This window comes from Schistocerca gregaria, chromosome 7, assembly GCF_023897955.1.
Source record: "Schistocerca gregaria isolate iqSchGreg1 chromosome 7, iqSchGreg1.2, whole genome shotgun sequence".
Classification (NCBI taxonomy): domain Eukaryota; kingdom Metazoa; phylum Arthropoda; class Insecta; order Orthoptera; family Acrididae; genus Schistocerca; species Schistocerca gregaria.
Genome location: NC_064926.1, coordinates 306358163 through 306502341, shown reverse-complemented (window position 1 = coordinate 306502341; position 144179 = coordinate 306358163). Strand labels below are relative to the sequence as shown.

Here is a 144179-nt window from a genome sequence, read left to right as displayed (position 1 = left end):
AACACAGATTACCACAACACAGTATAAAAATTCTTAAACATGGCTGTAATTTGGAGAGGCTGAAGAATCAGCTAACTAATTCGAAATACCTTTTTACTTTTATTTTTTATCTAGGTTTAAACAATCTTAAAATTTTCTTCTTCAGGAGATGTAATGAGCATTAACATATTTTAAACGGAACAAAGTAACAACGGTAGCCAAAAGATTGTATTATACGGGCATTCATTTGTTGCATCACATGTACAATGAATAAAGACAAACGGCTCTTGTTATATGACACATACATTTAACGAACACAAATAAGCGCAAGCTACACCTTAGGACTGAAGCACTAAAGTGTTACAGGTGAGCAGATCAAAGGCTAAGTTACATTCCCGCTAACATAAGGCTCTTCTCGACGTCAAAGTCGAATTGGATGCAACAGAACACAATGATGATATCTGGATTACAACAGTATGAATGAAAGGCGTTCAATAAGTGAAACAAAGTGTTTTTTCTGAAAGCAGCTTCGTTTTATTCAGGGGTCCAATACACCATGTTATTCGCCACTCTTTCGGCTACAAAACGCTATTTTTCAACATAATCTCCGTTCAGTGCGACAGCCTTACGCCATCGTACTGGGAGGGTCCATAAGCCCGCATGGCATTATCCTCCTGGTCGACGTCGGGGCGAACGTCTTGCTGCATCTCTAACATCTCCATCATCCATGCACTGCTCCCCGCGGAGTGCATCCTTCGCTGGGCCAAACAGATGCAAGGTTCGCAGGAGAGCTTCTGTAAAGTTTGGAAGGTAGGAGACGGATACTGGCAGAAGTAAAGCTGTGACTACCGGGCGTGACTCGTGCTTCGGTAGCTCAGATGGTAGACCACTTGCCCACGAAAGGCAAAGGTCCCGAGTTCGAGTCTCGGTCGGGTACACAGTTTTAATCTGCCAGGAAGTTTCATCACTTGTGTTGCTTGCTGTTTTGTTTTGGTCGCGCCGAGAAGAGTGGTTCAAAATCTGTGGCTTCTTACACCAGTCAACGTGTAGAGTTGCTTCTAAATGTTCTTGATGGCATACAATCACAATTTTAGCTTTATTTTAGGAGGCAGAGCTGATAATTTAAGGTCTTTGTCATGGCGGTGGGATATCAATGAAGCGTGATTGTATTTAGTGTAAGCAGTGCTCAACAAATTCCATAAGGCGTAGGAACTGAATCGCGCAAATACAGCTGTATTTATTTTTAGGAGAAGTATTTCTTTTTCGAGGTCCGATCGAGAGTGAAACTGAAATCACTTTGAAAATGTTTTACTTTCAACGTTCAGCTACTCCTTCCAGCTACTGCTCGACATAGGCGCCATTCCGACTTAGACATTTGCCATTGCGTGGTGCTGGCTCTGTAACAACCTTGTCACAGAAGGCTGCCACCTGTGCTTTCTACTAATTCTCTGAGCTGGTCAGTGTCAAAATACTGTCCTCATAGCTATCCGTTCATGAGAGCAAAGTGATGAAAATCATAGGAGTCCAAGTTGGGGCCGTACAGTGGATGACCAAACACTTCCATCGAAAATGCTGGAGGAAATCTTTGTTGCAGCTGCAGTTTTCAGCCAAGCATTATCTTGCAGAAGTATAATACCTGATGAAAATATTCCTTTTCTCTAGCTCTGAATTGCCCTTCGTGGACGATTTTCTCCTAATCTCCTGATCCACTCGCTGAACAAGATCGTCGGTTGGTACTCGCTTTCTTCCCTGAGCTCGTACATCCGTACGTGCTGCATCAAAGTAGCCGCACTTCGCTGTCACGCATGACATATCGGTTGTGGGGGCTGCATTAAATCAGGCAAACAACCGAAGACGGCTGCTCAGATTGTCTCCCAAATCGTTTATATAGATAAGGAACAGCAAAGGGCGTATAATACTACCTTGGGGAAAGCCTGAAATCACTTCTGTTTACTCGATGACTTTCGGCCAATTACTACGAACTCTCCTACAGGAACTCGCAAATCCTGTCACGTAACTGAGATTATATTCCATAAGCACACAATTTTACTATTAGCCGCTTGTGTGGTAGAGAGTCAAAAGCCTTCCGGAAATTCAGGAATACGGAATCGATCTGAAATTCCCTGTCAATAGCATTCAGCACTTCATGTGAATACAGAGCTAGTTGTGTTTCTCAGGAACGATATTTTCTAAACTCATGTTGACTGTGTGTCAATAAACCGTTTCCTTCGAGGTAATTCATAATGTTCGAACACAATTTATGTTCTAAAATCCTGCTGCATATCGACGTTAAGGATGTGGGCCTGTAATTTAGTGGGTTACTCCTACTACCTTTCTCGAATATTAGTGTGACCTGTGCAACTTTCCAGTCTTTGGGTACGGATCTTTCGTCGACCGAACTGTTGTATATGATTGAAGAAATCGAATGCCAGCACACATTTCACACTTCGCGAGAGACGCTAGTTCCTAGGCATCCTCACGTGTTCACCTGCTCCCAGAACTGAAAAGCGCTACGTGACGCGATCGACGGGCGTACTAGAGACAATGCCCAACACATCTGTGCAAAACTTTATCCGATTTTCACTGTGGTTTTAATTTCGTTACTGATCGTACTTTGAGAAAAATAAAATAATCTTCGTATTTTGACTAACAGTTTCTGCCACTTTCTGAACATCCTCGGCCTTAAAATAAAGCCAGACAACATTACAGGCAGGACAACCACAGCTATGAGTAGTCAACTTGAGTATTAATAAACATCTTCAGGTGTATTCAGACCTGTATTCTTAGATCACTACCGGTTTCATGTCACAGAGATACACATCTTCAGGTGAACATATGATAAATCAAGAAGGAAGGGCCACACTGTCATTCACTGATATGATAATTTTCTAAAATTTTTAAAAGAACTAAAAGACTTTAACTTAAGAATATTAAAATATTTGTACTCAAATAACTAAAAAATTACAGCTAAAGAGCTTGGAACTTTGTACCAGTCATTCGTTGTCTGTCAGAATAAAACACCGTTGAAAGGCGTTTTGTCATTGAATAAAACAGCCAGGTGCATGGATTCCAATCCAGTGGATAGTACCTAAACGAATTATACCATAGTGATCCATTACTAAGGTGAAAATACACCGAAGCGCCAAAGAAACTGGTATTGGCATGTTTATTCAAATCCAGAGAAATTTAAACAGGCAAAAGACGGCGCTGCGGTCGGCAACGCATCCATAAGACAAGTGTCTGGCGCAGTTGTTAGATCGGATACTGTTGCTACAATGGTGGTCTTTTCTTAGGCGGCGAGTAACCCAGCGGGCACACATCTTTGAGTGACTGGAGGGCGAGTGTGTCAGCACTACCAACAGAGATGTCCAGTTGTGCAGCGAGGTGTTTGACTGTGATCTGTCGATCACTTCGAATGAGAGTGTTCATACGTTCCAACATAGCAAGAGTCACAGCTGTACGGGGGCGATCGGCATGTGGGAGGTCGGACACGTTTGCGTGATCTTGTTGTCATGATGATAGACGCCTCGCCCAGCGACTCACCGTGCTTTCGTTCACTACCAAGTATCCGTAGACATTGTGTAAGCGCCTATGAATATCTGTGATGCTCTGTATTCCCGCTAAAGGTACTCTGTGACAGCTCACTGTTTGAAATCACCTCCGTTAAGGACGCCTTTTGAAGGCTACGTTAATACAGCTCCTCCACCTATCTGAATTTCATGGAACTATAGGAGTTGAATAGAGAATATTTCACTATGCCCCACAGCAAATTCCGCATTTTTTTCAGCCGAAATAGTCTGAGAACGTCCCTCACAATATGGCATCACATGGAACGTATTAGACTATGGGTACTCATTTTATTGGGGATAAGAACAGCACGTCATCAAAGGTTAGAAATTGAACTGTCGCATTTCAAATTAAGAAATGTTCAAATGTGTTTGAATTTCGAAGGGAGCAAAGTGCTTAGGTCATCGATCCCTAGACTTAAAAACTATTTAAACTAACTTAAAGTAACTCATGCTAAGAACAACACACACACATCCATGCCCGAGGGAGGACTCGAACCTCCAGCGGGAGGGGCCGCGCAGTTCGTGACATGACGCCTCAAACCGTGCGGCCATTCGGGGCGGCGTTACAATTAAGATTGTTACCTTTTATGTTAGAGTCGAACCGCTTCGTCCTCGTTGGGCCACTGAACGGCAGGGCAAAGGATACTTATGTCTTCTAAAATAATTGTATGCTCAGGAATCAACTGTTCTTAACGGATCCATCTAATCACATTAGTAGACCAACGGATTTGAAGGAATATTTCTTTCCAGTCAGTTATGCGTCAAACCAGGCGCGAACGAAAGAGACGAAAAACTGACAATACCGGGAACGAGTCGAGAGACTGTACAAGAGGCCTACCAGCCTAGGGAGTCACGGCGAGTAGCCAGAGAGTAAAGAGGTGGACAACAACAAGCGGAGAACAACAAACAACGGAGACGGCACGAAAGAATAACAATTCTAGCAAGTAAAATGATATCGAAACCTAAGACTTACAGAATTCGGGACCAAGACAACGATGTGAGACGATATCTTCACTACAGCACAGAGGCGGCTGACTGCAGAACCGTTTTCGTTTATTGTTATTTCAGTTCCCGACAAAGTGGGCGAGCTGCCAGGGGATAAAAACAGCTCTTCATCTAAATGTATTGAAAGATGGGAAATATAGAAGAAAAAAATGGCTCAAATAGCGCTGAGCACTATGGGACTCAACTTCTGAGGTCATCAGTCCCCTAGAACTTAGAACTTGTTAAACCTAACCAACCTAAGGACATCACACACATCCATGCCCGAGGCAGGATTCGAGCCTGCGACCTAGTGGTCCCGCGGTTCGAGACTGTAGTGCCTAGAACCGCACGGCCACTCCGGCCGGCAAATATAGAAGAAGACGACAATAACAGATGATTTTGTAAAAACATAGTGGTGGACGATAATTACGATTTTTACATGAAAATAAACAGAGTTAACGAGATTTCTGTAATATATATAATTAGAAAGTTGGATAAAGGGGAAAGGAGAAAATAGAAGGACCCTGTGAGGTGCAGCGTTGTGATTAGGATTGGAAAGAGAAGTATATCTCGGGACGAATTTCATTCTTGGGCAGTGGGAGTTGGTTAAAATTACATTGGGAGAGGATGGATAAAGCATGAAGATGCGTGGCAGGTGCAGTATGGATGTCGTGACTCACAAAATAGCCACGCGGAGTGACCGCCTGGTCTGATGGGGCTATGTCGCCCTTGCGCAGCACCTCCCGCCAGAGGTTCGTGTCATGTCTCTGGCATGAGTGTGTGTGCTGTTCTTAGCATAAGTTAGTTTAAGTAGTGTGTAAGTCTAGGACCGATGACCTCAGCATTTTGGTCCCTTAGGAGATCACAGACATTTGAACATTTTTGAACACAAGATAACTAGATTGGTTATTAACTGGTGGGCAACTGGGTGCTGTGACTAGGTTTTTCGACTAATGTATCGGATCAAAAGGTGCTGTGGAAGAGGTGTGGGGAGTGAATGAGTTGGTACAAGATGCGAGTTGTGCAGGGTAGGCGGATGTGAAAGGCGAGGCAGATTGCAGGTCCCTCCAGGATCTCAAAGGCATTATAGAAATTAGGGGAGGCGGAGATCCAGGCAACATTGGCGTATGTGGCGAGGGGACGGATGAGGGATTTATAGGTGAGGATAATGGTAGAAGGTCGTAGACCCGAGATGCGGCCCGCTAGTAGTTCATGTTGGTTTTGGGCTTTATGTTGGATGGTAAGGAGATGTGCATTCCGTGTTAGTTTTCTGTTGAGAGTTAGTCCTAAATACTTTGCTGTGCTAGAGAAATGGGTTGGTTGTGTGTGATGGAGAGTTGGAAACCTGAACGTCGGAAACGCCAAGAAGTAAAACCAACTAGGTTTACATGACTTTTATCCGTATTACACCATTCGACCAGGAGATTCATGCAGAACCGATTCACCGCTGGTCTTACAGGGATACCACGAGCGCTGATAGGCCGGTTGGGGTTGTTCTCGTGCAGCGCTGCCAGCCTGCAGCCGTGCCGTCTTGCGGCCGTCGTGGAGGTCCATGTCTATTGGCGGACTTTGAAATTCGCCGTCCCGGGGTACCAGATTAATTTCATGGGTAATAATTCCACATTCCAAGCGAAGATAATGATGTTCTAAATATTGATTTCAAGAGCTCATCATGTGTGACGGAAGATGCGGCACATTGTACCTGGCCCTGGCTTCGCAGACGGTTCAGTAAAAGCCCGAGCAGTAAATTATCAACCTACTGAAAGAGAAATATCTTTTAATGACGTTGTAGAATTACGATTTGAAAAATGCTGCTAAGACAGATCGTTTTATTCGTTACAATAGGCCTATTTCGGCAAACAGCCAACGTCAGGTTATCTGGCACATGATTTTGGTACAGCATTACAAGTAAACAATTAGAAAACATTATTACAAAATTTGTTACATACGTCAGATGTGTTTGACGTCCATAAGTTATCGTGGTTCTGTCGCGGTCCCTTTGTTTAAATTACACTCCATTGGCGTCCTTGGAGTAATAACGTTTGCGTGTACAAGATATGTCTTGTTATCTGGCATAATTTTCAGACTGTCTTCAATTTTCTTTAGTACAATAATTATGTGACAACTTAGATGTATGAGCCATATTGTATGGTGTAAGTAGGCTGTTTAGGTTTTTTTTATTGGTAACGCCACGTAGCGCTCTGTATGAAAATCACTGGCTGTGCTGTGTGCAGTCTGTGGCTGGTTTGCATTGTTATCTGCCATTGTAGTGTTGGGCAGCGGCAGTTGGATGTGAACAGCGCTTAGCGTTTCGCAGTTGGAGGTGAGTCGCCAGCAGTGGTGGACGTGGGGTGAGAGATGGCGGAGTTTTGAAATTTGTAAGAATTGGTGTCATGCACTGATATATATATTATGACTATTAAGGTAAATACATTGTTTGTTCACTATTAAAATCTTTCATTTGCTAACTGTGCCTATCAGTAGTTAGTGACTTCCGTAGTTTGAATCTTTTAGTTAGCTGGCAGTAGTGGCGCTTGCTGTATTGCAGTAGTTCGAGTAATGAAGATTTTTGTGAGGTAAGTGATTTGTGAAACATATAGGTTAATGTTAGTCAGGGCCATTCTCTTGTAGGGGTTACTGAAAGTCAGATTGCGTTGCGCTAAAAATATTGTGTGTCAGTTTAAGCACAGTCTTATATAAATTTTTCTAAGGGGACGTTTCATAATGGTTTCAATTAGTTTTGTTTATCGTGCTGTAGTTTCGATAATCTTTGATAGCGTGGTGGTCTTTTGTAATCACTTGTTTCGTAATCTCTATCCATTTTCTTGACTGATAATTTCAATAAAGTTTTCGATATATTCTTTGTATTTTAGGTCGATTTTCTCGTTAAGTATTTTATTGAGTAGTTGGGTGTATGTAAACTTATTTCCATCTCTTCTTCCAGAACATTTATTACTGGTCCTTTGGACGTTACGTGCAGAATTTGGATGGCCTGTTCTAAATTATCTTATGTTCGTTGTTCCGTTTTTAAGTGGTGGAAGAATGAAGATGGCTTTTTGTCACTGTATCTAATGTGTTCTCTGTAACATCAGACGGGTACAAACTTCAGTATTAGATCTTGTGCACATGAGTAGAGTTCGTTCCCAGGCGGAGAACTCGTGGGCATTTGGCGGACATCTTAGGTGACGAGGGAGGTCGACAGAAGCTCGACCCTCGTCCTGTACCAAAGAGCCACACACAGGACGGCGGCGTTCTGCACGTCCCTCGTTCTTTGATTACAGTGAGCATAATTAGCAGCAACAGCATCATAGGACAATTCTTGGTGCGCATTTTCTCAAGTCACTACGACCATCAGTCTCCGGTGCAGTATTGGTTTAAGAAATGCATGAGTTTCTCAATAACTATCAGGCCAGCAAAAAATGGTTCAAATGGCTCTGAGCACTATGGGACTTAACTGCTGAAGTCATCAGTCCCCTAGACCTTAGAACTACTTAAACCTAACCAACCAAAGGACATCACACACATCCATGCGCGAGGCAGGATTCGAACCTGTGACCGTAGCGGTCGCGCGGTTCCAGGCTGTAGCGCCGAGAACCTCTCGGCCACTCCGGTCGACAGACCTCTTGTCATATCCAATAACGTCCCATAGCGTGACTCCAGAGTCTGCCGTGCACACAAGTTTTCTGGCGAGGGGACGGCTATCGGCGATCTTGCCCTGAGGATCTGCCGATGCGGCTTGTCCCGGCCGAGGTTCGAATCTTCCCTCGGGCATGAGTGTGTGTGTCTGTCCTTAGGATAATTAAGGTTAAGTAGTGTGTAAGCTTAGGGACTGATGACCTTAGCAGTTAAGTTCCATAAGATTTCACACGCATTTGAACACTTTTTGTACTGCCTAGTTAAGAAGGGCGTGAGCTGCAGAAAATGCGGGTACAGGGGCCCGCGCAGCGTGAACAGAGTTATGTTTACACGTCTGGAGACATTGTGGAGGTCCATCGTTAAGTGCTGGGCAGTACGCTGCCGACATCGGCCGAGCAAAGTGGTAAGGAGGCGGCAGGTGGTGGAATAAACAGTTGTCGTGCCGTGTCAGTTACGTTGGACAGCCACTTGAAATTGCACAGGCGGCGGGCGAGCGTTGCCGATCATGTCACAGACTGGACCTTATGGTGAGCACCCCAGTGTCCGGTCATTAAGAGATTTTGATATTTCTGTCACTGAGGCACTTGTCTTGAGTTGCTTTCCTTTGTCTGTGAGTTAGGCTGAGTGCATTAACGCCGTTGGCCGTACCTGTTAAATTACCTCAAGATTACTGAACTTTTGTACAGCGTGATCCGCAATCATGCGTCTACACGTCGTGCGTGTAGTAATCCTAGCCGATGGGCGTTCGAATTTGTTTCTGATAATTATTCTGATGTATAAATTCTCTATTAACTGGATCATTAGTTTCACGCTGAAAATTGTCTTTACTGTGTGGGCTAATTTATATCAGTGGCACTTCACATGTAATTCTTTTTACCGTGTACATTCGGATTTGTATTTTGTCATTATTGTCATAAATAAATTTTCTTTTAAAATTATCTTGTCAGGTGGCGATGTTTCTTCGAAACCGTGTGGGCTGACGTACGTCAGTGGCGGTTCACACGTAATTGTTTTCACCGTGTGCATTCAGATTTATATACTGTAGTGCTGAAATTTAATTTTCTGTCTATTTCTGTTGCAGGCAGACTGTGAGCCGGTTATGGTTTCTATATTATACTGCATAAAGCCGCGTGGGTCGTGCCACAGAATGTGACTACCGATATTACGTCTATTAGTCAAAGGTTTTTGAACGGATCATGATCAAACAAAGTAACAAGTTAAAGAGTTGTTAAGTTCCTGTACTTGAAATAAAGCCTTAGGTGCTAGATAATTTGATGTTAAACTGTTGATTTAAAAAAAGTGGACGTTTGTATTTTGGATATTTTGGTAATTGCTGTGTTGTATATTATAGTTATTATCAAGTTGTTTTAAATGTGCTAAAGTAGACTACTGCCCTGGTGTTGACTTTTGATTTCCTACGTGGAGTAGATCTGAGAGGACATAAAAATTAGTGCTACAGCGTGCTAGCCTGTGTGACAAAAGTTATTAGTTGTTCAGTCATCTTAATCTTCGTGTCAGCAAGCTGCTTCGTTGTGTTCTGGCTGCAAGATACACTCCTGGAAATGGAAAAAAGAACACATTGACACCGGTGTGTCAGACCCACCATACTTGCTCCGGACACTGCGAGAGGGCTGTACAAGCAATGATCACACGCACGGCACAGCGGACACACCAGGAACCGCGGTGTTGGCCGTCGAATGGCGCTAGCTGCGCAGCATTTGTGCACCGCCGCCGTCAATGTCAGCCAGTTTGCCGTGGCATACGGAGCTCCATCGCAGTCTTTTACACTGGTAGCATGCCGCGACAGCGTGGACGTGAACCGTATGTGCAGTTGACGGACTTTGAGCGAGGGCGTATAGTGGGCATGCGCTAGGCCGGGTGGACGTACCGCCGAATTGCTCAACACGTGGGGCGTGAGGTCTCCACAGTACATCGATGTTGTCGCCAGTGGTCGGCGGAAGGTGCACGTGCCCGCCGACCTGGGACCGGACCGCAGCGACACACGGATGCACGCCAAGACCGTAGGATCCTACGCAGTGCCCTAGGGGACCGCACCGCCACTTCCCAGTAAATTAGGGACACAGTTGCTCCTGGGGTATCGGCGAGGACCATTCGCAACCGTCTCCATGAAGCTGGGCTACGGTTCCGCACACCGTTAGGCCGTCTTCCGCTCACGCCCCAACATCGTGCAGCCCGCCTCCAGTGGTGTCGCGACAGGCGTGAATGGAGGGACGAATGGAGACGTGTCGTCTTCAACGATGAGAGTCGCTTCTGCCTTGGTGCCAATGATGGTCGTATGCGTGTTTGGCGCCGTGCAGGTGAGCGCCACAATCAGGACTGCATACGACCGAGGCACACAGGGAAAAATCACCCGGCATCATGGTGTGGGGAGCTATCTCCTACACTGGCCGTACACCTCTGGTGATCGTCGAGGGGACACTGAATAGTGCACGGTACATCCAAACCGTCATCGAACCCATCGTTCTACCATTCCTAGACCGGCAAGGGAATTTGCTGTTCCAACAGGACAATACACGTCCGCATGTATCCCGTGCCACCCAACGTGCTCTAGAAGGTGTAAGTCAACTACTCTGGCCAGCAAGATCTCCGGATCTGTCCCCCATTGAGCATGTTTGGGACTGGATGAAGCGTCGTCTCACGCGGTCTGCACGCCCAGCACGAACGCTGGTCCAACTGAGGCGCCAGGTGGAAATGGCATGGCAAGCCGTTCCACAGGACTACATCGAGCATCTCTACGATCGTCTCCATGGGAGAATAGCAGCCTGCATTGCTGCGAAAGGTGGATATACACTGTACTAGTGCCGACATTGTGCATGCTCTGTTTCCTGTGTCTATGTGCCTGTGGTTCTCTCAGTGTGATCATGTGATGTATCTGACCCCAGGAGTGTGTCAATAAAGTTTCCCCTTCCTGGGACAATGAATTCATGGTGTTCTTATTTTAATTTCCAGGAGTGTATAATGATAAGACTTGAGGTCTTTCGACGTGCCGTTTTGACGTGCACTTTTGATACGTTTTGGTGGAACCTTCCACCGATGTAGAACTTGGTCTGCGTTAAGTAACAATTTGACCCGATAACTCGCCAGTTAGAATTAAGTACATTCTCATGATTTTGAGGACTGAATTGTAACTCAAAATTGCCTCATGGACGGAAGAATATAAGGATTGAGTGATTTCAGGTTCTTTAAATAAATTTCTTGGCTAAGTTACCTGAAAAATCCAACAAGCTCTTGTTTTGAGCTTTTAGGCCAGAAGCAGCTGTTTCCTTTGAAAACGTACTTGTATAGAGCGTCTCCACGTTGTTCATTAAGTTATTATGATTTTGTTGTTCATTCAACTAGTAAATCTTTTGGTTTGGGTTATTGTGTTATTAATTCTTTAACTGTAGGCCTGACGCAAGTTTCGGAGCAGCCGTCAAATGTGTACTTCTGAAACCTTTTAAATTTTCTAAGATTTGATTTAATGTCACTTCCTTCATTTATTTGACAATTTACACTATGTGATCAAAAGTATCCGGACTCCTAGCTGAAAAAACTTACAAGTTCACGGCGCCCTCCATCGGTAATGCTGGAATTCAATATGGTTTTGGCCCTCCCCTAGCCTTGATGACAGCTTCCAATCTCGCACGTATACGTTCAGCCACGTGCTGGAAGGTTTCTTGGCGAATGGCAGCCCATTCTTCACGGAGTGCTGCGCTGAGGAGAGGTATCGATGTCGGTCGGTGAGGCCTGGCTCGAAGTTGGCGTTACAAAACGTCCCAAAAGCGTTCTATAGGATTCAGGTCATACAGGGATGTTATTGTCGTGTAACCACTCCGCCACAGGGTCGGCCTGTACGCTTTTCTACTGTATGTGTCCCTTCACGTCTCCACTTCACTATCACATCAGAAACAGTGGATCTAGGGATGTTTAGGATTGTGAAAATCTCGTGTACAGACGAGTGACACATGTGATAGCCAATCACCTGACCACGTTCGAAATAGTGAGTTCTGCTCTCTCTCGATGTCTAATGACTACTGATGTCGCTGATATGGAGTACCTGGCAGTAGGTGGCAGCACAATGCACCTAAAACGTAAAACGTATGTTTTTTTGGGGGTGTCTGGATCTTTGTGATCACATAGTGTATTTCATCCGATTTGAATTTATCTGAATGCCGGTCTTGGTGTAAAGTTCCAAGCAGCCTTTACTGTTCATCTGCGAAGTTTGAATAATCTTTTCTTGACGATCTTAGTGTAATAAGAACAGTTCAATTTTGTTAGGCTATGATTGGCTGTGAGTCGTGTGACATGTAAAACTGTTTAATGATGGGCCTCTGTAAATCTATAAAAAATAGAGTTTTTTTAATAACTTCGTACTGTGTACTACATTCTTTTCTTTGGGCGCCAGCACCTTACCGCTCCAACCTACCTCCCTACAACCTGACAGGAGTTGGAGAAGTATGGGCCTCGAGAATCTCTGCTCCCTGTCTCTTTTCACAAGATCCTCTACGGACACTGCGTAAATCTGAAGACCACGGATAGCAGCGAAACTCATCGCTGAGCATCACGGTATCTAGTTCATCTGGCCCTACACCACGCAAATCACTGTTGTCTATGGTATGGTGTCAACAGTAAACGACCAATGGCAACTCGAAATCTGAAGCCAGCTTCCAGTAATCTGTCCCTTACTGTTTGTGATGACACTCTTCATGAAACCTCTGCCAGGATACCAGTTATTGTCATCTGTTTGTCAGACCCAATTGAACAATCCTACGACATTCTCATCGTATGGTACTTCTGGAAGGCCCTCATCAGTTGTATTCTTGCCACACTGTCACTCTGAATTTCGTTACCACTCTCTCTGCAGTTATTGCATTATGCTTGTAGTGTATCGACCATATTCGGCCAAAGAGTACGCCAGATCGGAAGCGAGTTGCAACAGAGCCAGCTGCAGGCGCGCGAGAATGTTATGTGCTACAAAGCAAAAGACGGTCGCCTGGCGTTGCGAAAGACAGCCAGCTGTTTGCGGTATTGCAACATCCGACACTGCATGTACGCTGGTGGAAGGACGGAATCTTTCCTCATTTGCCACGTGGAAGTGTTCACAGCACATGCCTTAAGCCCCAAACAAAACACTCGGAGCGTATAAGTGCCTTGTCATTCATGTACTATAAAATTTATGATGTTTGTTTGGCACCAAAAACGAAACTGATGACTCAGTGGGTCGAAAATAGTTATGTAACCTTTTAAAAATTTCATTTTTTTAGTGACTGTGGCTTGACGACCGTTTGTGGTGTCAAATAAACATTTAAAATTTCATTCAGTTACATTCCTTGATGACACTTATGCCAAAATACGAAAGTCGTGTACTAAATGATCCTTGTCTCAGTATCACAGCCTACACCACGAGGCCGCAACACCCATAGTAACATCCCAGAATGAAATAGAATGTCCATAGTTTGAACGCGAGACAGGACAACCTTCCCTTAGTCATGAAGGAGCCGTCTGCTTGCTATGCCACCATGCTGTCATCATGGTCACAGCCGGTGACATTGCTGACGGTGACATTGAAGTGACGGCATGCTCGGCCCCGCTCTTTGAGCTGTCAGCAATGCTGGACGTCTATTGTTTCGCACGAGAGGCAACTGGACACTTTCACCAATCTCTTCCTGATTTACTATGTATGAGGGCTGAAATAAAGAAATTAACCAAACGAATCTACAAATCTCCATGGGTGACAATCCATGGATCATTTAACATAGCCAACAGTCTGTTGGATAGGTCGGTATCATGTTCCCATGCCCATCATGCCAACGATTTGACCTTTCTCAAGGTCTGAAACATGGCTATAAATAGCACATGCACATCCTCTGGGCATACTTCACTGCGATCTTCACCAGTAACGTTATACGCACACGGCTGCCATCATTTAAAAATGGTTCTGAGCACTATGAGACTACTTAAACCTATCTACCCTAAGGACATCGCACACATCCATGCCCGAGGCAGGACTCGAATCTGTGATCGTAGCGGTCTCACGGTTCCAGACTGTAGCGCCTAGAACCGCTCGGCCACTCCGGCCGACGCCATAATGTATGCCCATCATTCTTTATCTGCAGGAATGGCTTTTTTCTATACTGAAATTAACCCGCAAACTACAGATATTTTTTCCAAAGTCTTTAGACTTATTTGATGTGGCCCACCACGATTTCGTCACCTGTGCCAACCTTTTCTCCTCGAAATAGCACTTGCAACGTGTGCCCTCAGTTATTTACTGCGTGAATTCCTGTCTGTGTCATCTCCTGCAGTTTTTACCCTCTTAAAGCTCTCTCTAGTATCATGGAAGTTATTCTCTGATGTCTTAACAAATCTGCTGTCATCTTGTCTCTTCTTCTGGTCAGTAGTTTCCATATATCCCTCATTTTTTACCTTATCAGTCTACCTAATTTTCAACATGCTCCTGTAACACTACATATCAAAAGCCTCGATTCTCTCTATTCTGGTTTCCCACAGTCCATGTTTCGCTGCCATACATTACTGTGCTCCAGATGCACATTCTCAGAAATTTGTTCCTCAAATTAAGGCCTATATTTGATACTAGTAGGGTTCTCTCGGCCAATAATGCCCTTTAATGACGGTACTAGTCTGCTTTTTACGTTTTCCTTCCTTCGTCCGTCATGGATTCTTCTGATACCTACGTAGTAGAATACTATCACTAATTTTGATGTTAAGTTTCTCGCTGTTCTCATTTCTGCTACTTCTCATTACTTTCGTCTTTCTTCGATTTACTCTTACAAGGGGACGCCGCCAATTGTGAAATTCAGATTCGATTCATACTGCTCATAATAAAAACTCATGGCCAGAGGTGTAAATGTGGCAAAGCACCAAGATGCACTTCTCAGCCGTTGTCGAGAAAATCGGCAGTTAAAAGAAACCGTTGCGGTGAAATGCTCTCTACGATTCAAAATGTTTTACAGCGTCGTGGTGCAGCGGTAAGCGCTCGGGTTCGTAATCCGAAGGTCGCCGGATCGAACCTCGCGCCATGCAAATTTTTTATTATTAGTTTTTTGTAATTCAAATATTACTGAATTGCTTATGCATGTTGGTGGAGGCGGATCGCTCTCCAATTGTACCGCCTCCATTTTTCCGTTTGTTTAACAGGGTGTACCAAAGCTCTCCCGTATGCACTTATTTACGACGATGTTATATGTTGCGCTAGGGACGGCATCTACCTTCTTTCGAAGTTAGCAAGCAACTACGCTGTTGTGCGGCGTGTCGTTTCGGCCCATACAACATCGGTCCTTCAAGTGTAACGAGCGAGTAACGGAGTTTACATTTCATACCTGCCACAGCAAATTTATGTTCATGGGGTCTCTATTCTAATTCGAACGTTTGACTTACGCCATACGTATTCGTTTCGGAATATCGTTTCCACGTCTTCCGTTAACTATACGTGGTTAACATTATGAAGACAATTAATAACGTTTGTAAAATACAACTTTGTTTGCGGAAAACATAATGATGTTCGAAGTCGCCAGTTTTTCCACGACAAACGACTTTCAACAACTTATTATATGCATAACTGTTGCAACTGATTGCCGGGATTATATATATATATATATATATATATATATATATATATATATATATATATATATATATATATTTGAATTACAAATACTAAAAAAAGGGTTGCACGGCGTGAGATTTGATCCGGCGACCTTCGGATTACGAACCCGAGCGCTTACCGCTGCACCACGACGCTGTAGAAAATTATTAATCGTAGAGAGCATTTCACCGCAACGGTTTCTTTTAACTGTCGATTTTCCCGACAACGGCTGAGAAGTGCATTTTGGTGCTTTGCCACATTACACCTCTGGCCATGAGTTTTTATTATGAGCAGTATGAATCGATTCTGAATATCACAATTGGCGGCCTCCCCTTGTTAGTCCATATTCTGTACTCATCAGACAGTTGACTACATTTAGCATATCCTCAATTGTCCTTCACTGAACACAGCTATGTCATCAGCGAATCTTATCACTAATGTCCTTTCATCTTGAATTTTAATCTCACTCCCAATGCTTTCTTTTATTTTCTCCTTTGTTTCTTCGATGTATAGACTGAGTGGTAAGGGCGAAGACTACATTCCTGTCTTACACCCTCTTTAATCCGAGCACTTCTTTCTTCATCTTTCACTCTTATTGTTCCCTCTCAGTTAGTACATACTGTATGTCACCCGTCTTTCCCTATAGCTTCCCGTATTTTTTGAGAATTTGGAACATCTTGCACCATTTGACACTGTCGAACGCTTTTTCCAACTCGACAAAGCCTGAGAACGTTTCTTTCATTTTCTTCAGTCTTGCTTCTACTATCAGGAAGTCTCATGGAATAACGCCAGACTCATAAATTTTCCCCACCAACGTTAATAATCGTTTTGTTGTCACTTCGCTCAATGATTTTTAGAAATCCCGATAGTATGTAATCTATCCTTTCCGTCTTATTTGATCCTAAGTCTTCCAAATGTCCTTTAAATGTTGATTCTAATACTGTATCCCTTATTAACTCCATATGCATTCCAGTTTCTTCTTCTCCTATCACGTCATCAGACAAGTCTTCCTCTTCATAGATGCCTTCAGTGTTCTCTTTCCATCTATCCGCTCTCTCCTCTACACTTAACAGCGGAAATACCATTGCACTCTTAACCTTACCGCCATTACTTTTAATTTCACGGCAATTTGTTCCGTGTTTTTTCTGTGTGCTGAGTCAGTTCTTCCGATAATCATTTTTTTTCGATTTCTTCACATTTTTCATGCAACCAATTTCGCCTTAGTCCCCTTGCATTCACTATTTATTTTATTTCTAAGTGACATGTATTTCTGTCTTCCTGAACTATTGTACTTCCTTCTTTCGCCGATCAAATGAATTGTTTCTTCTGTTACCCATGGTTTTCCCCCAATTATCTTCTTTGTAAATATTTTCCTTTATAACTCCTGTGATTGCCCTTTTTAGAGGTGTCCATTCCTATCGACTGAACTGCCTACTGAGCTGTCCAACATCACAGCAGCTGTAAACCTAGAGAACTTCATGGGTATCTGTTCTATCCGTGCCGGCCGTGGTGTTCTCGCGGTTCTAGGGACGCAGTCCTGAACCGTGCGACTGCTACGGTCGTAGGTTCGAATCCTGTCTCGGGCATGGATGTGTGTGATGTCCTTAGGTTAGGTAGGTTTAAGTAGTTCTAAGTTCTAGGGGAATGATGACCACAGCAGTTGAGTCCCATCGTGCTCACAGCCATTTATGTCAAAAACTCGGGATTTTCCCGCCAGGTGCTGTCCCCACAGTTACATGTGAACTTCTCATAGCGAAAAAATCCTAGTTATGCACCCCTCTGGCGGCCTGTCAACTCCGGTTCGCCAACGCGAGTGGGCACTTACGCCAAAGCACACCCGCTATCTGTCACCTTACTGCAAGAAACATGCCCAGCTGAGACGGGTAGCTTTTTCGGGATGGACTGGATTCTGTGTGATGAAATTAGCTACCCATTGACATACTGGAAGATAGGTGATACCAAGAGGCGGTAGCATATTCCTCTACGCTGAGATGACAAAACTTATAGGATAGCGGTAGGCACCTATACGCACGGTATAAAAGGGTTGTGCACTGCCGGAGCTGTCAACTTCGTCGCCAAATACCGTGGCGTTCACGGGGGAGGGGGTTGCTCCTACCAGTACAAGTTCCAACCAGAGAACTTCGGTAAATGCCGCAACCTCGTGAAGCTTGTGGAAGAAGGAAATGGTATTGTTTTATCCACAATGCCGAGCCGCTGAAGTTGTTGAAGATGGTCTTCCACTATCTTATGACCAAGAGGGAGCCAGAGCTGCTGAAGCAGCACCTCGCAGCTCAGGGTTTCCCCATCCGCTCCACTGGCCTGATAAGGTAGCCTAGGACACACAGGAACAAGCCACTGTTCCTGGTTGTCTTGGTCGACAACATCGAAACTCGCAGACTTGTAGGGGAAGGTTGAGGCCCTTCGTGCAGGAGACAGGAGAGCCCAGTGTTACGTCTGCATGTGGTGCGCTCCTGTCACATGCCAGCTCGCTGCGCCAGGTGCGCAGGACCGCACCACAGTAGGGAGTGCAGCAAGAAGAAAGAAGACCCGCCGACTTGCTGCAGCTGATGTGAACCACATGTGGAAAGCTACAGGGGCCCCAATGCCTTCCGCCGCAAAGCAGCCACCAGACGGATCCAGCCAGGACTCAGGTCCGCCGACGTCGCCAGGGTAAAGCGCCACCAGCTAGCAACACGCCTGCGCCGTCAAATGCGCCAGAGGCCTCGCGAGTAGGGTGCGGATGTCAGACGGAGCGACGCGTCATCTTGCAGCGTGCCAGTGGACAGCGCGCAGCGACAAAGAGCAACGTCGCATCCGCCGGAACGAACTCAGTACGTTCCTGCGGGCACTGACCCAGCTTTTGATACAAATTCCAGCACTCGTTGAAGCAGTAACGCCGGCCGCTGATGGCCGACCGGTTCTAGGCGCTTCAGTCTGGAACCGCGCGACCGCTACGGTCGCAGGTTCGCATCCTTCCTCGGGTATGGATGTGTGTGATGTCCTTAGTTGGTTAGGTTTAAGTAGTTCTAAGTTATAGGGGACTGATGACCTCAGATGTTAAGTCCCATAGTACTCAGAGCCATTTTTTGATGCAGTAACGGCGGCCTTCCCAGCCAATGCAGTCAAAAACCAGCCACATCATGGATAACGCTCGTATACATGGCTTGACGACAAGCCCGTTCAATGCGAACGGACTGTTTCCCTAACAGGACGAACTTCGCCCAGTCCTACGGGACGAGGAGGTTGCAGGAAACATTCCTCAAACCCGGGGTAGACTTCTGGGCAGCAAACTACTGTAGCTACCGGGACGACAGAGCCACCCACATCGGTGACACCGCCATTTATATCAGGAGGTCGCTGCAGCGTCATTGAGTCGACCCGCTGGAGCTCGCCTTGTTGGAGGCCACGGGTATAGCCGTCAATACCACCGCCGGCGGCCCGATAGACCAATACGCGAAGCAGATTTCAACTCTCTTCCGTCAGTTGAGGGCGACTTTTACATGCAGGGGATGAGAAAAACCCGGAATGGAAGTCTCACCTCACAAACACCAACGGGGTGCCAACTCTCCCACATCGTCCATCGAAACGGCGCAGTCTGCCAGGGACCTTTTGATCCCACACACTTCCCTGCCCAAAGTGTTAGGACGTGATCGACTTCGCACTCCTGAAAGGCATCGGCCAATTCACATACGGTGAAACACGGAACATCCTATCATCCGACCATGTCCCTGTCATCTACAAGATGGAAGCGATCGTCTCCTCCCTTCTAGACGAGAGTCCGAGTTAAGGTTCATTGGTTCAAATGGCTCTGAGCACTATGGGACTTAACTTCTGAGGTCATCAGTCGCCTAGAACTTAGAACTACTTAAACCTAACTAACCTAAGGACATCACACGCATCCATGCCCGAGGCAGCATTCGAACCTGCGACCGTAGCGTTCGCGAGGTTCCTGACTGTAGCGCCTAGAACCGCTCGGCCTCCCCCGCCGTCCCGAGTTAAGGAACTTGGGGAGAGTTTCTACACAGAAGTACTTGAGCCACCTGAAGATCCGGCAAAAAACTAAATTTTCGGGACCGACGCAGACGCCTTCTTCAACCGAAGATTACTCAGTGCAGCAAATGCTGCTATTCCGAGACGACCGCAATGGCCACTAGACGTCTCGCGTGAATTACCGCTGCACAGCCTGACAGCTGTCACCGAGAAGAAACGACTGTTTCGTGAATGGCAGTCCACTCGCCAGCGAGACACTAAAAGCCACGTCAACCGCATCCGACAGGAGATAAAGAAAGCAGTCGAAGAACATAACGACAGAGGACGGACAGACGTAGTCCACGCTCAATCCAGACGACAGCAGCACCTGCTAAATCGTAAAAATCTTTTGCGCCGCCGACAGAGCGTAGTGTTGCTGCAAACCGCCAACGAATAACTTAGGGAGCCTGATGCAAAAGCCGGCGTGCTGGCCGACGCATTCACAGCAAACTTTGCGCCAGTGACCGACGGAAGGAACTTGCCCCACTTCTTGCAGCGGTGTACCGTAGTACTCTAGAAGAGCTTAGCGTTCCAAAGGATTGGAAAAGGGCAAGGTCATCCCCGTTTTCAAGAAGGGATGTCGAACAGGTGTGCTGAACTATAGACCTACATCTCTAACGTCGATCAGTTGTAGAATTTTGGGTCAAGCATTATCTTCGAGTATATTGACTTTTCTGGAGACTAGAAATCTACTCTGTAGGAATCAGCATGGGTTTCGAAAAAGACGATCGTGTGAAACCCAGCTTGCGCTATTCGTGCACGAGACTCAGAGGGCCATAGACACGGGTTCCCAGGTAAATGTCGTGTTTCTTGACTTCCGCAAGGCGTTTGATGCAGTTCCCCACAGTCACCTAGTAAAAAAAAAGTAAGAGCATATGGACTATAAGACCAGTTGTCTGATTGGATTAAAGAGTTCCTAGATAACAGAACGCAGTCATTCTCAATGCAGAGAAGTCTTTCGAGGTAAGAGTGATTTCAGGTGTGCCGCAGGGCATTGTCGTAGGACCGTTGCTATTCGCGATATACATAAATGACCTCGTGGATAACATCGGAAGTCCACTGAGGCTTTTTGCGGATGATGCTGTAGTATATCGAGAGGTTGTAACAATGCAAAATTGTACGGAAATGCAGGAGGATTTGCAGCGAATTGACGCATGGTGCACGGAATGGCAATTGAATCTCAATGTAGACAAGCGTAATGTGCTGAGAATACATAGAAAGGAAGATCATTTACCATTTAGCTACAATATATCAGGTCAGCAACTGGAAGCAGTTAATTCCATAAATTATCTGGGATTAGGCATTAGGAGTGATTTAAAATGGAATGATCATATAAAGTTGATCGTCCGTAATGCAGATGCCAGACTGAGACTCATTGGAAGAATCCTTAGGAGATACGATCCGAAAACAAAGGAAGTAGGTTACAGTACACTTGTTTGCCCACTGCTTGAATACTGCTCAGCAGTGTGGGATCCGTACCAGATAGGGTTGATAGAAGAGATAGAGAAGATCCAACGGAGAGCAGCGCGCTTCGTTACAGGATCATTTAGCAATCGCGAAAGCGTTACGGACATGATCGATAAACTCCAGTGGAAGACTCTGCAGGAGAGACGCTCAGTAGCTCGGTACGGGCTTTTGTGGAAATTTCGAGAACATACCTTCACCGAGGAGTCAAGCAGTATATTTCTCCCTTCTGCGTATATATCGCGAAGAGACCATGAGGATAAAATCAGAGAGATTAGAGCCCACACAGAGGCATACCGACAATCTTTTTTTCCACGAACAATACGAGACTGGAATAGAAGAAAGAACCGATAGAGGTACTCAAAGTACCCTCCGCCACACACCGTAAGGTGGCTTGCTGAGTATGGATGAAGATGTAGATGTACATGTAGACATCGTGGACGAGGCCCACGGCCACCGAGTCGATAAGCAGCTCCCCGTCTCCCTAGCAACAAGGATTGAAGAAGACGTAATCGAGACGAAGAAGTAGCGGTGGAACTTCGTTGTCTGAGCACGTGGAAAGCAGGCGGCAGTGACGGAATCAACATACACCTGATAAAGAACCTGGCACCAGGAGCAACCCGTCACTTAGCCGTCAACGAGATACTTCACTCAGGCTGCTATCTTACAACGTGGAAACACGCCGAAGTTGTGGCCATCCCGAAGGCTGGGAAAGATCTTCGCCAGCCACTGGCCCATCTGTCTGCACCTGTCGCTCTCGAAAGTTTTCGAGAGGCTATTCGCGAAAAGACTCATGGAACACCCAGGAGGGTGTCATCCCAGACGCGCAGTTCGGGTTTCGAAGCGACCGTTCAGACTTCCACCAGCAACTGCGACTCTTAGTGCGAGCGATGAAAGCAGTGGAAACAAGAGAATATCTTGGAGCAGTGTTTCTCAACGTGTCCAGAGCCTTCCATGCCGCCTAGCATAACGGCCTCGTGTACAGACTCCTCCCACTCTGGCTGCTGCCTATAGGAGCGAACCCACCAAGTCAAAGCAGACGACAGAGCTCCTGACCCATGGAGCAAGACGGCGAATTAACTAGGGATAACCCTAGACCAGACTCTCCTGGGCGCCTTATACCCAAAACATCAGAAATGAGCCACAGGGCTTCTTCGCGCTCTCTACCCGCTGCTGACCCCACAAATGACTACTCACGCTGTAACTAACACTGACTCGACCAGCATTAGAGTACGGAGCTGTGGTGTTTGGAAAGGCCGCAGATTTACTCATCGCAACGTCAAAGGTTCCAGAATCGAGTTCTGAAGACCACCCTACGCCTTCCGAGGGAATACTCCACTCGTCTACAGCACGGAGATACAGGCATCCTACTCCTGCAGTACACGTGACGTCGTTCTACTAGAAGGCAGGGCAGTCCCACAACCGGCTCGTCCGTGAATTGGACCATCAACCAAATCACACGCCAAGAACACGTCTGTCTGACCTGTTGAGAGAATAATTTTCTCTCGGATGACACAGGAAGGCCAATTCGTATATGTAAGGTTTTCCTTTTCTTCCTTACAAGAACAGCAGGAAGAGGATTTTCAAACTTACATTGCTCAACATGTCGAGCAAGGAAAGCTCGCCAAAAAAGCTACAGAAGAACTGTTATTTACACTCAGGTGATTCGTGTGAAGAGGTTTACGTTGTGGTTATGACCGCACAAAGGGGATTATCAGACTTTGAACGCGGAGTGGTAGTTGGAGCTAAAAGCATGGGGCATTCCGTTTCGGAAATCATTGGGAAATTCGATATTCCGAGATCCACCATTGTCAACAGTGTGTCTATTATACTAAATTGCAGGGATTACTTCTCATCACGCAAAGCGCATTGGCCGACAGCCTTCACTTAACAACCGACGACCTCTGCATTTGCATAGAGATGCAGTGTTAATAAACAAGCAAACCTGGGTGAAATAACCGCAAAGTGGTACGTATTACGAATGTACGAGTTAGGACAATGCGGCCAAATTTAGTGTTAATGGGCTATGGCAGCAGAACACCGAGGCGATTGCCTTTGCTACCGGCTTGGAGATTGTTCTTCTCTGATATTCCCATTGTCCAAGTTTCCTTCCTTTCAACTAAATTACAGTGAACGAAGTCTAGTTTTTATATTGTGTATTGTGATTTAAACTGGGGACCTAGAAACGACGGGGAGGATTCGTCTCGCCGTAGTCCTCAGTGATTCACAACAGGCCCTAGCAGTCCACCAACACCACCGCCGCCCCACACCAAACCCAGGGTTATTGAGCTTTTCGGATCCTAGTGGACCCCGCCAACGGGAACGTCTCATTCCAGACGAGTGTAACTCCAAATGTTTGCGTGGTAGAGTAACTATGGTGCACGCGTACGTAGAGACAGTGTTTGCGCGCAATTGCCGACACAGTGTAACTGAGGCGGAGTAAGAGCAACCAGCTGAGGCAGATGGAAAACCGCCTTAAAAACCATCCGCAGGCTGGCTGGTCATACCCCGAAGTGATTTAAACCCGCAAGCCGCCCATCAGAGCGTTGTTTCACCATGTATCAAGCATTATCCTTCATTATCCAGCATGAGTGTATTATATAGGCTACACAAACCTTCCTCAAGAATCAGTCTATGTAATACCGGAAACCGTATCGAAATCCATGCAGTAGGTTCTGAGATTAGCCTTCAGCTACACAGAAGGGCGGGGACGGACTCTAATCTCTATGTATAAAAGGAAATGTCTTGACTGACTGACTCACACACTGACTTATCATCGCCCAGCCCAAACGGCTAAGGACAGACACCTGCAACGTGCAGAGAGTATTGATCTTATACTGTAGGCGTCGTTTAAGAAAGGATTTTTCGAGATTCCATCCCTAAGGGCTAAAATAGGGGATGGGAGTCTTTTTGAAAATATGTCGCTATTAAGGCAACTTTGAATCCAAAACTCCGAAAATTGGAAATTTTTTCTCGATCATAAATAAAGCAGTACGTGTTTCAGCATTTTAGTAAATGTAACCCCTACAAGAGTGTAACATAGGGTGGAACTGTTCTGAAAATAAATTATTAGTAAAGAACTATTAAAGCATTTTTAAAGCTAAACCTATGAAAACTGGTGTTTGACTTGTGATTTAGATATAAAGATATATGTTTTGGGGAATGAAAGTTTCTATGAAAACATAACGACAAGAAGGCAAAGGCATCGTTAAAAAAACCGTGAACTCCAGAGACCAGAATCGTTTTCTGGTCAGAAGTACATTAGGATAAGACCATGCTTGTATGGTCTTCGTGATCTTCAAACGCTTACAAGGTGTTGCAATTTGTGAACATCATAAAAATTCGATTGAATAAAAAACCAAGAAGTCTGTTCAGACGGTACAGTCTACACGAGCGAAATGGTTCAAATGGCTCTGAGCACTACGGGACTAAACTTCTGAGGTCATCAGTCCCCTAGAACTTAGAACTACTTAAACCTAACTAACCTAAGGACATCACACACATCCAAGCCCGACGCAGGATTCGAACCTACGACCGTAGCGGTCGCGCGGTTACAGGCTGTAGCGCCTAGAACTGCTCGGCCACACCGGCCAGCAAACAATGTGAACATATTGGTGAAAACGTTGTCACTTGAAAATTTCAACGAGACTGTAGTTCCAAGACAAATGTTTTCACTCAGTGATCTTTGTTTTCATCCTAATGATGATGAAATTTTGTGAGTTTAGTTAACAATTAATGTACAAAGTGTTTTACATATGACAAAATTATTACTATAAAAAATTTTTGTACGAGCACTAATGTTCAAATGTTCAAATGTGTGTGAAATCTCATGGGACTGAATTACTAAGGCCATCTGTCCCTAAGCTTACACACAACTTAACCTAAATTATCCTAAGGACAAACACACACACCCATGCCCGAGGGAGAACTGGAACCTCCGCCGGGACCAGCCGCACAGTCCATGATAGCAGCGCCTTAGACCGCACGGCTAATCCTCCCTTCGAGAAGCAGTAATATGAAATGATTTGTTGATGCGCATTTCCATCTTTTTAAGTTTGACACACTCGGGTCCAATGTGATGTACAGACCCTGCAACGAACTTGTGACGTCACATAAACGGCTTATTCGCCACACTTCGTGAACGGTTGGCTCCATTCAGGGTCCACGTGCAATCAATACGTAGTTGGAAAGGTGTCAATTACACGTGCTAACGAGGGTTTACATGCATTTAGATAAGCGATCAAAAATTGTTAAACTCGTCTGAAATAGTTATTCGCTCCCCGCCGAAAACAGCTGCTACCACTGTAAAATCTGCAGGCCACATGCTGTGACGTACGCGCCACGGCTATCTTCCTCGGTGGCCTCGCACACACTGTATTGTACACTACTGGCCATTAAAATTGCTACACCAAGAAGAAATGTAGATCATAAACGGGTATTCGTTGGACAAATATATTATACTAGAACTGACATGTGATTACATTTTCACGCAATTTCGGTGCACATATCCTGAGAAATCAGTACCCACAACAACCACCTGTGGCCCTAATAACGGCCTTGATACGCCTACACATTGAGTCAAACAGAGTTTGGATGGTGTATAAGGGTACAGCTGCCCATGCAGCTTCAACACGATACCACAGTTCATTAACAGTAGTGACTGACGTATTGTGACGAGCCAGTTGCTCGGCCAGCATTGAACGGACGTTTGCAATTGGTGAGAGATCTGGAGAATGTGCTCGCCAGGGCATCAGTCGAACCTTTTCTGTATCCAGAAAGGCCCGCACAGGACCTGCAACATGCGGTCGTGCATTATCCTGCTGAAATGTAGGGTTTCGCAGGGATCGAATGAATGGTAGAGCCACGGATCGTAACACATCTGAAATGTAACGTCCGTTGTTCAAAATGCCGTAAATGCGAACAAGAGGTGACCGAGACGTGTAACCATTGGCACCCCATACCATCACGCCGAGTGATACGCCAGTATGGCGATGACGAATACACGCTTCCACAGTGTGTTCACCGCGATGTCGCCTAACACGGATGCGACCATCATGATGCTGTAAACAGAACCTGGATTCATCCGAAAAAATGACGTTTTGCCATTCGTGCACCCAGGTTAGTCGTTGAGTACACCATCGCAGGCGCTCCTGTCTGTGATGCAGCGTCAAGGGTAACTGCAGCTGTGGTCTCCGAGCTGATAGTCCATGCTGCTGCAAACGTCGTCTAACTGTTCGTGCAGATGATTGTTGTCTTGCAAACGTCCCCATCGAGACGTGGCAGCACGATCCGTTACAGCCATGCGGATAAGACTCCTGTCATCTCGACTGATAGTGATACGAGGTCTTCGCGAGGCAGCACGGCGTTCCGTATTACCCTCCTGAACCCACCGATTCCATATTCTGCTAATAGTCATTGGATCTCGACCAACGCGAGCAGCAATGTCGCGATAAGATAAACCGCAATCGCGATAGGCTACAATCCGACCTTTATCAAAGTCGAAAACGTGATGGTACGCGTTTCTCCTCCTTACACGAGGCATCACAACAACGTTTCACCAGGCAACGCCGGTCAACCGCTGTTTGTGTATGAGAAATCTGTTGGAAACTTTCCTCATGTCAGCACGTTGTAGGTGTCGCCACCGGCGCCAACCAAATGTGAATGCCCTGAAAGGCTAATCATTTGCATATCACAGCATCTTCTTCCTGTCGGTTGAATTACGCGTTTGTACGATGTAATCTTTTTGGTGTAGCAATTGTAATGGCCAGTAGTGTATTTAAGACTGGCGCCCTCCTCTAAGGTGGTAACCAAACTTTCAAAGTATCTGTACGATATCGTGACACTCGGTGAAAGCCACGGAGGTCGCCATATCTCTGTCTCCGCTTCTATGGTCTAAACTGCAGTATCGGGTAGCGTCCTGAGGCGCCGCCCCGGAGCTGATAGGAGGTATTTAAATGACAAGTGGCGGCGTCTGCTGCGTGCGCTCACTGTCCTAGTAGATGACGTTCACTTCAGCGGACGGCGGTTTACCTTGTCGAGCAATGCTTAACCGAGACTTTGCTCGCTTCCCGGTAGAAAACGGAAATCTCGTTACCGGGAAAAAGCAGGAAATTACGAAGTGGAAAAAGCGTAACGCAAGAGAGGCGCAACACTCGGCAGCAGCGGTGTGTCCTGGGACGCGGCACGTGGCCAGCCTGCCGGCTGCCGATTGGCTACACGCGGGAGTGGTGGGGGAAGGGAGCTAGGGTGGGGTGGACCGGGCCGCCGCAGGCCCGCTCGCGCAGAGAGCTGTGCCGGCAGAGTATCGCGTACTCTGGCGCGATGCTGACGGCCTCAGCTGCGATGGTGGAGACGTGCCTATTGCTGCCGGGCGCCGTGCCGGCCGAGAAGGAAGTCGCGCGAGCCCGAGGGGCCGCCCGCTGCCTGTTCGGCCCGGCAGACCCTGGCGCCGCAGAACTGCTGTTGCGGGAGCAGCTGGCAGCCGAGAGGGAGCGCTTGCTGTGGCGGTTCGGCTTCCGAGTCGTAGCGGCGCTGGCAGCCGAGGGCGTGGAGGCAGGCCTGGGGGCGGGAGAAGAGCTGGCCCCAAAGGAGGCGGCGCAACCCCTCTGTCCGGCGCCGAGCCTGCGGAGACCCAGGGCCAAGCCTTACCACCGCCAGACTACTGTCAAAGGTACGTCCCACTGTGTGGCTGATAATACGTCTCTGTGTGATGCTGTCATCGAGTTCATCTTCCTTCCTCAACTGCCGTGTCTGAAGATGTACTTCCAGGTGGCGGAATGCTTTACTTTTCTTCTTCTTTGTCTTTACAAATGTGTCAGGAAGTTACCTGCAACGTCCTCTCGTAGATTCCTTCCATTGTTGATGATTAGTTACTGCTTGATCTCTCTAGTTCACTTCCTCTAGCTGTTATATTTTTCCCTGTTGGTCGACAATTGATTACTGTTGCTGGCATCCTGTTCCCCTGTTTCAGCATTTTGTTGATAGACAACTAGCAGCCCCTTTTTATATTTCTTGAAGCATTTATTAACAAATTGTCACAGTTGCAGTCCATATTCGGTAACTAGTTTCGAACCAGTTGGTTCGTGCTCAAGCCTGACCTACTGAGATTGCACGTAAAGTGCCTGATCCTACTAACAAACATCAAAATGGCAATAAATGCTTTACAAAGTATGTTTGAGTCTGAATTGCTAAGTGGGGACATTTGATTGCTACAGTCATCTGCCATTACTCTGTAAAGCATGCATTGCCGTTTCGATGTTTGTTATTAAGATAGGCACTTCCAGTGCAACCACGAGAATGGACCAGGTGGTTCGAAACAAGACGCCAAATATGTCCTGCTAATGTGACAGATTCGTTAATAAACAATTCATGAAACATTGTATTTTGGCTCATTCTTATGACGTTATCTATCCGATTATCTCTATACTTCTAAACCTCTTCGTACATGCTTGTAAGTCCTAGTTTTCAAGTCCCAGATTTTTTACACGCAGTGCCTCCATGTACTACGATCCTCACTCGCTTTCTCCCATGCAATCGTTTCTTAGACTAGTTGGAATCCAAAAGTTCATCACACGATAGATCTGGCTGAAAAACGCAATGGCCGTCGTCGAAATACAGTGCAGAAAAATGTAATAGTCATCCCGGCCAGAAACCCGGAAATGTAAAACCAACCAAGACAGGAAAACCTGCTATAACCATATCAGTGGGAAAATAAGGTACTCTGACCGACTATCGTATTACCTACGTTTGTATTTGCACAATCTGTGAAACTGTTCTCTCAGGTAGGACAGGGAACGTCACACTAACTTCGAGGAGGCATATGAATGATGCTTGGACATTAAAGTTTTTATGGGGAATGGCCAATTTGTATTTTATGGACTGACTTATACTCGAAGCTGTCGGAGACCAGAGAACATAATGGCAAACGCTGTCTTCCAACCATTAGGTACCTGATGTGTTAATGTCTGCATTGTATGTTATACTTTTTGCAGTATAAGTAAGGGTGCTCTACAGCCGAAGGGCACTTTAAACATCATATAAATGTGTAATAAACTGCTGTTTTTAAGGTGCAATACCCATACAGCAATTTTTCCCCCCAGCAGGTTTTCAACTGTACAGTAGAATCCGACCTACTGTGTAATCTGTCACTGAGGTTACACAAAATCCAGTCACGAGTCTTTGCCTCCCTATACAAGTTTTTGTTCTGCACAGTCAAACTCTTGTGAAGTATTCGTACGTTTGTTGCATTCTGGCACACATGGTACACTTCTTGCGATGTGCGGCATGGCCGTAGGAAAGGTGAACTAAGAGCTACTTTGTGGTTTCTCATTCCACTATGTATGTGTGAGTGAAGCGAAGTGTCGATACATTGCCCACCATTCTTCTCCTGAAGTTCAACAACTAACAATACGACACACGGATGTACATTGACGACTAGTCGCTCGATAGCGGCATCGCATAACTCGCCTCCTCCACTCCCTGCATATACTGAATACTGGTTACAAAAATATTTGTACCACCACTTGTACTCGAGGTGTCTAAACCCAGGTTAGTTGACACGGCACTCTCTCCACTACGAAGTTTTTGTATGTCCCTCATTGTGAACCATTGTCCATGGGACATCGGCTACTCACTTACGTAATAAAATGAAACATCTGCAGCCGTGGTTTTGATGTTATTTTATTATATTGCAGCCAGTACAGTTGAGCCAGTACACCATTTTCAGTCCTTCACTGACGCTGAGATGGTATACACGATCCCATCAGTGGTCAACATGTACGACCTGTCTTCTGTATCAGCTATCAACTCGCTACGAAGGCAAGACACTGCTTATGTACTCGCCTTTATGTGTCTGCTTACCAACTGTCTTCTGACTCGTACATCACGAAAAAGGTCGAAGAATTTTCCTCTTTGTTACCAACCAAGTTGGTGTGGTAGTAACGAGGCTGGACTCGTGCCTGGCGGAATGTAGTTCAAACCCTGTCTGGCCGCCTTTGTTCTAGGATACCGTTTGTTTCCCTGAATCACTTGCGATTGGTGTAATGGTTCCTGCATCAGTTTCGGATTTCATCTCTAACCGCATCGTTAATCGACGGGACGTTGATCTTCCTCGTTTTTTTCTGAAAGCCGTCGTTGAACAAGGCTTTGGCAGACAGTTGCGAAACCTTGTGCGAGTTCTGTGCACTCAAATTTCCCTGCCGCCTATAAGTAGCAACGTCCCTGTTGTAGTGAGTGTTTCGTCGACGCCGTGTGCGTTAATGTGGACCCTTGTCACAGCATTAAGCGCCCCTGGGCATGAAATAAAGAAATCCGTCTTATTAGTAATGCTGAAGTGATGGCGCAGTTAGTATGGAAAGGCCGTTCTCCGACGTGTGATGGTGGCGGAAAATGCGGAAGTAGTACCTAGAGTCCAAGCGAGCAGAGTCGCTGACGGATTGATTCATTTCTGTCTAGAATTACGAAGTCGCATGTCATAAAGTAGTGAAGTATTTCTCATTAAGTTGTTGCTAATCGTTTTCACTAGCAGTGGAGCGTGAGAAAATTGAAGATCGCTGGTAGGCTGCCACCTCTGTATGTTTCTGTGTTGAGGTAATCTGCCTCCCGCTCACAGTGTTAGTGTTGCTGAGGCGGAATAAGGGGAACCAGCCTGCATTCGCCGAGGTAGATGTGAAAATCGCCTTAAACACCATCCACAGGCTGGCCAGCACTCCGGACTTGTACACTAATCCGCCGGGCGGATTTGTGTCGGGGGCAACACGCCTTCCCGCTCGGGAAGCAGCGCGTTAGACCGCTCGGGAAGCAGCGCGTTAGACCGCGCGGCTGGCCGTGCGAGCATGGTAGCAATGACATTCAAATTGAATGGCTCTGAGCACTATGCGACTTGACTTCTGAGGTCATCAGTCGCCTAGAACTTAGAAATAATTAAACCTAACTAACCTAAGGACATCACACACATCCATGCCCGAGGCTGGATTCGAACCTCCGACCGGAGCGGTCGCTCGGCTCCAGACTGTAGCGCCTAGAACCGCACGGCCACTCCGGCCGCAGCAATGACTTTAATCAGCCCTACATCTATTTTTATTTCTTGCTTCTTCGCTTTTATACACTTACTAGCTCTGCCCGCGGTGGTACCCCCTAAAAACAGTTACTCATAAAAAAAAATTGCCAGAGTACGTCTTTATTCCACTATTCTAATAGTCCATCTTCTCCTTCCCCTCTCTCTTCCTCCCCCTCCCCCTCAACGCCTTCTGCCCTCTTTTCTTTTACCACCAGCCTAATAGGAGGCTCTTTGTTCTTACCCACATCTTTCCATATCATAACTAATTTGTGTACCAAATTTGTTTAAAATCGCTCCAGGATTTACGATGAGTTTTTACCCAGGACTTTGCATGCGCACGCACATATAAAATACATTTCATACGTGTTTAACATGTTTCGCTCGAATTTCTACACACATTTCACCTATGTCTCTAGCAAATTTGGCCCTCCAATTTCATTTCCACGCATCTTGTAATTACATGTCATCTCCAGCACTGTGCGTCATAAAATAATACTTTCTTTTGTAGTACATTCAGTGACATAAGTTTCCATTGCCTACGGAATGTGTTGCGATTAGGGTTAGCAGGAAAGAAGTAATAAATTGAAAAGTCACACATGATACGGCAGTTCTCACGCATCTCAGCGTTTGTGACGTCATATCTTCTGAACTATGTGTCGTACAACGATATAATTTTGTTGGTTCATAGAATTAAGGCTTTCACAACCGTATGACATTGCTGCTGGTAAACCTTTGGAGGTATAAGATCTTGCCGGCAAGACTCAACGGAGGAGCAACGCCTCTGAAGATGTCCACCGTAGTTCTGGACGAAACGTTACATTGTTGTTGTCTTCAGTCCTGAGACTGGTTTGATGCAGCTCTCCATGCTACTCTATCCTGTGCAAGCTGCTTCATCTCCCAGTACCTACTGCAACCTACATCCTTCTGAATCTGCTTAGTGTACTTATCTCTCGGTCTCCCTCTACGATTTTTACCCTCCACGCTGCCCTCCAACGCTAAATTTGTGATCCCTTGATGCCTCAAAACATGTCCTACCAACCGATCCCTTCTTCTAGTCAAGTTGTGCCACAAACGTCTCTTCTCCCCAATCCTATTCAATACCTCCTCATTAGTTACGTGATCTATCCACCTTATCTTCAGTATTCTTCTGTAGCACCACATTTCGAAAGCTTCTATTCTCTTCTTGTCCAAACTAGTTATTGTCCATGTTTCACTTCCATACATGGCTACACTCCAAACAAATACTTTCAGAAACGACTTCCTGATACATAAATCTATATTCGATGTTAACAAATTTATCTTCTTCAGAAACGCTTTCCTTGCCATTGCTAGTCTACATTTTATATCCTCTCTACTTCGACCATCATCAGTTATTTTACTTCCTAAATAGCAAAACTCCTTTACTACTTGAAGTGTCTCATTTCCTAATCTAATTCCCTCAGCATCGCCCGATTTAATTTGACTACATTCCATTATCCTCGTTTTGCTTTTGTTGATGTTCATCTTATATCCTCCTTTCAAGACACTGTCCATTCCGTTCAACTGCTCTTCCAAGTCCTTTGCCGTCTCTGACAGAATTACAATGTCATCGGCGAACCTCAAAGTTTTTACTTCTTCTCCATGAATTTTAATACCTACTCCAAATTTTTCTTTTGTTTCCTTTACTGCTTGCTCAATATACAGATTGAATAACATCGGGGAGAGGCTACAACCGTGTCTCACTCCTTTCCCAACCACTGCTTCCCTTTCATGCCCCTCGACTTTTATGACTGCCATCTGGTTTCTGTACAAATTGTAAATAGCCTTTCGCTCCCTGTATTTTACCCCTGCCACCTTTAGAATTTGAAAAAGAGTATTCCAGTCAACATTGTCAAAAGCTTTCTCTAAGTCTACAAATGCTAGAAACGTAGGTTTGCCTTTTCTTAATCTTTCTTCTAAGGTAAGTCGTAAGGTCAGTATTGCCTCACGTGTTCCAACATTTCGACGGAATCCAAACTGATCCTCCCCGAGGTCCGCATCTACCAGTTTTTCCATTCGTCTGTAAAGAATTCGCGTTAGTATTTTGCAGCTGTGACTTATTAAACTGATAGTTCGGTAATTTTCACATCTGTCAGCACCTGCTCTCTTTGGGATTGGAATTATTATATTCTTCTTGAAGTCTGAGGGTATTTCGCCTGTCTCATACATCTTGCTCACTAGCTGGTAGAGTTTTGTCATGACTGGCTCTCCCAAGGCCGTCAGTAGTTCTAATGGAATGTTGTCTACTCCGGGGGCCTTGTTTCGACTCAGGTCTTTCAGTGCTCTGTCAAACTCTTCACGCAGTATCGTATCTCCCTTTTCATCTTCATCTACATCCTCTTCCATTTCCATAATATTGTCCTCAAGTACATCACCCTTGTATAAACCTTCTATATACTCCTTCCACCTTTCTGCCTTCCCTTCTTTGCTTAGAACTGGGTTGCCATCTGAGCTCTTGATATTCATACACGTGGTTCTCTTCTCTCCAAAGGTCTCTTTAATTTTCCTGTAGGCAGTATCTATCTTACCCCTAGTGAGATAAGCCTCTACATCCTTACATTTGTCCTCTAGCCATCCCTGTTTAGCCATTTTGCACTTCCTGTCGATCTCATTTTTGAGACGTCTGTATTCCTTTTTGCCTGCTTCATTTACTGCATTTTTATATTTTCTCCTTTCATCAATTAAATTCAATATTTCTTCTGTTACCCAAGGATTTCTAGCAGCCCTCGTCTTTTTACCTACTTTATCCTCTGCTGCCTTCACTACTTCATCCCTCAGAGCTACCCATTCTTCTTCTACGGTATCATTAGGGACAGAAGTATTTCGTGCAGCGCGACCTTGTACCCCAAAAGGATTGCTGGTGCATTCATTGTTACACGTGAATGCTGTTTGAAAAGTGTCGCTAATACAGTTAGTTGTAAAGAAGTAGCCGGCCGGGGAGGCCGAGCGGTTCTAGGCGCTACAGTCTGGAACTGCGCGACCGCTACGGTCGCAGGTTCGAATCCTGCCTCGGGCATGGATGTGTGTGATGTCCTTGGGTTAGTTAGGTTTAAATATTTTTACGTTCTAGGGGACTGATGACCTGAGAAGTTAAGTCCCATAGTGCTCAGAGCCATTTGATCCATTTTTTTTGTAAAGAAGTAATAAATGGAAACGTGATGCCACATGCGATAATTTTACTCCATGAACAGTGAAAATGCAGTAAACGATCATTTTGTTTTTCCTTTTGTCCTTTTACTGGGGCTGTCAGTGAGGAAGAGTTGCATAAAGATTTGATATTATGTGTAAAGTTTGTTGGAAGTCACTAAGCCCTCTCATTCTGAAATACTCGATGAATGAAGTATGGGCATTCGGTGCGTTGTGGCTATGCTTCTTTTACACACTCACACCAATCCCTTTGATAAGTAGGTATCTATGAGATAGCCTATGTGTTAATGCAGCTAATTCAGGGTGAAAGCTATCTCCATTTCGTATGTTATCGAAATCCGTCCAGTCGTTTCAGCGTGAAGGAATAACAAACTTAGTAACACACACACACACACACACACACACACACACACACACACACACACAAACTGCCGCGTTAATAATATATGTCAGATTTACATATTAACTTGTTACAGTTGTCGCGTGACGGAGACGTACGTGGGATGAGTAACCTCTAGATATGACATGTGACTGAATCCAATTGAAAAACATTTATGAGTTCGTTAGGACAGATCAAACGCCCAGCCGCCGCATCTGTCAGAAGTATTTACCATTACTTCGCCGATTAAAACGTACGTCGGTAATCAAAACGCGGAGAGCATACGTTACGTCTCCACGCTGCCAGAGAAAAAAGCCGCGTGAGATAGCGAGGAAAGAAAACATAGAGAAAGAAGACAAGTAGGCTTGCCGTGTGTTGCAGACAACTGGGCGCCGCCAGTGTTGCAAAACTTTTGCCCAGAACGCGGTGAATCGCGCGCAATGAGGGCAACCGCTGACACATCGCTTCCTCACTCTTCTGAGTAAGAGCGGAGAGGAGGGAGGAGGAAAAACCAAACGTTCCGTAAACAGCTGCGACCTACTCGCTAGCCAAAACACTGCTGTCCTATTTGCTAGCGGACAGCGCAGAGAAACAGTGGCTATATATGCTCCTTTACTGTTGTAATCCACCTGTGCAATTCTGAAGTTGTTTTATCCACTTTTGATGAACATGGCGTCACTGAAATATTCACACACCGTAATCGCAGTGTGGTACTTCGTCCTCGTCGTCTTCGAGACGCTGTCATCGTCGCTGTTGTTGTTATTGTTGTGATCTTCAGTGCGAGGACTGGTTCGATGCAATCTCTATGCCATTTCAACAATGGCTCTGAGCACTATGGGACTTAACATCTGAGGTCATCAGTCCCCTAGAACCTAGAACTAATTAAACCTTACTAACCTAACGACATCACACACATCCATGCCCGAAGCAGGATTCGAACCTGAGACCGTAGCGATCGCGCGGTTCCAGACTGAAGCGCCTAGAACCGCTCAGCCACACCGGCCGGCTCTATGCTAGTCCACCTGTTCTAGGGATAGTGGTTATCGCTAAAAAACCGGTTTTCAGTTATATTGGTCTTTTCGTCTCCAGCTGGTTTCATGCAGCTCTCTATGCTAGTCTACCTGTTCTTGGGATGGTGGTTATAGTTAAATAACCGGTTTTCAGTTATACTGCTGTTTTCGTCTCCAGATTAACCTGAACGTTGAAACCACTTGAAATAACAGATTTTCGATTTGTTTATTGCTGTAATTTCTAGCAATAAACGTAAGACTTCGAACAAAGGTCGAAAATTTCTAATGAACGCGAAGGAGTAGATCATCTCTATCGAAATGAGATAGGAGCTATGGCAGAAATCGGTCTCAGTATCTCCAGTAAAGACGGCGAAGATGAGGAAGACGTTCGGGATGACACCAAGGGCGTAAGGTCACAAACTGAGGACTTCCGTGCACCTTCACTGTTGGGTGGTGTCAATTTTTCATCATAAAGCAACCACACAATTAAGGATTCAGTTATTATTTTAAATTTATAGAATCTAAATAAAATTATGGGTATATCAATTAAGGGACACTGTGGATGTTTTGTCCTTACATGAAGTCGCAAGTTCGATGGCTCTTTTAAAGTAAATAGAGCATTGCACTTCATTGATACTGCACTTGGAAACATACTTCCAAACTGGGGAAGGTACCATTCTGCATTACAACCAATGTCTGAGGAGAACAGTAGGAAACTATCGCATAGACCAGACGGGGGAAATTCTTGCACACTGCACGTAAATTCGTTACTTCTTATGGGCCACATCACAAGGCAATGGATACATTATTGTTTCAGCAAAGCTATGCTCATCCTTATGTACGTGAGTATCGATGGTTTCTAACCGTAAGCAGTTTTATTAAAACTGCACTGATCTATTCCCCATTTTCTGTAACAACGCAGTATTTTAAATCAATGAAAATTTTGTGAATAAACGTTATTTAAATACCAAAAATTTTAGCACTGGTTCGATTGCTTAGTTAGTAGCAAAAAATGAATAAAAGTATCAAAACCGAGACCAAACAGATAACGAAAAATACCGGTTATTCCGAATTCAAATACCGGTATCTATTTCAGCTGGTCGATTTTGTCCATTCATACCCTTGTACAAGCCTCTTGATCTTTGCATAGCTACTGCAATTTATTTAAAGTAAACCTGATTTCCATCCTTATAGTTGCGCCATTACAGCCACTCTTATGAAACTGGCGCGAAATATGAATAGGCGTCATCATTCAAATGTAAAAATACGCCTACCAACTTCCGTTTACCTCGCACTACTTCTCTGTGTTAAGATTTTTTTCGATGGTGTGTTGCTGGGGACGAGATAAACAACCAAAGAGAAGTCTGCAATGGAAAACGTAAATAACCGTGCAAGGTGAATGAAATAGAGTTGTGTGGGATCTGTGAACTCCTGAAACGTAAGCGTGAACTCCGTCCACATGCCATGCCGGGCCCAGCAGTACTGACAGACCACGGTGTCTTCCTCAGCCAATAAGCCAAGAAGTCACTGCGTGCTGTATGGAAAGGTATGGTGCAAGCACAGTGCTTTTCCGATAATTGTCAGTTTTTGCGACCTGGAGCTGTACTACTGTGTGGAACGTGTAGTCTGGTAAAAGGATGGAAGATGCATCAAGGAGAACTTTACCTGGAATCAAAAGAAAGATCAAGACAACGAACTTGTGTCAGATGATTCGCAGTAGCAATACGGGCAATATGGACAAAGGACGTAATACACGGAAAAATCTAGAAAAGCTTTATATATCAGAGAATATCAAACGGCTGCTGCTGCTGATGACGTTAACTAGAATTATTTGGAAAACTAAGTAGGAAAAATGTCGGAGTGGTTCCATCGAGAAGGCGACGAACATTACGCTTTCCGACCTGTGGTTGCCTAGGTTGGTGCCGTGTATTTAATGACTTCCTTGTCATCTGGACGCTAAAATCCAGTCTCTTTCAGTTTATTTGAGGCCGTAAATACGGCTGAGTAAAAGTGATGGAGCTGTGATTGGCACCTGGTGCTCAAGACGAATCGCAGTGTAGGACAGGACGAGAGGATTGCAAGCTGCTAAAGCGCAACGCGCGCCTGCTCCGGAAGTCGTTAAGACGTTGCGGGCCCATTGTATGAGTGCCAATCTGTGTGCAAATTAGCGGCTCAGCGGAGGAAAGGGGGTGGGGAAGGGAGAGGGGTAGGGGGCCCAAGCGAAACACGACGGATGGATGGAGCACGCGGGCCATTTCGCAGAACCGCGACGCGCTCATCCGGCCACAGCGGATCCTGACCGCGCTGCCCTCTGTCTGTCTTTTGTCACCATCTTGTGAGAAGAGGGGCTAGTCTGGCAGATAACTGCTTTTTGGAGGGATAGTTTGTCCATACATCGTCGTGACAGTATTAAAACAGGTAACTGAGCTCCAGGAATACAGAAGGAGGAAAAGTTTCGTGACCTGACATATCCACTATCGTACAGAAGAACCGTAACTGCGTTTGCTATTTTCTCAAAAGTGCGCACCATTTTTTTTCTTCTTCTTTCGTATAGACCGACTAAGGACCACTACACTTTCAAGTTTTGCGTTTAGAGTGGGTTTTGTCGTCCGTCCAATAGTTGCGTATGCTCTAGATGCGTTGTTGCTTCCAGTCGATAAGCTGACTGGTCAACCTTCTGGGATGCGTCTTGTGAGTATGTCCGTACAAGGATAGAGGTCTCTTCCTAATAACGTCCGTGGTCTATATATTTGTTACCTTCTTTAACTGGTCCCAGTATCTTCAGCACTATATCCCTTTCCTGGATTTCCAGTTTTTAGACCCTTCTCAGTGAGTACCAGACACTCTTTTTAAATGGTTCAAATGGCTCTGAGCACTATGGGAATTAACATCTGTGGTCATCAGTGCCCTAGAACTTAGAACTGCGCAAAGCTATCTAACCTAAGGACATCACACACATACATGCCCGAGGCAGAATTCGAAGCTGCGACCGTAGCGGTCGCTCCGCTCCAGACTGAAGCGCCTAGAACCGCTCGGCCACACCCGCCGGCAAAGCTTTTTATTCAAACTGATAATGCTGTTCCTTCGGAATGATTAGGTTCCAATCACTCTCCCAGGTAATTAAACCCGTTTGTTTAGACTTCTCAATACTTCAGGTGCAGTGTGCAAGGAAACCAAATGATGTTCGTGTTCTATTGTTTTTTCAAGCAGCACACTAGTACATACTCCAAGGGGAAAAACGACCCACCATGAAGGAATAATCCGAATGGGACGGAAATCAGTAGATGTGATGTTAATGTAGAGATGAACAAACGATTACAGTTTCAGAAAATTTGAATGATTTATTCAAGAGAAAGAGCTTCACAAACTGAGCAAGTCAACAACGTTTTGGTCCGCCTCTGGTCCTTGTAAAAGCAGTAATTAGACTTGGCATTGGTTGACAGAGTTGTTGGATGTCCTGAAGAGGCATACAGTACAAAATTCTGTCCAATTGGCGCTTTAGATTGTTAAATCACGAACCCGATGGACGTCTTGGCCCTAATGCTCCAAACGTTCTCAGGTGGGGAGAGATCCGGCGACACTGGTGGTGAAGGTGGGACTTGGAAAGCATGGAGTCAAGCAGTAGAAATTCTCGCTGTGTGCGGGCGGGCATTACCTTGCTGAAATGTAAGCCCAGGATGGCTTGTCATACGGGGCGTAGAACGTCATCGATGTACTGGTGTGCCGCGGATGACAATAAAATGGGTCCTGTTACGAAATTAATATCGCCTCAGAGCATTACGCGTGGTTGTCATTCTTTATGACGGATGACAGTTGGTATCCCTGTGCCGACCGCGGCTCTTCCAGACACGTCTTCGCTGTTAAAGGGGGCTCAGTTCGAGGAGGACTCATCACTGAAGACAGTTGCACTCCATTCAATGACATTCCAGGCCCGTATGACCATCGAAGATGTGTGCGGAGACGCTCCGGGTTGCGGTGGTATACCATCCTGATTGTTACTCACCATACAGCCCGATAACTAGGAATGACTGTCTGAGGTGCAATTGTATTTCATACGAGGACCCCTCTGGTTGTCAATCGTGCAGCCTTAATGCGCAGCGATGCGTCTACAATACTCTACGCCTCGTTATGTTGCCCTTCATGTTAGACCCTCCTGGGCCTAAATTTCAGCAAATTAATGCCAGCCCACAGATAGCGAGTTTTCGCCACTTTTCTTCGTGCTTGCCAAATCCTACCTTCGCCAGGAAGGTTGCTGGATCTGCCAGTAAACGAGAACGTCTGGAGCATTATGATCTGGTCCCTCCAACCATTTCGGTATTCGGACGATCTATCGTGCCAATTGGACAGAATTTGCCACGATATCACTCAGGACATCAAACAGCTCTATCAATCAATGCGAAGCCGAATAAAAGCGTACATAAGGCTTGCTCAATTTGTAACTCTTTCTCCTCAATAAATCATCCAATTTTTCTGAAATTGTAATCATTTGTTTCTGTGTACGTGTACTTCACATCTACTGATTTCAATTTCATTGAGATTATTCCATTGTAGTACTTTTTTGTCTTAGAGTGCATGTGCACTTTCATTATCTAGACCCCGTGCACATTAACACACCACTTTACATCGCTCAAGACCCTCGAACGCTCAATCGTGGTAGCACTTTACCTTCAGAATAAATCTTTCAGCTTCTAGCAACGGGGTATGCAGTAATTTACACGTTCCCTCGAGATTACGGGCTCGCCTTACGGCTCGACTGTACCTTTCGATTTGTGTCTATCCTAGATTCCAAAGGCTATAGCGTGCTAATCTATCAAAAAGCGTACATACCGCGATATAGTGAAATATCCTTGTGCAGAAACGCTTAGATTGCACCTAAACTATTCGCCACCATTCCTGTTGTTTCGGGAAGTACAGGTCTATCAGGATGACACGGCGGTCGGACGGTCCCGGTAGGCCACTCGTGGCCTGAAGACGGAGTGCTGGTCTGTCAGTGTAAGCAGGTAAGCCTCTGTGGGAAAATAAATGAAAGAACATGAGAGTTTAACGTCCCGTCGACGTGGAGATCATAAAAGAAGGAGATGAAGTTCGGGATGGACATCGGCGGAGGAGATACTTCAGGTGTGGCCCTGTTCACGTATACTTCAATGTGGATGCCAGACGGAAACATGAGCGCATTCCATTGGAATTCGAGTCTAGCGTCTTAATCACTGCTTTAAGTCGTTCACTGTGTAAATGGAGTTTAGATAATGGGGATGGTTACTAAAAATCAAAGCATTAAACCGGACCATTTAATGCAATTGATTAAATCAGTGAGCCGGTCGGTGTGGCCGAGCGGTTCTAGGCACTACAGTCTGGAAGCGCGCGACCGCTACGGTGGTAGGTTCGAATCCTGCCTGGATGTGTGTGATGTCCTTAGGTTAGTTAGGTTTAAGTAGTTGTAAGTTATTGGGGACTGATAACCTTAGAAGTTAAGTCCCATAGTTCTCAGAGCCATTTGAACCAAAAACTCAGTGAAAGGCATTGGGCCCGAAGTGAAGTGTCAAGTAGTGTCAATTCCCAGTTCAGTATGCTGTTTTGAACTGTCATTAGATTTCTGTACTTTCCGTACTTCAATAGGCAGAAACGGAACTCTTGTAGAATCACTTTGATGTATTCTGTCTGTTCGTGTTAAGAACCCTTTTTCTTAGGAAGAGATGAGGTATCAAACTGAAATTTATGTCAAACACTAAGGTCTAGAGTCCCTTGGTGATGTAAATAATTTAAGCTTTTAAGTGAATACAGTCCAAAGAAACGGCCATTTATGTTACATAAGTTGATAATCGCAAACTTACCCATCAAAACCGTTAAATGACCAATCTACATACATATCGAGCCAGGTGGTCTAGAGGAGCCGGTAAAGTAGCTGAGCATGTTCGGTGAGAGGGCTGTTGTCCTCTATAATAAACTGAAGGGTTGTCACGTGACGCTGTCAAGACCTAATGATGAGAACAATGTCAAACAGAATGAAGGGAAGAAAGGTGTAAAACGCATGGCTGGAAATTGAGAAGTCGCGAAACCGAATCTCGGTCGGACGACAGATTTTTCAGTCTCCATTTTAACATAGCCTTCACCTCTCAACTATGTGAAGAATCGCCAGAAATAACATTTGTTTCGGATTCCGCCCTGAACTAGTTCCCGTTTGCCCAGAAAGCAGAGGTATGTTAGAGACATGCAAGCCGCCATAGTATCATCCAGTAGAAAAGCTTGCACCGCACCATTGCGCCACACGGAGTTGTTATTATTATTATTATTTACATACATAATTAAGATTCTAAGAGTGAGAGTCCTGCTAGCATCTGTCATGCCTATTTTGTTTCTCCTGGTTTACAGAGTCATAAAATTCAGTTTGAGTAACAGGAGCGTATAATTCGATTCGCTGAAGTAACAGAAGTCGGGTATAAATTCAGCAGTAACACCTGGAAGTATGTCCATTTAGGTCTTGATCTGCGTAGTGCAAAGCAATAAAACATGCACAGTTTGTTACTGAATGAAGTTCTTAAATCTTCTCTGTAGTACCGTTGCATAAATGCATAACTAACTAGATGGTAACTGACAGAACTATTATTATTATTTTCTATTCATTTGCCCATTTTTGTCGCTACAACTGCTAGGAATGCACCGATTGGTTACGAGCACAGGGTAGGAGAGGGTTGTGTTGTACAGCGCTGATTCGCAAGCAATCGGTGACAGAGTCTGCTCAGTGTCGGAGCTCTGCCAGGCCTAGTAACAGCGCCTAGATGCACGGCTTGCTGTTGGCCCGCCGCGCGCTGCGCAGCGGTGGGGTGTGCCCGCGGGGCATCGGCGCACGTGCTCGCTCGTTCCTGACCTACACTCGGGGCCTTGAGCTCCCAGCGGCCTGTAGCGAGAGCTCAGAGCTGCCGTGCAGTCTGGCCGCCGACATCACTGCGGCGGAGGCGGGCACAAACAGTCGGATGCAACAAAAGCAACGTGAATCTACACCCTTTGTTGGACGAAGTGCTTTCCACAAACCTGTTAAGTGGCTAATCCGATCAGTAATAGGCGCATATACACCGAGGTGACAAAAAATCGTAGGATAGCGATATGCACATGTACGCCGATGGCGGTAATATCGCGAACACAAGGTATAAAAGCCATTACATTGGCAGAGCTGAAATTTGTTCCCAGGTGGTTCGTGTGAAAAGATTTCGCACGTCATTATGGGCACATTCCGAGAATTAACACTCTCTGAATGCAGAATAGTATGGTTCAAATGGCTCTAAGCACTATGAGACTTAACATCTGAGGTCATCAGTCCCCTAGAACTTAGAACTACTTAAACCTAACCACCCTAAGGACATCACACACATCCATGCCCTAGGCAGGATACGAACCTGCGACCGTAGCGGTCGCGCGGCTCCATACTGTAGCGCCTAGAACCTCCGGCCGGCGCAGAATAGTAGTTGGAGCTAGAAGCATGGGATATTCCTTTTTCGGAAACCGTTAGGACATTCAATATTGCGAGATCCGCAGCGTTAGAGTGCGCCGAGAATACAAAATTTCAGGCATTACTTCTCACCACGGGAAACGCAGTGGTTGATGGCCTTCACTTAACGATCGAGAGCAACGGCGTTTGCGGAGAATTGTCAGTGTTGACAGACAAGCAACGCTGCGTGAAAGAAAAGCAGAAATCAATGTGGGCCGTATGACGAACGTGTCCATGTGTGGCGAAATGTGGCGTTTATGAGCTACGGCGCCAGACAGACGATCGACGCGATTGCGTTTGCTACAGCGCCTGTCCTCTCGTGACCATGTCGGTTGGACACTAGGCGGCTGGAAAACATGGCAAGCTCAGACGAGCCCCGATTTCTGTTGCTAAGAGTTGATGGCAGTGTCCGAGTGACCCCACGAAGTCATGGACGTATGTTGTCAAGAAGAAACTGTGCAAGCTGGTAGCGCCTCAATTATGGTGTGGACTGTTTTTCCATGGAACGGACTGGCTCCTTTGGTCCAACTCAAACGTTTATGTTCGATTATTTGGAGACCACTTGCAGCCATTCATGAACTTACAGTTACCTTACAATGATGTCATGTGACCGGACCGCAGTTGTCCGCGATTGGTTTGAAGAACACTGTGGACAGTTCGAGCGACTAGTGTGGCCAGCCACATCAGCCGATATGAATCCTATCTAAAGTTTATGGGACATAACCAAACGTCAGTTCGTGCACAAAATCCTGCATCGGCAACGAATTCTCAATTTTGGACGGCTATAGGTGTAGCATGGCTCGATATTTCAGCAGGAGACTTCCGACGTCTTGTTGAGCTGCTGCACTACGGCGGGGAAAAGGAAATCAGACACGATGCCATGAATGTTTTCACCTCAGTGTACAGAGAATGAAGAGACTCGAGGCCGGTTGAAATTGCACACACAACCAGTTATGTCCAGGACAAGCTTTATGATCAACGGAGAGAATGTCAGTCTCCTTGATAATGTCCTATCCAGGTACGCATAGCTAAAGCGTGTCCTGGTTAGTAGAACTACTTCATACCTAACAATACATACGACAGGAAGATACGTGCGACTGGGGTCATTTATGGCAGATACACTAAACAGATACACAGAAGGTTGCAGAAGGCTTTCTATACTATTGAGCGGTTCTTGGTTCAAATGGCTCTGAGCACTATGGGACTTAACATCTGTGGTCATCAGTCCCCTAGAGCTTAGAACTACTTAAACCTAACTAACCTAAGGACATCACACACATCCATGCCCAAGGCAGGATTCGAACCTGCGACTGTAGCGGTCACGCGATTCCAGACCGAAGCGCATAGAACCGCACGGCCACACTGCCCGGCTCGAGGCGGTTCTTACTTTGTTTCAAATACTGATAACATTCCGATTAACCTAAACGCACTGGCAACTGTAATCAGTTTGAGTTAAAGCCACTATAATTAGGAGTTGGAAAGTACACGCGGATTGATGACTCTTGAAGAGTGGAACTTCCCATCAAGATATGATTGTTGTTAAAATGTGTGTGAAGTCTTAAGGGACCAAACTGCTGAGGTCGTCGGTCGCTAGATAGAATTCTTACCATGGGCCCAAAGAAGGGGAATGCATCTACAAAAAATGCATTAAAAACGCACAGTGTATTACCGTAAACATTCTGTCGGACTCTCATGGACTCGCAAAATTTGTAGTATACTTTAAGTCCATGAACCAGTTTACCCATAGACATCCACCAGTTCAGTACAGCGACATACCCTCTGCGATCGATTTAAGCTCACTAGAGGTAACGAAGCGTGGACACACGTACGTTCGTACAATAGGAAGGCAAACTCTCGTTGCACATGAAGTTAGTTCCTAATGCAGTTCAAAGTTTAAGAGTTCATGGTGCGCAAGAAATTTCTCATCAGCTCGTGCCAATTGAAATCTTGACTAACTGTAAGTAATTTTCTTTTCCAGTCAGCTGATATACAGAAAAAAATGTACCAACGCTGAAGAAATGAAGGGCGCTCTCTCTCTCTCTCTCTCTCTCTCTCTCTCTCTCTCTCTCTCTCTCACACACACACACACACACACACACACACACACACACACACACACACACACACACATCCACATCCGCGTTATTAAACGTGCGCGTCATCTAAAGGCCTATCCGTTGTCTGTCACCATTGACTGCACCTCCCATCAGTCGATAGTCATTCGGCAGAAACCAATCAGTGCTGTAGGATGATATGTTTTCGGATGAGTAACTGCCGATTCATTATTCGTTCATTTGAAGTGATCATGCTGAATTTTTCAATTGCTACAGAAACTGAGTAGTTTTCCGTGCAGTTCTTACCCATGTACATTCCTAGTGATCAGCGTTGTTGGCTTCTGGCGTGGGTGCTTCGGACTGGCCCCAACGATTATTGCAAATCTAGCTTGCAATGGAACGGCATGAATCTGTCCTTTCTTCCACGCGAAATCAGCCCAGAAGCCAAACGTATTTATAATCGAAACGTATACTCAGTCAGCAGGCGCATGCACCACATCGTAGCCGACCGACCGCCGTGTCATCCTCCGCCAACAGCGTCATTGAAAGCGGGATGGAGGAGCTCGGGTGCTACACACCGGTCTCCCGACCGATGTCAATTTTTCTAAGCTGGAGCAGCTACCACTCGCTCAAGTAGCTCGTCAGTTGCCATCACAACTGTAAGACCACTCAGTTCAAGTTCTTGTACCAAGGAAAAATCCCTGGCAGTACCGGGAATCGAACCCGAGTCATCCGCCTGTGTCAGCCGCTCTGATTAATCAGCTACGAAGGCGGACGATATTAATAATCACATCGCCCAAATGCAGTCACATCGACACGCACCACTTCTTTACACGACTTTGTCACTTGTGTCTTTACATAATGCTAATCTGATGCCTTGTCTGCGTCTGAAAATGGTGAATCCGTATTCTGTTTTTAGTGTAAGCTCTGTTGGGTGCCCGCTAGCTGAGGGGGCGGTGAGTGGATATATCATGGTGGAAGTTTAGCCATTCTTCACAGCGCAAGGCTAATCTTGCCAAGTCGACCATACCTTCTAATAAAAAGCGGGCCGACGGAAGACTCATGGGCCGCAGCACTTTTCTTAATAACGCCTCCGTAGCGGCAGGCCAGTCATACCTCCTGAATGATTGCCTTCTTCACTCTCCTCTAACTCGACGGAATTGCTCTTGATGCGTTTCACATTGTGGGTGCCCCGCAACGATTGCAGCGTGCGTTCCCTGGATGAAGACAGACTGCCTCGCTGCAGTGTTCTTCACTTAGCCAGCCCACTGCCCGTAATTAGTGCTGATGGGCCGCTGAAGATAAGTTATCGACGGGCGGAACATCGCAGAACCGTAAAGTAAACGCCCGGCGAATATGTTACTCACTGGTGGGGAACTGGCTTCGTTCAGCAGCATTAATAGACATACAGGGTGTTCCATAATGTTTACCCTGGTCTAAAGTGACCATAAATCTCGTACTAAAATACACACAGACATTATTTCGCACATGCGCACACACACACGCGTGTTCTAACTTCCATTTAATGTATTCAATGAGAGTACAGCTTATGACTTGCGAAATAGTCTATCACACGCCCCAAATTTGGTTGTATTTGAGGGGTGGCACTTTCAACAGTTTGAATCATATGTTCACGCAATGCGTGCACAGCCGGTACGTGTGTGTCAAACGTCATCCTCTCAACATATCCTTTAGGAAAAAAAATCAATGGGGTAATGTCCGGCAGTCTTGTTGGTCATGGAATGTGTCACCCCTTCCATCCCAGCGACAAAAAAATTCTTCATCTAGAGACTCTAGAGCATATATTGCCCAATGAGGAGTTGCTCCATCTAGTAGAAACATCACACGGTGCTGCACCTCCTGGAACGGGGGTATAGCATAATAGTGTGTTCAAATGTGTGTGAAATCTTATGGGACTTAACTGCTAAGGTCATCAGTCCCTAAGCTTTAACACTGTTGTCGTGTGGTCTTCAGTCCTGAGACTGGTTTGATGCAGCTCTCCATGCTGCTCTATCCTGTGCAAGCTTCTTCATCTCCCAGTACTTACAGCAACCTACATCCTTCTGAATTTGCTTAGTGTATTCATCTCTTGGTCTCCCCCCCCCCTACGATTTTTACCCTCCACGCTGCCCCCCAATACTACATTGGTGATCCCTTTATGCCTCAGAACATGTCCTACCAACCGATCCCTTTTTCTAGTCAAGTTGTGCCACAAACTTCTCTTCTCCCCAATTCTATTCAATACTTCCTCATTAGTTATGTGATCTACCCTTCTAATCTTCAGCATTCTTATGTAGCACCACATTTCGAAAGCTTCTATTCTCTTCCTGACCAAACTATTTATCGTCCACGTTTTACTTCCATACATGGCTACACTCCATCCAAATACTTTCAGAAACGACTTCCTGACACATAAATCTATACTCGATGTTAACAAATTTTTCTTCTTCAGCAACGCTTTCCTTGCCATTGTCAGTCTACACTTGATATCCTCTCTACTTCGACCATCATCAGTTATTTTGCTCCCCAAATAGCAAAACTCCTTGACTACTTTAAGTGTCTCATTTCCTAATCTAATTCCCTCAGCATCACCCGACTTAATTCGACTACATTCCACTTACACACTACTTATCCTAAGGAGAAACAGACACACCCATGCCCGACGGAGGACTCAAACCTCCGCAGGGACCAGTCGCACATTTCATGACCGAAGCGCCCTAGACCGCTCGGCTAATCCCGCGCGGCAGCATAATAGTGAAGCATATCCAATACCAGTGACGGAATTTTGTGTTTGATCTTGGGGGTACCCCCTATGTGCTTCCTCACAAGCACTGGCTTTTCGTTAGCCCGAATACGCACGTTTTGTCTATTTACACTCCAATTAAACATTGCTCCATCTGAAAACTCTATTTGCTGTACGAAATTTTCGTTCTCGACAATAGGGAACAATTTGATATCAGCAAATTATTTACGCTCTTCAAAATAATGTAGTTTCACTTCTTGCAAAATCTGAATCTAATAAGCGAACAGTCCCAACCGTTAACGTAAAATTCTATGCGCCATGGTATTCGGTTCACAGAGCTGACGTGATCCTCATCTTAATAATTTGGACCTCGGTATGTTTTCGGCAGCCTCTGGATACTCCGAAGATCGCCCACAGCCTTTTTTGTTTCCACCTGAACTCGTAACTAAATTGATTGCATCTGTGCCTCAATCAACTACACATCTGGTGGCAGTTCCCCGGAATTTAGCTGCATCGTGACTGCATTTTTCGTCTCAGCCTGCCACACAACACATTTTTTCACTGCACTGGTGCAGCCACTTTCAGCTTTAATCGACAGTAGGACTCCCACTGACAGATTTTGTAACTGAAACATGCCGTAATGGAAACTTAATGAGTTATCAACACACTAAAAACAGGATATCATAGGTATACGCCGTAAGTAAATAGCTATTTGAAATCAGGCTAAATATTTTGGGACACCCTGCATTTTGCATGCTATCCGATTATTATGTATGGATCGATGAACAACCGCGACTTAAAGCGATCTAGCTGAAGTCCATTATAAAACAAAAACTGAAAGGGAGAGTGAGGGAGGGAGGGAGGGAGAGAGAGAGAGAGAGAGAGAGAGAGAGAGAGAGAGAGAGAGAGAGAGAGAGACTTATAAACTTCTGTGGCCTCTCCCTCTATTCTCATTCGAATGGCAAAAAATTCCAGTGCAGTTGCTGCTTCCATATTAAAAGCACGTTTCGTAACTGCATTTTACTCGCTCAGGAGAAAAATCAAATAGTCGCTTATGCAAAAACAAGGCGTAGCTATATCAAGGGGTGGTCTACATGGTGATAAGATTCACTTTTTTCCTGTCTTAGCAGAGGAATAATTTTCAGACTTCGTTGTCCTCCCTTGTTATAGCTCGATAAACTTCGTCACACAATAACATCTATCGCCACAAAAACAAATAATAACTATGGGGCACCTCTTTTTGCTAATTATCGCGCTAAGTTGCCTGAGGAAATACTTTACTTTTTTTGTGAAGACGTATCTCACAGGAGACTTGTCTGTTTTCCTTTTGAGTAAATAGCACTAGATTTATTGACTACATTAATTAACGCCACATATCAGTTTTATATTGATTTTAAAGTTGACGGGAAGGCGAAGTTAACTGATAAGTTTTTGTGCAGCTGAGGCCGAATGGTGTGGAGATAACGAACAGTCGTCGCAACATCATTACTTTTGATATGTGCTCACACAGAAGAAAAGATTTACGTTAACAATAAGAAAAACATTTTAATATAACTTTAATTCTGTATGCAGTCCTTAAGCTCTCCACATCACTGAAGCAATATACGAGCAATATATCTGCAAATTATACAGAATGAGGTGACGCAGCAGTGAACTGAAACTATTAATTTCGCACGAATTTCATTCAAATAATCTGGCTTATTGTTTTCTTTGGCTCCTATAAGAGTATCCTGCACGTTTCAAAATTATGTCGCTTAGTACACTGAAGCGATTACTGGTTCAATTGTTGCCAGCAGCTGTCATTCAGAAAGAACCACAGCGAGGAAAAATAGAGCGTTAAATTTATCCTTGTATTTTTTTCTAGTCATCGCGTTATTTCCGTAACATCAGTGTAACCCTTATCCTTGCCTTGTTTGCTCGTCACAACCGCATGTCTCGAGACGTTATCAGTTCTTCTGTTATTCGACCTCTATTCCTTATCCTCTAGCTCTCCTGTCACACGCTTTTAAACTCGTGTTTACACTCTAGAGGAGGACTTGGCGTCCACTCGATAAGAGCTGTCAAGGTCGCAGCCAACTATACACAGCATCCTTGGAAGACGCTGACGGAGACCGATATTTAACATGTGTAGGTTTCTCCTCTGCGTGCTGCATCATTTCAGTGAAACTGTGAAGGGGAACCGCTTTCGGCTTCTGTGTGTCTCATCATCCTCATGAACCTACTGTTGTCTTCCAATAAGACGCAAACAATTCCAGGTTACATATTCTACGGAACTTTAAAATAAAGCTACGTGATGCTGTCACAGATCAATATGTTGCGGGGAACCGACAAGGGATCGTGGTCCAGCCACCCATGTTAGTTTCCACAGAATGCCTCAGGGCGTTAAGCATTGTGTTTCCTCGGTAGGATTCGAGAGGAGAAAGCAATGAGTGTGTGGTGGTATTAGGTTATAACTCATCTCATGGACACCAGTGTTGCAAAACGTATTGATTTACTCATCACAATTAGCTGAATTAAACTTAACACGTAAACAACACTGGTAGTTCGAAGATGAAGCTAGCCCAAAGTGCGAACGAAAATTAAAGTACAACATTTTTGAGGCTTTCGTGGACCCTTGTTGACCTACATGTTCGACCAACGTTGGCTTAATGCCTTAACTGTCGTTCCGCTAACACGAGTGGCTGGCATGGTCAAACTTTCACCCTCCATTTCTAACACTGGGTGTCGGTCTAAAATCCTGAGATGCAAGCCAACAGGCAATACAGCAAAAAGTAAAGTGTATGTACCATTTAGTAGCATGCCAGTCAATAATAATGTACTTTTGTACGTTCTACCGCTCCTTATAAAAGCCGTTAAGGTTCCTCGGTCAAAACCGTGGACTACTACTTCGTATAAGTACGACACATTCCTTATGTGGATCTTATTGTGTAGACTTGACGCAAGTGTATCTGTGGAATCATGCTCTAACAAACACCTGAATGCAGGCAATGGTTTGAGAATTAACGTTGTTATTATGAGCTAGTCACCACCAAGAAATAGTAAGCAGCTGTGACAGAAACTTGAAAAATACTAGTTTACATTGTTGTTGACATAATTAACTCTTAACCTTAAAGCAGGTAGCTCTCAAAGTGACCATCGCCAGATCGTTATTCGGCATTGTGGTGTTGCGCTGGATAATCCATTGACGGTCCGATCGCCGGCTTCAGAATCATTTGGCGTGACTAATAGAGGTGCCATTGCTGTTCCGCCAGTACCCTCAACGCCGTGTTCTCCGATGGGTGCATTTCAAGGACAATTTGAAACACGCTTATTGATGAATCTTCTCCCATACAATTCCACACCATACCCTCAAACAAATTTTCTGTCGGGAGTCTTGGCCAGCTCTTTGTGGCCTGAACGACAAAGTTTCTCGTGTTTTTGTCTTTGACGATAAATTTTTCCATTTAGCATCTCGCCCCGTTGCGAAACTTCCCTCTGTACGCTAGTTCAGCTTTCCTAACACTGGATCATGCAGCACCACTCATTAAATACACTTTTTCTGCAAGTTCCTGTAGTGAGTGATAGTCAGTCTTGGGTAACAAGCCCTGTTATGTGAAGAGCGGAGAATTGTACCATGGGCACTTCAGAGGAGACTGTATACATTTTTTTAGGTGGCGTTACAAACGTTTGTGCAGTAGGAGGTATTTGTTACGCAAAGCGAGCAGTTTACAAACTGAATGGCTGGAAATTCTGACTGAGGCCATTTCTCACTTGCGCTGCTTTGATTATAAAGGTTGGAACACGCTGCGTACTCCGTTCGTCCAAAAAGTTCCGGCTCTGATTTTATTCCTGGCATATAAGCAACGTCATAGCAGTAACTACGGCGGCAGCTTGAACTAACAGCTGTAAACAACAGACGGGCATTTAATCAGTGAGTAGTGAGTATAATGTTAAGTAGCGGGCGTGCAGCCGTAGTGTGTCAACATTGTTGTGTCGCAAATCTCAGTGCAGCGACATCTCTAAGTCAAGCTTCCAATACAGTGTCCAGAATGTTTTCAACAAGGAAAAAGTGTGCGAAAAGTCCATCCCGCACATCTTGATTCCTGACCAAAGTCTCATGGGCGTCTTCAGCGACGTTATTGAAATGCAGTACGCGGAGAATTCTTTTCTGGAAAAAATTGTAGTGGGTGCCGAGACTTGAGTTTTCAGTACGAACCTACTAAAAAGCGAGAAAGGCAGAAATGCGTTTGAAGTGTCAATGCTCTGACCACACAACCGATCTTAAAACCAATGTGATGCAGGAGTTGAATGCCCCAAAGGAGGACTTTGATGAACTTTCTGCGCGTTGTTCTCGAATGGGGAAAGACTATGTAGAATGCCTGAAACATTAAAATCACCATCTGAACTTTTCTCTATGTGTTATTAATTCAGTCTCGAAACGTTTTGGACAGACGTGGTAGATATAAGAAAAGAATAGCTGAGTGCATGTTATATGAATCTGTAAGAGTTTTTGAGTGGGTTGCCGTAAGACAGTAACCGGCACACTACATTATGGCGGTGGCTGTGAGGAATAATGTAGTGTGGTGTCACGATGACCGGTGAATATAGTGAAGTTGGGAGGTAGAGATGATCCTAAGGCACAGCAGCTGTTGGCTCATGTGGCTTCGGCCTTGGCGAAGGACGTGTTCCAAGCTGTCGGCAGCGATAGCGATCTCAGGAAAGCGACTGCGTTTCTACGAAGCACCCTCCCCCCATCCTCTCCCGCCGCTCGCCACCCCCTCCCCCCCCCCCCCCATCATTCTTATTTCTTTTCACGCCATCGTTCTGCGTCACAAACACGAGGACAGCGAAGTTATTGTAATGGCCTGGTGGTACGCAAGATGCTTATCTTCTGGCTCCCATAGATACGCTTCTGCGGAAAAGTGTGAGAATGCCTGGAGAGGATTCATGGAACTGCCTCCTGTAGAAATCGCTTGTTAGAAGTACGTGAACGACTAAGAAGTCAGAAAACTTGTGATGAGACCATTATTTGTTGATTTGCGCAACTATACTACCGGAGATCTGTTTATAAAAAACTCTCCTCGTTCGTGCGTAATTTATGTAACATTTAGCTAGGCCTATACATTTTTTTGGAAAATTGAGTAGGAAGCATTACAGTGGGCTGTACGTGGCCGCATTGTACACAGCAGTGCCCATGTCGGTTTCCACACAGAAGAGGGCGGTCGCCGTACATAGCGGACTTCAGTAACAGGTTTCCTGCTGCACCATTCACAAGCGGCGTTTACGATGTCGTTGTTCGAAAACTTCCGCATACCTACAGTGCGTTCAACTGTATCTTTGTTTCTTGTTTTCCCTTGGTGCGTGCCCTTGCAGGACTTCGTGCACTCTTGAATTTGTTTCTAATCTGGAACACTCCCTTGTTACACACACATTATACTACCCCTCAGATATTTTTCATAGCGATGTTATATTTGTGGTGGATGAACTGGTACTGAACGTATGCGCCTCCGAGGCCGTTGGCTCGTGCTTCACTAGTGGCACTCGACTCGGAACTTACTGGTCCATAGTGGAGGTAGTGAAGGTATTTTCATCGCGAGTGTCGCCAGCATTTGGATTAAATTCCATATCCCATTGCGGTGCCTAATGGCGCGAGGGGATCATTGGTCATCCGTTCCTCGTATAGTTCGCTTGCTACGTTGGTGCTATTCAGAAGCAGTAGGCTTTGTGCCAGCGTCACGCTCCACCCTCTCCCTTCCGTCACTGTCACCATCACCTACAAAAGAACAGACACGTTACTACTCGTCAGTCACGTAAGCGAGACTGCTACACATAAATCACTTATCATGTAAGCTGCTCAAGAGATATCAACTACAAAACGTGTAAACCACACCACTAAATGCGAGACTCCGATAAATTCTTCTACTTCCAAAATGCATCCCACTTTCTCCTGTACTCCGTATCTACGAGGTCCTCTTCTTACGTAGCTGATCAGTACAAACAATGTTTATCGACCCTCTATTTTCAACACTACACGTTAATAGCTTTCAGATGTTTATCTGCAGATTCTCCGGCATCGCTCCATTGTTCAGCGTTGTGTTCTCGTCGATTTTCGGCAAATTGTGCTTCAAATCTTATGAATGAGTGTCGTGTGAAACCACATCTCTAATGGACAAAGGTGGTGAAACGAAGAAACTCTGAACTCGTATTCGGGAATACTCACTCACAAATCCACGTCCGACCACAAGAACTTAAGTTTTACATGGTTAATAAATGAAAAGCACCAATTTGCTTTTGTTCTACAATATTACTTTTATTGTTAACCGGTTTTCGGCTAACAAGGCCATCTTCAGACATTTATTAAATGTACAAACGTCGAGCGCCAGAGTCATTGCCGTCGGCTAATCCACACAGCAAATGGGCATCTGCCATCTGTGCGTTTGTGTACGCTCTCACTGCATGAGAAAAATCTGTGATTAACTCTAGATAGTAATCTGTGTGCTTGAACCGGTCGTAGTGATCGCTGGAACAGTTGATGTTACCTGTAAACAAGCAGTGACGTACGTCGCATTGGAACAGGGAAATGTAAAACAATAACACTGATGGTACAAAATACAACCAGACGTCACCAAGAGTGCATATTCGTGTGTTTCCCATGATTAACGAGTTCGAGAAAAAGAGTTGTAGCACGAAAACAAAGCGTTTCCATGTTCACATAACATAATTTTTCGCCTACGTGTGAGGAATGTGTCTTGCGGTTTGTGCCGTGCATTTCTGCTACATCCTGGGTAGGATAGAAGCTACTACGCGCAAGCAGCAGCTTGCACTGCGGCTCGCGGACTTTGGTGGCGGCTATCAAGGACGTCCCAGTTCCCACGGCCCGGCTCAGTATCGGGGCGGCGGGCGCCTGTGACGTACTCCAATGCACAGCGCACTTCCTCGTGCCAGACGTAATTTCTCACCGCCTGCTCATCGCCCTCTTCTCACGTTAGTGACAATGGCTGAGCTGCGCGTATGCTGATATCGGGGTTACTTGAGACTGAGAAATTGATCAAGCGCACTGCGAGAGAGAAAGCTCACTGCGTTAATTTTAAGACAAAAAGAGGTCGAGGCGGGAGTGTAAGTAAATAAGAGTGCAGATTTGCAACACAGTTCTACTGTGCTCGGTCGTGAGGTACTGTACTGCGTCTTAAACACTGCGTGCGTTATGGAGCGAAGTGGCGCAGTGGTTAGCACAAGTCCGCGCCCGGCCACGCTGATTTAAGTTCCTTTGAAAGGGCACAGCCGACTTCCTTCCCTAATCCGATGCGACCGATGACCTCGCTGGTTGGTCCCCTCCCCCAAAATCAACCAACTGCTGTTTAGAGTTCCACTCTGTGAATCGAGAAAATCAACACTATCCAGTTATTTGGTTGGTTCAAATGGCTCTGACCACTATGGGACTTAACATCTGTGGTCGTCAGTCCCCTAGAACTTAGAACTACTTAAACCTAACTAACCTAAGGACATCACAAATACCCATGCCCGAGGCAGGATTCGAACCTGCGACCGTATCAGTCGCTCGGTTTCGGACTGAGCGGGACCGCGAGACCACCGCCGCCGGCTCCAGTTGTTTGTCAACAATTTTCAATACAATACGACGTGCAAGGAGATAGGTAAGCTGTTACTCTTCACTGGCGATTCGAGATACAGAGTAATTTGTCGGCCGGCCGCGGTGGCCGAGCGGTGCTAGGTTCTCCAGTCCGGAACCGCGCTGCTGCTACGGTCGCAGGTTGGAATCCTGCCTCGGGCTTGGATGTTGGTGATGCCCTTAGGTTTAAGTAGTTCTAAGTCTAGGGGACTGATGACCTCAGATGTTGAGTCCCATAGTGCTCAGAGCCATTTTAACCATTTTTGAGTCAGTTGTCAAGAGGAAATATGTCCAAAACAGTGCGCCAAGAACATCTACTAGACTTCAGATTTTCGCTGTTTCTATAGCGACAGGCACATAAGTTACGAATGATATCGAAAGTAGTTTTTCTTTCTTGTCCGTGTATTTATTAGTACATACCGCAACATAAGCGAAACTGAGCAATGTGGATACCATCTTCCATTTACATAGTAATAATGTAAAGCAGTCTGAGTGCCCTTAAACTCAGAGACACAAGGACCGAAACCACCCACGGGAATAACGACGGATGCCTGTGTGCCAGCCACCCTAGATATTTTCTACATCCATCGATATATATGCCGGGCTGGTTTCCAAGTCCCGCAGACACTCTGAAAACGTTATAACATCTGACCACACGATGTACACTAGACGTAGCAGACAGGACAAGCATGTGGATTCCTCCTCTGAGGAGGAATGGAGGGGTGGAGGGGGAAGGGGGAAGGGGGAGGGGGCGGCAGGCGCTGGCATTAGCATTAAAATTCTTTAAACAAAAAACTTTTCAGTTTAACACGTTTTTTAAAACGGATTTAAAAGTATAAAATAATTTGTGGTACCCCCATAGTCTCTTAAAAATGAACTATTCATGTATCAACTATGTATTGCATGTGCCCTACATTTTTCGTTTTAAATTCTACAAGTACTTTCGTATCTATTAAAAATTACCAAGCAAAAACTTTCAGGATTAGCTGTATACGGTTGGGATTCTGTTTGGGGCTGTGAGAAATTATATCACACTTTTTAGTCTGATTTAAAAATGTATCATATTAAACAGTTTTTTATTTAAATAATTATTTTCTGCTTTTTAGTATTCTGTGTGCCAAATATTTTGATCGATTTCAAACATTTCGATGAGATTACAGGAGATACATGTGGTAAATTTCAGGATTATTTCAGTTTCTTTTCACCCGAGGCAACCAATGCATTGCTTCCTCCTTCGATTATCTCACGAAAAGACCTCGAATGTAAAAGTTAGAGAAAATGGAGCTCATACTGGGACTTACGAGCAACCATTCTTACTACAAAATATTCGTAAGTGGAACGGGAAGAGAAGAAAATAGCAGTGATATACAAAGTAGTCCCTGCCACACATGAAAGCGAGTTAATATTGCATTGTCATCCAGTTCTGAGCTATGTTGAAATTTCTGGTCTCTTAACTCAATGGGAAATTATGGTGGTAAAGATAGTACCCTTCGTCACACACCAGACTAGAAAGCGAGTAAGTATTGCATTGTCACCCAGGTCTTCGCTATGTTGAAAGTTTGAATAGGTAGCTTATCGGGAAGTTAGTTAACAATTAATTGGAAACTTTGTACTAAAAAAATAGACAAGAAAGCGACCTAATAAAAACGAGTTGGTAATTATGCTTGGTTGGTTCTCTGCCTAATTGGAGACGTATCACAACATACCACACAACTCTCGATCCGGCACTAAACAGAAGGTCACTAGTATGAATAAATGGACTAAGAGTGATGAAATTCCGATACACAGGAACTAAGTGCGTTGAATGTGGAAGCTATCATTGCTCGTCCAGTTTTAAATCATTGTGACAGTAAAATGCAGTTGTAGTCGGAAAGCGACACCACGGCAGTGAATCCGATTGCGGTCTTTTGCATCGAATATCCTACTGCATTTGGTCTTGAAGGCTTTGTATTCTGTAGAGGTACGAGATCCATCTGACGGAGTTCGTCTGGTAAAACATGCCGTCCAGCTGTAAGGGAGATTTCAGGCAGCGTGGGGGCAACAGCGGATGGGGTACCCCTGTCGTCTGTCGTATCGTGGTCACTCTCGCGGATCGCTACTGCCACGGGGACTCGCGAGTAAACAGAACGGCGTCGCTGAGTCCTTGCCAGCGTGTTTGGCCTTCAAGCGCGCGCCAAAAGCTAGCGGCGTTCTGCCGAAACGTGGCCAGGGCCGGAAATGCCGGCGCAATGAAGCCTGCCGTGGGCGAAGCCTCTATGCGGTACGCAATAAAATCGCTCTGTGTAGTCTGTTGTGCAGAATTCACAGGAGGTCCAAATTTTGACAGGCGAACAAGAATAAATCTCTCCTTGGCGTCAACCGTGGCATTTCCAGGATCTTCGGTTGAAAATAGGAACAGAGGTTCTCGATCTGCATCCTGCATGTTGACACATTCGAATTTGCGAATAGCTTCGAGTCTATAAGATCCCGTAAAAAGAGTTTCAATGACTGTACAGAGGTCATCACCCTTCTTGAGCGACTAAAAACTCGTTCTGTTGGTTACATTTTTGTAGACTTCGTAATTTCCTTATTCTAATGGTTCTAATGGCTCTGAGCACTACGGGACTTAACATCTTTGGTCATCAGTCCCCTAGAACTTAGAACTACTTAAACCTAACTAACCTAAGGACATCACACACATCCATGCCCGAGGCAGGATTCGAACCTGCTACCGTAGCAGTCCCGCAGTTGCGGACTGCAGCGCCTAGAACCGCACGGCCACCGCGGCCGGCTCTCCTTATTCCAGCGGCATCATTTAGCACATAACGCTTAAAACCTGCCCTTATTATGTTCAAAGAAGGTAGACCAGTCTTCACCCGAAGGGTGATTCGTAAATCAGAGTACTTACATGTATTGGACGCGATAAGCACTTGCTTTTCACCGAAATTTGAACTGACTCATATAGAGGCAGTGATTGTAATATCTAGAGTTTATTGTGTACGTTGGTCACCCTGCGCTTTACGGTTTTGCTGGCTTCGAATTCTAGTGTGTTTGCGATGCTCTCATAAAAATCGCTTCGATTTGTCGACTGTACCAATATATGAAATATCGATTTAGCTAGAGTCAACTGTATCCGACGCGTGAAACTATCACCAGCATCCTCAGTGGAGTAACATAATGAAATTCAGTATCGGATCAAAATTATGTAAACGCCTATTAGCGGACGTCACAGTCCACCATTCTCCTGTATAGGGCTTCAACTCTGCTGGGGGCACGTTCAGTGAAGTTCTGAATATCGTTGGAGGGATGGCAGCCCATTCTTCCTCAAGAACGAAACCAGATAAGGTAGTGTTTCGATGCCGTAGTTTGGAGCGTCTCTGAGGTGTTCCATTGGGTTGTGGTCGGGTCTCTGGGCAGGGAAATCGATTTTAGGAATGTTATTGTCCATAAACCAATGTTACACAGACGCTGCTTTCTGACAGGGTATACTGACATGCTGATACGAGCAAGAATCTCCGAACTCTTCTTCTACCTTACGCAGAACCCAGTACTGCAAAATGTGTTCGTATCATTCCGTAGATGGCATTTCCGTAAGGGCAATAACGCGGCCGCACTCTAATCACGAAGAACTCCGTGACAGCGTTAACACCTCCTCCCGCGTACTTCACTTCTGGCACGACGAATGATGGCAAACACCCTCCTCCATGCAGTCACCAAATCCAACTCCTTCCATCGGATTCCCACAGGATATAACATGAATGATAAGTCCGAATCACTCGTCTCCAGCCACCTACTGTCTTGTGGCGTCCCTCTTTACACCACATCAAGCATCGCTTAGCATCGACTAAAGAAATTTGGAAATTTGCGATAAGTTCATGTGGAACCAAACTGCTGAGGTCATCAGTCCCTAGACTTACACACTACTTAACGTAAGTTAAACTAACTTACGCTAAGGACAACACACACACACACACACACACAATAGAGGGAGGACTCGAACCTCCGACGGGGGGGGGGGGGGGGGGGGGGGAGCCGCTCAGACTGTGGCAAGGCGCCTAAGACCGCGCCGCTACCCGGCGCGGCCGACTAAAGAAATGCTTGCCGTATGGCGAGCTGCTCGACTACTGTATACCTCATTCTTTGCAACTCCTTACGCCACGTCATTGTGCTAGGGGACTCACTAGTGATTAGTTCCTCTGATTTCCTGCTATTTTGTACAACCACTGTCCGAAACGTTCTAAGGTGACTGTCTTTTAGTACGTAGGTCAACATGGTCTTGGTTTAGCTTTAGTTCCACTTAACATTCACATTACCAACAGTGTCGTTGGTCAATTTGTCTCTCAGCTGGCTTGCAGTGACTACTCTACACTCAAAGTCACTGAGCTCTCGTGTTCGACCTTTCTGGCGGTAGTCCTGGAAAAACGATATGAACTTATACAGATGGCGGTAGCATCGCATACACAAGGTATAAAAGGGGAGTGTATCAGCGGTGCTGAAATTTGTACTCAAGTGATTCATGTGAAATAGCTTCCAAGGTGGTTATGGCCGTAGGATGGGAATTGACAGACTTTGAACGGAATGATAGTCGGAGCTCGGCGCATGGGACACTCCATTTCTGAAATCGTAAGGGTATTCTGTATTCAGAGAGCCACAGTGTCAAGATTGCACCGAAAATACAAAATTCCTGGCATTACCTCTCATCACGCCCAACAGACTGGACACGTAACGACGGAGAGCAGCGGCGATTGCATAGAGTTGTCAGTGCTAACAAACAAGCAACACTGCGTAAAATAATCTCAGGAATCAACGTACGAGGTACGACGAACATATCCCTTTGGACAGTGCGGCGAAATTAGGCGCTAATGGGCTACTGCAGCAGACGACCGAGCCGAATGCATTTCTAAGAGCACAATATCATCTGCGGTGCCTCTCCTGGGCTTTTGACCATATCGGTTGGATCCTAGACGACTGGAAACCATGACCTGGGCGAATGAGTCCCGATTTTGGTTGGCAAGAGCTGGTGCTAGGACCCAAGCTGATGAGGCAGACCACATAAAGCCATGGACTCAACTTGTCAACAAGGCACTGCGAAGCTGGTGGTGGCTCCATAATGATGTGGGCTGGGTCCTCTGGTGCAGCTGAACCATTGGCTAGACATTGTCTGGAAATGGTTATGTTCAGCTACTTGGAGACCATTTGCAGACATTGATGGACTTCATGTTCCCAAACAATGATGGAACTTTTATGGATAAAATTGGGTCCTGTCACCGGGCCACAAGTGTACGCGTTTGGTTTGAAGATCGCAATTATGGTCGGCTGTTAAGGCAGCACAGATGAGTACACTACTGGCCATTAAAATTGCTACACCACGACGATGACGTGCTACAGACGCTAAATTTAACCGAGAGGAACAAGATGCTGCGATATGCAAATGATTAGCTTTTCAGAGCATTCACACAAGGTTTGCGCAAGTGGCGACACCTACAACGTGCTGACATGAGGAAAGTTTCGAGCTGATTTCTCATACACAAACAGCAGTTGGCTGGCGTTGCCTGGTGAAACGTTGTTGTGATGCCTCGTGTAAGGAGGAGAAATGCGTACCATCACGTTTCCGACTTTGATAAATGTCTGATTATAGCTTATCGCGATTGCGGTTTCTCGTGTCGCGACATTGCTGCTCGCGTTGGTCGAGATCCAATGACTGTTAGCAGAATATTGAATCGGTGGGTTCAGGAGGGTAATACGGAACGCCGTGCTGCATCGCAAAGGCCTCGTATCACTAGCAGTCGAGATGACAGGCATCTTATCCGCATGGCTGTAACACGGATCGTGCAGCCGTGTCTCAATCCCTGAGTCAGCAGATGGGGACGTATGCAAGATTACAGCCATCTGCACGAACAGTTCGACGACTTTTGCAGAAGCATGGACTATCAGCTCGGAGACCATGGCTGCGCTTATCCTTGACGCTGCATCACAGACAGGAGCGCCTGCGATGGTGTACTCAACGACGAACCTGGGTGCACGAATAGCAAAACGTCATTTTTTCGGACGAATCCAGGTTCTGTTTACAGCATCATGATGGTCGCGACATCGATGTGAACGCACATTGGAAGCGTGTATTCGTCATCGCCATACTGGCGTATCACCCATCGCGATGGTATGGGGTGCCACTGGTTACACGTCGCGGTCACCTCTTGTTGGCATTGACGGCACTTTGAACAGTGAACGTTAGATTGCAGATGTGTTACGACCCGTGGCTCTACCCTCCATTCGATCCCTGCGAAATCCTACTTTTCAGCAGGATAATGCACGACCGCATGTTGCAGGTCCTGTACGGGCCTTTCTGGATACAGAAAATGTTCGACTGCTGCCCCGGCCAGCACATTCTCCAGATCTCTCACCAACTGAAAACGTCTGGTCAATGGTGGCCGACAACTAGCTCGTCACAATACGCCAGTCACTACTCTTGATGAACTGTGGTATCGTGTTGAAGCTACCTGTACACGGCATCCAAACTCTGTTTGACTCAATGCCTAGGCGTATCAAGGCCGTTATTACAGCCAGGATCTATGCACCCAAATTGCTAGAAAATGTAATCACATGTCAGTTCTAGTATGATATATTTGTCCAATGAATGCCCGTTTATCATCTGCATTTCTTCTTGGTGTAGCAATTTTAATGGTCAGTAGTGTTTTTGTGTTGGGCAGTCCAACTCGAGTTGCTGCACTGTGCCGGATACAAAGAGGCTCTACAGGATTAGGAGGATTCCATGGCTTTTGTCACCTCGGTGTATAGTGTGAAGGAGTTGCACAATCCGGAGATATCATTAGCTTGTAAGACCGGCGGGGCTTCGTTAAGTTACGGACAGCCACCGGCGAGAAGACGGGTCGCCTGGCGCGGGGTGGTAAACAGCGGCCAGCCGGGCAGCGGCCGCCTGTTGCGTCACGGGAGATCGCGGTCACGCGGAGCTCCGCGTGCGGCGCTGCCGTCTAACCGACTGGGCGCGCTGCCAGCGCGGGAAAACCTTCCCGCCACGTCTCCGCGCCGCTGCAGCCGCGGCGCCCGCCGGCTTTCGGAAGCCCGGTCCAGACTGGAGCCGGCCTTGGGGCGGGCGGGCAGGCTCCGACCTGTCGACTCGCACCGCTAAAGAGGGGCGGGGCCGCGCGCAGCCCAGCCTTTTGGCGCCAACTCGGAATTCCTCCCATTCCTGGCTGCCCGCAGTTGATCTCGAACCTTCGGCGCCAGGAGGTCCAAACCGGCTTCCCACACGGCCAACCGTAATGTTTTTCACCTCACAGTTAATGTATGTTCGCAGGCAAGAGGCTGATTGCAACATATTGCACTTCGAGCTTCCTGTCGATACCCATCTAAACGATACGATAAGTATCGTGACGCGAACTCTTAGACCCAGACGTACAGTATGGCAGCCGATACTCCCGTATATTGCCCCCACGTAAACCTCCGACAACATGAGTGGATGAAACTCGAAAGATCCAAGTCATGAAACACGTCCGCAGTTCGTGGTCGTGCGGTAGCGTTTTCACTTCCCGCGCCCGGGTTCCCAGGTTCGATTCCCGGTGTGGTCAGGGATTTTCTCTGCCTCGTGATGACTGGTGATGTGTGCTGTTCTTACGTTCGTTAGGTATAAGTAGTTCTAAGTTCTAGGGGACTGATGACCATAGATGTTAAGTCCCTTAGTGCTGAGAGCCGCTTTCATGAAACGCTGAACTACTTAGCACGCACTCTCTAATGTCTAGAGAGCCAATTTGGGTATATAGTCCCCATGTCGATCCTGAAAGCTATAATCTGAGATGAATGTAGAAATCAGTAAACTGACTTCCATCATCCCCCGGGAGCGAACCAGCCAAGAAAAATAGGGGATTTGACAAATATGTAAAAATCAGTCAACCGGTTGCATAGATTTTCTATATACCTTGACCAGGTTTCGTCATCTCTAAGGGTGACTTCATCAGAAGGTAAGGTAATTACATGAAGAACATATCGTCAAAGATGTACAGTGATCTTTAAGGGTGACCTTCAAATGGCTCTGAGCACTATGGGACTTCTGAGGTCATCAGTCGCCTAGAACTTAGAACTAATTAAACCTAATTAACCTAAGGAGATCATACACATTCATGTTCGAGGGAGGATTCGAACCTGCGACCGTAGCGGTCGCTCGGTTCCAGACTGTAGCGCCCAGAACCGCACGGCCACTCCGGCCGGCTTTTACATGCAGGGTGATCAAAAAGTCAGTATAAATTTGAAAACTTAGTAAACCACGGAATAATGTAGATAAAGAGGTAAAAATTGACATAGATGCTTGGAATGACATGGGGTATTATTAGAACAAAAAAAAGCAAAGTTCACAAATGTCTGACAGATGGCGCGTGAAAGATCTCTTGCGCGCGTCGTTTGTTGACGATCGTGTGCTCAGCCGCCACCTTCGTCATGCTTAGCATCCCAGGTCGCCAGACCTCAGTCCGTGCGATTATTGGCTTTGGGGCTACCTGAAGGCTACCTGAAGTCGCAAGTGTATCGTGATCGACCGACATCTCTAGGGATGCTGAAAGACAACATCCGACGCCAATGCCTCACCATAACTCCGGACATGCGTTACAATGCTGTTCACAACATAATTCCTCGACTACAGCTATTGTTGAGGGACGATGGTGGACATATTGAGCATTTCCTGTGAAGAACATCATTTTTGCTTTGTCTTACTTTGTTATGCTAATTATTGCTATTCTGATCAGATGAAGCGCCATCTGTCTTGTATTTTTTTTGGTTCTAATAAAACTCCATGTCATTCCTAGCATGTCTGTCAATTTGTACCTCTATATCTACATTATTCCGTGATCTATTTAGTTTTCAAATTTATACTGACTTCTTGATCACCCGGTATGTTCGCAGGCAAGAGGCTGATTGCAACATATTGTACCTCGAGCTTCCTGTCGATACCCATCTAAATGATACGATAAGGATCGTGGCGTGAACTCTTAGACCCAGAGGTACAGCATGGCAGTCAATACTCTCGTATATTGCCCCCCACGCAAAACCTCCGACGACAACAGGTAATACATGAGTGGATGAAACTCGAAAGAGCCAAGTCATGAAACGCTGAACAACTTAGTACGCACTCTAGAGAGCCAATTCGGGTAAATAATGCCCATGTCGATCCAGAAAAATATAATCTGAGATAAATGGAGAAATCAGTGAACTTACTTCCATCGTCCCCCGGCGCGAACCAGCCAAGAAAAATTTGGGATAATATAAAGTTTGCCAGAACAGTAATTGACGTTCTTCACTCTGCTCTTCTCTCCTCTCCCCCCCCCCCCCCCCCCTCCTTCTCCCGGTGCCACTCATAAAAAGGTGATCCAACTACAAAAACAAGTAAGAGAGCAAAGAGACAGAAAATGCTCTCTCTGTTGATATAAACCGACTGGAATAGGTAGAAGTAAGTAAAGACATTATTTGTGTGTCGGAAGGAATACTCAAAAAATCACTGGCGAAAGCTGCTCTGTATATACAGTGGTATCCTCTAGGATAGTGGCAATCTTCACTCTTCTTAACACCGGAGCCAACTATCCTTTAGGGAGGCCTATAACAAGATTGCTGGCAACGGTAATTAAGTTTCTAAGAACTATGAACTGGCATGCCTCAAAATGCGAGGTGGCCACTTATTTTGTGCCTTACGCTGCGTAACTGTTGCTCGTAGCCGGCCAGGGTGACCGAGCGGTTCTAGGCGCTACCGTCTGCCTCGGGCATTGATGTGTGTGATGTCCTTAGGTTTGTTAGGTTTAAGTAGTTCTAAGTTCTAGGGGACTGATGACCTCAGAAATTAAGTCCCATTGTGCTCAGAGCCATTTTGTCGCTCGTATTAGAACTAATACTAATCGGTACTCATGTTACAGCTTCCATTTACAGTCAGTGTTTTATAACGTTAAAACTGAACTACTGTACTTCTGTCTTTCTTTGTGCCCACAAAAGCACCATAATTGGCTGTTTCTAGAACAGAACAGCTTTTGTTTCAAACTTTCCCTTGCAGTCAGAAATAACAAGATTCATTTTGTCAGCTTCTTGTCTTGGTATCTGACAAACTATCGCAGCAGCCAGACTCATAGTTTTAACACAAGGTCACGACGCTTGCTGTATGTACGAGCCATTTAAGTCATGTCCTTGACGGCATATCTCAGATTACACAGTGCCTTCGTAAACATGTTCAGATAAGGAGTGCTAACACGTCTTCTATTACTTAAATGCCACAACTCATTAGCTGTTCAAGGTTGGAACAATGAAGGCGCATAGTTTCTTCCTAGTACACAGTAATACCATCAGACGCGTAAGCGCCGGGATATTCACAGTTATGCTGCCATTTCCGAAACTGTGACATTCTCTTCTATTAGTCTTACGCGCACATATTAACATTTAATATTTTCTAGTACTTTGTGAGTCACGTCAGAGAGATACAAGATTTTAACACTAACAGGCCTCCATTAAGGGTATACAATCGTCTGAAAAGAGGTCATGATAAGTTAAGGACCTGCCAGTATTTCTCCCTGTAGTTATCGTGTATTAAGTGTTCTAGATCCCTAAGCTGCGATCTTAGAATCCAGACGAACTACTGATTACTTTTATCCCCTCGTTTTAAACAGTACGAGGTCCCTTTGAAACAGAATTTATTTCTGAACCGCTTTGATTTCGTTAAAAATGATGACCTTAAAAAGCAATCGAAATGCACTTTACAGAGTGACAAAATTTAAATGGTTAGATAGAACACTGTATGAACATCGCCAGAAACAATAAGGACATAAGAAGTTACAGGTTTGAAGGCCTTGTGTTGAGGTAACTAGGAAAAGTTAATTTCGGAGTGAACTATTAAAGGACAGCGGAAGATCGAAATATGTAAAATGCATTATCGTGGATGTTTCGCGTGCAAAATTTTAAAGATGGAGAGAGGAGTGCAAGACCAGAAAGGTGGATGATTTCAGACGAGACAGGAAAGAAAGCGTACCGTACGGTTACGATGCTCTGTCTGGAATTGTTTGGATATCAGAACCTTGTGCTTTTGTACAGCTTTTGTCCAATCGGTGCAGCTGTTATTGCTGGTGACGTGCCCTGAAAATATTCGTTGAGGACTCCAGTTGCTATCTGGCAGTAAAGTACGCTATCAAACGATGGCACAAAACGGCGATGGAGGCTTATAGAAAGCCGGAGTGATGACATCCTGGTATATCAGTACGAGAGCACGCTATGTTGGGCTAAGATCGCTGAGTGATTTTCTCCAGTGCTCAGCCAGAGGTGCCGAGTGAGTCACTACTGCCGCAGGCTACGCTTTCGTTCGCGTCAGCCCGATGTGAAAGTGGGAGCTATGCTGATGCAATTCCAACAGTCAGCTCGCTCTTCCGGGAGAACGTAATGCTAAGCGCAGCGCGCGTTCCTTCAGACTTACACCATTTTGCCAAAATAGCTTTCCCTCACTCCAGTGAGATTATACAAAAAAAGTTTGAGCTGTATTCGTAAGTTTTCCAAATATATCAGCATGTTAGGGTTGCTCGTTTGTGCTTTGTGGTATAAAAGTGAGCATAGTAGAATACTAGATACCTGCTAACGCGCTAATACGAAATATCCTCGATGAAGAACAGTTAAATTCCTGTATATATGGACGTTGAAATGTTTCGCACGTGAAGCAGGGACTCTAAACTGTCAATATTAGCCTTGAACCAAATATTCAGACTCTAAATTAAAGTCAAACCTAGTATCTCAATGCGGTGAAATCGAAAAATATCCCTTGCTCAGATGTTGCACTTGTACTGCGACTGCAACGAATTTTGTTTATGCTTTGAGCCTAGAAAATCTTACCTCATAACAAAGGAAATGAAACATTTTGCTTTACTAAGTAACTATCAGCAGTGACAACCTTCTGTTTTTCACCTGTAAACTGTGACTGTGCGCTGAGACAAGTTTCATAAAAATTGATCAACCCGCAGTTATTGTGTATACTTGTCGACTGGCATACTCGTAGTTTTTTTATGTCACTGAGGGACCTGAGGTTCATTGTTATGTCCATATGAATAGCCATTATGCTGGTCCGCTGACGAAGGTTGCCTACTTTGTCCCAACCAACCTCGAACGAGAGTGGATTATCACAAACGTGTCATGTATGAGGGCTGACAAAAACGAAGCTGATTCCGTACATGTGTGTGTTCTTTCCAAAAACGTTGAGTTATGTGCAGTCACCTTCAGCAAAGAACCCGTTTGAATCCACAAACCCGTGGAATCATTCTTTATACTTCTCAAATCATTCCCATATATCTGTGTAAGACTCCAAGAGATCGCCAGTTTCAACTTCTGGCAGAAGACAATACTGCTGATATTTAAAGGGTGGAAATAAGAAATGGTATTCAAGCCTCGGATAATTTTTTTCGTTTTTTTCTTTCACATGAGGTCAAATTTACGATAATGACGGAACAGGATGTGAAAACTAACAGTTCAATCACGGTTACCACGATTTTTCTAAAGAATCTCTCTTTTACATACTGGACATTTACAATCTGAACAACGTCGGGAGTTTTACGAGACTCTTATCTCTAAAACTAGGATTAACACATACAGGTCTAAAACTCAAATCCGCAGGTTGGTTATAATTAACCCTTTGCTACTTCAGCCACTGAAGGAAAACTATTTTCCAGTCCGAACGGGGTGGCGCAATGTTTAGCAAACCCGCGTCCGGCCATCCTGATTTAGGTTTTCCGTGATTTCCCTAAATCGCTTCAGGCAAATGTCGGGGTTGTTCCTTTGAAAGGGTACTGCCGTGTTTCTTCCCTGATCCGATGGGACCGATGACCCAACCAATAATTTTACACACGAGGGCCCATCTTTAAAGAAATGTTCAGACTGTATGCTGCAGGATTTGCGTTGTTAATAGCGTTTCTGTCAGGGACTGCCATTAGGTGCCAGTATTCGTACACAAGAATCAGTATGAATTACTGTTGCAGAGAATCAACATGGATCTCGGCAAGGTCAGCAGGACTTTACTCGTAAAGATGTTGCACCATAAACAACAGCAATACCAAAAGAACAGCAATCATGGCGCGGTACATTGAGACTGTCGACGCAGTAAAGAAAAGAACATGACACGGACGTTCGAACTAACTGGCGATTTGAGAATCGTTCCCGGGAGAGGCCGACAGCCAATTGCACCGGAAATTACTGAAGGCGTTACTGTTGCCATGGCTGAGCACGCTGGACGCAATTCGCGATCTTCAAGCAGTGCACATTGGAGGTTGAAAATGAGCGTAGCAAGGGAGCTAGCTAATATCCCAGGCGAGATGTTTCAAGCAACAGTAGAGCAATCTATAGCCCGGTTCCAGGATGTCGTTTATGCAGGTGATCGTCACATTGAGCAACTTTTGTAACCTGGAAGGTAAACATGATACGCTGTTAACAAATGTTACCCTCTCATGTGGAAATTAAAATGTGAAAAAGTTTTTGTTTCAATAGTTTGTTATTTGTTTTCCGCATGTCCTTACAAATGTTTCCACAAAGTTTCATTGATCACTCGTTTTCACGGGTCTCTCTCAAGTAGCAAAAGTTCAGTTATAAGCATCCTCTATGTCCCACAATTGTTGGTAACCTGGTGTAACCTCCCAACAGATAAATTAAGTATTAACCTCACAACAGTAAAAAATATAATGATAATTGTAGCATTCATGTTTAGCGTGACCTCCCAACAGATAAATTCCGTAGCCTACCAATAATACAATGTGACTAACTTCTCAATAAAATTGTCGCTCACTTATAACCTTTCAATAATGACTGTGAATGTAAACTGGTGAATTTTGGACGCCAGCAGCTCTGCGTCAAGGCCCTGAAATATCATTCTGAATAAATTGAAAATTCTTACCTCAATCAGGTCGCCGGATAACGCGTATATAACTGCTCCTATAAGACATTTTTCTGGCACAGCCCTGTTCAATGCTGGCCGATAGATTTGTCATGTATAAAAAGAAATAACTGATTTTTCTTTACAATAATCGGGATGATCATGGATTGGAGAAATTAGTAAGTTCTTTAAATTGAGATGAATGATTATCAAAAGTTAATTTTTATAAGAAAGATTATTATTAAGAGATTTTTAAAAAACATTTACATGGGGCTTGACGTAACAATAGTACATATGCGCGAGGCTGCTTTTCCCTTATACTACAACGCTCAGGCTCTGCCATCGCTCCCCACGACCGACCCAGCCAACTCCACACACACGACTGCTAGCAACTACTAACTACTACTGCCACACCGTTCCTACTACTCTTACTGCATACAACACTGCTCTTTGGTCTGAGATTCTCTTATAGCGTACATATCGCAGGCAGCGCGAGAGCAATCCATCAAAATTACATTTGCTCGAGTGCGCTAGCAACATTTTTTAATCATGGACCTCTTACACTGGAAATTTTTCAACGACACTGATAATGTGTACAAGTTAGCCAACTTTTTCTCTTCGTGCTAAAAGCGTTTTTAGAGAACTTTACAAAACTGTTCTTAACGTAAACGCTCACATAATTAGTGACACAATATCTGATTTGGCCTTATAGAGATTTTTACACATCCCGACGAGGTTTAATCGACAGTCTGGTTTCCTACGGAGAACACTAGGACAATCTCGCCTAGATGGGTATACCTTGGCAAACCTGAACTCAACGCGAACTGGCAGCGATCTGTGCACGTGGAGGGGCTCTGTACTTAGTAAAGTGTAATACCCTTGATTCCTTTACGAATGAATAAGATTTGAAACAACATTTGTTTCAAGTGCGCGTGGAACCCTATTAGGCCGGCCGGAGTGGCCGTGCGGTTCTAGGCGCTACGGTATGGAACCGAGCGACCGCTACGATCGCAGGTTCGAATCCCGCCTCGGGAATAGATGTGTGTGATGTCCTTAGGTTAGTTAGATTTAATTAGTTCTAAGTTCTAGGCGACTGATGACCTCAGATGTTAAGTCTCATAGTGCTCAGAGCCATTTGAACCATTTGAACCCTATTAATGCACTATTGGCTTCTGAGTTGCGCTTTCATCGCAGTGACTCTCACTATGAAATTTCCGGAGTAATTACACTACCTACTTTGCACCGAGGCTGGAGCCCTAATTGGAACTGGGTGAGGTGAGGTGTACGCCGCGGTAGGTGGGTAGCGTATACCCCGGCCGCGCTATCGCTCGGCGTGCTGTGTGACCCGGTGGCCCGCATCGGGCCTGCTGATAGCAGCCTCACGCCGTGACGTCAGCGAGCGTGGGCCGGCGGCCGGTTTTACTGCGCTGGCTGTGGCTGCGTAACCAGGCCGCAGCCAATGGCGCTCTCGCACTGGCTCATCACTGAGTGGGCGGCAAGCCGAGCAACACGCGATTACTCACTCCGTAGTACTCCCCTCTCGGCTTCTTACCTCACCACTCCGTCACGTGCTGTTTTTGTGTGCCGAAGAGGCATTGACGTATGTATGTGCCTCTCACGATGAGCTGCAGGCTAAATGGCGTGAGAAGGATGTTCATGCCCTACCGTAACATTTCCACTCCGCTGCCTAGTATACAGTACTTGCACAGAGTATTTACTATTGAGCTGTTCATTATTATGTTGTGCATTAAGGATTCATTTCTTCCCAATGTAGGAATAATGCTTGTCTGCTAGCTGTATGTAATGGTACTGACGTTCCTCGCTTCTCATCTTCCACTCTCTGTTCTCTTACGAACGTTCTTCTTTACATTCTGTTGCGGTCATTGCATGACGAACGTCTTCATACCAGTTACACAGGGTGTTACAAAAAGGTACGGCCAAACTTTCAGGAAACATTCCTCACCCACAAAGAAAGAAAATATGTTATGTGGACATGTGTCCAAAAACGCTTACTTTCCATGTTAGAGCTCATTTTATTACTTCTCTTCAAATCACATTAATCGTGGAATGGAAACACAGCAACAGAACGTACCAGCGTGACTTCAAACACTTTGTTACAGGAAATGTTCAAAATGTCCTCCGTTAGCGAGGATACATGCATCCACCCTCCGTCGCATGGGATGCCTGATGCGCTGATGCAGCCCTGGAGAGTGGCGAATTGTATCACAGCCGTCCACAATTCGAGCACGAGGAGTCTCTACATTTCGTACCGGGCTTGTGTAGACAAGAGCTTTCAAACGTCCCCATAAATGAAAGTCAAGAGGGTTGAGGTCAGGAGAGCGTGGAGGCCATGGAATTGGTCCGCCTCTACAAATCCATCGGTTACCGAATCGGTTGTTGAGAAGCGTACGAACATTTCGACTGAAATGTGCAGGAGCTGCATCTTGCATGAACCATATGCTGTGTCACACTTTTAAAGGCATATGCCGTAGCAGCACAGGTAGAGTATCCCGTATGAAATCATGATAACGTGCTCCATTGAGCGTAGGTGGAAGAACATTGTGCCCAATCAAGACATCACCAACAAAGCCTGCCCAAACGTTCACAGAAAATATGTGTTGATGACGTGATTGCACAGTTGCGTGCGGATTCTCGTCAGCCCACATATGTTGATTCTGAAAATTTACAATTAGATCACGTTGGAATGAAACCTCATCAGAGAACATTTGCACTGAAATGAGGATTGACACATTGTTGGATGAACCATTCGCAGAAGTGTGTCCGTGGAGGCCAATCAGCTGCTGATAGTGCCTGCACACGCTGTACATGGTACGGAAACAACTGGTTCTCCACACAGTGACTTGGTCAACGTTACCTTGTACTGCAGCAACTTCTCTGACGCTGACATTGGGTTATCGTCAACTGCACGAAGAATTGCCTCATCCATTGCATGAGTCCTCGTCGTTCTAGGTCTTCCCCAGGCTGGAATGTTCTGTGTTCCCTAAGACGCCGATCAATTGCTTCGAACGTCTTACTGTCGGGACACCTTCGTTCTGGAAATCTGTCTCGATACAAACGTACCGCGCCACGGCTATTTCCCCGTGCTAATCCATACATCAAATGGGCATCTACCAACTCCGCATTTGTAAACATTGCACTGACTGCAAAACCACATTCGTGATGAACACTAACCTGTTGATGCTACGTACTGATGTGCTTGATGCCAGTACTCTAGAGCAATGAATCGAATGTCAACACAAGCACCGAAGTCAACATTACCTTCCTTCAATTGGGCCAACTGGCGGTGAATCGAGGAAATACAGTACATACTGACGAAAGTAAAATGAGCTCTAACGTGGAAATTAAGCATTTCCGGACACATGTCCACATAACATCTTTTCTTTATTGGTGTGTGAGGAATGTTTCCTGAAAGTTTCGCCGTACCTTTTTGTAACACCCTGTGTGTTAACATCGCTTCAACCTCGAAAAGTCAGTCACAGGTAACAGCCTTGATGTAATTGCATTCCTGGCAATGTTTTTTAAAACAATGCTCAGCGTTCCGCCTCAGAGCGCACACTTCGCCGTCACATACTTGTGGCGGGTATTCTTGCCTGGAGCGGACAGTACACAGTGGAGCGGAGGCACAACGCGGAAGCGTGCGTGTGCCGGGACCGGCTGGCAGGCGCGCAGAGGTCGCTGGCTCTAGCGGTACCACGGGCTGGCTCCGCCCGCTACACCGCACAGGAATGCCCAGGCGGACCGGAACCCGCTGGCGCTGAAATGCTGGGAGTTCACGGCCGGCCGGGCCTCAGGCACTCCTGTCGGTCCCCGCACCGTTATTTCCCACTGGGGAACACGCCTAGATTCGGATACCGTAGGGCACTGTTTTTGGACCAATGGATTTGATGTACAGTCGATAATTCAGAACCCGAAAGAATTTGACGTATTGGCCTCCGTGTCCGATGTACCTTCAAATATCCCTCATGATAAGGCCTCTGCTCAGAGTATCAAACGTGTATTGACTTCCCTGCATTCGAAAGGGATAGAGTACAAATTGATGGTCAAGTCCTGTCAAACACTGAAAGTATTTGCGATGTCTCGGGTGTTCTCTGTGCGATTGCTTAATGGTGTGATTCGGGTGTTCAGGCGAGTTGTTCTTTCCACTTCCATATGGCGCTGAAACATGGACTATGAGGAAAAAAGACAGAGAAAGGCTGAAGGCTTTTGAGATCTGGACATGGCGGAAGATGGAAAGAATAAGTTGGATGGACAGAGTAAAAAATGAAGAGGTACTGAGAAGAGTGGGAGAGAAAAGACAGTTACTAGATGTAATAAAGAGAAGAAAGAGACATCGGATTGGGCATATATTAAGAAAGAATGACGGACTGCTAAAACAGTTTTAGAAGGTTATGTAGAAGGGAAAAGGAAGCGAGGAAGGAAGAGATTCCAGATACTGGATGACATGATGGGCAGTACAACATACAGCAGCCTTAAGAAGGACGCAATGGATCGCAGAAAATGGAGAGGCAAAGGACCTGCTAATGCAGCAGATAACTGATGATGATGATGAATGGAGCGCGTCCCTGATATACGTATGTCACGGATTAGAACGGAAGGCTAGGGCCCACCTATGCAGTCCGTAGACATGTATGTTTATTTATGAAATGTACCAGAGATTTCAATGTAACACTGCCTGTTGGCCGGCCGAAGTGGCCGTGCGGTTCTAGGCGCTGCAGTCTGGAACCGCGAGACCGCTACGGTCGCAGGTTCGAATCCTGCCTCGGGCATAGATGTGTGTGATGTCCTTAGGTTAGTTAGGTTTAACCAATTCTAAGTTCTAGGGGACTAATGACCTCAGAAGTTGAGTCCCATAGTGCTCAGAGCCATTTTGAACTGCCTGTTGACGGTGCCAAAATCAAAATAGACTGAATTAAACGTCACTGGCGTTTGTCGCGGGATTTCAGAGGAAGTAGTTCATGAGATACCGTGGTTTGAACATTGTAAACACTGGAAATTGTTTGTTCCACGTTGTAGTGGAAACAAAAGTTTCTCACGCATGCGTATTTGCAGTCCTGCACAGATGTTAATAAGTCTCCGGAGGTGTCTTGTAGTAACATTACCTAGGTCAAACTAGAGACAAATAAAGGTGAATGCAGTGCCCCAGTGATGATGACGCGTAAAGAACCAATGTATCCTCGAAGACTGTGCTCAGAATGACCACCACCAGCGACAGTACAAGCTTTCAGTCGGTCGTGAAACGATTGCTGCACACGTGTTATCATTTCAGCGGAAACTGCGGCACAGGCAGCAGTAATGCTCCGTTTCATACCATGTGTAATTGTTTGACGACGTTGAAGAGGTTGACACCTATTGGGATATCGTTCGGCGTACTCGATATACGAACGAAAGACATACTTTCTACATTCACTAAAAACAATGAGCATTGAGAAATGCTATCATCCATGCAAATCCTACTACGTCCTCTATCACACAATAAGTGACAGGACAGTCGCAATGTAATCGCAGTCTACACACAACACAATGTAAGCAGACATAACACCCTCATCTAGCACCTAAGCAATAGAATAACTCGTAAACTAATTCCACTAGCTCCCTACAACAAACGCCACTCACTCTACTTTTAAGATTTTACTACCAATAAACATTGTCCCATTCAAGAGGAGGAGAAGGAGATTTAGTGTTTAACGTCTCCTAGACATCGAGGTCATTAGAGATGGAACACAAGCTCGGATTAAGAAAGCATCTAGAATGAAAGCGGCTATGCCCCTTCCAAGGAACCATCTCTGCATTTGGCTTAAGCGATCTAGGGAAATCACGGAAAACCTACATCTGGATGGCCGGATGCGGGTCTGAAGCCTCATTCTTCCGAATGCGACCATTTAAATATTTGCGACTATTTTAAGAAACTGCACTTTCATCAACTTCTCTTTATCTATTCATTGACTTCAAATACGCACCCTTGTCTTCAGTTCAATTCCTTAAATAAAGAATATCCATAGTGCATTCCATGTTCGAAATACTTATGACGACCTCAGCTCTGCTGGACCACTTTCAGCGAGGTGTCTCAGTGTCTGTGGAGGGACACAGTACATTTTTCCTCAAGAACCAAACGCTGCATTCGGGAGCGACGTCGACGTTCTAACTCATCCCAAAGGTGTTCAGTTGTGTTCAGGCGAGATTCTGGGCAGGCCAGTCCATTTCGGGAATGTAATTGTCCTCAGACCATTCCCCATGATGTAAACAGTCATGGCTTCCGAACTGTTCCTCTACCATTCGCAAGGCACGATACTCTAAATTGTGTTCATATTCGTCCACATTTAGCGCTCTCTTAATTAGAATAAGTGAACCACACCCTAATCACGAAAAACACCCCTCTACCTTAACAGGCCGGCCGAGCGGTTCTAGGCGCTACAGTCTGGAACCGCGCGTTCTCTACTGTCGGAGGTTCGAATGCTGTCGCGGGCATGGATGTGTATGATGTCCTCAGGTTAGTTAGGTTTAAGTAGTTCTAAGTTCTAGGTGACTGATGACCACAGCAGTTAAGTCCCATAGTGCTCAGAGACATTTGAACCATTTTTCTACCTTAACATCATGTCCCTAGTACTTCACTGTTGGCACCACACGTGATGGCAAGTAACATTCTCCAGACATTCGCCAAACCCAGACACTTCCATCGGATTGCCATGGGATATAGCGTGCTTCATCAATACAAATCACTCGTTCACAATCATCCACCGTCCAGTGGCGTCCCTCTTTACATCACCTCAACCACCGCTTAGCACTGACTACGAAAATGTATCGCTTATGAGGAGCTGCTCGACCATTATACCCCTTTTCAACCCGTTACACACGGTCGTTGTGCTAGATGGACTGCTAGTGGCACTTTCGAACTCACAAGTGATTCCTTCCATTAATTTCATACCACTTTTTACAATGATCCACCGCAGTGCTCAACCCTCCCAGTCCGTCAGTGCGTGAAGTTTGCGTCGTCTTTGTTTAATTGTGGTTGTTACTTCGTGTTTCGACGTCGGTCTCGTCACTATCCATCGTATTGAGCAACTTTGGAAGGACTGAAATGTCCGCGATGGATTGGTTATTCAGGTGCATCCAGTGAATAATCTACGTTCGAAGTTACTGTCCTCTGTTGATCTAGCCATTCTGCTATTACTGCTTCTCTGTTGACAGCACACCCCGCTTCCCTTTAATATTGTCGGGTCTACAGGCCGTGCCATCTATTGTTCAGTTCTGCATTACGTATGGGTGTTCGGGTACTTTTGTTCGGATAGTGTGTATGACATGGAAGATACTGGAAAATTGATGCCTGTCCTAACGTTTCAACATCGATGACAATTTTCGACTGTTTCCCTAGGTCGCCATTTCTGTAGTTTCAGTGGTTGTAACTGGAGCTGTGAGGTGCATTTTTTACATACTCTCAGCTATTTATGTCCACATTGTATCTAATTCATTGGACTACTTAATATTTGACAGGGGTGAAAACAATAATTGTGACACTCTGCTGTCGCGGCAGTGATACACTAGAGACCTTTGCATACTGGAAAACTAAAATATTTCATGTAAAAGAGCCCATTGTGAAGAAATATAGTGAACGGACACGCTAGTATGGAATGCCGCTGGAACCCATGTGAACGAATGAAACAACAAGGAAAACCGGCTCTTGAACGTCGTGCAGACGTGCCGAGCTTTGGCTGGCCCTGACAAAGGCGGTGAGGCACTCGCCATCCGACGGGAAAGGCGAATGAGGGCCTGGGGCATATCTGCGGTTTCCGTCCGGATGCTGGCGGAACCTTTTGATTTTGCCGCTCGCCACCTACGGCGGAGCAGTAAAGATGTTTACGGCTCTACAGCCGGGAGAACTGGCCAAGCATCGCGTTTAATTGTTTACACCTGGCGGGTGACTCGTCGTAAGTGTTGGATCATTACCTGCTTCCTCTCAGTCGGACGCTAACTCCACGTGCAATTGCGAAAAAGAAAACAATTTCATTATCATGGATCAGAAACGTGTGTGTTGCTCGCGTGATCCACTGAGCCAACGATGCTGCTACGTATTTTCCACCACAAACATTGTTATTGAGTGTTACAACGATTGCTAGATGATAATGAGTGTAAGAATAATTGTGCTATGGTAAATTATTGATGCTCTTTCATTCTGCGGACATGGAAGAGTGAACTACATTATTTATATGTTGAGTTCGGATGTGAGTTAGTGAAGAGGAAAGTGGCGAATGAGATGCGACACCGTTTTTAGTTCAGGGAGACACCATATTATATTGAGTTAAATTACGTAACTGGTGGATATTCCTTGCCACAGTGTACCTGTTATTACTGTAAGCTGTACCATCAGATTGAGGATCTCCTGAAAATGTTTTGTTTTAGATATGATCTGTTATAATAAAATGACAGGAAACTAGTATCGCTAGCTACAGGCGTCCTGTAGCTGATGTTTTTAATGTTGTACCTTACATGCTGTGAAAGTATACAGTTTAAGCGCTAAGGCACATTGATAATCTATCAATAGCAAGTCGTTTTTATACGATTTATCACTGCTAAATAGCAAATAATGACATTTGTAGATGCATCTTCAGGCAGTGTATCCTATATGAAGAGCACTGGCTGCCATGATGAAGCTGTAGCTTGGTTGATAGAGTCGTGAGCTGTGAAGAGAAGCTAGCTGGTTTACTGCCACCTCCTTCCAACTTTTTTTCGCTTTTCTTCTAAAAGAGTTTGGGTGTTCTTATTCATTTCATAGAAGTATTACCTGTAATAGTCGATGTTATTTATTATAAATAATGTATTTGTTGGAAGTCTTGTTGGGATGAGAAATGACTGGAATTTTTCTCCAATTTAATTTTATTCGAGGTGATAATTAAAATTTCATTTTATTTTTATAATGATTTTCTTGCATGTTTGGGTAATAAATCAAAATAGGATGTAGAAGAAACAACTTACAAAAGTTAGAACGTGCTACATTTAGAGAGAGAGGATGAAGGAGTTGCGATGTGAGAGCAGGACTTTTTGCAGGCGAAGTGACAATATTTTGCATCATTTTCAACAACAAATTTATGACATGTTTTGCTTGCCAAAATGCTGTCTCCATGTTCACTCGGAAATCGACCATAATGTCACTGCCGCATCTATTAATTACGTAGTTTAGGCTATATAACGCTCAAGGAGCCAATTACTGTACAGTTTTTAGGATTCTGCACCTACATCGGTGGAAACGGCACTCTTAAAGGATCACTTTGTTGTCCGTCTGTCCGTCTGTCCGACTGTTAAAAACCTTTTTTCAAAGGGATGGACACATATATCGAGCTCGAATTTGTCATATACTAAGGTCTACGGTCAAATGGCGGTGTAAAATATTTAAGCTTCCAAGTCAAAGGAATCAAAAGATACGACCATTTATGTCACGAATTTGATACTCGCAAACTTGCTTATTAAACCCTAGTTTTCATGTCAGTTTAGGTATGGTGAAGCTACTTAGCCAATGTAGTGTTCGTACACTTTTTGAGGCATCAGTCTTCTGACATTTTTGATGTGATCCGCCTCATTTCTTGCCTTATCAGTCTACCTAATTATCTACATCTACGCCTACATCCATACTCCGCAAGCCACCTGACGGTGTGTGGCGGAGGGTACCCTGAGTACCTCTATCGGTTCTCCCTTCTATTCCAGTCTCGTATTGTACTTGGAAAGAAGGATTGTCGGTATGCTTCTGTGTGGGCTCTAATCTCTCTGATTTTATCCTCATGGTCTCTTCGCGAGATATACGTAGGCGGGAGCAACATACTGCATGACTCTTCGGTGAAGGTATGTTCTCGAAACTTTAAGAAAAGCCCGTACCGAGCTACTGAGCGTCTCTCCTACAGAGTCTTACACTGGAGTTTATCTATCATCTCTGTAACGCTTTCGCGATTACCAAATGATCCTGTAACGAAGCACGCTGCTCTCCGTTGGATCTTCTCCATCTCTTCTATCAACCTTATCTGGTACGGATCCCACACATTCTTCTGTTGCACAGCCTCTCATACCCCTCTATTCCCTCCTGTTCCCGTTTCCCTTCTGTCCATAACTGGCTACACTCACAAACTTTGGCAAGAAGCAAGGTTTCACAATACTAGTAAAGTAATAAACCAAGAAATTGTTAGTCTGTAATTACTTCAGACGGGGAACATATTTTTGTCACTTCAAACTTAAAACTTTCCGAAAGTCTTCGAACTCCTGGGGCCGACACCTTGCCAGGATCAATTACGATAACAGGCAAAAAAAGTCCTATTCACAGTGACCAATGTTTAAAATTTTTCTATTTGATTATTTTTTTAATTAAATCTGCGTAACTAGTTATATTATCATTTCAGTAGTACAGCTTCTTTGTACACGTCGAGTGGGTAGTGCTAATGTCTTTCGCACCCATTTCCATAATTGTTACAACTGTCCGATTTGAGCGGCGTCTCGTATCAGGGCCCCTATACAAGAGGACGACACCCGAGGCGCGACGCGCCCTTGGGCTCTGCCCACGCCTTGTCGTAGCCGTGTCGCGTGCCCCGGCGAGCTTCCGCCGCCACCTGCAGCGCACTCCTGTCCTAATTGGCGCTCATCTGCAAACAATGGCCCAGGTGAAGATGGCCCGCAGGCTTGTGGCGCGTGGACCCGCATGCGCGCCTCGCATGGGGGTCGTCTTCACCTGGCGCATTGTCCGCTACCGGCGTTCACCCCTTCTACCCAGTGGCGCTAGGACGCTCCTTAGGTACACCTGTACAGCTCACGAAACTAGTCCATGCTCCTCACTTCTCTCCGCTCGTACTTTTGCGTCCTACTGTAGCGGCCTGCACGCGAGTAGGATGGTGGTGAGACGTTGTGCAGAGTGGCAAGGGTCCTGTACCACGTGGCACTGTGGCTAAAAGCGTCGTCCTACCCCACCTGTCTGTAGCTTGCCCTTTGGGGAGTACAGACAACATTTAGCGTTGATTTTCATGTCAGTTTAGGTATGGTGAAGGTACTTAGCCAATGTAGTGTTCGTACACTTTATGAATCATCAGTCTTCTGAAATTTTTGATGCGATCCGCCTCATTTCTTGCCTTATCAGTCTACCTAATTTTCAACATTCTTCTGTTGCACAACATCTCATACCCTTAGATTCCCTCCTGTTCCGGTTTCCCTACTGTCCGTAATTGACCGGCCGCGGTAGTCTACCGGTTCTACGCGCTCAGTCCGGAACCGCGCGACTGCTACAGTCGCAGGTTCGAATCCTGCCTCGGGTATGGATGTGTGTGATGTCCTTAAGTTAGTTAGGTTTAAGTAGTTCTAAGTTCTAGGGGACTGATGACCACAGATGTTAAGTCCCATAGTGCTCAGAGCCATTTGAACCATTTTTGTCCGTAATTGGCTGCCAAACAGAAATTTCGTCCTTAAATTAAGGCCACTGCTTGAGACTAGTAGACTTCTTTTGGCCACAAATGTCCTCTTCACACGTGCTAGTCTACTCTTCACGTCCTTCTTGCTTCGTTCGTAATGGGTTATTTTCTTAGAAGAATGAGATTTTCACTTTGCAGCGGAGTGTGCGCTTATATGAAACTTCCGGGCAGATTGTGTGCCGGGCCTAGACTCGAACTCGGGACCTTTGCCTTTCGCGGGCAAGTGCTCTACCATCTGAGCTACCCAAGCACGACTCACGTAGGAGAGTTTCTGTAAAGTTTCTAAGGTAGGAGGAGAGGTACTGGCAGAAGTGAAGCTGTGAGGACTGGGCGTGAGTCGTGCTTGGGTAGCTCAGTTGGTAGAGCACTTGCCAGCGAAAGGCAAAGGTTCCGAGTTCGAGCCTCGGTCCGGCACACAGTTTTAATCTGCCAGGAAGTTTGATTATTTTTTTGTTTCCAAGGTAGCAGAAATCCTTAACTTCTTCTACTTTGTGGTTCAAAAATGGTTCAAATGGCTCTGAGCATTATTGGACTTAACATCTGAGGTCATGACTCCACTAGAACTTAAAACTACTTAAACCTAACCAACCTAAGGACGTCACACACATCCATGCCCAAGGCAGGATTCGAACCTGCGACCGTAGCGGTCGCGCGGTGCCAGACTGAAGCGATTAGAACCGCTCTGCCACACTGGCCGGCCGTGTACTTCGTGATCACCAGTTTTGTGTTAAGTTTCTCGTTATTCTCATTTCTCTTCCTCCTGTCTTCGATTTACTCGCTATCTGTGTTCTGTACTCATTAGACTTTATTCCATTCAAATGAGGTTAGGAATGATATCAGCAAAAATCATGATATCTTTTCGCTCTGAATATTAATCCCACTCTTGAACCTTTCTTTTGTTTCCGTCATTGCTTTTTCGATGCTTAGAGGATTTCCCAAAAATGCTAGGACACACTTTGGGGGGCTGTAGAGGGAGTCTTGAGGAACAAACCGAGGATAGGACTCCGTGTCCGGACACATCGTCCAAAGACCTGATATCTGGTGTTTGCTGCACAGTCGTAACTGCGTCGTGAAGTGGACTGCGCCTGTAAGTGTAGGCTATCCATTTCACGTCCACGTGTCCACATGGCAATAACTGGCCAGCTGCCCAGGGGAAAGAACACTAACGGATAGCTTGAGCCACGTCTACTTTGAGGTAGTAACTATCCTAAAAGCGTCCTCCCCTTAATGACTTAAATTATTAGTCCTCAAATAAAGTAAATTTTGAAGTAATGTTGTTCATTACACTATCCTCAGTCATCTACAGAAGTATCTGCACTTACACCTGTAACATCCTGCGTATATATTGGATGACTGAAAAAAAAGGCTGAAAAATCTTAGGGACAAGTTCCTTATACATCAACAAGTAAAAAAAGGTCTAGTAAGCATGGGTTCTAAGAGCATATCTTTAGAAATATGAGCACTTGGCCGTCTTTGATACTGTGGAACACATCTCTTCTACTGAAAGCCCTTTGCTTTCCATGTTTTGGGAGGAAGTATTGACCAAAACAAGGAAAAAATTTACAGTAAATGAGGGGTGTAATATGCAATACTTTAAGAGCTATGAGCACTTGTTCATCTTCGCTTGTTTGAAAAATAGCTCTTCTACCGAACAAGTGCATGAAGTTCTTGAGGTACACATAGTAGAGCCTATGTTTACTAGACTTTTTTCTTTTTTTTGGTTCAGACTGTCGTTGTTGTTGTCTTCAGTCCTTAGACTGCTTTGATGCAGCTATCCATGCTATTCTATCCTGTGCAAGCTTCTTCATCTCCCAGTACCTACTGCAGCCTACATCCTTCTGATTCTGTGTACTGTATTCATCGCTTGCTGTCCCTCTACGAGTTTTACACTCCTCGCTGCCCTCCAATACTAAATTGGTGGTCCTTGATGCCTCAGAACATGTCCTACCAACCGATCCCTTCTCTTAGTACAGTTGTGCCACAAACTCCTCTTCTCCCCAATCCTATTCAATACCTCCTCATTAGTTATGTGATCTACCCATCTAATCTTCAGCATTCTTCTGTGCGCCGGCCGCGGTGGTCTCGCGGTTCTAGGCGATCAGTCCGGAACCGCGCGACTGCTACGGTCGCAGGTTCGAATCCTGCCTCGGGCATGGATGTGTGTGATGTCCTTAGGTTAGTTAGGTTTAAGTAGTTCTAAGTTCTAGGGGACTGATGGCCACAGATGTTAAGTCCCATAGTGCTCAGAGCCATTTGAACCATTCTTCTGTAGCACCACATTTCAAAAGCTTCTATTCTCTTCTTGTCCAAACTACTTATCGTCCACGTTTCACTTCCATACATGACTACACTCCATACAATTACTTTCAGAAATGACTTCCTGACACTTAAATCTCTACTCGATGTTAACAAATTTCTCTTCTTCAGAAACGCTTTCCTTGCCATTGCCAGTCTACATTTTATATCCTCTCTACTTCGGCCATCATCACTTATTTTGCTTCCCAAATAGGAAAACTCCTTTACTACTTTAAGTGTCTCATTTCCTAATTTAATTCACTCAGCATCTCCCGATTTAATTCGACTCCATTCCATTTTCCTCGTTTTACGTTTTGTTGATGCTCATCTTATATCCTTTTTTCAAGACACTGTCCATTCCGTTCACCTGCTCTTCCACGTCCTTTGCTGTCTGACAGAATCAGCGAACCATGAAGTTTTTATTTCTTCTCCATGGATTTTAATAACTAATCCGAATTTTTCTTTTATTTCCTTTTCTGCTTGCGCAATATACAGATTCAATAACATCGGGGATAGGCTACAACCCTGTCTGTCTCCCTTCCCAACCACTGCTTCCCTTTCATGTCCCTCGACTCTTATAACTGCCATCTGGTTTCTGTATAAATTGTAAATAGCCTTATGGTCCCTGTGTTTTACCCCTGCCACCTTCAGAGTTGGAAAGAGAGTATTCCAGTCAACATTGTCATTAGCTTTCTCTAAGTCTACAAATAAAAGCAACGTAGGTTTGCCCTTCCTTAATCTAGCGCCTAGTATAAGACGTAGGGTCAGTATTGCCTCACGTGTTCCAACATTTCTACGGAATCCAAACTGATCTTCGCCGAGGTCGGCTTCTACCAGTTTTTCCATTGTCTGTAAAGAAGTCGTGTTAGTATTTTGCAGCTGTGACTTATTAAACCGATAGTTCGGTATTTTTCGCATCTGTCAACACCTGCTTTCTTTGTGATTGGAATTATTATATTCTTCTTCAAGTCTGTGGGTATTTCGCCTGTCTCATACATTTTGCTCACCAGATGGCAGAGTAGGACTGGCTCTCCCATCCCCTCCCAAATATGGATACCAAAGAGTTTTCGGTAGAAGAGTTGTGGTTCATAGTCTCTAAGATGAACAAGTGCTCATTGCTCATATCTCTCAGAATATGCGCTTTAGAGCAACTGTTTACTTGAGTTTTTTTCTTGTTTGGTGTAAGGAACGTGTCACTAAAGCATCTCGGTGTTTTTTTGGGACACCCTGTACACTATGTAGCACTGCAGACTTTATAATGTATGTTGAAAAAATAGACAGATTGCAGAGTGATGGTAGTAAACAAAATTTGCCTTTTTTCTTTCGTTTCAGATTTCTACAGAGTGCAAAAGGCACCTGCCGACAAGAAGCTGGAAGCGGTGTCCAGCAGACCGACAGAAGGCGTGTGCGCCGAGGCCGCTGCCGACTGAGCTGGTGCGACCTCACTCTCGGCTTGAGCGCTGGGAAGTCTTCCAGAGGACTGCCGCTTGAAGAGGCTCGCCTCGGTACACGCCATCTGCGACAAGCAGGACGGGCGGAGAACCTGCATCCGAACGTCACTCCACCGACCGCGTAGTGTGGCCGGTCTTCGGGAATCCGCGGATCTCGTAGATCTGTAGATCCGACCGCTGACTGTGACGTCGCGCACGCTTGCGCAGAGGACTCTGGTGTGTTGCGAAGTGCACACGCTTCTACTTTCCTGCATTTATGTGCTGCGATCAGTGCTTGTCCCGTGCAGCACTCGCCAGTGACTCTGCATTAACACAGTTTGGTGTAATACAGTCTTGGTCATCCTCTCTCCTGTAATATTTACTTCATTCTTGCACACTGTTGTTAACATTTTAGTTCTTGAGAGTATGTGTGATGTGCAATGTTGTAAATAGCCTGCAGAAGAAAACTTCCTCTGAAAGAACACACGATTGTCTGACATTATCACTACTGATAATAGTGTTTAGTACTTATGGTGTCCAAGAGGTCTTACACATTATTTATTGCATTATAAAAATGTAAATAGTCAAAGTAAAAATTATTTAAATGTAGTAAGCTAACATACCAAAGCCGGAGGACAGAAGGTGTGATAATATTGTTTTAAAGGATTTAGTTTCTCTTGCTCATTCCGTTAGAAACGTATTTTTCCTTTTGTCACTTGTGTTAAGTTGAAATAATTGGTACAGTGTACGGATAACATGAGTATCCCAGATAAATATTTGGTGAGAAATTTTGCGTCTTTTGTGATAGTCTTCTTGTTATTGTTGACTGAAATGTGGAAATTAAGAGAAGACTGGTTGTGAATCTCAGATTGCAACTACTTAGTTTAATTAATTCTCGTGAAACATCATTTTGTTTAAACGTGAAGTTAATTTATTTCACTGTTATGTTGTAAAAGTAATCTTTATCCTAACGTTGCATCAACTATTGGCTGCAAAGGTCTTAGGCATAACTTACACGCACTCTTCTTTTCTGAATAGTATCAGCACCGCGTGATTTAGTGTTTCCCTCGCACTCCAAGCACTGTCCACGCTTCGCAAAATACCGTGCCTTACGTGTTTGTCGATTCTATTCTAAATGTCATGTGTAGATGTGTCTTGTTGTGGAGTTCCTAGCTAGGCACAGGTTTCGCCAGCAAATCCCTAGTTTGTCGCCTCTTCTTGTCTGGCTAGCTTTTCTGAGAGCTGCCAGCCTACAGCGGATAGGCCAAAGAAAGTGCGTAACACACACGTTGCATCCTTAGCAGTGTAGTGTAAGTGTTCCATCCATTGGCGATTTCGTCTTCTCTTGACTAACCACTCTAGTCACCCCTAAATAATCTTAGTATTTGACATCTGCAATTACCTTTAAGGGGAAAGTATGTAAATTTTGTGAAAGAGATTGACAAAGTCAAACTATTTAATGTATAAATGTAAGTATTTAACTTTGTGTAAGTGCGGTGTAATATTGAAAAATTGAGGGTCTTCGTAGCATTGTGTCTTACTTCAAGCAAAGTAAATCTAAAACAAAGGGAATTATCTTTGTGGTATCGTTGTATATTACTGGATGTTGATCCTATGATGAATGTACAGTTTAATTTAATCTGTCCATTAATTATTACGTAATGATTGAAATGCTGTCGTTCAGATTATTAAATAAACGTTGTATATTCCGTTCAGTAATGTCTAGTCTGAATGATACCAGATCTCATTATGGTATAACATTTGTTCTTTTCTGCGTAAGATACAGTAAATGTCAGTCATCTGAATAAACTCTTAACTGTGACTAAAACAAACTGTATTTAATATCTGCTGCTGCATTTGTCTTGGAATACCCCTGAATCTTGTTTGACTGACGGATGAATCACATCGTAACTACAGCAAGATCTCGCACTGACATTCAAGAGACAGCGTTGCAATATTGCCAAAAACAATACTGTAACACTTAAGATAGAGAAATATGCCAAATGGGTACAACTGTAGCAGTATCTGTATCTACCCAACTTCGTCACTTGTTTATCCCACACTGAAAAACTAGTTAAACAGACCAGGCTATTTTATTAGAAACACTAAAAGCAATAATCGAACAAGAACTGCAAGAATATCCTGAAAAAGGAGAATGGAAAATTACCTATACAGAAACAAAAGGAACAAACATAGCGACACGTAGAAGTACTCAATAACGGAAAGACAGACTACACAAAGCGACCAAAGCTAAGTCACAGATCTGACGACACACAAACTAGCGTTTTGTCAGGGATAAAAGACTATTGGAGGAACACAAAACAAATCTCAGTATCTGAATTCGGTAGAATGTCAAAGGATTCTGCGATAGAACATATAGCAGAAAAAATTTAACGTCTAATAAATACATTTTTCACAGTTCCAGTGTCAACGAACGTAAATGTAATGAATACGATGTCACATACACAAAATGTATTTTAGAATAAGCGAAGCATGGCAGTAACTGTTACCACAAAACATGAAAACCGAAGCAACACTATGTATTAGGGTCTATAAAATTCTTCCAGTATCAGTTCATGTGGCCGTTGTGAAGGAAGAACATTGGTATATCTATTTCAGTTTCGCGAGAAGGTGTTATCAATTCGCAATTCTTCGATACACGTCAAATGAATCCAAGAGGTAAGCAATTAATAGCAATAACTAGTGAAATATATATTATAGAAACCTGTATTGTAAGCTTGGAATCTTCAGCTTCACACGTCTCAAACACATTGGTGTAGTTAATGTAGCATTGAGACTTATTAGATGCTTTACATAGTATAATCCTGCACTGCAATCGCTTTCCATGTCCACATTAAAGGAGCAGTGCATACAGAAATGAACAATGCAATGGAACTCAGTACACAATGGTTCTGCTATTGAAAGCCAGACGACAGAAAATAATTCACTAGACTGAGAAAGTATGTAAAGGGAGAAGTCAGATTATGGAATATAGCATCAGCGGGAAAAGACAGATGGAAACTGACAGGAATCCATACATATTCTAAAAGTGGATGTAGGTATTTATGTATGTATGTTCCACAGCTTCTCCTAAGCCACAGGACTAATTTAAACCAAACCTTATACACACATCCTTTATCCTTTACTGTAAAGCAACGACGCTGAGAGGGGGGGGGGGGGTGAGAACCATTTACCTATCCTATTTCGGGAGATATGCCGTAATAAGCATTGAGATGCGTGAAAACTGCCGCATCATGCGCTACGTATTAAGTTGTTACTTCTCTGCTAATAACTCTAATAGCCATCAATTTCGCGGACAGTATCCACATATTCCGCTAAATGCACCTACAAAATTATATCATGGTGCCATACACAGCTCAGGAGAAATTACGTCATAAATGCAGCCGCATTGTGCATAACACGACTTTTGTACTGATTCGATTTGCAACACATTTTGCAGCCACTATGCACATATGCATAAGATGATCAACAAAAATAAAACGAGGATAATGGAACGTAGTGGAATTAAATCAGGTGATGCTGAGGGAATGAGATTAGGAAACGAGACACTTAAATTAGGAAATGAGTTTTGCTGTTTGGGAAGCAAAATAACTGATGGTGCTCGAAATATGGAAGATATAAAATGTAGACTGGGAATGGCAAGAACAGCGTTTCTGGAGAAGAGAAATTTGTTAACAACGAGTATAGATCTAAGTGCCAGGAAGTCCTTTCTGGCAGTATTTGTATGGAGTGTAGCCATGTATGGAAGTGTAACATGGACGATAAACAGTTTAGACAAGAAGAGAATAGAAGCTTTTGAAATGTGGTGCTACAGACGAATGCTGAAGATTAGGTAGATAGATCACGTAACTAATAAGGAGGTACTGAATAGAACTGGGGAGAGAAGAAATTTGTGGCACAACCTGACTAGAAGAAGGGATCGGTTGGTAGGACACATTCTGAGGCATCAAGGAATCACCAATATAGTATTGGAGGGAAGTGTGGGAGATAAAAACTGCAGAGGGTGACCAAGAGATGGATACCGTAAGAAGATTCAGAAGGATGTAGGTTGCAGTAGTTACTCGGAGATGAAGTGGCTTGCACAGGATAGAGTAGCATGGAGAGTTGCATCAAACCAGTCTTTGGACTGAAGACCACAACAAAAACATTCACATATGCCACTGAATGTACCAACAAAAATGTATCATTGTATGACACAGACTAGTAGATATGACGTCATAAACACTGTGATACTTGAAAAAAGGCCGCAACATACATGAAGTTTTAATACATTTATTCTTTACAGTTAAGTCACTCCTACATTCGAAATGAGTTAAGGAAGTCCCTGTCATATGGCAGCGCTTGCGGCAGCTTTCAACTTCGAAGAGCAAACGACTATAAGCGAACAACAGCCGTCCATAGTGCTATGAAGAGGTGTTGCCATAGAGGCGTTTATAAAATCGTGTTGTAGACATGCGAAGCAACTGCGTCGAGCGTACAGAAATTGTCCGGGATCAACTCACACCGAGTCTACTGCAGATGTACACGTAAGGCTTCGTCTCTAATAGAAAACTGGCAAAATGAATAACCGGGAAATGCCGTGTTTGTCACATGGTTCAAAATTAAACTCGAACTACTCTTTTTTGGATGATGTGCACAAAGTAGAAATATTCTGAGTGAAGTGAACCGCGAAAACCAAAATACAGTATACTTATTTATTTGTTGTTGTTACATGAAGATCTGGCCGCTGAAGTCCCTAAGAAAGAACTTATGGCATAAACAGTGACAGTGTTGTGAAAATCTATCTTTATACAACTTGAAGATTTAATGTAAAACGGGAAACACTTTTTAATACACTGCAGAACAATGGGAAGTGTTTCCTATTCATTATTGTGATCATGTTCTACCAGGTAGCTACGGGAAATTCAGTTAAATTTACTTAAAGTTTTATTTATTCTCAGTAAGAGAGAACTATGTAGCACTACAAAGTTTGTGTGTGAAATAAAATGAAATAAAACCGTTAACGAGCGCCAGAAATAAAGAACATCTAAGCACATACTTGAACAACATAGTAATTACTGTGTTCTAGACTCGTTCAGGGCATTGAATTAATGGTCAGAAATGAATACTTATTTTTGAACATAAAAGAATTGCACCTTAAGCTCATAGCAGCTGTTCAAACGGATGCCAGCCAGAATAAATGCATATATTGTAAAGGTGCATGAAAAAACATTACACCATCCTCTCATGACGTGATGAGCCAAAACATTTGGACCACCTAGTACATAGTGTGTTGCTCCACCTTTGGAACACAATACAGCAGCAACTGTTGCCGGCAAAGATCCTATGTAGGGCTGTATGTTATACCATATGTCTTCGCACAGTTCACGCAATTCGGTGGTTTGCAGTTGCGGAACCGACGGCCAATAGCGTCCCAGATGTGTCCCATCGGTTTCAGATGGGTCAAATTTGGAGACGAAGCCATCAGTGTGAGTTCATTATCATGCTTCTCAAATCACTGTAGTACTATTTTGGCCTTTTGAAACGGACAATTATCCTGCTGGAAGATGTCACTGTATTCTGGAAGACGTCAAGAATCATACAGTTCACAGCCGCAATGGTGCGTCCGATGACAACCACATGTCCCTCTAATACCCAGGTGAATGTTCTCTGCAGCACAATGCTGCCCTCATCGTTATAAGTCAGTGGCGTAAATCACGTTTCGAGAAGCCGTTCGTCTGGAAGACAGCACATTGTCCTGCTGCAACAATGATTGTGATTCATCCGACCAGGCGACACGCTTCCACTGATTGACAGTCTAGTCTCAGTGGTCTCGTGAACTGACAATGTTGGTGAGTCAACATTCGAACATACAAGGGTCATCTGCTGCAGATATCCATGATCAACAATCTGTACTGAATGGCGGACTTTGAAACACTTATGCCTAAATCAGCATTATATTCAGATTTTCCACAGATCGTTGCCTAACGTCCTTTATAGAGAGAGGAAGCCTCCGACGTTGACATTCCGTGATGTGAGGCGTGGACCTGCAACACGCTGTGGCCCACTTGTGGTTTCACTGTGAAAGATGCCTCCCGTTGTCTCTTACAGTTTTCCACCACCTATTTTATCTTTCTCAAGTTCTATAAAATTTGTTTTATAACTGTTTCTGAGATACCAAGTTAGTCAGCTTAATTACCCACCAATTCTTCGTAAATGCTTTGCATGGCCGCTGCATCAGAAACTTTGTCTTTGGTGTCCTGTTGGCTCTCAGCCAACCACAGGGCTTCGCAGTCGTGTATGCCATGTGTTTGTGGTTCGAAAGGCGTTCAGAGTAGGTGGGCTAAGAGAGTTCTGGTGCAGAGTAGATCACCTATGATGTCATCGACGAGTATTCGGACTTCCTCCCCCTCCCCCCCCCCCCCCCCCCACCCCAATCCGCACCTCTAACAAAGGGCTATTGCTCTATATATAAAATGGTGGGAAACTCCAAAACTCGCGAGAAATTAAAAAACAGCCAGCGGTTTCCTTTACTTCTATGACGTCACTGTGGAAGTAGGGCTTCCGTCCTAATTATAAAATTGCGGGAAATTCAAAAATCCAAAATGGTGCTTTGTCTTGTTGGTGGAAGTAGACCACTTGTGCTAAACACAGAATCCAAGATGGCTGATCTAGAATACTGATGCAGCCCTACTCTCATGTCCGAGTCTGGGATGGCGATACAACAGGGTGACCAGGGTATATTGGTGCAGCTCTACGATGTCAGAATCTGAGATGAAATACACGAAATACTGGACGAGCCTTACCATGGTGTCAAAATCCAAGATGGCTGACCATGAATACTGTTGCATTTCTATGACATCAGAAACCATGATCTAGGAGAGAGGGAAGTAATTTGCCTGCTAGAAAGTGCCCAGTCCTGTAGAGACCTGTAGGGCTTCAAAATGACCAACACATGTATCACACAGTGTCAGGTTATTTCAGTTCACTAACCAGGATCCCACGTTTTCCCCAGGTCCACTTGCGCTACGCTTATACAATCTCTGTCCCACCCCCCCTCCTTTCGCTCTAACATTGTGGATTAAACTGTTCCCTCTGTACGCCAGGTACAATAAGTTCAAAAGGGTGAGAGACTCGTCTTACCCCCAGTTTAAAAACATGTTAAATTTGTTATTTGTCAAAACTATGGAGCAATTGTTAGAACATTAAAAGCGAATGGCCCGCTAATGCACGCTGTATAGTTGTCGCTATCATATTTAGTAGGAATAATATAAGGATAATTGCATCTATATTTAAACAAACCCAGGGAGGGCCTTGATTACTGTGCGCTATGATCCAAAAACAGTTGCTGGGCCGTACACCGCCATCAGTTGCACCCACTTCTGCCCACTTTCAAAAGACATCACGATTTTACACTTAAAACATACCCTAATTTAGAACAGGACTGCGTCCTGTTACGGTAGAGGAAGTTAATCTAACAGTTGCGACGTTCCATAGCTGGGTCAGTCTACATGGTTCCCTGCAGACTGCTGTTCAGTTTTCAACCAATACACATTTGGTACAAAACTGAACAAGGTTACTTAATGGTTTCAGCACCCCTTTGACTGCGTGATGACACACTCCAGAGCAATTTCCGATCTTTATTGCAGTCCAGTTAAAAACTTTTTTACAGATAAAACCTGAATCCGATTCGATGAATGTTATATACCAACTGTGAAAGATGTCTGTATCATTCCTTAACTACCGTCACTCTTTAATGTATGTGTATAGAAGGGACAGCACATGTGAAAATCTGATAGGTATATATTTTATATGGAATACGGCGATGATCTGCGTGACACAAGCTATTAGTATATTTCTGGAGATACAAGGCTTGAATTAGTTCACGAAATTCACCTAAATTGTCAGCCACTCCATAATGAGTCGTACTAGCGCCTTCCTTTACTGTTCAGGTCATTTTCAGTTATAGTTATTCCACCAGTTACAAATGCAATGCAAGCAAAGTGAACTCCTTGACAGAAATAATGATGTGCATGACAGAAATGCTTGTACTGAACATCATGCTGCTGCTGATGTACTAACACATACCGATCTCGGTCTGACAATAACTGTCAAGCACATAATGTCATTTTCCGGGAACAATTCCATTAAATCTAAGTCTTCCATAGACTTTTCCCGTACTTCATGAAATCAACAGACGATTCAAGTTAGCCGCTATACAGCAGTGGAATTGTCGTTAAATTTAGGTATTACACCAGTAATAAACCAATTCATCCAAAGCAAACCCGATATAAATATGGGGTGCTCAAAAAGTCTCTCTGCAGTGCCTTACGATTGTTAGCAGCGCGTGCCGTATGCCGCAGTGAATATACCAAAATGTAACTCAGTGACGTACAAGTTCTTAATTTATTGACAGTTACTTTCGCTGCTCCCCAGAAGAAAAAGTCATGTTGTGTTAGGTCAGGCGATCGTGGAGGACAAAGTCCCTGTGAAATTATGCGATCACCACTGTGATGTTGATGTGGGCTTCTGGTCATGTCGGTCTGACAGGAAAGGAGGCTGCTGAGTCTGCTGCCAAGGCTATAGACCTGGCATCTCAGCCCAGTAGTTCTTACATGCCCTCCCATGATCTCTTTGCTGCCGCCTGTTGCGAGATGGTGTCACTTTGGCATCGCCACGTCTCGTCCCTTCATGGGAATAAGCTCAGAGTTATTTAGGATCTCCCAGAGACTTGGACGATCTCTTCTCTGTCCTTCCGCCATGAGGAGGTCATTTTAACCATTCTGCGTAATGGGCTTTGCCATCCCCATTTGTTAAGTGGTGCTCCCCCACCACTTTGTGCACGTTGCGCCCAACTATTAACTGCCCGCCATTTCCTTTTTTTCAGTATTTACTTTCTCATTTGGGTTTTCCGTCTGAGTTATCGTCAGTTCAACGAACGACGCGCGGCCTGTCAACGGCGTTTTACTTTTTACCCGTCGTGGCAATATGTCTAAATCCATTTAACTTCTACACTCCTGGAAATTGAAATAAGAACACCGTGAATTCATTGTCCCAGGAAGGGGAAACTTTATTGACACATTCCTGGGGTCAGATACATCACATGATCACACTGACAGAACCACAGGCACATAGATACAGGCAACAGAGCATGCACAATGTCGGCACTAGTACAGTGTATATCCACCTTTCGCAGCAATGCAGGCTGCTATTCTCCCATGGAGACGATCGTAGAGATGCTGGATGTAGTCCTGTGGAACGGCTTGCCATGCCATTTCCACCTGGCGCCTCAGTTGGACCAGCGTTCGTGCTGGACGTGCAGACCGCGTGAGACGACGCTTCATCCAGTCCCAAACATGCTCAATGGAGGACAGGTCCGGAGATCTCGCTGGCCAGGGTAGTTGACTTACACCTTCTAGAGCACGTTGGGTGGCACGGGATACATGCGGACGTGCATTGTCCTGTTGGAACAGCAAGTTCCCTTGCCGGTCTAGGAATGGTAGAACGATGAGTTCGATGACGGTTTGGATGTACCGTGCACTATTCAGTGTCCTCTCGACGATCACCAGAGGTGTACGGCCAGTGTAGGGGATCGCTCCCCACACCATGATGCCGGGTGTTGGCCCTGTGTGCCTCGGTCGTATGCAGTCCTGATTGTGGCGCTCACCTGCACGGCGCCAAACACGCATACGACCATCATTGGCACAAGGCAGAAGCGACTCTCATCGCTGAAGACGACACGTCTCCATTCGTCCCTCCATTCACCCCTGTCGCGACACCACTGGAGGCGGGCTGCACGATGTTGGGGCCTGAGCGGAAGACGGCCTAACGGTGTGCGGGACCGTAGCCCAGCTTCATGGAGACGGTTGCGAATGGTCCTCGCCGATACCCCAGGAGCAACAGTGTCCCTAATTTGCTGGGAAGTGGCGGTGCGGTCCCCTACGGCACTGCGTAGTATCCTACGGTCTTGGCGTGCATCCGTGCGTCGCTGCGGTCCGGTCCCACGTCGACGGGCACGTGCACCTTCCGCCGACCACTGGCGACAACATCGATGTACTGTGGAGACCTCACGCCCCACGTGTTGAGCAATTCGGCGGTACGTCCACCCGGCCTCCCGCATGCCCACTATACGCCCTCGCTCAAAGTCCGTCAACTGCACATACGGTTCACGTCCACGCTGTCGCGGCATGCTACCAGTGTTAAAGACTGCGATGGAGCTCCGTATGCCACGGCAAACTGGCTGAAACTGACGGCGGCGGTGCACAAATGCTGCGCAGCTAGCGCCATTCGACGGCCAACACCGCGGTTCCTGGTGTGTCCGCTGTGCCGTGCGTGTGATCATTGCTTGTACAGCCCTCTCGCAGTGTCCGGAGCAAGTATGGTGGGTCTGACACACCGGTGTCAATGTGTTCTTTTTTCCATTTCCAGGAGTGTAGTTCTGGACCTCCGTTTCTCTGTGGCGTGTTTTAGAGACCTTTCTCCACGTCCTTGTTTGTATCTGTCTTATCTTCCGTCGATTGGGATAGACGTTGATAGCCGTTTTTAAATCCTTTCTTTGTCTTCGTGTTTCACAGTTTTGGCACGGGCACATATGACCCTAGTTGTTTTGGCGCCCTAAAACAAAAACAAACAAACAAAAAACTCCTAGCCCTTTATTCGGACAAAATCATGACATGCGTCGACATGGGATGTCAAATTGAGTCTACATCTGTAGGCTTCCAGAAGAGTTTTGAAACTTCTAGTCAAATGCGTTCCTGTAGAGTATCGCTTCTGTTGTGCCGCTGGATTCATGATTTCCTGCTAGACAGGTCACAGTACGTAGTAATGGATGGAATATCATCGAGGAACATAGAAGTAATGTCTGGCGTGCCCCAATGAAGTGTTACAGGCGCTCTGCTATTCCTATCCTATGTAAACGATCTAGGAGACAATCTGAGGAGCCCCTTAGACTATTTGGGGACGATGCTGTCATTTATCGTGTAGTAAAGTGATCAGAAGATCAAAACCAATTGCAAAATGGCTTAACCACAATGTTCCCGTGGTGCGAAAAGTGAATAAGGAAATGTGCAAGGTCAACCACGTCAGCAGGAAAAGAAATCCGTTAAATTTTGGTTACACTAGTAATCACATAAATTTGAAGGCTGTCAATTCAACTAAATACCTAAGAATTACAGTTACGAACAGCTTAAATTGGAACGATCACATAGTGGAAGACAAACCAAAGACTGCATTTTATCGGTGAACACTTGACGACGCAACAGGTTTACTAAAGGGACTGCCTATACAACGCTTGTCCGTCCTCTGGTAGAGCATTGCTGAGCGGTATGTGATCCGTATCAGGTAGGATTGACAGTACATCGAAAACGTCCAAGCGAAGCTTCTTTTGTATTATCACGAAGTTGGGGAGATAGTGTCACGAATATGAAAAGCGAGTTGGTGTGGCAGCCATTAAAACAAAAGCACTTTTTTTGTTGCGACAAGACTTTTTCATGAAATTTTAGTCACGAGCTTTCTCGTCTGTAAGTGAGAATATTGTACTGTTGCTAACCTACTTAGACAGAAATGCACATTGTGATAAAATAAGAGAAATCAGAGGTCGTACAGAAAGATTTAAGTGTTCACTTTTCCCACTGGCTGTTAGAAAGTTGAATGGTAGACAAAAGGTCTGAAGATAGTTCGAAGAACCCTCTGCCGAGCATTTACGTGTAAATTGGGGAGTACTTATGTAGATGTACATGCACTGAAGATTTATCAAAAACTTCTCATTCTCGGTACTATTTGTTGTAATTAAACGTCAGTTAATGATGTATTATTAGTTAAGACTTTCAACAGGCCGTAACATAAACCACTTGATCGTTTAGTAATTTAATAGAAGTTTGTTCTGTAATATTCAGTGTCATGTACTCGCTCCCAGAAGTATGATTGATTTTGTGAACATATCAGGGAATATGAACGAGCGAACTGCAAGACTGATCCCTAAGTGGCTGTCTGACTTGACGGTAGATCAATATTTGTTAATTCATCCAAAGAGGCTTTCCAGGTTCTGGGATACATAATTCCTTTGCAAATATTTTGCATGAGTGTGTTCACAAATATGCATGCAAGTGCATCAGCGTACTTGTACACACACACACACACACACACACACACACACACACACACACACACACACACACATTACATGAAGTGCAAAATTTTTAACATTAATAGTGCTCCATATTCACAGATTATTCATAATCTAAGTCGAATTTATGATTTCTGAGTGGGTTCTGGGACACCAATACACAATTATTATCGTGAAAATTGACCATCAAGATTCTTGTGGCCTTAGTCGTTTGATTTAAAACTGCCGCTGCAATATTTCACTAAGATGTCGGCTAACATAAGACAATCCCTTATCGAATTTGGTTCAGGCGTTGTTTTATTCTCAACAAATAATATATATTAAATCTTTCCTATGCCGTAGTCAACAGCTCAACACCCGAACTTGAACGGGTGTCCTGGGACATCCGCACCGAAGATAAAAAAAGAAGAAGAAAAAAAATGTGGTCAGCGTGACAGAATGTCAATCTTAAGGGCCCCGGTTCGATTCCCGGCTGGACCGGAGATTTTCTCCGCTCAGGGACTGCGTGTTATGTTGTCCTAATCATCATCATTTCATCCCCACCGACGTGCAAGTCGCCGAAGTGGCGTCAAATTGAAAGACTCGTACTCGGCGAACGGTCTACCCGACGGGAGGCCCCGGTCACACGGCATTTACATTATTATTTACTATATGAATTAACATTTAAAAATATTTCGCCATGTTATTCACTCATTATTCAGCATTTTACCAATAATCCGCGTTGTAGATCAATAGCACTAATGGCTGCGCGCCATTGTAGCTGAACAGAATACTTAACATTTACATAGGACGAGAAGCATATTAAAATAAAAATTCAAACACACGTATTGATTTCAGTGTCACAGAAACTCTATTTTTCTAACATTACTTAACAACATAACACAGTTTTTTTACCGACCTCAGTGCTACAAGACATCAATCGCCTTCGATCATTACAACAGTTCGAACAGGGAGAAGGAATTGTTCTAGAAGAATCATAGATAACAAAAGATGACGAGTTGCATTGTCTTTTTCCATGAGTATTGTCTGAGATCTAATTTTCACAGGAAATTAAATTATGTCACTGACAACAATTATTTATTATTATTTTAGTACCGATGAAGTCCTTTTTTATTAATGGCTCTGAGCACTATGGGACTTAACATCTATGGTCATCAGTCCTCTAGGACTTAGAACTACTTAAACCTAACTAACCTAAGGACATCACACACATCCATGCCCGAGGCAGGATTCGAACCTGCGACCGTAGCAGTCGCGCGGTTTCGGACTGAGCGCCTTAACCGCGAGACCATCGCGGCCGGCCTTTTTATTAATATCACGAGAATGTTCGCTCAAATTCCACACACAACACTGTCGTGAATAATGTTCTGATTAAAATATAATCGTGGATATTACAGGCTGCCTCCTGATTGGCTCCGTCGACTCCAGCGGTAAGACTGCTGCATCTCTTGTGGCGCCCCCAGTGTGAGCACTCTGAAGTATGCCGCGCTGCTGCCACTGCTGCGCTGGCGCACAGCGCTCGCGAAGGCGGTGGCCACTTCTTACTTGCTGCGACCGCGCTGAATTAACTCACGGCACAACAGTATTTCTTTCCCCGTTGAAAGTAATGTGTGTGCCAAGTTTGACTGAAATAAATCCAAGGGTTAGATGGAGTTTTGTCAGAGGTTTCGCCCACACACGCACATGTCACGTACATTTAACGCATCTCACACGCATTTACACACATCTTTCGCCTGGATCTCTAGCGAATTTCGGCCTGCAGTTTCATTTTCACGCCGATTAATGTTTACGATGTGGTATCTCCTGTACTATGTCACGTACAATGATACGAGTCCGCAGCTCGTGGTCGTGCGGTAGCGTTCTCGCTTCCCGCACCCGGGTTCGATTCCCGGCAGGGACTGGGATTTTTCCTACCTCGTGATGACTGGGTGTTGTGTGAAGTCCTTAGGTTAGTTTGGTTCAAGTAGTTCTAAGTTCTAGGGGACTGATGACCTAAGATGTTAGTCCCATAGTGCTCAGAGTCGTTTGAACCAAATCTCCTACATAAAAAGTAGTTGACCGGCGTTGCCTGGTGAAACGTCGTTGTGATGCCTCGTGAAGGTGCAGAAATGCATACCATCACGTTTCCGACTCTGATAAAGGCCGGATTGTAGCCTACCGCGATTGCGGTTTATCGATCGCGACACTGATGCTCTCGTTGGTCGAGATCCAATGACTGTTAGCACAATATGGAATCGGTGGGTTCAGGAGGGTAACACGGAACGCCGTGCTGGATCCCAACGATTTCGTATCACTAGCAGTCGAGATGACATTCGTCTTATCCGCATGGCAGTAACGAATAGTGCGGCCACGTCTCGATCTCTAAGTCAACAGATGGGGACGTTTGCAACACAACAACCATCTGCACGAACAGTTCGACGACTTTTGCAGAAGCATGGACTATCAGCTCGGAGGCCATGGCTGAGGTTACCCTTGACGCTGCATCACAGACAACAGCCCTGCGAAGGTGTACTCAACGGCGAACCTGGGTGCACGAATGGCAAAACGTCATTTTTTCGGATGAATCCAGGTTCTGTTTACAGCATCATGATAGTCGCATCCGTGTTTGACGACATCGCGATGAACGCATATTAGAAGCGTGTATTCGTCATCGCCATACTGCCGTATCACCTGGCGTGGTGGTGTGGGGTGCCACTGGTTACACGTCTCGGTCACCTCTTGTTTTCATTGACGGAACTTTGAACAGTGGACGTTACAATTCAGATGTGTTACGACCCGTGACTCTACCCTTCATTGGATCCCTGCCAAACCCTACATTTCAGCAGGATAATGCACGACCGCATGTTGCAGGTCCTGTACGGGCATTTCTGGATACAGAAAATGTTCGACTGCTGCCCTGGCCAGCACATTCTCCAGGTCTTTCACCAACTGAATACGTCTGGTCAATGGTGGTCGAGCAACTGGCTCGTCACAATACGGATGTCACTACTCTTGATGACTGTGGTATCATGTTGAAACTGCATGGGCAGCTGTACATGTACACGCCATCCAAGCTCTATTGGCTCTGAGCACTGTGGGACTCAACTGCTGTGGTCATTAGTCCCCTTGAAGTTAGAACTACTTAATCTTAACTAACCTAAGGACACCACACATATCCATGCCCGAGGCAGGATTCGAACCTGCGACCGTAGCAGTCGCACGGTTCCGGACTGCGCGCCTAGAACCGCGAGACCACCGCGGCCGGCAAGCTCTGTTTGACTCAATGCTCAGGCGTATCAAGGCCGTTATTACAGCCAGAGCTGGTGGTTCTGGGTACTGATTTCTAAGGATCTATGCACTCAAATTGCGTGAAAATGTAATCACATGTCAGTTCTAGTATAATACATTTGTCCAATGAATACCCGTTTATCATCTGCATTTATTCTTGGTGTAGCAATTTTAATGGCCAGTAGTGTAGATACTGTCTGCGAAATTCGTTGCGGGAAGAGCTAGTAGTAAAGAAGTAACTAATTTTAACGTTGTGCATGATGAGGCAATTTTGCATCCATCTCAGTGTATGTGACGTCATAAACAATGAAAAAGTAAGCCATAATTTTTTTTATTTTCATCATATTTTGTGAATTGTAAGCGAGAAAAAGATTCGTGAATGTTTCAAATTGTGGGTAAAGTTTGTTGCAAGCCACAAATTGCTCTCATCCTCAAAAACTGGATGTAGAAAAGACTGTTTTCGCGTGTCGTGGGTTACAGTGCTTTTTTACCTCCATAACCAACATTTTGATCGGTAGGTAGTTTTTATTACCACAGCGACTCTTTCCAGATTGCAGGTGATGTGCGTATACTGACTGAAATCCGTCCATTGGCTTCGGAGAAGATGTGAGACACACGTATGAGGGTAATCCCAAAAGTAAAGCTTCCTGTTTTTTATAAGTACATAGACCTGTTTATTTCTAGAATGGTTTACATCAGTTAACATCTTGAACATTTAGCTATTTTTCGACATAATAACCATTGCTGTCGATGTTTTTTTTTTTTTGTAGACGCTGTGACAGTTTTGTATGCCCGTGTGATACCAGCTCGCCGCCATGCTCTTCAGAAAGTTATGAACCTTTTCTTTCACCTCGTAGTCGGAGCTGAATCGCTTTCCGGCCTATGTTCTTTTAACCTAGGGAACAGGTGATAGTCACAGGGCGCCAAGTCAGGACATTAGTGTGGGTGGGTGATTATGTTCCACTGAAACTGTTGCAGGAGAGCAACGGTTTGTCGAGCGATGTGTGGGCGACCGTTTACATGGAGAATATGTACGCCATTGCTCAACATTCCTCCTCTCTGGTTTCGAATTGCCCGTTTGAGTTTTTTCAGACTATCACAGTAGCTGTCAGCGTTAATTGTGGTCCCAGCGATTCAACTCCGACGACAAGGTGAAAAAAGAGGTTCATAACTCTCCGAATAGCATGGCGGCCAGCTTGGCATACAAAACCTGCCTCAGCATCTGCAAAAATGCATCGACAGAAATGGTGGTTATGTCGAAAAATAGCTAAATGATCAAGCTGTAAACTGATGTGAACCACTGTAGAAATAAAAGAGGTCTATGTTCTTATAAAAAAAGTAGGAGACCTTACTTATGGGAAAGGGCACCCTCGTACGTACATTTCTGCAAATCTGTGTGGATACTACAAACCTAACATCATGGTTAGGTTTTGTACAAGGGAGGAAACGTGCGGGCTGATAGAGTCAACGCAATTTTAAGAGCGCCTGTTTTCGTAAACAAGGTACGTGATTTGCGAGCGAGGTACAGCAGACAACAGCCACTGGAATGCGCTCACTGCGACGCCCTAGTTCGTCGTTAGAAACAACGTCTGGCGTGCTTCAGAACGAGAAACACGTTCCGTGTGAGGGCGGTTTCGGCCTGTACTGTGAAACTGCGCCGTGCAGAGATTGCGCTTCCTGGCTGGCGCCGGGCCGGTGCCCGCAGGTGTGGGCGCTTCCTCTTGCCCTTTCCCTGCTCTCCCCCACTGCTGCCCCAGCCTCTGCTTCCGGTGTCTCGGGCGCCGGCGCTAGGGTTACCGCCACGCGACGTAGCAAGGCGCCGCGGTGGAGGGGGACCCCTGGCACTGCATCAACAAACACTGCGGCCTCGTCGACGTCCTAAGTGGCCGCGACGATGACCTCTTTCGCCTGTTAAGTGTTTCAACAATCATAATCCCTCGAGAGAGGAACACTGCTGGTTTCCAGAAGCATTATAGAAGGTAATGACTATGAAATGGGGAAAGGCAAGTTCCAGTCGCATTAATGTGACAACAGCTGCAGTCGTTGTCGCAACGCGGGAACGGAGGGATTTATTTGACGCCCGAAAGTGCATGATCATTGCCTTTTGGGACAAGGGTGGAACGATTTCCAAAAGAGCTAAGTCTGTAAACGGTTCACGTTCAGCCATGGTTAAAATACACTGTGTATGGCAAAATGACGCTATCCGAATCCAGCGCCAACGTAACTGTGGTTCACTAGGGTCGATAGATAAAAGGGCTGAACGGTGACTGCAGAGATGTGTACGGGCAAATAGACGTGCAACTGTTGAGCAATTGGCCACCCAGATGAACCAAGTACTACCAACAGTTTCTCCTCAGTGACCATTAAGAGAATGTTGCTGCATATGGGCCTTCGTAGCACAGGCGTCTGGTTCATACAACCATGCTGACAGCTGGAAGGTTGCAATTTACACGCCAACACAGTAGCTGGGGCCTATTTTGTATCTTTCCGCCATTTTGCCGATCGATTCGGCACGCGAGCGCACCGAACGGTCTTGTTTTCTAAACAGAGCCCCAACATTAATCAGTAAGCATTTCGAAAGCGATGCCGAACGGTCCTAGTGAAACGAAACGCTGTTGTCAGTTCTCCTCGCGCCAACCAATGAAAAGCAATCTGCCTGAGATTCTCGCTTGCGCACTGTAGCGCCATAGCGGCACGAACTCGAAGCGGCTAGCAGCTGAGACAGGTATTCCATTCTTCACAGTACCGAAAAGTGTGGTTAGAGTACGTAATACAATCCAAATTTTGCTGACCTCTGGCTTTCATGATTACAAGATAACGATAGAATGTTGACTGTGTTCTGGAAACTGTCGTAAATGTCATATTATGTCGTTTTATTCTCATTCACATCGACGTCTTGGGATTTTACGTTTCGGAATATGAGTTAGGAATGGAGTGTAGTACCACAATGTACAAATACATCTATAGAAACACCCGAAAAATACGTCATTTTTTCTGTTTTCCATCGTTCCTTAGTTGTTTCAAAATTCATGGAGGTACGTTCCGTCTATGCAACTAATTGAAGGCAGTTTGTTTATTGCCATACGCGTTTCGCCTCCTTTATTCGTGATGATGCTTCACAAATAAAAGAAGCGAAACGCGTATGGGAATAAACTGCCTTCAATTAGTTCTCCATGAACACGAAAAATTGTTTAAGAGAGTGTCAAAGAATGAGAAGAAGCATAGAAATTGGTTGTAGCTCGTTCCTAGAGATCCAGATGATGAAGTAGCCTAATTGCCTATATGATACATCAAAGATTTGGTTCATAATAACAAAATTTAAAAAATCGCATTTTCGAGAGCGTGTGGCGAGTGCAGCTATAGAAGTTCCTTGAAGTTTATAACATGCATCTGATGAATCAAAACGTTCATATCTGCTGGTATATTCTGAACGTATTGTGGCAGGAACCTTTCATCTCTGTCTATTGATGTTAAGGATTCGATAGCATATAAATACTTGGACAAGCTAGACAAGCTAGAGTATAAAGACGACTGCTACTAGATTCATACGTAGTAATTTACGTTGTGCTCTTATATTCCTGTCTGACCACACTTTCGGAAATCGCTACGTATTCTGAAAAAAGTGGCATATTATTTGTGGCAAGAAGTAGTATAAGTGCCACTGTCAGTTGTTTGACGCACAGTAATTTCATCTTTCATTTCTTAAACACCTGGAAGTCACGGAATCGGAGATACTCGTTACAGAGAAAGCGCGCTCTTACATGTAAATAACGAAGTCCCAGAAAGTGTTGCAAACACGAAGAGTAAAAAAAATATATATATATTTTTTCGTATCTAGCGGTATACGAAAGTACGCCCTTTGCCACGGAAGGTTTTTTTGTGAAGTTCGTTTTTGACCCCTTCTCTCTGGTTTTTATTTATTTATTTATTTTTTATTACAGAGACCAGGCAGCTCGCTGACTCGACACGCTGAGCCACATTACCGACTTCAGTTCGTCGCCTTACCAACTTCGCTACTACAACTCGCATGCTGTCGGCGCTTTATTTTATGTAATCCCATTCCAGAGAAACGTAGGCTGACTTCGTTGCCGAATGATGCGGGCGTAAGCCGTAAATGCATGAAATTTTGGAAGGTTTCCTCTATCAGACTTCACAAACTTACTTTGCATTGTTACTTAAAAGTTTTAAACGCGCTTCGATAATTACTAAGTAAACCGTTTGCGGAAAACAGTACGCGAAGTCACTAGTAATTTTAACTAATAGACGTAAGCAGAGCCGCTGTCTTGATATTTAATGACCTTTAAACTCTTAATTGCATAAAAATGACAGGTTTTTGAGAGAATATTAACCAAAAACATTTTTTGGGTGTTTTAATCATTTACAGTAACAACTTAACATAACCGCATTTCTAACAAAGGAAAATAGTCAATTATGAACTCGCTTTCCATCTGCACACATCCTGTGGTGATTCTTTAGTAACACAATCACTAAATCCAAAGCTAAATCCGCTCAACAAATGGTTCAAATGGCTCTGAGCATTATGCGACTTAACTTCTGAGTCGCCTAGAACTTAGGACTAATTAATCCTAACTAACCTAAGGACATCACACACATCCATGCCCGAAGCAGGATTCGAACCTGCGACCGTAGCGGATGCTCGGCTGCAGACTGTAACGCCTACAACCGCACGGCCACTCAGCCGAGATACCGCTCAGTATATTTAAAATAACAAACTGTAGAACCTCTCTGTAGAGCTGTCGAGAAATCGGCGGGAGGACCGTTCGGTAAAAGGTCTCAGAAGTTTACTGAATAGGAACTTCGGATAAAGAATCGAAAATGACGTCTCTACTGCACCCATCGGTATGAACGATATAGAATAGAGCCCCTGGAGTACACTCAATGGCGACAGGAGATGAATCACGTTTTATGCTCCATCGGACAGATGGCCGTTGGCGTGTACAGAGTGAAACGTGTGAAAGCAAGCACACTGCAACGAGGAGGGAGCATTAATGTCTGGGGAATGTTTTCGTGGCATTCTGTGAGTGATCTCGTCTTTATGGAAGGCGCAATGGATCAACGCAAGTACGCATCTATCTTTCGGGACCATGTGCACGCCCACACGCAATTGTTTGTCGTTGGCAGGATGGCATATAGCAGCAGGCCAGTGCAATGTGTCAGACAGCTGGCAGTCTACGTGCGTTGTTCGAAGGACACCACGATGAGTTTACCGTACGCTCCTGGCCACCAAATTCCCCAGATTAAAACCCAATCGATTATCTGTGAGACCATGTCGATCAAGCTGTTCGTTCCCTGGATCATCAACTGAGAAGCCTAGCGCAGCTGTCAATGACACTAGAGTTGGCATGGCTCGACATCCGTGACGGTATATCCCAGAACCTCACTCACTCTCTTCGTGCAAGTCTCGCAGTGGTTCGCTCTGCAGAAGGTCTTAGTCATGTTTTGGACAGGTATCCACATAAGAGTGACCCAACAGTGCATATGCTTATCTGTAAAGTTTGGCCGCGCGGGATTAGCCGAGCGGTTTTAGGCGCTGCAGTCATAGACTGTGCGGCTGGTCCCGGCGGTGGTTAGAGTCCTCCCTCGGGCATGGGTGTGTGTGTTTGTCCTTAGGATGATTTAGGTTAAGTAGTGTGTAAGCTTAGGGACTGATGACCTTTGCAGTTAAGTCCCATAAGCTTTCACACACATTTGAATATTTTTTATAAACTTTGGTGTCAGCGCTCCACCCATTAACTGGTGACACCAAAGTTTGCATATAGTCTGCATAACCAGTTATGTTGGCCACTGATGCGTTGTATATATGAATCGTGTTAACCCCTTCAGCATCAACTATGGCCTGAAGATGGCCCATTGAAGGCCGAAACTGATAGCTACACAATAAATAATACCACAAGAACGCATGTAGGCGTTCCATTGTCTTACAATTTCATGAAACTTGTGAAATGGCTTCTTCATCAAATTACTAATGATACAGTGCAAGCTTCCGTCTTTCAGTTGCTATCAAGACTTCAATAAAATGGCAAAGGTAATGTTAATCAGGACACTGGTATAAGCTGTGGTCTAAATAACTGTTGGTTTATTCATTCATAGCATCACATGACAAAAGATAGCTAAAGAATCGCCACAAAAACATTTTTTATTTGACAAACTCATTCAGTAATATGGGGTCAATGGTGAACAAAGTGATCAGCTGGGGATCAACATACGACACTAATCATAACTAATCATTTTACCTGACTTCATACATGGGAATCCGTAGTATGGCCCAAAAACTACGCTACTATCAGGCATCTATACTCTGCTGTTTCATAAAGAAAAATATCGTTCCAAAGAACTGGGTGCTGAGAAGCATATATTGCAGCCGTACGCTGCAGCAGCGAATACTTTACCCATCTGCAGGTCAAGGTGACACACCAAGACGGACACGGTGACTGCAGTCATGAATAGTGACAATCTGTTATTAAAAGTGCTCGTCCAGAAGTATGCAAACACGCAGTCTCGCGTTTGGCTAATTCGGAATGTAGGCGCTTCCCTATGAACCTCTGAAACCTTGGTGGATTCCAGTGTGCAGGTGGACCCATTTGCTGGTCTGCCAAACCAATATGACTCTGTGTCATGACTAAGCGTGATGGAATATGTCAAACGTTTAGACAGCTGACTCGAAACAATTAAGGACACCCACGCATCACTCATTGTGTGTGTGATCTCAGAAGCAGTACCTCAAAAGGTTCAGATGTTTACTCGCACAGGCTCTAAGTGGCACACTAGTAAAGGAAACAAGTCTCACTGTTAGGTAAAGACGTGCCATTCTTTACTAGTGAAGTGCCAGTACAAGAGCAGCTTCTACTCTTTCTCTCAGCTTCCCTCACCAGCTCGGTAGCATGACACATGTACATGCTTAGACTACTCCCACTTTAGCACAAACCAATCACGAATTGGATGCTTCGCATTCGAAGCTGGCAGACCACCTCTTGCTCTGCATACACATACTTGACCAACCAGCGACTTCAAAAATTAATTGGGAGAAAAGGAAAAAAATATTCTACTTCTCAGCCTCTTCCCATGCATTTACGCCATGTCTTTGCTAAAAGCATGACCTGGATGGAACCACAGCCCTTCGTAAAAGATTATCTCCCCTGTTGCGTCCATTTCGAACTTTCCAAAGAGCGGCCATTTACTTGCTAATAGCCTCGTGCCTTCACAAATATGTTTTGTAGCAGATTCTGGACGCCTGGGCGCCACTGACCTGTCCCACGGAAATTTGCAGAAACGCACAGCTGTCTCATCGGCTTCCTACCTAACAATGGTCCATCCTCTGCTTTATTGCTGGTCATCAATGCTCTCTGTCCACAGCTCCAGCGACTCCTCGGCGCTAGTCTGCGTACCTGGGCGCGGCTGATGACCAACCGGACCCATCCAATGTGTTTTCACAATGAGACCAAGGGTACTGTACAGTCTGCAAACATTTCCACCCAAGTTTTACAGAAGAAACGCTGTCCACGGCCCTCAGCTGCTGCATGGTTTTACTGCAGTCAATTAACTCGGCACCCTCTTCCTTTGAATGCAGGTAAAGCTTACCGCTATATTCATTCACTAGAGCACACAAGAAAGAGTTAACTATTGGGAAACATTTCATCATATGAATGAAGTCGGATCGTACCCATTGTAGCAATCAAGTAATAAAGATCATCTTCCCTAAGAACATTATGCAGCATGACACAATATCAGAAGTGAGAGTGCCCTGTAATCTCTCAACACCGCTTTGCATACACATCGTGTTTCATAAGTGAGGCATACTTCACATGTTTTGAGACTTGTAACAATTGCAACAGTAGCATATCGGCCTTAGAGAGCATATATATGATTATCATTCAAAAGATGCACCAGAATAGCTGTTTATAATAATTAATCTTTATTAATGATTGTTTTGGCATTTATTGCCATGTCAAATACCTGCGAATACAATTATGTCATTAGGTGACATGCTAATGGTTAAAAAAATAGCTACATAAGATTTTTGTTATTTGCCATCAACGATTTTTCTCGGGATTATTTGAACTGAAATGACAGGTGATGATTTTCGGCTCTCCTTTTGTGCCATCAAGTGTAGGTGGGACACTTTAGCTGTTTCTGAGTATTATGTTTACAGCACCGATTGACTCAGCAATTGTTACCGTGTCAGGAACCTGCAGTTGACACTGAAGATGCAATCTAACTTGAGAGTGCGTGCTGAGGTAGCTGGGAGCGAGTGTAAACAGTCCACCACTCCCAGCATCCCTTGCATCAAATGCCAATTTACATTTCTGATATGGTACTTGACAGAACCCCAGAAGTTTTCCGTGTACTGGTCGTTTAGTTTTTGGCAACATTGTATTCGCAGGGTTTGTTGAGTGGAACTCATGAGCCACGTTTAACTTCCCACATTCATTTTTCTTTGGGAATATGCCAGGAGTGTGAGGCACACGTATGTTTAAGAAGTAGCCTCATAACACTTCTGTTCACTGATTAAGTGTTGCTATAAATTCACTGCATTGTCACAGCTAGGGCTCACAGTCAGGTAAAATTTTGTATAAACACAATGATAGCATTTTTACTGTAAAATTATTAATTTGTGCAACCCACTACTGCAGTTTTGGCTGTGTGGCCATTATGAAGTTAAAGTAATTGTGATCTAGCACTCTTGACAACAGCCACATCGCCGAAATTACAATAATAGGTTGTTCATACAAATAATTTTACAGTCAAAATGCGACCACGATGTCATTTACAAAATTCTTTAGAATTTGAAAGTAAAAGAGATGTGAACAGCAAAAGCAGCAGAAGGGAAAATGATGTATACCTTATTACAGTGATGATCATCTGAGTGTGTGACGTTATTACTCTCCCTGAAATGGTAATGTCTGACAGAAAAAGAATTTTCAAATTTTGATTAAAGTTTCCCTTCTTAACAGCTTCTTCAGTAAAATATATAGGTCCTTGGGAATATGTAGGCCATTAGGAACCAATAAAGGGCCACGTTGTAGCCATGTAACCAAACAATATATCGTTTAGTTCTGAGCAATCTTTCGTGAAAATGACACGTTCCATATCATGATGTTAGTAGTGAACATCACATGCGAAATGTGGAACAAATGAAGTCATTATTTCCACTGGAGATGAGCTGACTTACTGAAAGAATGGCGAGTTTTACGAGGTGATATGAAGAGATCTGCCATGCTCGACAGAATCGAAAAAGGCTCAGGACAGATTACTGTTCACCTTTATAATAAAACATAATTTACATGCAATTGTGGTCATCCATTCTCAGATCCTTACGAGCCATTTTTGGGAAAATGGGACAGATGATATATCACCGTTAATAAACGATCGTCTGAGTGTGTGATCTATCGATCATCTAAGTTTGTTCACTTAGCCTTGATACGCTATGTAATTTCACTGCATGTGACTGAACTATTGATCTCACATGGGACTGGTATTTGAAAGGAAGGCGGTTCAAATCCCCGTTCGGCAACTCAGAAATAGGTTTCATGTTGCTTCTTTAAATCGTTTGAGGTGATGGTTTCTGTAAAGGGGTTCATCTAATTTCCTTCCCAAATCGAAGCTTGTGCTCCGTTCCTCTAGGCCTCGTCGTCAATAAGACGTTGTCCACCAGTCCATCCTGCTTCCATCCTGAAAACAAGAGTTAAAGTCAGATATATACAATTTGGCATTTCCAGTCTGGCTGCGTATCGCTGGAGGACATAATGCACGGAAAAGTCTGGAAGAATCTTTAGTCAGTAGTAGATATCAGAATTGTTGCTGATAATTATCTTCGTTTCCGTGAGGCAACAGGCTAATTTTGTAACAGACATCAATGGTGTGATGCATCATGGCTTAACGAGATAAAATAAATTACATACTAGGCATTCGAAATACTCTAGTGGACTTGTCTGAGACTTCATGACCATGTAACCTCCATAATGAGATTCGAGGACAGTAAGGAGTGACAGCTAATGTTGAGAAGATAAGGGAAAGCCATCTGTGGCGATATGAACACATATTTCAGTCAGATCGAGAAACAATAGCAAGACTTTGGTTTTCTTTGAAACATATATTACACCACCAGGCAATACTAATTAGATACTCGCAATAGACCTCAAGGTAGCGGATGTCCAACATGACCAAGGGCCAAGTGTGACAGAAAGTCAAAAGGGCAGGTCCGTTACACTGCAGGACAATCGCCGTGGAGGAAGAAGCAGTAGTGGAGCTTTTACCTTATCGGTATCTAGAAGGCTTCCCGGAGATTTCACAGAGGAAGGGAGAGGCGGTGATCACTCAGCGGGGTGAGACCAGGGCTCGCTTTCATATTTGAACTGGTACCGGAGCTGGAATGAGGCTTGTCGAGATAAAGCGAGATGAACTAGGAGAGGAAAACTCTGTGGCGACGAGGCGACGACCAGAAGTAAAGTCGTGATTAATTAAATGGATAAAAAAGACGGCAGCGCAGACCCCTCATGTTGAACAAGATAGTTACCGCACGTACTTTCATTTACTAACAACAATTGTAGGCCGCGTGGAGTGGCCGCGCGGTTAGAGGCGCCATGTCATAGATTGCCGGTAGTTCGAGTCCTCCCTCGGGCATGTGTGTGTGTGTGTGTGTGTGTGTGTGTGTGTGTGTGTGTGTGTGTGTGTGTGTGTGTGTGTGCGTGTGTGTGTGTGTGTGTGTGTGTTCTTAGCATAAGTTAGTTTAAGTAGTATGTAAGTCTAGGGACATGATCTCAGCAGTTTGGTCCCTTAGGAATTTATACGCATTTGAGCAATTGTAACGGATAAGAAAGTAAATAAAGGAAGATGATTTAGAGGGAGAAACAGAGCCCCTCGACTGGCAAATTTGCATCGCCTGTCTTGGGAGAAAGAGAAATACCGCTTTGAGTGTGTAAAGACCTCTTGCCTGGCTGATCCGGAAGAAGTAGTGTCTCTTTCGGATTGAGAACGAAAGGGCTAAGTATAGTATCTGACTTAGTCATTTTCGCTGTTAGAGCGCATTAATCTGCGGTTTCATTGGGATATCATTCTTTCATTTCGTTGTGCTCCATGCGCGACGATTTTACTATCGTAATTTTGTCAACGATTACTTAACAAGCGGCGATATAATAAGCGTAACTTTGTCTTTAAGACAATGTTGTAATCCTCGGGTGTTTTCAGAGGCGATCTTGCCAAGAACTTAATATGAGTATTTGTAGCCGGCCGCGGTGGCCGAGCGGTTCTAGGCGCTTCAGTCCGGAACAGCGCGGCTGCTACGGTCGCAGGTTCGAATGCTGCCTCCCGCATGGATGTATGTGATGTCCTTAGGTTAGTAAGGTTTAAGTAGTTCTAAGTTCTAGAGGACTGATGACCTCAGATCTTAAGTCTCATAGTGCTCAGAGCTATTTGAACCATTTTTTGTACACTTGCACCAAAGCTACTCACAATGAGCTGGTTTGTTGATACGTAACAGGAAGTCGCGTTAGGGAGGAAAGGTACGCTTGCGGGGAAGCAGTCTGTGTTCCAGGAAAGGGGTCGGGTCACGAACCCTGGGTAGAGGCAGGGCAGCAGGAGGAAGGGGCCCACGCCCCCGCCTCCCTCCCACTGCCCCTCCTTCCATCATTGCCCCTCGCGAGCGGAGGATGCGCACCCAGAAACAGGAAGCGGGACATGACGCGGTGCGCGCACATGTGCCGGTGTCGGCGGCAGCGGGGGCGGCGGCGGCGGCGGCGGCGGCGGCGGCTGCCCCGCTCTCGCGGACAGGAAGCGGGCCGCACGTGCGACACGTGCAACGCGAGCCGCGGGCGCTTCCTGCCGCCGCACAAGGTGCTCGGCTTCCGTCACCGCGGCGTGACGCTCTTCCCAATAGCTCCCTACGGAACCAGCTGTCTAGCGCTCGCAAGTAACTACTTTTCCTGCTCCTCAAGATTGGCTGCAACTTTAACCTATCACTGACAACTAAATTGAATTTAACATGAAGAAAATACTGTACAAGGGGAAGAAGAAGAAAATGAAGATGAGATTGGGGATATACACTTTCTTTCGCTTGTGACTTTTCCCGCAGTTAGGCAGGGTTGGCATGATTAATTCGATTTGGCAATGTTAGTGGAACAGGTGGCCAGATGCCCATCCTGCCGCCACCCCGTACCCCCCCCCCCCTCCCCCCCCCCCCGGACGGAATTAGTGTACCCAACTGTCTGCGACTAGTGTAACCCATGGAATAGTACGAAAGTGTGCAAACGTCTGCGAGCCAAGTAACGGAGGCGGGATGTGAGGACCAGCCCGGTATTCACCTAGAGGGATGAAGAAAACCGCCTAAAAACGACATCCACTAGAGCCGGCCGGAGCGGCCGTGCGGTTCTAGGCGCTCCAGTCTGGAACCGAGCGACCGCTACGGTCGCAGGTTCGAATCCTGCCTTGGGCATGGATGTGTATGATGTCCTTAGGTTAGTTACGTTTAATTAGTTCTAAGTTCTAGGCGACTGATGACCTCAGAAGTTAAGTCGCATAGTGCTCAGAGCCATTTGAGCCACATCCAATCTGGCCGGGCCGGCACACCGGCCATCGTCATTAATCCGCCGGGCGGATTCGATACGAGGCCGACGCGCCTACCCGAGTCCAGGAAGCAGCGCATTAACGCTCTCGGCTTACCTGACGGGTCATGGGGGATATACACTGAGGTGGAAAAACTCATGGAATAGCAATATAAACGTATACAGATGGCGGTTGTATCCCGTACACAATGTATTTAAATCCCTGGGCTAGTAGGGCAGAGAGGACGAGGTTATATATGTGGAAAGGTGCCAAAATAAGTTACTGTCAGTTGAACTCGACATATAAACTTCACTTCTTAAAACAGACACTGACACAAGCAATAATCAAAAACTCTCAAAGTTTTAGCGAAAGACCTCCTTTGATTTTACATCGGCTGAAGGCCACATCGAAAATCCAAGTCACAAGGCCTAAGCAAGGAACTGAAGTACAGGAGCTCTTATGTCGGTTTCACTTGTTAAGACAAAAACTTTTTACCTTCAATATAAATAGACTGAAAGGCTTAGCTTACATTTTTTCCCATAGAACTCGGCTAAAGGCCTCACATTAATCAAGAATAGTGTTACGGTTTAAGGCCTAGGAAATAGAGCTTTCAATTTGAAAAGGCTGAAGGCCTTATCTTAAAATATTTCGTGTAAAACTCGGCTGAAGGCCTCATACTAAAGAATAAAAATGTTGTGACTTAAGGGCAAGACAAGGATTTTTAATTTTTAATTTACGAGAGATTAAAACTCGGCTGAAGGCCACACACCAACTTGAAACAAATTTAAGGCTTAAGGACTAGGCACAAGGAATTTTCAGTTTTAATTTTGAAAGGCTGAAACACGGCTAAAGGCCCCATACCAAACAAGAAACAATTTCCTTAACGGCTTAAGGCCTAAGAAGAAAAGCTATCAAATTTTAATAAGCTGAAACTGAAGCTTAAGGCCACACAGAGAACTTAAGACTAAAAAGACAATCACTATGTAAAGCCAGCCGCGGTGGTCTCGCGATTCTAGGCGCGCAGTCCGGAACCGTGCGACTGCTACGGTCGCAGGTTCGAATCCTGCCTCGGGCATGGATGTGTGTGTTGTCTTTAGGTTAGTTAGGTTTAAGTAGTTCTAAGTTCTAGGGGACTAATGACCACAGCAGTTGAGTCCCATAGTGCTCAGAGCCATTTGAACCACTATGTAAAACACAAGGGGCGGCGCTCAGAAGGTTCCGAGGGTCGTCCTGGGAAGGTAACACTAACACATGTTTAAGTGAGACAGGGAACCAGACCGATAATCTGTTAATCGAACCGAAAGCCAGCCGATGAACCAACCAACAAGATCAGTTCTGCTCCACCCGACCAGCAAAACAACAACAGGACGTCAATAGCACAACGTTCTGGATACTGGTGCCCAATCCAGCCAAGTCAAAATAAATGCCCAAAATTATCAAGAACACTACAGCTAAAACGAGCTACACGCTGTGCTGGACAGCATCAACACGATGAGGAAAATAAACTGCCAAAAACTACGTCAACGACCAGGGCACGTCACCGGAATGTCAACAGCCACAAGACAGATGATACCGCTAGTACACTTCATTTATGAAGGAATGAATTAAATTAAGTTAAACATCACACAGGAAGACGGCTGCAATTCTAGCCGACTACAGTGCACACACGTTTTTGCTCACGGTAATCTCACAGAAAGTGACCACCAGGATCAAATGAAGAGATGTGATAGCAGTTGATGCTTGATAGTAGGTTAATTGAGCACTCAACTTTAGTTTCCAGGATCGGTGGGCAACGAACTTCGTAATCCCCGTAAGAATCGCCTCACAACTCCAACCACGTGTGCACGCCGCCAGCGTCTCCGGCATGACTATGCGCCACGGAGACTTCCTCACTGCTCTGCCCCAACCGACCGACTGCCACACACCGCACAGCCGGAAAATATATCCGCCAAACCAAAGATAGTACAGCAGTACTAGTATCGAAACATACTGCTGCTGTCACTTACGGAGAGAAGATAGGAACGGTAACCAAAGAAGAAATAAGACACCACTGGACTGCAACCAATGATAAAAAAGGCACGACGCGAGCGAGCCACGGCTCAGGTATAAAAGGGAATTGCATTGGTGGAGCTGTCCTTTGTACTTAGGTCATTCATATGAAAAGATGTCTGACGTGGCTGTAGAAGCACGACGGACATTAACAGACTCTGGTCGCGAAATGGTAGTTCAAGTTTGACGCATGGCACATTCCGTTTCTGAAATCTTTGGGAAATTTAGTATTCCGATATCCACAGTGTCAAGAATGTGTTGAGAATACGAATTTTCATGCAGTACCTCTCACCACTGACAACATAGTGACCGATAGTCTTCACTTAACGACCGAGATCAGCAGCGTTTGCGTAGAGTTGTCTGTGCTAACAGACAAGCAACACTGAAATAACGCAGGAATCAATGTGGGACGCGCAACAAACGTATCCGTTAGGATAGTGTGGCGAAATTTATTGTTAATGGGCTTTGGCAGTACACGATCGACCCGAGAGCCTCTGCTAACAGTACGGCATCGCCTGAAGAGCCTCTGCTGAGCTCATGACCGTATCGATTGGGCTCTAGACGACTGGAAGACGGTTGCTTGGTCATATGAATCCCGATTTCAGTTGGTAGGAGCTGATAGTTGAGTCGAGTGTGGCGCAGACCTCACGAAGCCATGGACCAAGTAGTAAACAAGGCACTGTCAAAGCTGGTGGTGTTTCTATACTGGAATGGGCTGTATTTACGTGGAGTGGACTTGGGCCTTCGGTCCAACTCAACCAATCATTGACTGGAAATTGTTGTGTTCGGCTACTGAGAGACTATTTGCAGCCATTCAAGGCCATCATTTTTATGGATGACAATGAACCATGTAACCGGGCCGCATTTGTTGACGATTGGTTTCAACAATATTCTGGACAGTTCAAGGAAATGATTTGACCTCTCAAATCGCTATACATGAATCGCATCGAACATTTATGGGACATAGTCGAGAGGTCAGTTTCCTTAAAAAAATCCTGCACCAGCGTCACTTAGCAATTATGGACGGCTATAGAGGCAGCATGGCCCAGTGTTTCTGCAGGGGACCTCCAACAACCTGTTCAGACTATGCCATGTCGAGTTTCTGCATACGTCAGGTGAAAGGAGGCCCGACACGATACTGGTCCGGTGACTTTTGTCACCTCACTGTAAATGAAGATGAGATGGGAGATACGGTACTGTGAGAAAAATATGACGGTACTGAAAGACCTTTAACAGGTGACAGTAGGAACGTACCACGACAAATTTATTCCGTCTGGTATGCAACATACACTGTCTGGCAGAAAAACTGAAGCACCATGAAGACATGGTCGGATGTCAATTTAACTTCGTACTCATCTTTGGTGCCTATGTAACTGAATAGAGTTGCAATTCTGTGTCACATGGAGGACGGCCGCCAGAGTGTACTGTGTTATTCGTGTTTAGTGTTACTACCAGATCTGCTAGGATAGAGAAAGTTCGTGAACAGCGTCGGATATTCAGTGATGATTGTGAAGGACATGGAGTGCTGCGTGCTTGTCCGAGACAGGTTCAAAATGGTTCAAATGGCTCTAAGCGTTATGAGGCTTAACATCTGAGGTCATCAGTCCCCTAGACTTAGAACTACTTAATCCTAACTAACCTAAGGACATCACACACATCCATGGCCAAAACAGGATTCGAACCTGCCACCGTAGCAGCCGCGTAGTTCCGGAATGAAGCGCCTAGAACGCACAGCCGGCCGGCTGACACAGGTTAATCAGCACCTGAGAGACTTTGAAAGGTGCCTCATTTTGGGTCTCCAGTTGGCTGGCTGGTCGAATCGTGGATATCCAGACTTTTCGGATATTTAGACGTGAGTCTGTCCAGATTCTGGCCAGCGTGGAGACGTGGGGGCAAGCATACTTGTCGTCAAAGATTTGATAGACCACGTCTGTTCAACCTACGGGAAGATTGTACACCCTTGTGTTTTGTGCGCAAAGCGCAATGTAATTCCCTTCACATCTGCCCCTGCTATCCGAAAACATGTACTGAATCCTCTGCAACGTTATGTGTGCTCTCGCACCATTAGTTGGAGACAAGCAGCAGCCGGAATAGGAAATTACTGTCCCATGTGTAATCTACCGTTAACGCCATGACACCGATGGTTTCGTTTAGAGTGGTGTCGTGACCAGTAAACATGGACTGCTGATTAATGACGTCACATTCTTTTCATCCACTAATCGCGGTTGTGCACTACCCCCATCCAACATCGTCGGTAAGATAGGTCGAAACCAGCTGAGAGGCCCCACGCTTCAAGCGTTTTGGCAAGTCTCTGCGCTATTACTTCTAGCTTCACGGTGTTGGGTTCCATCGGACGTGAGTTGGTGCCACGGCTATGATGAAACTCTGAAGGCACAGCGGTACATCACGGGTATCCTGCTATACCATGTGTTACCTCTCATGCGACGGTTTCGTGTTGGTTTTTTTTTCAACTGGACAATGCTGGCCCAGACACGGAACGTGTCTGTGAGATGCTGAAGCACTGTCGTGGCCAGCAAGATTTCCAGACCTGTCCCCGATATAAGACGTGCAGGGCCAGTTCGGATGTCAGCTACATCCCAGTGACAGTATCTAGTATATCAAGGACCAGTTAGAACTGTTGGGAGTCAGCTTGTCTGAGGAGAGGATACGACAGCTTTATGACACAATTTCCAACTGAGTCAGTGGATGCATCCAGGCCAGAGAGGGTGCAACGTCATGCTGGTAAGTGAGCCCATGCTGTTATGTTCTTAATAAACTTGAATCGATTGTGTAGACGCTCCACCTACCCTCTCAAACGTGAAGTTTGATTTCCCCCTTTCCTTCCGGGCTGCTTGACTTTTTTGTGAGACAGACGCAGTGTATGTGACACAGGTAACATTCCTTTAAACTTCTAGAAAAAATGTAAGAGTACCAATTCCAAAAAAAGACAGGTACTGGCACATGTGAATATTACTGTGCCAACAGTTTTATAAATCATGGTTGCCAAATTGTGACACTTTTTTAAATACAGAAGAATGATGGAAAGAAAAGTAAAAGCAGACTTCATAGAAGATCATTTAGTTTGCATAGACATGCTGGAACACGCGAGACAAGATTTATCTTACAATTTGTCTTAAAAGATAGGTTGATGCAAAACAAACACACCTTTATTTCATTTTGAGATTGTGAGAAAGCTAGACCATGTGGACCGAATACACTGTTCGTAATTATAAAGGTAGCTGGGATAAAATACAGTGAATGAAAGGTTATCTATAACTTCTACAGAAACCATACTGCAATGACATGAAACGAAATGACCGTACGTCACTATCGGCAAGGAAACCCTATATGGGGGTTTTCGGCTGCCTAGCGCAAGTATTTTTGACGACACTTCAGCGACTTGCGTATCGACGAAAATGAGATGATAATGAGGAACGGCGAGAAGCTCCGACTCGGCCGGAAATGGAACTCGGGCCTCACCCATAACAGTCAGCCACATTGACAACTTTTTTGTTGTTATTCTGAAAATAAACTTCAACGGCAAGAACACTTGACATTGAAATCAATGAAGATCTACAATTCTTGTTTCATATACATTTAGTATTCGGGAACATCGGTAAATATTACATCATCAGTGTATTACACTGTGGATTGTTCTTTTCGAGTTTCAATGGTGGCTAAACGGTCTTGGTCTCACTCCACCTTCATTTCAGTTTCAGACTGGGATTCTCTGTCATGAGTGGCAGCACTGATGTCTTTGGAGTCCGTTTCTCTTCCGTACTGTATTGATCTTTGGTTGGATTCTACTTCTCAGTTACGGACGCGACTACTATTATGAGAGTCAAAGGCGTGGAAGGGAAGCAGTTGTTGAAAAGCGGGTGAGGCAGTGTATTGTAGTCTACCTCTAAAGTTATTCAAATCTGTATACTTGGAAAGGAAAAAAGATCACATTTTAAGCAAATGAAGAGATCGATTGACAGAACACAATCTGAGGCATCAAGGTGTCGCAAATTTAGTAAAGAAAGAAAGTTGGGTAGCCTAGAAACTGTATATGGAGTCAAGGGCTAAATACAGTTGGCAAGCTCAGGAGGGTGTTGGCTGTAGCAGTTACTCAGAAATGAAGAGTCTCGTGTGGTACAGGCAAACTTGGCGAGCTGATGAACAGAGCCTTCGGTCTGAAGACCATAACAACACATTGACACCTGAAACAATGACATTATGCTATCGACTGACTACCCTAGCACCCACTGCTCCTCTCCCGTATTCTGTGTGGTGTGCATAATTTTTTTTATTTATCTATAACGAATTTTTATGTTGATAACGAAGGGCAACAACATCTAAACTTCTCACGCTCGTGAAGGCCATAGAACCATGACCTTTTCCGAAAGTACTTATGACCAAAAAGCGCTTCTGGTAGCTGGAGTCAGAGGATTTTGTTACTCGTGCCTTTTGAGTTCCTGAAGTGGTATTTCCATAGAAACTGTCATCTTCTAACACATATTTCCTTAGAAGGCCAATAACAGTTTTCATAGATTCCGCCTTAAAATATTTTAATATGTTGTGTTGTTGTGGTCTACAGTCCTGAGACTGGTTTGACGAAGCTCTCCATGCTAATCCATCCTGTGCAAGCTTCTTCATCTCCCAGTACCTACTGCAACCTACATCCTTCTGAATCTCCTTAGTGTATTCATCTCTTGGTCTCCCTCTACGATTTTTACCCTCCACGCTGTCCTCCAATGCTAAATTTGTGATCCCTTGATGCCTCAGGACATGTCCTACCAGCCGATCACTTCTTCTAGTCAAGTTGTGCCACAAACTTCTCTTCTCGCCAATCCTATTCAATACCTCCTCATTAGTTACGTGATCTACCAATTAATCTTCAACGTTCTTTTGTAGCACCACATTTCGGAAGCTTCTATTCTCTTTTTGTCCAAACTATTTATTGTTAACGTTTCACTTCCATACATGGCTACACTCCATACAAATACTTTCAGAAACGACTTCCTGACACTTAAATCTATACTCGATATTAACAAATTTCTCTTCTTCAGAAACGCTTTCCTTGCCATTGCCAGTCTACATTTTATATCCTCTCTACTTCTACCATTATCAGTTATTTTGCTCCCCAAATAGCAAAACTCCTATACTACTTTAAGTGTCTCATTTCCTAATCTAATTCCCTCAGCATCACCAGAGTTAATTCGACTACATTCCATTATCCTCGTTTTGATTTGTTGATGTTCATATTATATACTCCTCTCAAGACACTGTCCATTCCATTCAACTGCTCTTCCAAGTCCTTTGCTGTCTCTGACAGAATTACAATGTCATCGGCGAACCACAAAGTTTTTATTTCTTCTCCATGGATTTTAATACCTACTCCGAATTTTCCTTTTGTTTCCTTTACTGCTTGCTCAATATACAGATTGAATAACATCGGGGAGAGGCTACAACCCTGTCTCACTCCCTTCCCAACCACTGCTTCCCTTTCATGCCCCTCGACTTTTATAACTGCCATCTGGTTTCTGTACAGATTGTAAATAGCCTTTCGCTCCCTGTATTTTACACCTGCCACCTTTAGAATTTGAAAGAGGGTATTCCAGTCAAAATTGTCAAAAGCTTTCTCTAAGTCTACAAATGCTAGAAACGTAGGTTTGCTTTTCCTTAATCTTTCTTCTAAGATAAGTCGTAATGTCAGTATTGCCTCACGTGTAATATACCAGTAACAAAATACTTTCATAAAAATTTTCATCGCCTTTTTTACTCCCATACGGCTGAATATCCTAAAACAGTGAAAAACATTTGTTTTTATTTTCAAGCGCGAAGTCAAACACCAACCTTCGTAGATGTAGCTTTAAAAATACACTGAAGAACCAAGGAAGCTGATACACCTACCTAATATCGTGAAGGGCCCCCGCGACACGTTGTACCGCACAGGACGTGGCTCGACAGATGTCTGAAATAGCGCTGGAGGGAGACATTAAATTAAACCCTGCAGAGCTGTCCATAAATCCGAAAGAGTACGAGCGGGTGGAGATCTCTTCTGAACAGGACGTTGCAGCACATCCCAGATATGCTCAATAACGTTCATGACTGGAGAGTTTGGTGGCCAGCGGAAGTGTTGTGGCAATTCTGGACGTGTGTGGTGTCGCATTGTTCTGCTGGAATTGCCCAAGTCCGTCTGAATGGACACGAACTGATGCAGGTGATCAGACAGGACTCTTACAAACGTGGCACCTGTGAGAGTCGTAACTAGACATATCAGGGGTCCTCACTCCAACTGCACACACCCCACACAATTACAGAGCCTCCACCAGCTTCAACAGTCCCTTGCTGACATGCAGCGTCCATGGATTCACGAGGTTGTCTCCATACCCGTGCACGTTCATCTGCTCGACAAAAATTTGAAACGAGGCTCGTCCGACCAAGTGACATGTTTCCAGTTATCAACAGTCCAAAGTCAGTGCTGAGGGGCCCAGGCAAGGCGTAAAGCTTTGTGCCGTGCAGTCATCAAGGGTACATGAACCGACCTTCGGCTCTGGAAACCCATATCGACAATGTTTCGCACGCTGATACTTGTTGATGGCGCAGCATTGAAATCTGGTGAAATTTGCGAAGGATTGCACTTCTGTCACGTTGACCGATTCTCTTCAGTCTTCGTTGGTCCCGTTCTTGCAGGATCTTTTTCCGGCCGCAGCGATGTCGGAGAGTTGATGTTTCACCGAATTCCTAATATTCACGGTACACTCGTTAAATGGTCGTTTGGTAAAATCCCCACCTTGTCGCTACCTCGGAGATCCTGTGTCCGATCGCTCGTGCGCCGACAATAACATCACACTCAAACTCACTTAAGTCTTTATAATCTCCCATTGTAGCAGCAGTAACGGATCTAACAACTTCACCAGACACTTGTCTCATATTGGCGTTGCCGACCGCAGCGCCTTATCTCTGTATTTGAAGACCTGCGCCTACAGCGGCTTCTTTGGCGCTTCAGATTACTTTAGTAATTCCTTAATAATGATTTATTTAAATAATTCCAATTTCACCCCCTTAGGGGTTGAATTTCCAAAAATGCTAATGCACGTACTTTTTATTTCTGACCGAGAAAGCAAATGCAAGTTTTCGTAGCTCTAGCTTCAAAATTGACAGGATTGCGACATATTTTTAAAAAGCCTTTCATCCCCTATTTCACTCCATTAGGAGTTGAATTTCGAACAATCGCTTCTTATATGCGTAAAGTGTAAGACCGACGCCCTCTACAAATTTCAACTTTCCATCCACAGCGGTTTGGCTGGACAGTGGTGTCTCAGTGAATTAGTCTAGCCCAATTTCGTCCCCTTAGGAATTGAATTTACAAAAAAACGGAACACATACTTTTTCATTCCTCAACGAGAAGCCAAATACCAGTTTCGAAGTTCAACTTTCACAATGACATACACTCCTGGATATGGAAAAAAGAACACATTGACACTGGTGTGTCAGACCCACCATACTTGCTCCGGACACTGCGAGAGGGCTGTACAAGCAATGATAACATGCACGGCACAGCGGACACACCAGGAACCGCGGTGTTGGCCGTTGAATGGCGCTAGCTGCGCAGCATTTGTGCACCGCCGCCGTCAGTGTCAGCCAGTTTGCCGTGGCATACGGCGCTCCATCGCAGTCTTTAACACTGGTAGCATGCCGCGATAGCGTGGACGTGAACCGTATGTGCAGTTGACGGACTTGAGCGAGGGCGTATAGTGGGCATGCGGGAGGCCGGGTGGACGTACCGCCGAATTGCTCAACACGTGGGGCGTAAGGTCTCCACAGTACATCGATGTTGTCGCCAGTGGTCGGCGGAAGGTGCACGTGCCCGTCGACCTGGGACCGGATCGTTCGGACGCACGGATGCACGCCAAGACCGTAGGATCCTACGCAGTGCCGTAGGGGACTGCATCGCCACTTCCCAGCAAATTAGGGACACCGTTGCTCCTGGAGTATCGGCGAGGACCATTCGCAACCGTCTCCATGAAGCTGGGCTACGGTCCCGCACACCGTTAGGCCGTCTTCCGCTCACGCCCCAACATCGTGCAGCCCGCCTCCAGTGGTGTCGCGACAGGCGTGAATGGAGGGACGAATGGAGACGTGTCGTCTACAGCGATGAGAGTCGCTTCTGCCTTGGTGCCAATGATGGTCGTATGCGTGTTTGGCGCCGTGCAGGTGAGCGCCACAATCAGGACTGCATACGACCGAGGCACACAGGGCCAACACACGGCATCATGGTGCGGGGAGCGATCTCCTACACTGGCAGTACACCTCTGGTGATCGTCGAGGGGACACTGAATAGTGCACGGTACATCCAAACCGTCATCGAACCCATCGTTCTACCATTCCTAGACCGGCAAGGGAACTTGCTGTTCCAACAGGACAATGCACGTCCGCATGTATCCCGTGCCACCCAACGTGCTCTAGAAGGTGTAAGTCAACTGCCCTGGCCAGCAAGATCTCCGGATCTGTCCCCCATTGAGCATGTTTGGGACTGGATGAAGCGTCGTCTCACGCGGTCTGCACGTCCAGCACGAACGCTGGTCCAACTGAGGCGCCAGGTGGAAATGGCATAGCAAGCCGTTCCACAGGACTACATCCAGCATCTCTACGATCGTCTCCATGGGAGAATAGCAGCCTGCATTGCTGCGAAAGGTGGATATACACTGTACTAGTGCCGACATTGTGCATGCTCTGTTGCCTGTGTCTATGTGCCTGTGGTTCTGTCAGTGTGATCATGTGATGTATCTGACCCCAGGAATGTGTCAATAAAGTTTCCCCTTCCTGGGAAAATGAATTCACGGTGTTCTTATTTCAATTTCCAGGAGTGTATTTCAATGAAACATACAACCCCCGTTTCACCTCTTATGAGTTGAATTTCTAAGAACTGTGGTTTTAAATTTTCATAGATTCAGCTTGAAAAACGCTTGCGTAACGAAATACTTCCATTAAGACTTTCGTTCCCTTTTACATTCTCATACGGGTACAATCTCCAAAAAAATGTGTAACATGTATTTTTTTTAATTTCTAACCAAGAACGCAAATTCAATTTTTCGCACATTTAACTCTTTAAAACTGCTTTCATAATAAAAAATGGCATAAAACATTTCGTCTCCTATTTCCCCTTAGAGGTGGGATTTACAAAAACACTGCAATATACGTTTTTTATTCGTATTCGAGAAGTTAAATACCAATATTCAGAGATGTAGCTTTAAAAAGACTTAAGCCGTTCAAAAAAACAAATTTCATCCATTATTATTTACCAATGTGAAACGTCTTTTTTATTTCTAACCGACAAACAAAAAACAATTTTTCGTAGGCGCAGCTTCAAAATGATCTTAGTAGCGACATATTTTCGAAAAATATTTCATCCCATATTTTACACCCTTAGAGGTGGAATTATGAAAAACCTCTTCTCAAACGATGCGTGCAGTATAAGATGAAGACCCTCTCTATCTTACAGGTTTGTAACCCTAGCAGTTTGGGCTGGTCGATGATAAGTGATAAAGGTCATTGCCATTTAAACATTTGGATACTGGTTGATATTTAAGTACTGCTTTTGACAATAGCAACAACATGATCCCTTTCTCGGCACCGTATTTGATATGTCTTAGTTGTTGGTTCCGATGTTTATTTATGGCAGTATAGTTGAGAAGATGGGATATAATTCATCCTAAAGCCGAATTAGGTTTTGAACTTCTTGCGAAACTCAACTCGCTGAGTTCTCCCATGAGATTCATAGCGATGTAGACAACGGCGCTCACGTTGATGCCGTGCTCCTTGACGCCAGGAAGCCATTTGATACATACCTGCACTGCCGTTTAGTGGAAAAAAAGAGCTTACTGAGCATCGGGGACAGATTTGCGACGGGATTCAAGATTTTCTCCTAAATAGAAACCAACGTGTCGGTCTTAACGGAACAAAATCGACAGATGTAAAGGTGTGATAGGACCGTTACTGTTTACAATGTATGTAAATGATCTAGTAGAAATCATGGAAGCTCTTTAAGACTGTTCGCAGAAGGTGTGGTTGTCTATGGGAAAGTAGCAACCGCAGAAAACAGTATCGATTTGCAGAATGATCTGCAGGGAACTGATGAACGGTGCAGGCACTGGCAGTTGACCCTATACGTAAATAAATGTAACATATTGCGCATATATAGGAGAAGATATCTACTACTGTACAATTACACTGTTGACGACAATTTTGCTGTAAAAACTGTCTGCTGTAAAATAGCTAGGAGTATCCAGAGCGGCCTTAAGTGGAATGACCACATAAAATAAATAGCAGAAAAAGCATATGTCAAACAGATTCATAGGAAGAGTCTTGAGGAAATGTAACTCATCCACGAAGTGACGTACAAGGTGCTTGTGTGACCGATTTTTTAGTACTGTTGATCAATTTTGGACCCTTACCAGGTAAGACTGATGGATGAGATAGAGAAGAACAAGCGAAGAGCCGCGTGATTTGTCACGTTTAGTCAGCACGAGAGAGTTACAGAAATGCTCAACAAACTCCACTGGCAGACGTTACAAGAGGGGTGTTGTGCATTACGGGAATGTTTACTATTGAAGTTTTGAGTGAGAACTTTACGGGAGGAGTCGGACAACATATTACTTGCTCCCACATACATCTCACGAAATGACCACGACAAGAAAACCAGTGAAATTAGAGTCAATACAGAGGCTTACCTACAATCATCTTCCCATGCGCGATTCGCGAGTAGAACAGGGAAGGGGGATCAGGTACTGGTATTAGCAGTACCCTGTCCCACTGAGCGTTAGGTCGCTTGCAGAGTAATATGTGGGGTTTCCGCAGACTCAGCATCCGTGGGGACAGTCAACAGGGGATTGTACTACTACCGGAAAGTGCCAGGTAAGTTTGCACTTCCTAGTAATTCTGCTGTTACCATTATGCACTACTAAAAAGCTTGCATGTACGAGAAAAGTTTAAACGAGTCTATCATAGATTTTTATTTCAAGTAAGGCTTTACCGCTAACTAACAACCAAGTCACAGAGCCGTGTGTAGAAAAGTTCGCCTTACGGCATTGCAGCACTGAGAGCGAATCGATCCAAAGACTAAGACGGCAGTTATACGCACATAAAAAGAAGTTTTGCATCACCTCGGTTCCGCGAGTTCGGGAACCTGTACAAAAAATTAGAATAGAGATCAACATAAACATCATTTCCGCCCTGTTTATTGCTTATGAAAACCACACATTGCATGTTGTACCACTATAGTGCGAAACCCGCAGCGTTGGTGGTGCACACTGCTGTACACACCCGTACCTCTAATACACAGGAGCACGACCTCTTGCAATGATGCATGCCTGTATTCGTCGTGGCATACTATCCACAAGTTCATCAAGGCACTGTTAGTCCACATTGTCCGACTACTCAACGGCGATTCGGCTTAGATCCCTCAGAGTGGTTGATGGGCCACAACCTCCATAAACAGCCGTTTTCAATCTATCCCAGGCATGTTCGTTAGGGTTCATGTCTGGAGAACATGCTGGCCACTCTAGTCGAGTGATGTCGTCATCCTGAAGGAAGTTATTCACAACATGTGCACGATGGGAGCGCGAATTGTCGTCCATGAAGCCGAATGCCTCGCCAATATGTTGCCGATATGGTTGCATTATGTGTCCGAGCATGGCATACACGTATCGTACAGCCGTTACGGCGACTTCCACGACCATCAGTGGCGTATGTTCGCTCCACATAATGCCAGCCCAAAACATCAGGGAACCTCCACCTTGCCGCACTCGCTAGACAGTGTGTCTAAGGCGTACAGCCTGACCGGGTTGTCTCCAGACACGTCTCCGACGATTGTGTGGTTGAAGACATATGCGACACTCATAGGTGAGGAGAACGTGCGATCCATTCGGAGTGTTGTTGGGCCCATATGTACCGCCCTGCATGGTGTCGTGGTTGCAAAGATTGACATCGCCATGGACGTCTGGAGTAAAGTTGCGCATCATGCAGCCTGTTGCGCACAGTTTGAGTCGTAACACGCCGTCCTGTGGCTGCACGAAAAGCATTATTCAACACGGCGGCGTTGCTGTCAGTGTTCCTCGGAGCCATAAGCCGTAGGAAGCGGTCATCCATTGCAGTAGTAGCCCTTGGGCGGCCTGAGCGAGGCATGTCATCGTCAGTTCCTGTTTCTCTGTATCTCCTCCATGTCCGAACAAAATCGCTTTGGTTGACTCCGAGACGCCAGGACACTTCCCTTGTTGGGAGCCTTTCCTGGCACAAAGTAGCCATGCGGACGCGATCCAACCGCGGTATTGACCGTCTAGGCATGGTTGAACTATAGACAACACGAGCCGTGAACCTCCTTCCTGGTGGAATGACTATAAATGAACGATTTTCGGTCCCTCTCCCTGTAATAGTCGCCGCTCATGCATGGTTGTTTATTGTTTACATCTTTGGGCGGGTTTAGTGACATCTCTGAACAGTCAAAGGACTGTGATACAGTGTCCACAGTCAACGTCTATCTCTAGGAATTCTTGGAGCCGGGATGATGCAAAACCTTTTTTGATGTGTGTGGCTACATGACGCGGAGATATTAGCTTTATCTCCTTACACAGAAAACAATGAACTACACAGCATTTTTACACAAGAAAACTGCAGTAGTTGAATTATGAGTACCTAACACTGTTCACGTCCTCAGTTTGTCTCCTTATGCCGAGGCAGTTCTATATTAATAGCTTACAAATTGACTTTTATCACTGACTAATCATTCATCCAACTGAGCAACGTTGTGAAAACGATCGTTTAACACTACACTCGTTTTGCCTACCTTGGACCGTTTTGTCGAAATATCTGTTTCGATGTAATAACAATACAGGGAGACTCGTCAATGTTGCTCCGCTAAATCGTAACCATAGTCTGCAGTGACGACGGAAATCTTAAGGTTAAGGTGAAAAAATTACTAGTTAACGCTACAATACGACTGTGTGTCTGCGACAAAAGCACTGTAAAAATCTAAATGAAAGCTTTTTACCGAGATTGTATATTTACTCTGCAGTGGTGTGTGTGTCCTGATACGAAATTTCCTGTCATTTTATCGTAAACAGGGGCGTCAACATCTACCGTCATCAAAAAATACGAATCTTCAGAAAGAAAATGTTTCATAAAGAACTATGTACCAGTGGCGAACAATGGCGAAGGGGAATTCAGAAACGAAAGTATTAAAAGTCTTTGAAATGTGGAGTTACAGAAGGTTGCTGAATATCAGTTCGACTTATGCAGTGTGGAATGAATTGTCCTGTGACTATTAATAAAAATAAAAAATAAAACAGTAAAGAAGATGATGAATCGAAGAGATAGACTATTGAATAAATTGTTGTTGAAGGGATGGTGACACGAATGTGTTGCAGGGGGAGGCATCTCCGGCAATAAGGCTGTCACACGTTGTTGAGAAGTTTGTGTCGAAGCATACCAGCCCATTTTACTTACTGCAGGTAAACGCAGAGCAGGTCACTTCATTCTCTCCACAATACTGACGTCTGTTTCCTAATCCCAGCCCATTTCATCAAATTCTTCTGTTCTACTTCTGATTTCCCCGATTTTATTATGATGATCGTTTCTCCCTACGTAAGTCGGCGTCAACAAAGTATTTTCGCATTGGCCGGCCGTAGTAGCCGCGCGGTTCTAGGCGCTTCAGTCTGGAACCGCGCGACCGCTACGGTCGCAGGTTCGAATCCTGCCTCGGGCATGGATGTGTGTGATGTCGTTAGGTTGGTTAGGTTTAAGTAGTTTTAAGTTCTAGGGGACCGATGACCTTAGAAGTTAAGTCCCATAGTGCTCAGAGCCATTTGAACCTTTTTCGCATTCGAAGAAAAAAGCTGATGACTGAATTTCGTGAGAAGATCCCGTCGCAACGAGAAATGCCTTTTTTAAAATGATGTCCTCACCAAATCCTGTCTCATGTCAGTGATACTCTCTCCCATATTTCTCGATAGTGCAAAACGTGTTGCTCTTTGAACTTTCTCGACACACTCCGTTAATCCTATCTCGTAAGGATCCCACACCGAGCAGCAGTACTCCAAAAGAGCACGGACAAACTTAGCATGGGCAGTCTCTTTAGTAGATCTGTTGCGTCTTCTAAGTGTCGTGCCAATAAAACGCAGTCTTTGGTTCGCCTTCCCCACAACATGTTGCATGTGTACTTTCCAATTTAAGTTGGTCGTAATTGTAATTACTACGTATTTAGTTCAATTTACGGCCCTTAGATTTAATTGATCTATCGTGCAACAGAAGTTTAACGGATTCCTTTTAGCACTCATGTGGATGACCTCACACTTTTTATTATTTAGGGTAAATTGCCAATTTTCGCACCAAACATATATCTTATCTAAATCATTTTGCAGTTGGTTCTGATCTTCTGGTGGCTTTGCTGAAAGATAAACGACAGTATCATCTGTAAACAACCCAAGACGGCTGCTGAGATTCTCTCCAGAATCGTTTATATAGATAACAACAGCAGAGGAGCTATAACACTACCATGGGGAACGCCAGAAATCACTTCTGCTTTACTCGATGACTTTCCGTCAGTTACTACGAACCGTAATATCATCCTGCACAACACCAGTTCAACGCGCTATTGTTGTTAACTATAAGTACATAATAATCTTGAGGTATGCACCATTCAATATTACCTTCAAGTTTGATATCAAGTTCAGGAATGTAATGATACTCAATACGGACTATTCCGAAGTGTTTCATTAAGATGATTTATGTTGGTTTCGAGAAACACGTGAAAGACAATGCTGTGTTTTCCGAAGCCTTATTGTGAAGGTTGTAAGTAGCAGATAGGGGTGCGCCCCATTTTGAAAGTTACCATCTATTTATGGGTGGTGAGCGGTGCTGCGAGGTTCAAACATAATCTCCGTTGGCACACCGTGATTGAGATTATCAGTGGTTTCTCGTGTCGAGTGCAAATAAGTTTCTTTCAATAAGTCCATGATCGATTCCGTTCCTACCGGCGTGGGGTGGCCGAGTGGTTCTAGGCAATACAGTTTGGAACCGCGTGACCGCTACGGTCGCATGTTCGAATCCTACCTCGGGCTTGGATGTGCGTGACGTCCTTAGGTTAGTTAGGTTTAAGTAGTTCTAAGCTCTAGGGGACTGATGACCTTAGAAGTTAAGTCCCATAGTGCTCAGAGCCATTTTTTGATTCCGTTCCGTGTTTTTGTCCAGCTGCGACAGTGCTCTATTAATGATGTCGCGCTATTTAATTTAAGTCTCCTTTCCGTCCCTCGGCTTTGGGAAAAAGTAGCAATTCATCCGTTGGAAGCAGGTAACGAGGAGATCATGATGAAAATATATTATCTTATCAAAACTCTCCGAACGCCTACTAGTGAAGAATAATATGAGGAGTGGCCATTCTTCGCCTTTATTACGGCCTGAATTCTATTGTGTACACTTCCATTGAGGTGCCTGAATGTCTGTGGAGGGATGACAGACCGGTCTTCCTCAAGAGTCGAAACCAGAGAAGGTAGTGATGTAGGATTCTGGTGTTTAGAGCGAAGCACACGTTATAACTCATCTCTAAGAAGTTCCATGAGGTTCACGTCGGCACCCTGGGGAAACCAGTCCATTGCAGGATTGTTACTGTAAACAGACAAATGCCGTGCTGATGCTCCTATTTGACAGGGTTTTTGTCATTCTGAAACAATCAAACATTGCCTCCAAACTGTTCCTCAACTGTACGTAGTACTTCCACATTTAGCGTTTACGGGGGAAAAGGACTACACACTGAAGAGCTCTCCTCCTCCCCCCTCCCGCCCCCCCCTCCCCTCTATGTACGAGAAGGATGGCACATGATCTCCGAGCATTCGTCAAACACAAGAACGCTCATCGGATTGTCACAGTGTACAGCGTGACTCATGACTCCAAAATCAGCCGTTTTCATCATTCACTGCCCAGTGGCGTTGTCATCTACACCACTCCAAGCATCACCATGCGTTGACTCCACAAATGGTTGGCCGACGATTTTACTCCATTAATTTTACACTAGTGGCCATTAAAATTGCTACACCACGAAGATGACGTGCTACAGACCCGAAATTTAACCGACAGGAAGAAGATGCTGTGATATGCAAATGATTAGCTTTTCAGAGCATTCACACAAAGTTGGCGCCGGTGGTGACACCTACAACTTTCTGACATGAGGAAAGTTTCCAACCGATTTCTCATACACAAATAGCAGTTGATCGGCATTGCCTGGTGAAACGTTGTTGTGGTGCCTCGTGTAAGGAGGAGAAATGCGTACCATCACGTTTCCGACTTTGATAAAGGTCGGATCGTATCCTATCGCGATTGCGGTTTATTATATCGCGACATTGCTGCTCGCCTTGGTCGAGATCCAATGACTGTTAGCAGAATATGGAATCGGTGGGTTCAGGAGGGTAATAGGGAACGCCGTGCTGGATCCCAACGGCCTCATCTCACTAGCAGTCGAGATGACAGGCATGTTATCCGCATGGTTGTAACGGATCGTGCAGCCACGTCTCGATCCCTGAGTCAAGAATGGGTTTGCAAGACAACAACCACCTGCACGAACAGTTCGACTACATTTGCAGCAGCATGGACTATCAGCTCGGAGAACATGACTGCGGTTACCCTTGACGTTGCATCACAGACAGGAGCGCCTGCGATTGTGTACTCAACGACGGACCTGGATGCACGAATGGCAAAAGGTCATTTTTTCGGATGAATCCAGGTTCTGTTTACAGCATTATGATGGTTGCATCCGTGTTTGGCGACATCGCGGTGAACGCACATTGGAAGCGTGTATTCGTCATCGCCATACTGCCGTATCACCCGGCGTGCTGGTATGGGGTGTCACTGGTTACACGTCTCGGTTACCTCTTGTTCGCATTGATGCCACTTTGAACAGTGGTCGTTACATTTCAGATGTATTACGACCCGTGGCTCTACCCTTCATTCGGTCCCTGCAAAACGCTAAATTTCAGCAGGATATTGCACGACCGCATGTTGCAGATCCTGTACGGGCCTTTCTGGATACAGAAAATGTTCGACTGCACATTCTCCATATCCCTCACCAGTTGAAAAGTTCTGGCCAATGGTGGCCGAGCAACTGGCTCGTCACAATATGACAGTCACTTCTTTTGATGAGATGTGGTGTGTTGAAGCTGCATGGGCAGCTTTATCTGTACATGTCATCCAAACTCTGTTTGACAGAATGCCTAGGCGTATCAAGGCCGTTATTATGGCCAGAGGTGGTTGTTCTGGGTACTGATTTCTCAGGATCTATGCAGCCACATTGCGTGAAAATGTAATCACATGTCAGTTCTAGTATAATATATTTGTCCAATGAATACCGGTTTTTTTATCATCTGTATTTCTTCTTGGTGCAGCAATTTTACTGGTCAGTAGTGTAAGTCCCTCCGTACAGTATAGTGATAACTGTAGTACAGATAGAACGTTGGAACTCACGAGTGATTAATTTCAGCTCATTTCGTAAGGAATTTTACAACCATCTTCCGCCATGCTAGATGGTCCCTCTCCGTCAGTACATGAAGTCTTCCTTGTAGTCGTTTAGTTGTGGTTATTCCTTCTCGTTACCACTTCACAATCACATCACCAATAGTCGATTTGGGCAGGTTCGAAAGGGTTAAAATGTCCCCGATAGATTTGTTACTCAGGTGACACCTCGTAATTAGTCCACTTTCGAAGTCAGTAATCCCTTCTGACCGATCCTGCTGTTACTACTTCTCCACTGACAACGCATTAGTCCCCGCCTCCTTTTATACCAGAGATTTCGCCTCTCGAGACATCTAGCTGTCAGTTCCATATTGCATATAGGTGTCCTGACACTTCTGATCAATTAGTGTTGACTTCATCTAAACATGCTCTGTGCTGTGAAACCACTGTTGTTGACCTGAACCGCGCGCGCTTCACAGATTCATGCTGTTGGTAGCTGAACACGCATACACCCGTCGACGGAGCCGAGTAAAAATGGCGACTACCTCCTGGTACCGGCCATCAACCCAACAGGCATCCTCTTCCTGCCAGCTGAGTGGTCCTCGTTTGTGAACCAAAACGAGGCGTTGGCGGCCCTGTGGGCGTGTGTTGGGATTGCTTATTTGAACGAGGGAGCGGCACATGAACCTTAGAGGTATGCTGTCTCGCTGGCCACTGTTTTTTGACTCGTCAGGAGCTTCACATTGTCAAATCTATTGGCGTTGCTGCCTGGGAAATGATTTTGATATAGCCTCGGCTATAGGCGTTTTACTATTCTATGCATTAGTTGGCCGCACACTGATTCTCAGAGCTGACTCAACATTCCGGGTGTACTCTAACAGTCCATAATTTCAAATGAATTGTGAAATAAGGAGTTCCAGTCTCAATCCTTTTAGTAATGGAAGGTGATCGAGATGTTGTAGCTCCCGCTCGTCTCTGTTCGGGCTGTTGCATATAGTATGCATTCTTTACTGAGTAATGAGGACACTATGGGAATCAAAATATCGTTTCGTTACTGCCTGAAATGATTCTTATTCGCATGTTTAGTTTCCCCACACCCAGTTCGTGCCCGACTCGGACCAAGTCGATGTTTTTGTATTCCTCCAATTTCACCGAGCGAGGTAGCGCAGTGGTTAGCACACTGCTCACGTATTCGGGAGGACCACGGTTCAAATCCGCTCCCGACGATCCGGATTCAGGTTTTCCGTGATGTCCCTAAATCACTCTAGGCAAATGCCAGGTGGTTCTTCTGAACGGGCCCTGCTGATTTCCTTCTCCGTTCTTTATCCGAGCTTGTGTTCCACCTCTAATGACCTCTCTAATTTCTTATTCTCAAACGAACAAGTTGTTAGTGACAACGAGTACCGAATACATACAGGGGTTGGACAAAAATACCGAAGCAACAAAAAAAAAAAAAAAATCAGCAGATTACCGTGCCCTTCTGGGAACCTAGCACAACTAGCACTCCTGGTAGAAAAGATATTGCGGAGACATGGATTAGCCACAGCCTGGGGGATATTTCGAGAATGGGATTTTCACTCTGCAACGGAGTGTGCGCTGATATGAAACTTCCTGGCGGATTAAAACTGTGTGCCGAACCGAGACTCCAATGCAGGACTTTTTCCTTTCGCAGGCAAGTGCTCCACCATCTGAGCTACCCAAGCATCACTCACGACCGGTCCTCACAGATTCATTTCTAGCAGTAACCCGGTCTCCTACCTTCAAACTTCACGAAGCTCTTCTGCGATCCCATTCTGGAAACATCCCCTAGGCTTTGGCTACGCCATGTCTCCGAAATATACTCTCTTGCAGGAATGCTAGTTCTGCAAGGGTCGCAGAAGAGCTTCTGTGAAGCTTGGAAGGTAGAGACGAGGTACTGGCAGAACTGAAGCTGTGAGGACGGGTCGTGAGTCGTGCTGGGTTGGCTCAGATGGTAGAGCACTTTCCCGCGAAAGGCAAAGGCCCCGAATTCGAGTCTCGGGCCGGCACACAGTTTTAATCTTCCAGGAAGTTTCAGGTGCCGTATGGTTTTCAAGGAAAACGTACACCATTCTTCGTGCAAAATAGTGGCAAGTTCCGGTAACGACGAAAGAGTGGGATAGCGTTCATGCACCCTTCCCTTCGAATTTGAACACAAAGACTCGATAATATTGAGGTCTGATGGCCGTGGTGGACAGGGGACATGCGACAATTCATCCTCGTGCTCCCAAAACCAGTCTGTGTGAACAAGGGACTTGTCGTCTTGGGGCACAGCACCACCGTTGGGAAACGTTGTACCATGGAATGACCTGATCAGCAAAATGGTCACATAATCCTTGGCAGTAAGGACGTTGGAGAAAGAGACTTTGCGTTATATGGCGCTTTTCTGGCCCCAAAATGGACTATTGGAGCCGGCCACTGTGGCCGAGCGGCTCTAGGCGCTTCATTCCGGAACCACGCTGCTTCTACGATCTCAGATTCGAATCCTACCTCGGGAATGGATGTATATGATGTCCTTAGGTTAGTTAAGTTTAAGTAGTTCTAAGTCTAGGGGACTGATGACCTCAGTTGTTAAGTCGCATAGTGCTTACAGCCATTTCAACCATTTGGACTATTGGAAGTTTATTTGGTCGGATAGATTTCTATGTATATTTCCCAACATGTCTTTCAAATAATAAAAATTACATAGTGTGAGAGTGTTATATTACAGACTGTCCACATAAAATCATCGCATTGATTTTATTGCAGTACCTTATACTTCTGAGCGGTGACTGCGGGCACACACACTGTAAAAGTGTAGCATGTCTGGAGTCGAAGGTGTCAAAAATAACTTTATGAGGTTACGCCGATAAAAAGTAAACATAGGAACAACGTGATTACATCATAATAAAAAGAAATTCCACATTTACCCTCCATGGTATCATATGGACCACCTCATACCAGCTAACATGGGCACTTGATAGTGGCAAGACGTCGAAACGAGTTCCTCGTGTAATTCGTATTACTCTTGGTTAATAAATAAATAATGCACCAAAAAACTTACGCTCAAAATAAAATGTGTTGTTTCAAAGATACTTCAGCTCTTATTCTGCCCTCTCCAGTAAGGCAACAGTAACTAAGGGAACCATGAAATACAGGTGGTATCGATTCCCAAATCATCACCGTACAGCTCCATGTTTCACTCTTGGGACTTTAAATTGCGCAGAAGTTGAAAGCAGTGTGAAACAATAATAGTGCAACCATTTCTCCATAGTCCATTAGTCTAGGTTTGTGGCCCCTTCACGTTTTTATCTTGTAAAGGGCGTTTTCATCACTGATAAGTGGTTTTGGAATTCCAGCTCACCCTGTTTATGTTTTGGTGCTGACAGAGTCCGCGAGGGTGACATCCAATTCTGCATTGACTTTTGCAGCTGTCGTCGTCTTATCTCTCGTGACAAGGCTTTTCAATGACCGTCCGTCACGATCACTCAATACATACTTTCGTCCGCGTTGTGACTCAGCGGATGATGTTTTTCCGTTTTCCCCGTGCGCGACGTACATCTTCGGTACGGCATCCCTTCGAACACCAAACAATTCGGCTTCCTTGGTTAGGGAAGCACCCACCAAAAGAGGGCCAACAGATTGTCCAAGTTCGAATTTTATCTCCGACATAATGCAGTCAGAAGTACACACGACACTGGTATGAGCACGACAGAAACTTGTATTGAGGACATCGTACAGTGGCCAAATATAGCAGCACAACGTCCAGACCTGGCTAGCGTCTGCATTTAGATTCAAGTACGCACTTCTCGTGGTGTTTTCATATATTTGTCCAACAGCTTTTCTTACCCCGCATCAATTTAGGCGCTTACGTCCGTCTCGAGCGGAGTCCAATTTTTTCTTTTCATACACTACTGTTCCCTGGGGGGAGGGGGGGGGGGGGGTGCGGAGGAGGGAGAAAGGGGTTCACAGCATACGGCAAGTCGACAGCCTACGGCTACTACCATCGAGAAACAGCATATTATGTCGCCGTGCCTATATTCTGCAGTGGCCGGCCACCACACGGCAAAGTTGCCGTGTTTGCCTGTAGTGGAGTGGCGGTTGGCGGTCCAAGTTGGAATCATTTTGATATGACGAGCTTCAACTCTTGCCATTTCAGCTGTATTGCCATCCTCACTGCGTATTTGTAAGTAAAATTTGTCCAGGAAAGAAAACACACTCAAGTACCACATTTGAGAGCACGGTTACAGCCTTAAATTGACAACAAAAGAGTAGTTATGCATAAAGACTACATCGCTAATGATGTGTAGCAGTGAACGAATGAGTAACGAATACTTCGTAACGGGTGTGTCTCTCCACATCAATGAAAACATACCGTAAAAAATTTAGTCGTTACGCTTAATACCCCTAGTATTGTGCAAGACGTAGTTTCATTACAATGTATCGTGAATGGTACGTCGCCTTGTTTATGGGACATCGAAATGAATTTGTATGAACACCAATTACATCGTCTTATGATCATTATTGCCACCTTCAGAATTCGAAAGAGAGTATTCCAGCCAATGTGGCAGGGATAAAATACAAGGAGCGAAAGGCTATTTACAATTTGTAGAGTAACCAGAAGGCAGTTATAAGAGTCGAGGGGCATGAAGGGGAAGCAGTGTTTGGGAAGGAAGTGAGACCTATCCCCGATGTTATTCAATCGGTATATTGAGCAAGCAGTAAAGGAAACAAAAGAAAAATTCGGAGTAGGAATTAAAATCCATGGAGAAGAAATAAAAAAACTTTGAGGTTCGCCGATGACATTGTAATTCTGTCAGACAGCAAAGGACCTGGAAGAGCAGCTGAACGCAATGGACAGTGTCTTGAAAGGAGGATATAAGATGAACATCAACAAAAGCAAAACGAAGATGTTGTCAATTAAATCGGGTGATACTGCGGGAATTAGATTAGGAGATGAGACGCTTAAAGTAGTAAATGAGGAGCAATATAGCTGATGATGGTTGAAGTAGAGACAATATAAAATGTAGACTGGCAATGGCAAGGAAAGCGTTTATGAAAAAGAGAAATTTGTTAACATCGAGTGTAGATTTAAGTGTCAGGAAGACGTTCCTGAAAGTATTTGTATAGAGTGTAGCCATGTATGGAAGTGAAACGTGGACGATAAATAGTTCAGACAAGAAGAAAATAGAAGCTTTCGAAATGTGATGCTACAGATGAATACTGAAGATCAGATTGGTAGATCACGTAACTAATGATGAGGTAATGAACAGAATTGGGGAGAAGAGGAGTTTGTGGCACACCCTGACTAGAAGAAGGGATCGGTTGGTAGGGCATATTCTCAGGCATCAAGGGATCACCAATTTAGTATTGGAGGGCAGCGTGTAGGGTAAAAATCGTAGAGGGAGACGAAGACATGAATAAACTAAACAGATTCAGAAGGATGAAGAGGCTTGCACAGGATACAGTAGCATGGAGAGCTGCATCAAACGAGTCTCAGGACCGAAGACCACAACAACAACAACAATCATCATCATTAATGCTAGTCTGAACAGTATGATATTTTGGTGTTAAGGGTGAGTTTGTATCGTTCTGTATTTCCTGTCAACAGCCTTGAATGCCAGATTCTCGGTGCCCGCCCATTTCTTAACCACGGCGGGAACAGCCGAGTCACAATTTTTTATCTTCCGCTGAATAAACTTGTGTATCGACGACGATTTCTGTGGCACACTAATGTGTTATTTATTTATATATAATGACGGGAAAAGATTCGCAACACCAGTAAGGAGTTACGAGACATAAACGAATGTCGGTGGGCGTGTTTCTACACGTGAAAGATAGTGTCTACTCAAATTTCGCGCCAGTCACATGAGAGTGGCGCTCGTAGTGACACTATGAGGATGCAAATCTCGTTTTCTATAAATACAAGTTGTAAAGGTCGTGAGCTTTAATTACACTACTGGCCATTAAAATTGCTATAACCAAGAAGAAATGCAGATGATAAACGGCGATTCATTGGACAAATGTAGTATACTAGAACTGACATGCGATTACATTTTCACACAATTTGGGTGCATAGATCATAAGAAATCAGTACCCAGAACAACCACCTCTGGCCGTAATAACGGCCTTGATACGCCTGGGCATTGACTCAAATAGAGCTTGGAAGGCGTGTACAGGTACACCTGCCCATGCAGCTTCAACACGATATCACAGTTCATCAAGAGTAGTGATTGGCGTATTGTGACGAGCCAGTTGCTCAGCCACCATTGACCAGACGTTTTCAGTTGGTGAGAGATCTGGAGAATGTGCTGGCCAGGGCTGCAGTCGAAGATTTTCAGTATGCAGAAAGGCCCGTCCAGCAACTGCAACGTGCGGTCGTGCATTATCCTGCTAAAATGTAGGGTTTCGCAGGGATCGGATGAAGGGTGGTGCCATGGGTCGTAACACATCTGAAATGTTACGTCCAGTGTTCAATGTGCCGTCAATGCGAACAAGAGGTGACCGAGACGTGTAACCAATGCCACCCCATACCAACACGCCGGGTGATACGCCAGTATGGCGATGACTAATACACGCTTCCAATGTGCGTTCACTGCGATGTCGCCAAACACGGATGTGACCATCATGATGCTGTAAACAGAACCTGAATTCATCGGAAAAATGACGTTTTTCCTTTCGTGCACCCAGGTTCGTCGTTGAGTACACCATCGCAGGCGTTCCTGTCTGTGATGCAGCGCCAAGGGTAACCGCTGCCACGGTCTCCAAGCTGATAGTCCATGCTGCTGCAAACGTCGCCGAACTGTTCATGCAGATGATTGTTGCCTTGCAAACGTCCCCGTCTGTTGACTCAGGGATAGAGACGTGGCTGCACGATCCGTTAGAGCCATGCGGATAAGATGCCTGTCATCTCGACTGCTAGTGATGCGAGGCCCTTGGGATCCAGAACGGCGTCTCATATTGCCCTTCTTAACCCACTGATTCCATATTCTGCTAACAGTCATTGGATCTTGACCAACGTGAGCAGCAATGTCGCGATACGATAAACGGCATTCGCGATAGGCTACAATCCGACATTCATCAAAGTCGGAAACGTGATGGTACGCATTTCTCCTCCTTACACGAGGCATCACAACAACGTTTCACCAGGCAACGCCGGTCAACTCCTGTTGGGTATGAGAAACCGGTTGGAAGCTTTCCTCATGTCAGCACGTTGAAGGTGTCACCACCGGCGCCAACCTTGTGTGAATGCTCTGAAAAGCTGATCATTTGCATATCGGAGCATCTTCTTCCTGTCGGGTAAATTTCACGTCTGTATCACGTCATCTTCGTGGTGTAGCAATTTTAATTGCCATTAGTGTATTTATTTATTAACCCGGAGTAATACGAATTACACAAGGAGTTCATTTCGACGTCTTGCCACTATTAAGTGCACATGGTAGCTGGTATAAGGTGGGCCGTATGGTACCGTGGAGGGTAAATGTCGACTTTCTGTTTATTATTATTATGTAATCACGTTGTTTATATGTTTACTTTTTATCGGCGTAGCCTCGTGAAGTTATTTTTAACAGCTTCGGCTCCAGCAATGCTATACTTTTACTGTTTACGTGTGCGTGGACACCGCTAAGAAGTGTAAGGTATTGCAATAAAATCAATGTGATGAAGTTATGTCGACAGTCTGTAACATAATGCTCTCACACTATGTACTTTTTATTATTTGAAATACTTGTTGTGAGTTGTGAAGAGAAGTGTATCCGACCACATTAACTCCCAATAGTCCATTGTGGGGCTAGAAAGGCGCCATATAATGCAAAGTATCTTTGTCCAACGTCCGTCCAGGTTAAGGGTAGTAGTCCCCATAGATTTTTACCTGTTATGACAATGGTTGTTTGACCATGACTTAAAAGAATCAGAAACATGATTATACAAAATATCCGCCCTGATAGCTGAGCGGTTAGCGTGACGGATTGCCATCGTACGGGCTCGGGTTCGATTCCGGCTGGGTCGGGGATTTTCTCCACTCAGGGTGTTGTGTTGTCTTCATCATCATTTCATCCCTATTCGGTGCGCAGGTCACCCAATGTGGCGTCGAATGTAATAAGACCTGTACCAAGGGGGCCAAACCTGCCCCCTTACGGGCCTCCAGGCCAAAGACGCCAAACGCCCAATTCCATTGTATAAAATACGGGGAGTTTCAAAAAGAATCATCCCATTTGGCACGTCCATATTTATGAAACTAATAAAGATGTACAATAAATTTTATTTCTTGATTAAAGGGAAACTCGAGTTTTTTTGATTTTTTATTTTTTTTATAGTTGTTCAGTATGATCCCCCTTAGCCGGCCACGGTTGTCTCGCGGTTCTAGGCGCGCAGTCCGGAACCGTGCGACTGCTACGGTCGCAGGTTCGAATCCTGCCTCGGGCATGGATGTGTGTGATGTCCTTAGGTTAGTTAGGTTTAAGTAGTTCTAAGTTCTAGGGGACTGATGACCACAGCAGTTGAGTCCCATAGTGCTCAGAGCCATTTGAACCATTTTTATGAACCCCCTTGAGATGCACGGCGTATGTCAATGCGGTGTTTAGATTGTTCTCACACTGCAGCATGTCTTGAGTTACAGCTTCCACAGCTGCTGTTATGCGATGTCTCAGTTCATTCATTGTTGTTGGTAATGGAGGCATGTAAACAGAGTCTTTTTATAAAACCTACAAGAAATAATGACATACAGTCAGGTACGGTGAGCTTGGAGGCCAGTAATGTAAGGGTGAATCATTTGGTCCAGTGCGACCGATCCATTGTTTAGTAATCCTTTGATTTAAAAATTCCCGCAATTCCAGATGCCAGTGTGGAGGTGCTAAATCCTGTTGGTAAATGAAGTCGTTGGAATCAGTCTCCTACTGTGAGAAGAGGAAGTTCTCAAGCATATCGAGATGTGCGCTTCCTGTAACAGTGTTGTCGGCACAGAATAATGCACCATACACCTTTTCCCGTGAGACTGCACAAAACACATTAAATTTTGGAGAGTCCCTCTCATATTGTACAACTTCATATGCTTAGTTGTACAACGTCGTATGCTTGTTCTGTACCCATATTCCACATTATGTCTGTTCACCTTTCCATTTAAATGGAATTTTGCCTCGTCACTAGGCACTAAGCGTAGAAGAAAATTGCCGTCCTCCTTCTTGCCAAGAACGAAATTACATAACTCCACAAGCCGTTGTTTGTCACCTTCGCGAAGAGTTTGCAGTAGCTGAATTTTGTGAGGTTTCATCTGTAAACGTCGACGTAACACACTCCAGATGTACGTCGGGGGCTTGTTGAGCTATTGAGCTGCACAGCGAACGGATTTCTGCGGACTCCTTGTGAAACTATTTCGGATGCGTTCGACGTCTGTGTCAGACACTCGGGAACGGCTTGCGATTAGCCTTTACATAAACAACTCGTTTCTCGGAATTTTTCATGCCATCGTCTAATGCTCTGTGCTCTAGGCACATTCACACCATACCTAGTACAAAAGTCACGCTGAACAATTATTATTGACCCGCACTGCGCAAAACGTTGAACAAAACATCCTTTCTGTTGTCCCGACACAATTTTTACTAGAACTGAAGTGGGCGTTCACTGCTACTACATAGCGGGATCCATATAATACTCGAGAGTTTGCTCTTTCCAACAGCACGTATCTTCAATAATATGTTGTTGTTGTTGTTGTTGTTGTCTTCAGTCCTGAGACTGGTTTGATGCAGCTCTCCATGCTACTCTATCCTGTGCAAGCTGCTTCATCTCCCAGTACCTACTGCAACCTACATCCTTCTGAATCTGCTTAGTGTACTCATCTCTCGGTCTCCCTCTACGATTTTTACCCTCCACGCTGCCCTCCAACGCTAAATTTGTGATCCCTTGATGCCTTAAAACATGTCCTACCAACCGATCCCTTCTTCTAGTCAAGTTGTGCCACAAACTTCTCTTCTCCCCAATCCTATTCAATACCTCCTCATTAGTTACGTGATCTATCCACCTTATCTTCAGTATTCTTCTGTAGCACCACATTTCGAAAGCTTCTATTCTCTTCTTGTCCAAACTAGTTATCGTCCATGTTTCACTTCCATACATGGCTACACTCCAAACAAATACTTTCAGAAATGACTTCCTGACACTTAAATCTATATTCGATGTTAACAAATTTCTCTTCTTCAGAAACGCTTTCCTTCCCATTGCCAGTCTGCATTTTATATCCTCTCTACTTCGACCATCATCAGTTATATTACTTCCTAAATAGCAAAACTCCTTTACTACTTTAAGTGTCTCATTTCCTAATCTAATTCCCTCAGCATCACCCGATTTAATTTGACTACATTCCATTATCCTCGTTTTGCTTTTGTTGATGTTCATCTTATATCCTCCTTTCAAGACACTGTCCATTCCATTCAACTGCTCTTCCAAGTCCTTTGCCGTCTCTGACAGAATTACAATGTCATCGGCGAACCTCAAAGTTTTTACTTCGTCTCCATGAATTTTAATACCTACTCCAAATTTTTCTTTTGTTTCCTTTACTGCTAATATGTTATGATTTTTAAAATCGGATTTTTTTATACAGCCTGTATTGCAAACAATCGTCAGTGCCCACATGGCACGAATCAGGTTTTAAATATGACACGTGCATCACTGACCCAATACACCTGCAAATGACCACAGGTCGAAACTGGCCAGTGATCGCATACATATACATGGCGCAATAAAGGCGTATTGCGCAATAAAACTCACAATACGAAATTGTTAAGGCTCTCGTGGCCACTTGTTGACGAATTGCCTGTTGGCTTCTGCTTCGGGTTCCTCGGTCGACGTTTGATTTTTCTGACGTTTCAACAGCACGAGTGTCTGCATTGTCAATGCTGCACTCTCCGTTGTTAGTGGTGGCCTGGAATCAAGAGCGAGGCCGCAGATTACATGCACCTGGCGCGCCAACATTCAAGGGTTTTTAGGTGATCATTACCGTTGCGGTTCTCCCCTTGCTAGTTGCAACGTTCTCGTTCTGCAGCAAACGTCCGTTGCAGGTGACAAGGGGAGAACCGCAGGGGTAATGACCACGGAGAATCCCTTGGACATTGGCGCGCCAGTTGCATGTAATCTGCGGCCCCGAGCTCGGCTCCTGGCAACCATCAGCAATGAATAGTGAAGCTTTGGCAAAGCCATCCCTCGTGTTAGCAAAACGTCAGACACATCATCAGATAAACGCCGGCCGAAGCACCCGAGACAGAAACAAGAGGCAGTTCCAGAACTGACAATCTACGATGGTTTTTGGAATATGGTTTCATCATTCAGAGGTTACGTCGAGACTGTGGACACTCACATGAAGGACTTAAGAAAATAGACCCTTCCTTGTTGCTGAATACTTTTGTTTACTTCTTGAAGTTTCCATGTCACCTTCAGAGCGTCCCAACATTACTAACTGAATACAGCAGAACAGTGCAAAAACTGTAGGGGAAGACGGAGGTTGGAATGAATCCAACATGTACCTGAGAACCTTAGGCTTAAGTGTTGTCTGAGGTGAACAAAGTAGTATGGAACAAGTAATCGAGGCGGTTTGGATCAAACCTCTGTAGAAGTGCTGTATACACAGAAAACATGGGTAATAAACAGGCGGTATTGCTTATTTTTCAGGTGCACATGCTACAGAAGAGGAATTCGTTTGCAGGTCTCGCGAGCGGATGGTGGGGCCTGTGGGAAAGGTTCGCCAGTAAGAGGCGAGAGCTGCGGCTTTCGCTGCCGACCTCAATCCGCCGCAGCGAAGGAAATGCCGCGCCAGATACTAGTCACGGCTGGCTCTAGCGGCCTCATTTCGAAGCTCACACTCACTTTCCACATTCCTTTTGTCATGAAACTGAATTCAGACAGGGCGCCGG

At 44.9% G+C, this 144179-nt stretch overlaps 1 protein-coding gene across 1 annotated transcript; it reads left to right on the top strand.

The window, feature by feature from the left end:
- Positions 1 to 27487: 27487 nt before the first annotated feature.
- LOC126281592 (uncharacterized) lies at positions 27488 to 85352 on the top strand. Its single transcript, XM_049980679.1, has 2 exons — positions 27488 to 27937; positions 84706 to 85352. Exons 1-2 carry the CDS (start codon positions 27589 to 27591, stop codon positions 84801 to 84803), a joined length of 447 nt encoding a protein of 148 aa, XP_049836636.1. The 5' UTR covers positions 27488 to 27588; the 3' UTR covers positions 84804 to 85352.
- Positions 85353 to 144179: the final 58827 nt, after the last annotated feature.

Bases quoted from the DNA above. Each gene is read 5' to 3' on its own strand.
- LOC126281592 (XM_049980679.1), top strand. From the start codon at position 27,589: ATGCTGACGGCCTCAGCTGCGATGGTGGAGACGTGCCTATTGCTGCCG. The intron at 27,938-84,705 runs GTACGTCCCACT...CTTTCGTTTCAG, and splicing joins CCGCCAGACTACTGTCAAAG to ATTTCTACAGAGTGCAAAAG.